At 43.0% G+C, this 144,179-nt stretch overlaps 1 protein-coding gene across 1 annotated transcript; it reads right to left on the reverse strand.

Annotated features, from left to right (window-relative positions):
- Nucleotides 1-22,839: 22,839 nt before the first annotated feature.
- Nucleotides 22,840-80,459, reverse strand: FSTL1 (follistatin like 1). The gene is made up of 11 exons (XM_068960590.1): nucleotides 80,366-80,459; nucleotides 80,148-80,204; nucleotides 43,129-43,233; nucleotides 40,816-40,945; nucleotides 39,954-39,986; nucleotides 38,551-38,681; nucleotides 35,322-35,440; nucleotides 33,375-33,487; nucleotides 32,429-32,539; nucleotides 31,296-31,372; nucleotides 22,840-25,439 (listed from the first exon to the last, which is right to left on the reverse strand). Exons 1-11 carry the CDS (start codon nucleotides 80,366-80,368, stop codon nucleotides 25,395-25,397), a joined length of 924 nt encoding a protein of 307 aa, XP_068816691.1. The 5' UTR covers nucleotides 80,369-80,459; the 3' UTR covers nucleotides 22,840-25,394.
- Nucleotides 80,460-144,179: the final 63,720 nt, after the last annotated feature.

Consider the following 144,179-nt stretch of genomic DNA (forward strand, 5'->3'; position numbering starts at 1 on the left):
TTTGTTTTATTGTATAAACTCCGGGAGTTGTTGATGGACAGGGAGGCCTGGTGTGCTGCAGTCCATGGGGTCACAAAGAGTCAGACGTGATTCAGCGGCTGAACTGAACTGAACTGATGTATCTATTCACATGCCAGTTCCACACTGTCTTGATTACTGTAGATTCTTAGTAAGTTTTGACACAGTGAAGTGTGTCTTCCAAGTTTGTTCTTTTATGAGATTGTTTTGACTGTTCTTGTTTTGACATTTCTGTATGAACTTTAAGATCAATTTGTCAGTTTCTGCAAAAACGGCACCTGGGATTTTGATAGCGACTGTGTTGAGTCTATAGATCTGCTTTGGGATTACTGCCATCTTAACAATATTGTGTTCCAATGTCTGAATATGGATGTCTTTCCATTTATTTGCTTTTTCTTTAATTTCTTTCAGTGATGTATTATAGTTTTCAATGTATCAATCTTGTACTTTTGTTCAATTTATTCCTAAATATTCTATACCTTTTCATGCCTTGTAAATGCAATTTTTTAAATTTTATTTTTGGAATGTTCTTTGCTAGCAAAAGAAATACAATTGAGTCTTGTATATTGATTTTTTACCTTGCAACTTTGCTGAATCTGTTCATTAGTTGTAATGGTATTTTTTTGTGGATTCCTTAGTATTTTCTATTTATAAGATCATATGATCTATGAATAGATATAGTTTTATTTTTCCTTTCCAATCTTGATTACTTATATTTCATTTTCTTGTCTAACTGTCTTAGAACCCCCAGTACATTGCTGACTAGTAGAAGTGATAGTAAACATTCTTGTTTTGTTCCTAATTATAAGGACAAAATTTTCAGTCTTTCATTATTAAATATAGTTTTAGCTGGGGTTTATTATACATGGACTTTATCAGGTTGAGGATGTTGTCCTCTGTTGCTAATTTGCTGAATGCTTTTCAACAGAATGAATTTAGGATTTGTCAAATGTTTTTTGTGCATCCCTTGAGATGATCCTGTGGTCTTTGTCTTTCATTCTATTAATATGATATATTACACTGATTGATTTTTTATATATTGAACTGATCTTATATTCCTACACTTAGTCATGGTGTATAATCATTTTTGGGCTTCCCGGGTATCTCAGCTGGTACAGAATCCACCTGCAATGCAGGAGACCCCAGTTCAATTCCTGGGTCAGGAAGATCCCCTGGAAAAGGGATAGGCTACCCACTCCAGTATTATTGGGCTTTCCCGGTGGCTCGGATGGTAAAGAATCCTCCTGCAGTGTGGGAGACCTAGGTTCGACCCCTGGGTTAGGAAGATTCCCTGAAGGAGGGCATGGCCACCCACTCTAGTATTCTTGCCTGGAGACTCCCCAAGGACAGAGGTGGCTGGTGGGCTACAGTCCATGGGGTCGCAAAAAGTTGGACATGACTGAGCAACTAAGCACACAGCACACACATAATCCTTTTTATACACCATTTATAGGTATTTTTGTGAGGATTTTTGCATATTCTTTTTCTTTTTTTTTTTTGACCGTGTGGCTCATGGCATGTGTGATCTTAGTTGCCTGACCAGCGATCTAACCCGTGCCTCCTGTAGTGGAAGCCAGGAGTGCTTAAACCCTGGACTGCCAGGGAAGTCCCTGCATCTATATCCTTTAGAGATATCAGCGTGTAGTTTTCTCTTCTCATGATTTCTTTGCCTGATTTCAGTATCAGGGTAATACTGGCCTCACAGAATAAACTGAATGTGTTCCCTTATCGTCCATTTTTTGTGTGTGAAGATTTGTGAAGGATTGGTATTAATTTTTCTTCAATTCTTCAACTTTTAGCTGTATTTCTCTATTATTTTTCTATTCTGTAATTTCTCCTTCCATAAGTTAATTTCTCCTTCCATAAGGAGATAAATACTTCGACTTCAATATTATTTCCCTTGTGCTTATTTTGGGTTTAGTCTGATTTTCTCTAAAAACTTAAGGTAGAAGTTTAGATTATTGATTTGAGAGCTTTCTTCCTTTTTGATATAAGTATTTACAGCAGTAAATTTCCCTCTAAGCACTGATTTATCTGCATCCCATAAGCTTTGGTATTTTATGTTTAATTTTCATTCATGTCAAAGTATTTTCTAACTTCCTTTAAGATTTCTTTTCTGGCCAATTGGGTTATTTAGGATTGTATTGTTTAATTTCTATATATTTTTTTATTCCCTAAGTTTTATTCTGCTATTCTATTCTAATTCTATCCATTTAAATAAGCTTTGAAAATGTAAAGTGTGAGTTCTCCAACTTTATTCTTCTTTTTGGCTATCCTGTTTCCCTTGAGTTTCCATATAAATTTTATGATCAGTGTGTCAACTTCTGACCAAAACAGAAGCTGACTTTTTGATAGGGATAGTGTTGATGGGCACTATAGTGTTGATAGGTTGATAGGCAAAAGATAGCATTGCCATTTTAATGATATTAACTCTTTTGACCCATGAATATGTGATATCTTTCCATTTATTTAAAGGCATACTTTAAAAAAATATATAAAATAAAATGTAGAAGCCCTGAGGTTAAGTGAATTTGGAGGGGAAAAAGACTGGTGCATGATACACTAGAGAAGTGAAATCAACTTAATATTACTTTTGTTACGTTGTATTGTTGAAGGGTGTAATGACTCATCCACCCTACCTCAAAAAAGATAAAGAGGAGAAAAATGAGGAAGAAAGAGAAAGGAAAGGAAAGGAAGAAAGACAAAAGAGAGACAGAGGAATGGAGGGAGGGAGAGAATGCAACATGTATTGGCAAGTTAGACAATAAAGACAGAAAATGTTTATCTCATTTAGTGCCTAGCAGGATCCCAGGGACAGAGGAGCCTGGTGGGCTGCCGCTATGGGGTCGCACAGAGTCAGACACGACTGAGGCGACTTAGCAGAAGCAGGTCTTTTGTGACCTCGGCAAGAGGTGCTCAGTGGAGCAACTGTCCAGCAACCAAAGCAGAAATGATTGAGGATTGATAACGATAGTATTTTTCTCATGGCATTACTGTAATAATGAAAAGGTTTATGCTAAAATTTCCTAGCATATTTCCTGGAACATCGTACACCTAACACTTATTATTTTCATTATATCAATATATTAAAAGGGCTTGTCTTTAAGAGGGTAGGATTATAGATTGTGCCCTTTATGCATTGCTTCTGAGCGATAAAGTCACTAATAATGGGCAAAATTTAAAATAAAAATCATGCTCTAAATAAGCTAACCAGGCATAATTGTCTCAATATAAAAAGACAAAAACAAGAAAAGGAAACTCAAAAAAAAAAAAAAGCAGATGCTTATTTTACCTTTTATATGTACAGATTATGAAACAATCAGACAATATTGCAAGAGGAAAGAATAATCTTTTTTCCTTCCTATGAGTTTATTATAACAAACATATTTTTCTAACTAAAGAAAAAATAAAATGTGGAGGAACCATACAGGCTTTAGAGAAAAGGATCAGGTTCATATAGTAACAGTTCAAATAATTAGAACCTGATCTTAAGAAGAAAAGATTAGAAGATTATGTCATTTTGGCCTTAAATATTTAAAGGACCTTTATAAAATCGCTGATTTGCTGTTCATGAGATTCTCTAGGTTGATGATAGAACCTAAGGAGGAAATAATAAAATGGAAGTCATAAGTTAAGACATGAAGATTTCAAAATATCATTTAAAAATTTGTCATAACTGGACTAGGCAACTGAAGAAGTGTTACTATATAGCCAGGTGCATGTATGTGTGTGTGTGTGTGTGTGTGTGTGTGTGTGTGTTGTATAGCTATAATAAAAATAATGGTAAATACTAAGAGTTTTTACTTGTCTTCAGTGCTGTTCTAAGGCTTTTCAGGTTTTTTATTCTACATTTTAATTAGTTATTTATCCTCATGGGAATCCTATTAGGTAAGAAATATTATTATCCACATATAAGTAGGTTTGCTAGGTTTAGTAAATAAAAATTAGGATGCCCAGTTAAATTTAAATTTCTGATAAACAATAACTATTGCCACATACATATGCCAAAAAGAGATGAACTACTTACCTGAAATTTGAATTTAAATGGGTGTCCTATATTTTATCTGGCAACCCTACATTTAATAGATGGGGAAGCTGAAACTCAGAGATGATGGGGAGGGAGCATGCAAACTTCACTGGAAGAAGAGAAAGAAAAAAACGACAGAACTGTCATTCCTGCACATTCTCTGTGCTTCTTTGTAGAAGACAGGGTACTGGAACCATGGGTTTTGGAGATCCCATCCTCACTATGTGGTCACAGTCCTCACCATTGTTCTTTCTTTGGGAAGCCAATTGGAGTCGTTCATCTATTAATTCGAATATCAGTAGAATGCTTAGTCAGGCCCCGACATTGGCACTGCACCATGAACCTCAAGATAGATGCAGCTCCTGCCCTTATTCAGTGGACAGGTTAATGGAGAAGACACAGGTTAAATGAGTGAACAGTGCAGAGTGAGGGCAGTTGTTTATGGAGGGAACTGGGTGCAGCAGGGGCATGCCGACCTTCTCGCCTGGCTGGTGGCTAGGGTAGTGGTTCTCCAAGCAGCATCCCCAAACCAGCAACACTGGCACCACCTGTAAGCTTGCTGGAAATGCAGTTATCTAAGCCCCCTTCATGACCTCCTGATCAAAAACTCTGGGGTAGGTCTAATAATTCGTGTTTTAATAAGGCTTCCAGGTGATTTAAATTCACAGATGTGGAGACTGGCTGCTAGGGGAGGTGAGATGCTCAGAGCATCCTCCACTGTGAGGATGGGGTGCCATCCTGTCAAAACCAGGTGAGGAGGGCAAGGCTCCTGGCTCCTTGCTTATTCCAGGAAAACAAGACTAACTAGACAGACACAGTGAATTAAATATCCTATTTTGAGTTTTTCTTTCCTTTTCTTTCCTTTCGGTTTTCCATAAAACCCAACATTGCGAGCCACGCGGCAGAGCAGTTCTCCTGGGTTTCCTTACCCTACTGCTCTCCACCCAGGTGCCCTTTCCCAATAAAATCTCTTGCTTTGTCAGCACATGTGTCTCCTCAGACAGTTCATTTCTGAGTGTTAGACAAGAGCCCAGTTTCGGGCCCTGGAAGGGGTCCGCCTTCCTGCAACAAATGGCGACTCTGGCGGCACTCTTCTTCTCTGAGACTGACATCCTGACCACTCGGGGTACTCAGGGGCCAACTTGCCTGCCAATGGACCAGACCCAGTGGCCGCAACTGGGACCCTTTTGTCCCTGGTCTCCTCCTGACGCAGACAACTGACCAGAGTGCCCCAACCGGTAAGGAACAAGAGACTTTATTGACCTCTCTCCCCTTCCCTCTCTCTTTCCTCTCCTTAACCCTTCCTATCCTTCCCTGTTTTTCTAGTCCCCTGGTCCTGGACGCAGAATCTGGTCGAAGGGCCCTCACCCTGAGCTGAGGATTGGAGGCTGATCACCTCCACTTGGCAGAGAACTTGAATTCTGGTTCTGGTCTGGTCTGATTTCTGGTAGGGCCGAGTTCCAGTCCTCCCTTCTCTAGAGGCCCAGGGAAAAGTCCCATAACACCTGGGTATCTGTAGGTGACAGGAGACGTCTGTAAGGCCACCCCTTTCGCTCCTCCTCTCCCGCCTCCTCCCCCTTCTTCTTTCAACCTGGCTTCCTTTCCTCCCTTGAAATCTTTGATGTTAGTACTTGGATCTGAAGTTCTGTGTCTCTATAGGAGGTTTTCTGAGAGACTGTATTCTTGTATTTAAGGGCTTCCCTGGTGGTGCAGAGGTTAAAGCATCTGCCTGTAATGTGGGAGACCTGGGTTTGATCCCTGGGTCGGGAAGATCCTCTGGAGAAGGAAATGGCAACCCACTCCAGTATTCTTGCCTGGAGAATCCCATGGACGGAGGAGCTTGGTGGGCTACAGTCCACGGGTTACAAAGAGTCGGAGACGACTGAGCGACTTCACTTTCCTTTAAAGGAAAGAAAAGAAGCAGTTGCTTATTCCCCATGCTATTAAGCCTTGCATTTAGGAGTAGAGGCCTTTGACCCACAATGGCCACAGACTCTCTTCTGAAACACTACGATAAACTATGAATGAATTGACTTTCAGGGAGTCCTTATTTCATGTATCCCTAAATTTCAACACTTAAAAAATTCCTGGAAATGCCTAAAAGGCCCCAAGAGTTTACCTTTCTTCATCTCCTTTCAGTAACTTGTTTGTATACAGCCCTTTAAGATCAGGCTTCTGCCAGTTTTTCTAGTCTCCTGGGTCTCTGTTTTTAAATGCAATGGCCATTGCTCATTGCTCTCAGTTTACTGACTGTTTGTGGTTTCTAGATTCTGTTTACTTTTTCATTCTGCCAAGCCTTTGGAGAGATTGTGCCTGAGCTTGGAATGCCTTTCTTGGACTGCCTCATGGACTCTGCTCATCCTTCAAGATTTCGTTCAGACTTCAGGTCCTTCTTAACTCTCCTACTCTCATTTCTGTTTGTCTGCTATTTCATTCTTTTATCAAATATGTGCAGGGTTACTGTTCCGTGTCAGATATTCTTTTAGGCTTTGGAGATGCAGCAATGAAGGAAACGAATCCCTACCCTCGTGGAGCTCATGCACTAGTAGTGGGGCAAAATAAGCAGGAAATAAATAGATGATTACAATATGTAGTCTGTCACGGTTTGAGTCCATTTGTAAGAAATACAGAGGCAAGCAAAATTAATCCATGCTGTTAGAAAGCAGGATAATGGTTAGCCTTGGAGTGTGGAAGAGGGATCTAACTCTAAAAGCTAGAATATGGGAGGATCTGGACGTGTTAGTAATGCTCTTTTTCTTGACCCAGATGCTAGTTAAATGGTTTATTCAGTTGGTGAAAATTAATTGAGCTGGACACTTATATGCACTTTACTGTATGTATATTTCAAGATAAAATAAATATTTGTGTAGTATATCAGATGGTGAAGAGTTAAATAGAGGAAAGAAAGCAGGGAAGGAAGACTGGGAAGAGGGGAGTAAGGGGTGGGGAGGAGGGTTCCAATTTAAAATAGGCAATCCAGAGAATCAACCCTGAATATTTATTGGAAGGATGATGCTGAAGCTGAAGCTCCAATATTTTGGCCACCTGATGCAAAGAGCCAACTCACTGGAAAAGACCCTCATGTTGGAAAAGATTGAAGGCAAAAGAAGAGGGCAACAGAGGATGACATGGTTGGATAGCATCACTGACTCAATGGATATGAGTTTGAGCAAACTCCAGGAGATAGTGAAGGACAGGGAAGCCAGGTGTGCTGAAGTCCATAGGGTTGCAAAGAATCGGATACATCTTAGTGATCCAGAGAAAGGGAACAATCCAGAGAAAGCCTCACTGATAAGTTAAATTTTAACAAAGATTTGTAGGAGATGAGGGTGCTAGGCCTTGAGATAGGTGAAGGCTGGTGGTTTGAGGGGCAAAAAGGAGGCCAGTGGTTGAAATGGAGAGAATGCAAGGGAAAAGTGTAGGAGAGAGTGTCAGAAAGATAACAGGAGGCTGGACTGTGCGGCACTTTATAGATCATTGTAAGAGTTTTGACTTTGCTCATACTATGGGAAGAGATGGAAAGCTACTGGAGGGTTTTGAACATAGGAGTGAAATCATCTGTCTTATATTTTAAAAGTATCTTTCTGGCTGCTTTTGAGAAAAGACCCAAGAGAGGCAAGCATGGGAGCAGGGGGACAGTTGGGAAATTGTAATAATCCAGGAGAAGAAAGATGGCTTGGTCCAAGGTGATAGTAGTGGAAGTGGTGAGAAGAGAGTGAGTTAAGTATATATATTTTAAGGTAAAGCAGATAGAACTTGTTGATAGGCTGGATGATGGGTGAGAAGGACAGGGGGAAGTCAGTGATGACTAAGGTTTTTGCACTGAGCAAGTGAAAGTGTGATATTGCCATTTATAATAATCAGGAAGTCTGGACTTTGGTTTGGGATGAGTTAAGTTAGAGATGTCCATTTCAGACATTTGAGGGGCCAAAGTTGAGTAGGTGGTTGGATATAAAATTTGGGCTTAGAAGTCCAGGACTGAAATGTAAACCTGGGTGTTGTCAACATAGAGATGGTATTTCAAATTATGGGATTAGATGAGCTCATCAAGGGGACACTCATAGAGATGAGTAGAGGTCCAGGGACTGAATCCTGGAACTCTCCAGCATTTACAGGTCAGGAAGGTGAAGAGAAACCAACAAAGGAAGATTAGAAAAAATGGAGAGTAAAGTAGAAGGGAAACTAGGGAAGCGTCATGGCTTGGAAGCCAAGTGAAGAAAATGTCTCAGGGAGAAAGGAGTGATTACCTGTGTCAAAAGCTGCTGAAGCAGCTTCTCTGGTGGTCTAGTGGTTGAGAATCCACCTGCAATGCAGGGGACACAGGTTCAACCCCTGCTCTGGGAAGATCCCCCATGCCACACAGCAAATAAACCCATGCATCACAACTACTAAAGCCTGTGCACCCAGAGCTTGTGCTCTTCAACGAAAGAAGCCATCCAATGAGAAGCCCGTGCACCACAAGGAAGAGTGGCCCCTGCTCACTGCAACTAGAGAAAGTCCGTGCTCAGCAATGAAGACCCAGCACAGGCAAAAATAAAGAAAGAAATTAAATAAATCTTTTTTGAAAAGCTGCTGATGTGTCAAGTAAGATAAGGACTGAGAATAGATCCCTGGAGAGGGAACATGGAGGACAGTTTGCTTCAAAGGGGAGCAGCAGAGAAATGTGTATAACGGAGAAAGGTACAGGGTCTCATTTTTCTTTTTTTAGATGACGGAAGCAACACTGTGTATGTTGATAATGAACACATGGGGAGGGTAAAGTTGATGATGCAGGAGACGGGGGAAGAACTACTGAGCAATGCCTCTGAGTAGGCAGGGGGGATGGGTCTAATGCACATACCTAAGGGTTTGCCTTAGGTAGGATTATGTAAAAGGGTGGACAGAGTATGGGGACAAGAGGAAGGTAGGTAGATACTGTGGTAGTGGGAGCTTGTGGAAATTCTCCTCTGCTTGCTTCTAATTTTCTCAGTGAAACAGGGGACAAATCATCAGGTGACTGTGAGGCTGGAAATGGTGGTGTTGGAGGTTTGAGAAGAAAGAAAGAAATGGTCCACTAAGAGAGCAGGAGGGAATAACCCAAGAAAAGTAACAGGCTTCCTAGGCAGTACAAAAAGCACTTTTGAGCTTGTGGCTGGCTGTCTAAGTTTAAAGTGAGAATGCTCAGCACGGTTGTGTTATTCTCTAGCCTCATTCAGTTGCTTGTGTGTAGACACAGACTGGGAGGAGAGTCAGGTTAACCAGATGTTGGGATTTGGCCATGTACGTATGACAAAGGAAGACAGAAGAGAGCTAGAAAATGAAAATAATAATCAATTATGGTATCTAAGCTAGATTAGAGGGTGACGGATGTGAAGCATGGGAAGGACAGTGAAAGAGTGGTAAGATAATTCGGTTTGGGGTCTTAATGGCTTCCTAAGTATTTTAGACTTGGGTACAAGAAATAGTGAGTGAGCTGGAAGGATAGAAGTGGTGGTTGGAGAGTTTCAGTGCTTGAAATTGAGGTAATAAAGTGGTTTGGTTATTGCTAATGACAAAATCTAAGTCCCAACTATGGGGAGGGTGGTTAAAATAAGGTGGAAAACAGGGTCCCTGGAGGAAAGGAGGTTCTGGTCCAAGAAGGTCTATGAATGTATTATACATGAGATAGTAACACCAAGAATTATGACAGAAGTAATGTTGGCAGCTTGACAAAGCCAGCAACTAAAACCAAGGAATGGTGGTGGGGAGAAATAGAAGACTGGAAGGGTGGTGAGTTACAGTCTAATGGGATGAGATTTTAAACTGAAGTGGACAGAGAGGAAGCGCTTCCCCAGTGGCTCAGCGGTAAAGAATCTGCCTGCCAATGCAGGGGACATAGGAGACTCAGGAGATCTTCCTGACCCAAGCTTTGGGAAATGGCAACCCATTCTGGTATTCTTGCCTGGAAAATCCTATGGACAGAGGAGACTGGCAGGCCACAGTCCATGGGGTCACAAAGAGTCAGCCACGACTGAGTGACTGAGCATGCACACGCAAGTACAGAGTGGAGGATAGGAGAATGATGTGAAAGCCATAATGAGAATAAAGAAATTCCCTTACCCAGGTGTACAAGGAATGTTCGAAAACCAGCACCACTTGAAAGGCCTATATGGGAAGAAATGTCTTCAGCAGAGTCAAATTTCAGCTGGAGGCAGAAGGTGAGGGAAATGTTAACAGAAGTTGAGAACAGAAGGGGTGTGCTGATGATTGGTAGCAAGTTTCAGAGAGCACAGTAGCAGGGTTTCAGAAGTTGGGAATAGGTTGGAAATGGGGTCAATAACAGGGAGCGTAAAGAGCCATGTGGGGCTAAGATGCACTGAAGGCCTTGGTGTATCTTGTATATATGTGCTTAGTCACTCAGTTGTGTCTGACTCTGTGCAGCCCCATGGACTGTATGTAGCCCACCAGGCTCCTCTGCCCACTGGATTTTCCAGGCAAGAATACTTGAGTGGGTTGCCACTTCCTTCTCCAGGGGATTTTCCCGACTCAAGGATTAAACCTAAGTCTCTTGTGTCTCCTGCACTGCAAGCAGATGCTTTACTCGCTGAGCCCCTGGGGAACCCCAAAGTGTTAGTCGCTCGGTCGTGTCCGACTATTGGTGACTCCGTGGACTGCAGCCCTCCAGGCTCCTCTGTCTATAGAATTCTCCAGACAAGAATACTGGAGCAGGTAGCCATTGCCTTCTCTAGTGGATCTTCCCAGCCCAGGGATCAAACCAGGGTCATCTGCATTGCAGGCAGATTCTTTGCCATCTGAGCCACCAGGGAAGCCCCAAAGCACAGGCTCAGTAGCTGTGCACGGTCTGAGTTGCTCTGTGGCATGCGGGATCTTCCCAGATCAGGTATCGAACCCATGTCTCTTGCATTGGCAGGTGGATTTTTTACCACTGAGCCACCACAGAAGTGGTGGTAAATATAAATTGGGAATCAAACCTGATGAGATTAGATATGGTGGTCTCAAGGCAGACTCTGATGGCCTAGCTGTGATTTAAAGTGTGAGGGTGTTATCAGGAGCACAGAGAGGTCTGAGCTCTCTTCATTTTCTGTGATGGAGGTGTGGAGGCCAGGGTGGAGCAGATTTACCTGGAACACGTGGAACTGGGACTCCCTTTTGATTCTTGTGGGTAACAACATGGAAGTTGGAGAAAGAGAAGGAAAATGGCTTAAATTGTGTATGTTACAACTCAAGAGTGCTCCACGGACATAAGACTCTAAGGTGCCTGGCTCCCCTGGAGAAAGGCAGCATGACTTCCCTGGAGAAACACACTCTTTAAAGCACCTCACTGTACGTGCAAACTCACTGCATTGCTGGAATTGAGTATTATTCATCTTGTCATAAGACTTCGAAACCCTCCAACCAATAGGGTTGTTCCTTTTCTCAGGACACCCTGGACATCCTCCCCTGGAATGGTTTCTTTGAGGGCTGCCGCTCTTAGGAGGAACAGAGAACTGATTTTTCACAACTGTTCTTTCCCGTTTGTCTTTCAGGAATGCATTGTAGCTTAATGCAGGTTTTGCCTCTAATATACAACTGCGGTTTTCTTTTTCACAGGGAGAAAGTATTCCCGTACACATGACTACCATTAAGAGATTTGAATAACAACTGACCAAGGACCAAACTGTCTTTCCTTTAGCCACTGGAGCTCCTGGCTTTCTTTTGTGAACTATATTCTCTTTGCCCTAGGCACCTATCTGTCATAAACATAACAAATTAGGAGGTAACAGGCCCAGTGTACTGGACTTTGACTAAAACTATAGGAGATCCCCTGTTTTATCTCTTATAGGTCTATAGATTAATAAAGTCTTGCTTCTTAATGCTCAAAATTCTCCAAGCCAGACTTTAGTAATACGTGAACCGTAAAATTCCAGATGTTCAAGCTGGTTTTAGAAAAGGCAGAGGAACCAGAGATCAAATTGCAAATCTGCTGGATCATGAAAAAGGCAAGAGAGTTTCAGAAAAACATCTATTTCTGCTTCATTGACTATGCCAAAGCCTTTGACTGTGTGGATCACAATAAACTGTGGAAAATTCTGAGAGAGATGGGAATACCAGACCACCTGACCTGCCTCTTGAGAAATCTGTATGCAGGCCAGGAAGCAACAGTTAGAACTGGACAAGGAACAACAGACTGGTTCCAAATAGGAAAAGGAGTACGTCAAGGATGTATATTGTCACCCTGCTTATTTAACTTATATGCAGAGTACATCATGAGAAATGCTGGACTGGAAGAAGCACAAGCTGGAATCAAGATTGCCAGGAGAAACATCAATAACCTCAGATATGCAGATGACACCACCCTTATGGCAGAAAGTGAAGAGGAACTAAAAAGCCTCTTGTTGAAAGTTCAAGTGGAGAGTGAAAAAGTTGGCTTAAAGCTCAACATTCAGAAAACGAAGATCATGGCATCTGGTCCCATCACTCCATGGAAAATAGATGGGGAAACAGTGGAAATAGTGTCAGACTTTATTTTTGGGGGGCTCCAAAATCACTGCAGATGGTGATTGCAGCCATGAAATTAAAAGACGCTTACTCCTTGGAAGAAAAGTTATGACCAACCTAGATAGCATATTCAAAAGCAGAGACATTACTTTGCCAACTAAGGTCCATCTAGTCAAGGCTATGGTTTTTCCTGTGGTCATGTATGGATGTGAGAGTTGGACTGTGAAGAAGGCTGAGCGCCGAAGAATTGATGCTTTTGAACTGTGGTGTTGGAGAAGACTCTTGAGAGTCCCTTGGACTGCAAGGAGATCCAACCAGTCCATTCTGAAGGAGATCAGCCCTGGGATTTCTTTGGAAGGAATGATGCTAAAGCTGAAGCTCCAGTACTTTGGCTACCTCATGCGAAGAGTTGACTCATTGGAAAAGCCTCTGATGCTGGGAGGAATTGGGGGCAGGAGGAGAAGGGGACGACAGAGGATGAGATGGCTGGATGGCATCCCTGTCTCGATGGACGTCTGAGTGAACTTCGGGAGTTGGTGATGGACAGGGAGGCCTGGTGTGCTGCGAATCATGGGGTCGCAAAGAGTCGGACACGATTGAGCGACTGAACTGAACTGAACTGTTTCTTTATCTCTAATTATCTTATTTACAAGATTTACTTTTATTTGATCTCATGCCTCTCACACGTCAAGTTCTCTGAATAAAATTTAACAATCTTTTCTGTGAGATGAAAGATGATTAAAAACCTCCTGAACATTCTGCTCTGTGTATGATTCACTGATGTGGTGCCGCAGTGACAGACGATTTGCTGGAGACTTCAGGGAAGAGCAGGTTTTCTCTAAGCCAGAACTTTTGGGTTTTGGTATTGATGTTATTATATGGGCACTTTACCAATACAAAGTTAAGAGAAAGACATCTTCCTAAAGGTGATTATGGACAGGAATTACTATATTTATAAAAGCCTTCTCTGGCATACCTGAACAAAGGCTATGAAAATTATAGAAAATCAGAGGTGAGGTCAACTCTTGAACTTTTCTGATTTGGCCAGTTGATTTCAGAGCCGCTATTATTCTTAAAATTCACTTTCCAAATCTCTCCTGTCTCTATGCTTTTTGTACAGAATCTCCTCCTTTGTTCCTTTTGGAAGGAGGTGGCGATGTAGGAATCAAGATTAGGTTATGGGAAAGAGGAGGAAAAGGCATGTAAGAGAAAAGGAAATTGAGAAAATCATCCAGGAAACAGAGATTTTAGTTGGCTTGAAACCCAAATGTTTTGAATTACTGGATTCAGTGATAAAATAGTTTTGAAGGGGATAAGACATATATCTGCTTCTAACACCTCCCCATAGAATGTCACAAAAAGGAGGCGCATCAGAGAGGTTTACCCGGCCAAACCTCTGAGGTGTGCACTGGAGGTGGCTGGGGCCCCACGCTGGCTGGTGTGACCCCTGGATGCATCATCTCTGGGGAGACCAAGTTGGACTGGGGGTCATGCTTCAGGGAACTTAAGAGGCCTAGTCTGTACTCACGTATCTACTTAAAAGCGAGAAGATATGCAGACAGTTATTAGAACTAAATTAAAAAAATTATTAATTACTAAACATGCTCAGCAATTACACAGAGAACATTAATGACGAATTAGTGGCTCATACGGACGTAATGATTTTAGAAATGAAGGGAAGGATTATGGCAAGGTAAAATGAGTAAGAGAGGGGTGCAGACTTGAGTCTCAACTCTGCTCTTTGCTAATTGTGAACTCTTACCTAAGTTCCTTAAACTTTACAAACTGTGTTCCTCATCTGTAAAATATCTTTTTCACAAAGTCACTGGGAAAATTTTAAGACTGCATTGTAAAACAGCTTAAAATAATTGGTGATAAGGATGGTATTTGATGCTTACACAGCACTTTTATGTACCAAAGACTATTTGAAAAAATCACATACAATACCTCACTGAATCCTCGAAAAAAAAAAGAAAAAAAAAATGAGGTAGGTACTATCGTTATGCCACTTCAAGAGGAAACTGAGACACAGAGAGGTAAAGAGCAGGGGAGGATCAGGATGTAAACTTAAGATGCCTGGTATTAAACATTACATTATATTGTCTCTCAGTAAGTTATCAATCAGGCTTCTCTGGCAGCTCAGTGGTAAAGAATACACCTGCCAATATGGGAGACGTGGGTTTGATCCCTGGGTTGGCAACATCTCCTGGAGAAGGAAAATGGCAACCTACTCCAGTATTCTTTCTGGGTAATCCCATGAACAGAGGAGCCTGGTGGTCTACCCTTTGGCAGGGTCACAGAAGGGTTGGAAACAACTTAGTGACTACACAACAACACAACAAAGTTATCAACACAACAGCAACAAAGTTATCAGTCACAACAAGAACAGTGTTGTTATGACACAGGTCAGTTAGCAAGAAGCTGAAATATGAGATTAAAAATGGCATTTACAGAAGACAAAGAATATGTAAAATTGTAAATGTTACTGGCTACCTGGTTTAACCGTGGAGTCTGGTGGAAGAATTTTTAAGCAGGCATTTTGAGTTGTCACTGCTCCTTGGAAAATGACAAATTCTGCTAACTTATATAATTTAAATGAGGCTAGGCCTACAAGGATAAAGTCCCTTCTCTTCTGTAGGACAAAATTTCCTTTCAAATGTTTCATCCTCCTGACAATTGTGTATGGGTTTCCTGGTTAAATATTTTATTTTTATCCATTAACAATCTTGTCTCTTATTTTCCTGGCAATACATTCTTTTTACAGGTCCTAACATTATCAAGTTTCCTAAGTTTCTTACCTGACCATGGCAAGTCAGTTAAGACATATGCATTCCAGGGGTCATGATCTGGGTGCATTTCCTGTTCCTATTTCCTAAATTTATTTAACCTGTTTTCCAGCAAGTTGTGTTACTTCCCTTCATACATTCATAGTGGTTCCTTCTCAGTTTTGACCTGTCTATAGAATCCCTGCAACCATTGCCCGTCTGAACTTTCTACATGATGTATTTTCATGTATGAATTCAACCCATTGTACCATTCTTCTAACTGTGTACACTTTTTGTTAATGATGCCATAAGGAAGCAGGAGAAATACATATATCCGGAATTTCTCAAAAAGATTATCTGTCTTTATTATGGAGTTTCCCAACTCAACATTGTCTTTTCTTTTTTCTCCCTCATTTGATATATTCTCCATAGACCATCTTGTCTGTACAAAGGCATACTATCTCTATACTTTTCCAAAACCTTTATCTCTAGTCCAGATCTCTTCCCAAACCTTCCTATTCAACTACTCACAAGATCTCTCCAAACTCAGACTCAACCTGTGCAAAACTGAATTCATCTCCCATTCCTTCCTCCCTTCCCCAGCCAGTGGGTTTCTCCTGCTCTCTTACCAACCCCAGGAAATGGCACTTTATCTACCAAGTCATCCAAGTTGGAACCTTAGGGTCATTCTTGACCATTGTCTCAACTCCCATAGCCAGTCATTAGCCAGCTCTTGTCAATGTTACCTCCTTAGCCTTCTATTAGTTCCCCAATGCTATCTTAATTCAAGTCACCATTATTTCTCATCTCATTCCTGAAGTAACCTTCTAATTAATTAATCTACTACTGCCAGATCTTGCCACCCTCACAACAAACGGCTAATAATAATTTATGAAGAACTATTACAAACCAGTAAGAAAAAGGCCAACAATCAATAGAAAATGAATGAAGGGAATGAAAGAAAAGAACAAGGACCAATAATTCATGGAAAGATGTTCAATCTCACATAAGGAATAATATATTAAATTAATTAAAAATAAGGCAACAACACTGGTTATAACTGTGATTTCTTTCCCTTTAGAAAACAAGTATTCAGCTTTTTCCAGACTTTACCATGCAAGAATTCCTGGAATTCTTGAGCTAAGGAGTAACATAATCAAAGAGGAGCTTTAGGAAGGTACGGGTTGAGGGCACTGGAATAGTAGAAAGGGAAGACCTAGGAGCAGAGATAAGTTAAGAGGCTATTGCTGTCAGTCATTGAGAAGAAGGTCTGAATTAGAATAAAAATAGAAATAATAATGTGCTTAGTTTAAGGGATGTGTCTACTCACAGCTTTAGTCATAGATATATTCATTTATATGGTTTCATGTAAATATATATTGTTTTTGCAAAGAGAGAGAAATTTACATAAATAGATGTGCATTTCTCTGTGTTATCTTTGTTTTTCACTGTCTGTGACTGTATCATTTACTTTTTTACTCAGCAAATACTTACTGAGCCCTGATTTTGTACAAAGCAATGTTCCAGGTACCATGGTAGAACATGAACATGAATCAAACACAAATCCAATGCTTGAGGAGCTTACAGACTAGAAAGAGAGAAAACACATTTGTCAAATAGCTAAAATGCAAATTAGTGAAGTGATAAGTACCATAAAGTTAGAAAGTTCAGAAGAGGAAGTCATTACCTTAGCTGGAGAGATAAGGGAGAAGATGGCATTTGAATTTGGTTTTAAGGAATTAAGAGGATGATAGAGTTACCATATGATCCAGCAATCCCACTTCTGAGCATATATCTGGAGAAAACTCTAACTTGGAAAGATACATGCACCCCAGTGGTTATAGCTGCACTATTCACAATCACCAAGATGTGGAAGCTACCTAAATGCCCACTGACACATGAATGGATAAAGATGTGGCATATACACACCACACACACACACACACACACACACACACACACACACACACATCCATATGATGGAATATTACCCAGCCATAAAAAAGAATGAAATAATGCCATTTACAGTAACATGGATGGACCTAGAGGTTATCATACCAGGTGATGTAAGACAGAGAAAAACAAATATCATATGATATCACTTATATATGGAGTCTAAAAAATGATACAAATAAATTTATTTACAAAACAGAAAAAAGAAAAATAAGGCAATGAGTTACCATTTTTTTCTCTATTAGAAGCCCACAGTGCTTGCAAAAATTTTGGAAAATATACACGTTCAGTATATGTATTTTTGGTGCAATTGTAAGTAAATGCATACAAACTTCTCTGAAGGGCAATTGGCAATTATAAACAAATCTGTAAGTGTACACACCCTCTAAGAGGATACATTTTTTCACTGTATTTTGACACGATTTGAATTTTGTGTTACTATGTGCATATATTAGCTTTTCAATAAGAAATGTGTTAAATAATTATAAAAAAATGAAAGCCCATTGACAGGAAGACTTCTCATTCAGACAGTAACATGGTACTTCCTAGTTACATCATGCATCAGCCTTCAGCAGCAATAGCCCAGGGTTTACTCTCTTCACGTCTTCCATCTATGCTAGATTTACTCCAGGAGGGTATCTGCTTAGATTTACTCATTCAAATGATTTCTTTTCTTACTCCCTCCTTCCCCTTATTTTAGAAATATTTTAAGAGGACCAATGGGAACTTGATACAGGCACTCTGAAACTAAAGTTAATCAAAGTAATTTGTTCTAATTTAAAAAAACCCTCATAATATATTTTGATTATAGGTTGCTTACCTTCTCAATTATGCTACTTTCAGGCTATTTTAATTCATTCTCATTTCCAGAACACAGGCAGCGTATAATAGGAGGAAAAGTGTTTGCAGAGCACACATATAGAAGATTGAGAGAAGCGAACCAGTATTTAAATGGTTGTGGACAAGGTATCCGTCATATTTGGCTTAAGAATTCTGAGAATGAAAGTTAATAGAATCGAACTGTGATTAATAAGATCACTAATTTGTAGCAATAACACAACCAGAGATAACATTTTAGTATCTTATTAGCGTTTGAGTAATACCTCAAGTCCAATCAAGGTGACCTGCTTAGAGAAGCAAGACTTCACACATTATGAATAAAATTCAGTTCAGTTGGTTCAGTCACTCAGTCATGTCCGACTCTTTGTGACCCCATGAATTGCAGCATGCCAGGCCTCCCTGTCCATCACCAACTCCCAGAGCCCACCCAAACTGATGTCCATTGAATCAGTGATGCCATCCAACCATCCCATCCTCTGTCGTCCCCTTCTCCTGCCCTCAATCTTCCTCAGCATCAGGGTCTTTTCAAATGAGTCAGCTCTTCGCATCAGGTGGCCAGAGTACTGGAGTTTCAGCTTTAACATCAGACCTTCCAAAGAACACCCAGGACTGATCTCCTTTAGGATGGACTGGTTGGATTTCCTTGCAGTCCAACGGACTTTCAAGAGTCTTCTCCAACACCACAGTTCAAAAGCATCAATTCTTCGGTGCTCAGCTTTCTTTATAGTCCAACTCTCACATCCATACATGACCACTGGAAAAACCATAGCCTTGACTAGATGGACCTGTGTTGGCAAAGTAATGTCTCTGCTTTTAAATATGCTATCTACGTTTGTCATAACTTTCCTTCCAAGGAGTAAGCCTCTTTTAATTTCATGACTGCAATCACCATCTGCAGTGATTTTGGAGCCCCCAAAAATAAAGTCTCTCACTGTTTCCCCATATATTTGCCATGAAGTGATGGGACCAGATGCCATGATCTTCGTTTTCTGAATGTTGACTTTTAAGCCAACTTTTTCACTTTCATCAAGAGGCTCTTTAGTTCTGCTTCACTTTCTGCCATAAGGGTGATGTCATCTGCTTATCTGAGGTTATTGATATTTCTCCCGGCAATCTTGATTCTAGCTTGTGCTTCTTCCAGCCCAGCGTTTCTCATGATGTACTCTGCACAGAAGTTACCTAAGCAGGGTGACAATATGCAGCCTTGACATCCTCCTTTTCCTATTTGGAACTAGTCTGTTGTTCCATGTCCAGTTCTAACTGTTGCTTCCTGACCTGCATATAGGTTTCTCAAGAGGCAGGTCAGGTGGTCTGGTATTCCCATCTCTCTCAGAATTTTCCACAGTTTATTGTGATCCACACAGTCAAAGGCTTTGGCATAGTCAGTAAAGCAGAAATAGATGTTTTTCTGGAACTCCCTTGCTTTTTTGATGATCCAGCAGATGTTGGCAATTTGATCTCTGGTTCCTCTGCCTTTTCTAAAACCAGCTTGAACATCAGGAAGTTCACAGTTCATGTATTGCTGAAGCCTGGCTTGGAGAATTTTGAGCATCACTTTACTAGCATGTGAGATGAGTGCAATTGTGCAGTAGTTTGAGCATTCTTTGACATTTCCTTTATTTGGGACTGGAATGAAAATCAACATTTTCCAGTCCTGTGGCCACTGCTGAGTTTTCCAAATTTGCTGGCATATTGCGTGCCGCACTTTCACAGCATCATCTTTCAGGATTTGAAATAGCTCAATTGGAATTCTATCACCTCCACTAGCTTTGTTTGTAGTGATGCTTCCTATGGCCCACTTGACTTCACATTCTAGGATGTCTGGCTCTAGGTGAGTGATCACACCATCGTGATTATCTGGGTCATGAAGATCTTTTTTGTACAGTTCTTCTGTGTATTCTTGCCACCTGTTCTTAATATCTTCTGCTTCTGTCAGGTCCATACCATTTCTGTCCTTTATTGAGCCCATCTTTGCATGAAATATTCCCATGGTATCTCTAATTTTCTTGAAGAGAGCTCTAGTCTTTCCCATTCTATTGTTTTCCTCTATTTCTTTGCATTGATCGCTGAGAAAGGCTTTACTTCTCCTTGCTATTCTTTGGAACTCTGCATTCAAATGGGTATATCTTTCCTTTTCTCTTTTGCTTTTTGTTTCTCTTCTTTTTGCACCAATTTTAAGGCCTCCTCAGACAGCCATTTTGCCTTTTTTGCATTTCTTTTTCTTGGGGATGGTCTTGATCCCTGTCTCCTGTACAATGTCATGAACCTCTGTCCATAGTTTATCAGGCACTCTATCAGATCTAGTCCCTTAATCTATTTGTCACTTCCACTGTATAATCATAAGGGATTTGATTTAGGTTATACCTGAATGGCCTAGTGGTTTCATCCACTTTCTTCAATTTAAGTCTGAATTTGGCAATAAGGAGTTCATGATCTGAGCCACAGTCAGCTCCCGGTCTGTTTTTGCTGACTGTACAGAGCTTCTCCATCTTTGGCTGCAAAGAAAACTAGCCAATCTAATCACATGGACCAGAGCCTTGTCTAACTCAATGAGTAAAATTCAGTTCAGTTCAGTTCAGTCGCTCAGTCGTGTCCCACTCTTTGTGACCCCATGAATTGCAGCACGCCAGGCCTCCCTGTCCATCACCAACTCCCGGAGTTCACCCAAACTCATGTCCATAGTGTCAGTGATGCCATCCAACCATCCTATCCTCTGTCGTCCCCTTCTCCTCCTGCCCCTAATCCCTCCCAGAATCACAGTCTTTTCCAATGAGTCAACTCTTTGCATGAGATGGCCAAAGTACTGGAGTTTCAGCTTTAGCATCATTCCTTCCAAAGAACACCCAGGACTGATCTCCTTCAGAATGGACTGGTTGGACCTCCTTGCAGTCCAAGGGACTCTCAAGAGTCTTCTCCAACAACACAGTTCAAAAGCATCAATTCTTCGGCGCTCAGCCTTCTCCACAGTCCAACTCTCACATCCATACATGACTACTGGAAAAACCATAGCCTTGACTAGATGGACCTTAGTCGGCAAAGTAATGTCTCTGCTTTTGAATATGCTATCTAGGTTGGTCAGAACTTTTCTTCCAAGGAGTAAGCGTCTTTTAATTTCATGGCTGCAATCACCATCTGCAGTGATTTTGGAGCCCCCCAAAATAAAGTCTGACACTGTTTCCACTCTTTCCCCATCTATTTGCCATGAAGTGATGGGACCAGATGCCATGATCTTCGTTTTCTGAATGTTGAGCTTTAAGCCAACTTTTTCACTCTCCTCTTTCACTTTCATCAAAAGGCTCTTTAGTTCCTCTTCACTTTCTGCCATAAGGGTGATGTCATCTGCATATCTGAGGTTATTGATATTTCTCCCGGCAATCTTGATTCCAGCTTGTGCTTCTTCCAGCCCAGCCTTTCTTATGATGTACTCTGCATATTAAGTTAAATAAGCAGGGTGACAATATACATCCTTGACGTACTCCTTTTCCTATTTGGAACTAGTCTGTTGTTCCATGTCCAGTTCTAACTGTTGCTTCCTGACCTGCATATAGGTTTCTCAAGAGGCAGGTCAGGTAGTCTGCTATTCCCACTTCTTTCAGAATTTTCCAGTTTATTGTGATCCACACAGTCAAAGGCTTTGGCATAGTCAATAAAGCAGAAATAGATGTTTTTCTGGAACTCCCTTGCTTTTTCCATGATCCAGCGGATGTTGGCAATTTGATCTCTGGTTCCTCTGCCTTTTCTAAAACCAGCTTGAACATCTGGAAGTTCACGGTTCACGTATTGCTGAAGCCTGGCTTGGAGAATTTTGAACATTACTTTACTAGCGTGTGAGGTGAGTGCAATTGTGCAGTAATTTGAGCATTCTTTGGCATTGCCTTTCTATGACTATAATTAAGACAGCTTAAACCTCATCATCTGTAATGCGCTCTTCTGGAAGACAGAATTAATGCTCATGGGGAGTGAATGATACCTGTAAGAATCATTTGGACAGGTAGTTGGAAAATAAGTATTGGTCATATGTCTCCAAGATGGTATTGATCAGACAACATGCAGTCCACTTGGAAATGTTTACTCCATGGGATGCATGTGTATCAGGTAAATAGCCACTAAGGTTAGTCAACCAGATCTTCACAAGCTTCCTGTGCCACCTTCCCAGGTTTGCTTCACTTCTCATACAAGTTTACCTGTAATCAGCCTTCAGTCTCATCAGATTCTTGGCAGCTTTAGGAGTCATCTAGTTTAATCTCTTCTAAAAGGTTCCCAGACTTCTCATCACTTCTTATCCACACCCACCATCAGTGATTTATTTTTTAAAATAAAATTGTTTTATCAGTCCATGAGCAAACATTCCTGCCTACTGCTTCAGTCCCAAGATTAGGATAAACTTTTCAGGCCTCTTGAAACTCAAATTCACTTTTATAAGGTAAATGGTTAATGTTTTTATAATTTTTATAATGTTTCTCTCTCTTGCTCCATGTTCAATCATGTCTGACTCTTTGCAATGCTTTGGACTACAGCCTGCCAGACTCCTCTGTCCATGGAATTTCTCAGGCAAGAAAACTGGAATGGGTTACCATTTCCTACGTCAGGGGATCTTCCCAACCCAGGGACTGAACTTGCATCTCCTGCACTGCAGAGGATTCTTTACCACTGAGCCATTGGGAAGCCCTCTCACAACTTTATTTGGCCTTAATTGAGGGGAAGGAAAATGACACAGTTATTGTTTTAATTTCTTTATTTATCAATAGTATCCAAAAAAGAATCAAGAGTTACAAAAACAAGTTAAATGCAATATGGAAGCCTACTAAATACAAATACATTTCACAAACACACAGGCAACAGAAACCTGTCCAAATTTGCTTCTTGAAATTTGACTATTTAAAAACATAAATGTAAAGGAAAGACATTCAGACTGGTCCAGATGGTCTTATTAGCAGGTGGAGGAGTCCTGCTTTCCAAAAACAATGATGGAGTCCAGAGCCATGGCATGTGAGAAGGTTTCCATGGACACTGAATCTTAACAGATGCTATAATGTCTTTATAAAAACCATAGACACACAGAGAAAGCCCAAGGAAGCTTGCAGTCTAAGCCCTGTGCTTTTAGAGAGCTGGAGGAACTGAACCTGATTTAATTCTGTTTATTTGTTCCATGCAAAGCTCTATGCAAGACTCCCCAAACTAGGCTATTTAGCAGCTTTCTGTGAATGATCATCATCACGTGACTCTATGGTGCCGACAGTAGCTTCCCTATTTACAGGAGGAATGCAGGTTAGGTCTTGGGACTTCAACATCGCAGGGTAGGGTCATCTTGGATGGCAGCCACTGACCTAAAGGTAACAGGTGAGGAGACATTCTGCCTTCTTGCTTTAAACAGACTGGTACTCCCGCCCTCTCTTCTGGTGTCCAAGGGCTGGCAAAACTTGGTCAAGATGTGCTGTTGGGAGCTCTCCAAGGCACTTTGACAGGGAGGTGCATTTCAAACCGTATAAGTTGGGTTGGAAGAGAGCTTTTAAGTGGGATGATTTACAAAAACTCCGAATTCTAAACAAAGTGGAATGTTCTTCTTTCAAAGGAGAAAAAGGAAACCTGGTTAGAAGGAATTCCATTTTCAGCGCAACTTTCTCAGAGTTGCCTGTGCAATACAGCCCTCAGGATTTCCCTCTGGTGGTCTGTAATCTGCTTTCTGAAAATGAGATCTTATGTCAAGTTTCTAATTTTGTTACTCCAAATGCATCTTAAACATGGTATTGAGTGGGGTTAATTATCACAGGGGTCAAAAGACACAGAAATGACTGACTTCTCCCCAGTCACACTTCTAGGATTTGATTCCACTTTTTTCCCTGTCTTAAAATGTAAACCTTTTTTCCCCTCATCTCTAAAGGGAGATTCATTTCTCTTCCCAACAAGGTTAAAGATGAACTGTAAAAGCGAAGACAAAGAAGTGGTTCTCTTTCTCACTCTCTTCCTGGGCAGGCTTTACTTGAGGGCTCTACATCATAGCACGACCTGTGGGGCCATTCAGACCAAGGTTAAATTTGGTCATCTTGTTTTTGGTCATCTGATTCTTACATAAAAACAAGGTTTCATTTATCCTAAGGAGGAGAAAAATCACATTTTCTCCTTCTGGACCTATTACCAGAATCACAGAATTTACAGTTCCTCAAATCAATAGTTTAATGCATTCCTACCTGTTCACTGAGGAAACTAAGGCCCAGAAATAGGAAGAGATGGGCCAGAGTCACTCTCCTACTTAGTGCAGGATCAATGAGCGTATTGATAGACTGGGAACATCTAAGTCTTGCTTAGCTGCGCTTGTCTCCATTCTTTGGAATACTGATTTGTATGGCTCTATCAGAATAAATGAAAACAAGTTAGCATTTTGGATCTTAAAGGCTTTGTGTGGGGATACTTCTCATGGCTTCTGTCTGAGGCACCCCCTGCTCCTCTGGCAGACTGCAGACCCACTGGAAACCACAGGAGAATTCCAGGCTGCATGTGGCAGGGTGGGGGGATGTCTGGGTGATAGCAGTCTCTGCACAAGGAAGAACCCCAAACTCTCCCATCTCTGAAATGCAGGACTAATGAAAAATAATTACAAAAGCTTAATTTCTAGTTAAGAAAATAAAATATTAAACAACAACAATAATATAATGATAATAATTGAAGAATGAAATCAACTTGCCAAAAAAAGTTTACAGAAAAATAGCACCTTTGGTAAAAAGTATTTTAAAAATTTGGTTAGATCTCTAAGGGGATCAAAGTCTCCAAGTATCTGCATCATTTGGGGGCACCCTCTCTCAGACACTGGGGAACTAGCAGGATGGCCGTGTATCTAGAGCCAGTGGCTGGGGCCTTGAGGAGAAGCACAGATGCTAGAGGTCTGTTATGCTGATGGCGGCAGGAAGGGCTGGAAGCAGAATGCAGTCTTCTTCACTGAGTTTCCCAATTCCCTCCTCTGGGACAGCCTGCTCAGCTCTCTCTCACTGCCTGCACTCCCTGCAGCATGTTCACAGCTGTGCTATACTCGGAAGGGTTCCAGATCTGGGTCCACTCTCCCAACCCTGATGCAGTTTCCTTACTTGCCTCTGGCCCCTGAGCACCACTGACAGCTTCTCCCAAAACACTCCTAGAAATGAAGGCTCTGGCCTTTCCCTTCCTAGCCAGCCATCCCCATTTCCTTTATTGCAAAACAAATAGACAAAATAAAACTCATTGCTATATAAGCAAATACAGGTGATTTGGCGGTTGTAGCAGACACTTGCATATACTGGACTCAGCGCTGAAATTGCAGAGAAGGTGCCAGGCTCTGGACACCATTCCCAGATGCCTCCTCATTAGATCTCTTTGGTGCTCACTTTCTTGGACTTTTCAGCTGTTTCCTTTGAGAGGCAAGAGAAAATAAACATTATGAAATATTAAAAATTATTGGCATTTATTTGAGACTGAAAAAGTTGGCTTAAAGCTCAACATTCAGAAAACTAAGATTATGGCATCTGGTCCCATCACTTCATGGGAAATAGATGGGGAAACAATGGAAACAGTGTCAGACTTTATTTTTTGGGGCTCCAAAATCACTGCAGATGGTAATTGCAGCCATGAAATTAAAAGACGCTTACTCCTTGGAAGGAAAGCTATGACCAACGTAGACAGCATATTAACAAGCAGAGACATTACTTTGTTAACAAAGGTCTGTCTAGTCAAGGCTATGGTTTTTCCAGTAGTCATGTATGGATGTGAGAGTTGGACTGTGAAGAAAGCTGAGCACCAAAGAACTGATGCTTTTGAATTGTGGTGTTGGAGAAGACTCTTGAGAGTCCCTTGGATTGCAAGGAAATCCAACCAGTCCATCCTAAAGGAGATCAGTCCTGGGTGTTCATTGGAAGGCGTGATGCTAAAGCTGAAACTCCAGTACTTTGGCCACCTCATGCGAAGAGTTGACTCATTGGAAAAGACCCTGATGCTGGGAAGGATTGGGGGCAGGAGGAGAAGGGGACGACAGAGGATGAGATGGCTGGGTGACATCACCAACTCGATGGACGTGAGTCTAGGTGAACTCTGGGAATTGGCGATGGACAGGGAGGCCTGGCGTGCTGCGATTCATGGGGTCGCAAAGATTCGGACACGACTGAGCGACTGAACTGAACTGATCTAGTCTTCAAGGCCAGCACTGACAGAAACATGCTCATGTTAAAGTTTAGTTCTGTTTACTTGCCTGTCTCCTCCACAGATGATGAACAACTTGAGGGCAAGGATCATGCCTTACCATGACATAGTTGCATAGGACCGTGGCTAAATTAAGAGCCGACTCTAAACTCCTATGAAACAGCAAGGTCAGACATCATATTCATTTGAAAAATGAAGAAAAGGATGCTACATGGAAGTGCTACAAAATGTTTTGAATCCAAATTTAGAGAAGCATTGAGAGCGACAGGCTCTGGAGGCAGACTGCCTGAGCTTGAATCATGGCTGTGCAACTTTCTGGGGGACTTTGGGCATTATTATGAAACCTGTGCCTCAATGTCTTCAACTGCAAAATAAGGGTAATAAAGTAAATACTACCTCTTCTAACAGTGGCAAATGTCTCCAAAGAAGACATTCTTACAGCCAGGAAGCATATAAGAAGATGCTCAACATCATTAATCATTAGGGAAATGAAAATCAAAATACAATGAGATGTCATCTCACACCCACTAGGATGTCTAATAAAAAATAACCACAATGACAAATGATGGTGAGTTTGTGGAGAAATTGGAATATGACTGGTTACGATATAAAATAGTATAGTCACTTTGGAAAACAGTCTGGCAGTTTATCAAAAGATTAAACACAAAGTTACCCTGTGATCCAGCAATCCCACTCCTTAGGTACATACACAAGAGAACTGAAAACATATGTCCACACAGAAACTTGTATAAGAATGTTTACAGCAGTATCATTCATCATAGCCAAAAAGTAGAAGCAAACTAAATATACACCAACTGATGGATGGATATACAAAATGTGGTATATCTATCCATGAAATGTTCTTTATTCCTAAAAAGGAATGAAGTCTTGATTCACGCTACAACAAGGATAAACCTTAAAAAAATTACACTAAATGAAAAAAGTCAGACAGAAAATGCCATATATTGTACAATTCCAATTATTTGTGTCCATAATAGGCAAATCTACAGAAACAGAAAGTATAATAGTGGTTGCCATGGGCTGGGAGAGGAGAGAATATAAGTGACTTCTAATGGGTTTGGTGTTTCTTTGGGGCATGATGAAAATGATCTGGAAATAGACAGTGGTAATGGCTGACAATCTTGTGAATATATCAGAAACCATCTGATTGCATACTTTTAAAAGGGTGAGTTTTATGGTACGTGAATTACATCTCAATAAAAAATTAAACAGGGAATAAAAGACAGTGTTTGGCATCTGGTAGGAACCATCAGTGCCCCATCCACAGCCCTTGTCTTCAACATTTCAGTACACTGGCCTGGCTTCTTACTGCCAGCCCCTGCATCTTCTTGCCTGCGGCTTTCTCCGGCTGCTGAAGCCCGCTCTGCCCACTTGCGCTGACAGGCCAGAAAGGCCAGGGAATTCATGTTTGCTGGTGGCGGCTCTCAGCCAGTAGCTGCTGGGAGCTCATGCAGGCACAGCCCGGCTCCCTGCCCCCTGCGCACTGGAACTGTTCCCAGAGTTCTGTGACAGGACTAAGCTCCACTTGCCCCCAGTGGTAATGTGCCGGAATACACACTCATTATTTCTTCCCTCCTTGGGCTCACTTCCCAACTCCCCTTCTGGTGTTTCTTGGGGACTTCCTCCCAAATAAACTGTTTGTACTTGAGTTCTTACCTTAGTGTCTGCTTCTGAGGCAACTGACGTAAAACGGACAGACTAAATAATGTTAGCTATTATAACTCACTCCCCACTGTCTACTCTGATCATTTTTCCACCCTAGATGAAAGGAATTCCTATTAAGTGCCTTTTGCTTTTGTGGGTTTATACTAATCTGGAAGCTCAAGGCTGCTGAAATATGAAAAAGCCAAGGACTAGGAGCTTTTGCATCTGTTTAAAAACTGACATGAGGTTTCTACACTATCAGTGACAAAATGCACATGAAAAACCATCAATAAATATGAGCAATTACTATTAATACAAATAATTCTTGATTCTCAAGTCACATATTTCATCTCAATAGTTCCTGTAAGCATTACATTGCTTAAAAACTTATATGTCAGAGAGAAGGCTTGTATTACCAGACCCAGTTTACAGACAGATGATTCAAGGAGCAATATCCTTTGTTAGGACTACAGGTAACCAGTGGAAAGACAGTCCTAGGAGTCTAGGTCATTTAGGTTTTCTCTCTAGGCCCTCAGTAACATGTCAGTGAATCACTAATCTGCTAAGAATCTTCTCGCCAAGAAGGCCTTCAAGTTAATGACATAGAACCTGAACAGAATTCTTATTATCCTTTCAGGTCTCTAGGAAACAGAATCTCTATCTCAGGCTGTTCCAGCCAGCTTGGCATTTAACAAATCCTTTCTGCTACGGTCTAAATCCACTAATTTCATGCTCACTGAGAGCCAATTATACAGCAGTGTTCTTAAGTTCATAAGTGAAAGTTGCTCAATCAGACTCTTTGTGACCCCCTGGACTATACAGTCCATGGAATTCTCCAGGCCAGAATACTGGAGTGGGTAGCCTCTCCCTTCTCCAGGGGATCTTCCCAACCCAGGCATCAAACCCAGGTCTCCTGCATTGCAGGTGGATTCTTTACCAGCTGAGTCACCAGGGAAGCCTAAGAATACTGGAGTGGGTAGCCTATCCCTTCCGCAGTGGATCTTCCCAACCCAGGAATCGAACCAGGATCTCCTGCATTGCAGGCGGATTCTTTACCAACTGAGCTACCAGGGAAGCCCATTATACAGCAGGCCCTGTACTAAATGCAGGGCTACACTGGTGAACAGGTCACAGAGCCTGCTCTCAAGGAGCTCACAGTCTTTGGGTCTGGGCACCGGTCATGACAAGAAATAGGAATGCTTCTTTGAGTACAGTTCAGTTCAGTCACTCAGTCGTGTCCGATTCTTTGCGACCCCATGAATCGCAGCACGCCAGGCCTCCCTGTCCATCACCAACTCCCGGAGTTCACCCAAACTCATGTCCATCGAGTTGGTGATGCCATCCAGCCATCTCATCCTCTGTCGTCCCCTTCTCTTCCTGCCCCCAATCCCTCCCAGCATCAGGGTCTTTTCCAATGAGTCAACTCTTCGCATGAGGTGGCCAAAGTACTGGAGTTTCAGCTTTAGCATGATTCCTTCCAAAGAAATCCCAGGGCTGATCTCCTTCCGAATGGACTGGTTGGATCTCCTTGCAGTCCAAGGGACTCTCAAGAGTCTTCTCCAACACCACAGTTCGAAAGCATCAATTCTTCAGTGCTCAGCCTTCTCCACAGTCCAACTCTCACATCCATACATGACCACAGGAAAAACCATAGCCTGGACTAGACGGACTTTAGTTGGCAAAGTAATGTCTCTGCTTTTGAATATGCTATCTAGATTGACCATAACTTTTCTTCTAAGGAGTAAGAGTCTTTTAATTTCATGGCTGCAGTCACCATCTGCAGTGATTTTGGAGCCTCCAAAAATAAAGTCTGACACTGTTTCCACTCTTTCCCCACCTATTTCACATGAAGTGATGGGACCTGATGCCATGATCTTCGTTTTCTGAATGCTGAGCTTTAGGCCAACTTTTTTTTTACTCTCCTCTTTCACTTTCATCAAGAGGCTTTTTAGTTCCTCTTCACTTTCTGCCATAAGGGTGGTGTCATCTGCATATCTAAGGTTATTGATATTTCTCCCGGCAATCTTGATTCCAGCTTGTGCTTCTTCCACCCCAGCATTTCTCATGATGTATTCTGCATATAAGTTAAATAAGCAGGGTGACAATATACAACCTTGACATACTCCTTTTTCTATTTGGAACCAGTCTGTCGTTCCATGTCCAGTTCTAACTGTTGCTTCCTGACCTGCATACAGGTTTCTCAAGAGGCAGGTCAGGTGGTCTGGTATTCCCATCTCTTTCAGAATTTTCCATAGTTTATTGTGATCCACACAGTCAAAGGCTTTGGCATAGTCAATAAAGCAGAAATAGATGTTTTTCTGGAACTTTCTTGCTTTTTACATGATCCAGCAGATGTTGGCAATTTGATCTCTGGTTCCTCTGCCTTTTCTAAAACCAGCTTGAACATCAGGAAGTTCACGGTTCACATATTGCTGAAGCCTGGCTTGGAGGATTTTGAGCCTTACTTTATTAGCGTGTGAGATGAGTGCAATTGTGCGGTAGTTGGAGCATTCTTTGGCATTGCCTTTCTTTGGAATTGGAATGAAAACTGACCTTTTCCAGTCCTGTGGCCACTGCTGAGTTTTCCAAATTTGCTGGCATATTGAGTGCAGCACTTTCACAGCATCATCTTTCAGGATTTGAAATAGCTCAGCTGGAATTCCATCACCTCCACTAGCTTTGTTCGTAGTGATGCTTTCTAAGGCCCACTTGACTTCACATTCCAGGATGTCTGGCTCTAGATGAGTGATCACACCATTGTGATTATCTGGGTCGTGAAGATCTTTTTTGTACAGTTCTTCTGTGTATTCTTGCCACCTCATCTTAATATCTTCTGCTTCTGTTAGGTCCATACCATTTCTGTCCTTTATTGAGCCCATCTTTGCATGAAATGTTCCCTTGGTATCTCTAATTTTCTTGAAGAGATCTCTAGTCTCCTATTCTGTTCTTTTCCTCTATTTCTTTGCATTGATTGCTGAAGAAGGCTTTATTATCTCTTCTTGCTGTTCTTTGGAATTCTGCATTCAGATGCTTATATCTTTCCTTTTCTCCTTTGCTTTTCGCTTCTCTTCTTTTTACAGCTATTTGTAAGGCCTCCCCAGACAGCCATTTTGCTTCTTTTGACCATGCTTATTTGCAAACCATCACCCACCTGATTCTAACTTATAAAGCAATTTACCAACTTGTAATCTACACCTGCTGGGGCATACTGGCTCCACAAGGACTCCGTCAGGGAACTATCTATATCATGATCTGCATGCCACAGGTATATAGGTGTATCGTTCGGGACCTACTGTATGCAACAGAGCACATGTCCTTGGTCACCTGGGGCATTAGGCAGTGTCTGAGTAGAGGACGGGCCTGGTGGTGACAGGGCTACCTGAACCAGCACGGAGGTTGCAACTTACCTGGTGCTTTTGAAGCTCCTGGACATATCTAGTCATTTCCTCCTCTGCCTGGGTCTGGGCCCCCTTCTGATTCTTTCCTATAAGAAGAATCAAGGCTCAGAGCAGTGGTGGCTGGGGGAAGCCTGTTAGAGATCCCTCCAATACCTACCTTTAAGGCTCTCAATTTCATCTCCCATTTAACTTATGGAAAGAGAAATGAAATACCCACATTTCTCTGAATATAAAGTGTCCTGGGGGAAAAAAAAAAAGCGTCCCAGGGAAACGGGACGCCTCCAAAGTAACATGCTTGGGTAGTAAGTGACTGGGCCAGGGCTCAAATCTAGGCTAAGTGAGGGGAGGGTGTGAGCTAGAGTTCTAGAAACGTTTTCTGAAAGATCTCTTTATAGAATGGTGCTAGTGATGATGCTGGCTTGGGCACTGTTCCCCCTTCCCCAGATGTCTGATGTCTCCCAACCTGCCCTGCCCATGTCTCAACTATTTCAACTTTCTCTTTTTTTAGGCTAACCCAATCCTGTTAATTCAAACATCCTTATGAACATGTCTCCTTTTCCTGCCGGGCACAGATGGCAAGAAGTCGTTTTGCCTTCCAATCACCTAAGTCTTTGACATAGAGGATTTCCTAAGCTGTCATAAGGATTAAGTGGGTTAATATGTAAAGTGCTTAGAAGGAATGCACGCATATGTGTGTGTGTGTTCAGTTGTGTCCCACTCTTTGTGACTGCAAGGGCTGTAGCCTACGAGGCTCCTCTGTCCATGGAATTTCCCATGCAAGAAAACTGGAGTGGGGTGCCACTCCCTACTCCAAGAAATGCTTGTAATTCTCACTAATATGTGTTTGGTTTCCTTACTACTTTTACCACTCTAATCTCTTACCAACACTCGATCTTGCCCTGGGTCTTGAATCTTTCTTATTCCCAGCCTCTGGAGTGACTTCCTAACATAGTTCATCTAGCATAAGTGCTGTGGCCTCAAGGCTGCTCTCTAGGAACCCTGACAGTCCAAGTGGGAGCCGGTTTCTTGCCCTCCAGTTTCTTTTCTCCCAGCCACTGCACTCTTCCCCAACATCCCCACCCTGACTTCCCTCATGGTGATTCATGAAGACAGCGCTCTCCCTGCCGCCCCTTCTTTCTCACCGTCACAGGTCATGGCTGTGCAGACCCAGTTTCCACAGGCACACACACAGCGGTTACAGTCCACCTCGGTCTCAGCTCCATCGGCATACGTTTCATCCTCCAGGGCACACTCTGTGAGACCAGAAATAAGGGGCAGAGGTTTAGGGTGAGGATGGAACAGGACGTCCCGGCTACCGTCTGTGCACCTTACCACCTTCCAGATAAGACCTGCTTGTCCCTCAGAGGCACTATAACTGAACAAATGCCTCTATTAACCCAAAGATTTTTGGATCTGAACCTCAGCATAGAGATGATGGGCTGGGGCCCAGTCTAGAATCATGGAAGGGAATTTTCTTAGTAAGCTCTGGAGAGTTCCACAGTCTCCTCTATCTTGCTGCTGCTGCTAAGTCGTGTCAGTCGTGTCTGACTCTGTGCAACCCCATAGACGGCAGCCCACCAGGCTCCCCCGTCCCTGGGATTCTCCAGGCAAGAACACTGGAGTGGGTTGCCATTTCCTTCTCCAATGCATGAAAGTGAAAAGTGAAAGTGAAGTCGCTCAGTCATGTCCGACTCTTAGCGACCCCATGGACTGCAGCCTACCAGGCTCCTCCATCCATGGGATTTTCCAGGCAAGAGTACTGGAGTGGGGTGCCACTGCCTTCTCTGCTCCTCTATCTTGGCCCCCTCTAAATACCCTCAACTCCCTACAACCCGCTATTTCTTAGATTGAAAGTGAAAGTAAAGTCGCTCAGTCGTGTCCGACTCTTTGCGACCCCGTGGACTGTAGCCCACCAAGCTCCTCTGTCCATGGGATTCTCCAGGCAAGAATACTGGAGTGGGTTGCCATTTCCTTCTCCAGGGGATCTTCCCAACCCAGGGATCGAACCCAGGTCTCCCGCATTAGAGGCAGACACTTTAACCTCTGAGCCACTAGGGAAGCATTGAGCATTTCTTAGATTAGCCATACTCTTCTCTGGAGGGTTGAAGGATGGGTTGAGGCACTTGAGGAACTCTTGGAAGCTGAGTTTCCAGTCAGCATTTTCATCAGACAGTTCAATGAGAGCATCAACACAGAGTCCTCTGAAAAGAAAACACAGGAGAAATGTGTCGGCAAGATCTCAGCTTCCCTCCTGAAGGAATTAAGCATCAGAATTACATACACCTGGGCCTCTGAAGGTGGCCAAAGGAACTATTTAAAGAGAAAGTTTCTACACTGACCTTCTACAACCATCATGTATCCTGACTCCAGTAAGCATCCAACCTTTAGTTTATTATATGGGGTATCAGATCATTCAAGTTGTTCAAATGATACTCCCAAGATGACTGAAGCTTCCTGGATGGTTTTGTCCACTTGGATTGACAAATGTTTCACTATCTGCATATACCTTCCACTATCAATTGCCTCCCCTGCTCCAGGTGTAATGTATCAAGTCAACCCAACTGGAAAAAGCAAATAAAAGTGGTAGGAACAGATATGAAAAGAATGTGTGATTCGAAAGAATATGAGTTTGAAACCAGCAGCACCACTATCATCCTTTTATTATACAAAGAGATCTTTAGAAAAGTTTTCTAGAACTCCAGCTCCCTTCCTCTCCCCTTGGCCTGGGTTTGAGCCCTGGCTCAATCACTTACAACCCAAATGGCCTTGAGCTAGTTATTCAAGCTTCCTGCACCTGTTTCCTTATCTGTGAAATGGGGACAAGCAGCCTTTCTTCACTGCAGTGTTATAAGGATCAAATGTTGAATTTGTAAATTATTATCTTATTTCAGGTCATCAAAATAAGAAGAATTTACAGGTATTATACTTCAAGGCCATAAAAAATAAAAGTTCAAAGCTCAGTCATGTCCAGCTCTTTGTGACCCCATGGACTGTAGCCCGCCAGGCTCCTCTGTCCATGGGATTTTCCAGGCAAGAATACTGGAACGGGTTGCCGTTTCCTTCTCCAGGGGATCTTCCTGACCTAGGGATCAAACCCGGGTCTCCTGCACTGCAGGAAGACTCCTTACCATCTGAGCCACCAGGGAAGCCTTAAGGCCATGGGTTATCATTAAAAAGGAACCCTAGAATCTGGGTTTCATGCTTTGCATTCTTCTGAACAAACAGGTGTTTTCCTTTTTTTCCTCAGTTGTGTCTAACTCTTTGTGACCCCATGGACTATACAAACCATGGAATTCTCCAGGCCAGAATACTGGAGTGGATAGTTATTTCCTCCTGCAGGGGAATCTTCCCAACCCAGGGATCAAACCCTGGTCTCCCGGATAGCAGGCGGATTTTTCACCAGCTGAGCCACCAGGGAAGCCCTTCTGATTTTTAATTCTTACCAATATACTGGAACCACAGTTAATTTAGGGATTAATTTTTATTAATCCTTAGGGGGTTAACTTTATTAATATTTACTTAGGGGTTAATTTTTATTAATTCTTAGGGGTTAATTTTTATTAATATTTACTCTGGAATAATACCAGAAAAGGAGAGGAACATGCTCCCATTTGTAACAATTAGGGTTCTCTACATGAAACAGCACTTATTATCTTAAAATCAGATCTAAAGCTATTTTAGACTTATCATTAAATAGAACATTGAAGTAATTCCTTAAGAAAACGAACCATTAAAACATTACCCACAACACTAAGAAACAACTTTGCTCTGATGTGATCATTAATTTTAAAACTACTTTCTTCAATTCCTTGCAAGTTCTGGCCAAAAACACTAACTACTTGATCAGATATCAGTGGTGCTCAATATATTAGTTCATAATGTTCACAGAAGAGATCAGGACAAAACCCTATTTCGCTTTTTACTTCACATTGACTTTGACACTGGAGGCTCCTTAGCAGGTAGGAAGGGTGTTCAAATCCCTTCTTAAACAGCCTGCCCTTGTGGGCCTCTCCCTGACCCCCTCATTCCACTCACCTGAGAAGCTTGTTGTTCTCCTGGTCTGCATAGGTGGTGATGTTGATGGCGGTTTCATTTTGCTCCACAAATTTCAGAAATTCGCTGGAGTCCAAGCGAGAGTCACCATTATCAAAGTTCTAGAAAGGAGATGAAGAGATCTTTCTGGAACGTTTTGTAAAACCTCAATTCTATCATCCCTCCACTCAGTTTGGCCCATCTCTGGTTCATCTTGTTTTTAACACAGTGCAAACCTGCTCTGCCCTTCGAGCAACAAAACCTCGAATCCCTGGGGCACCCAGAGAAGGCGCCTGTGCCCCAAGATGAGAGACTGAAAGTATCTGGGCAAAGGCTGCTGAGGGCCTTTCAATCCCAGACCCTGCTAAGGGGGGCAGCCTGAACCCAGGCCTTTGCTGTCAAGGAGCCTGGGAGTGCTTTGGAGGTCTCTGTAGCCCCATCCCTGGCACTATCTCCCAGACATTCTTGAATTTACTCTATCATACCATGTTCTCAAACCCTAATGATCAAGGACAACAGACTTCTGAATTAGAATCAGTGTTGGAGCCCAGGATGCATATTTCTAACAAGTTGCTTGTAAACAGTGATGTCGGCGAACCTCAGAGCTCACTCTGGGAACCACAGGATCATTTCTTCCTGCTTGATTTCCAACCTTCCTGGCTAGCTCTCAGTGCTTACCTCTCACATTGGTACCCTTAGCCGACCTCATCAAAGGCAAAGGCCCTGTATGTTATCCACATTAAAAACCTGCCTTGTGGAAGTGGTGCAAAGCCCCCAACCCTGCCGCCCTGTGCTGTGGGCCCCATTGTAGACAGTGCAGCCTGTCCTCGTGATCCAGCTCACGTTCCATGAGCACAAGTGAGCTTAACATTATGCTCCCTTTGGCAAGATGCTCAACTGAGATCTTAGCCACCTGGGACCATTCGGGATGCCCAGGCCCTTGCTGCAGGTGGAGGGCAGCAACTTCAAGGCTCTGATCAAATTCTAATTTAGATACTGCTGCTCTCCAAAATATTTCTAGTGGAAAAAAAAATTTTTTTTTCAAAATTCTTTCCCTAGGCTGCCTCATTCTGCTACCCTGGGAAATAATCAGCACCCCATGTTACTTTCAAGGTAGCTCTCCAGATGGTGGGAGAATTTCTGGAAGAAAAGTCTGCACAGGTTTCCAGGTAGAAGAGAAAGATACAGCTACTGACTCTGATGCATGACTATCACATATCATGTAAATTCTACTCTAAGGCTGTAAATCTTCTAGTGGTATGTATGACAGGTATGTATAAAACAACTCTGGGGGCCCTTGCTTAATACCTATTTATTATTCTTGTCCTAATTCCTAGAAAAAGATCTCACATGCTCTCTCATCACTATACTTTTACCCTGGCTCCAGTTTCAGCCCTGGTCACCAGGAATTCAGGGTGTGTGTATATGTGTGTGTGTGTGAGAGAGAGACATGGTCATAAAAGGCTCTGTGGCTCTCTGTGTGTGTGACATGGTCATAAAAGGCTCTTTCTACCCGAAGCCTTCCCTCTTTACTCTGTTGGGCTTTTGTCTAAAAAATAATGACTGAATCACCAGTTCAGATGAGAGTCTGATTTTGGTCTCATCCAAATTCCGATTAGATTTGTTTTGCAACTAATTTTGATGTAAGGAATGTCAGCTGGGCTGGAGGGCAATTCACTGGTTCAGAAACAGTCTCTGTGAGATACAGATCGCTTAGCAACAGGCAGCTGTTTGCCTAGTGGGGAGAAGCCTCCCTTTGAAGATTGTACCATATGGTTCTTTGATGATCATCAAGAAGTAGATTGTGAAAACCCTATTTTCTTGGAGGACACTTGGAAGAGCGAGCACTGTGTTTGTCAGTAATGAGCAAGCTTTCTTGGTTAGGATGAGAATGCTCTAGAGAAAGGGTAGTTTCTCCAGGGGCCTTGGAGTTTTTAGACAGGCACCTATGAGAGAAAGTTATTGCCAGAGCGGGTGGAGATGTATGGGGCCCTGGTCCTTAGGAATCAAATTAATAGCAGCTGCCAGTGATGCCCAAGGCATGTTCCATCAAGAGGCCACTATGAACAGTAATAAGGTCCCAAGAAGTCTCCTGGAAAGTGTCCTGGGCCCCATGGTTCCTGTGCTGTAACGACCAAGCCAAAGTTATTGCTCACAACAGACCCAGCAGGTGCTGTTCACTTGGCTTTCAAAAAATAATTTTCTTTAGTTTCTCCTCCTGTCCAAATCTCCTGGCTCAGCAATGTGTGTTTTTCTGTAGATAAGGAACTACCCCTGCCCCCCAGAGCTCCCTGATATGGGAGTGGCTGAGACAGAAGACAGAGTGAGAGGGCTGTGCTTTCTCTTCTCAAGCCCCTGAAATCCAGAGAGACTGACTTTCTGCCACAGTGAGAAACATCTACTTAAATGAAGTCCTAGATGACCAATATCCTATTTCAGTCCAACACCGTATTTCTCCATCTCTGGGCCGGGGGTGGGGTCCATGATGTCAGTTAACAAGAGGAATCCACAGATGAGGCTGGTGTTGACCACAGTTAGTGGCCACAGAGCTGCCTAGAAGTCCCTCATGTGTGGGGGCTGCTTCTGAGTCTGAGCTAGTCGAGCCTAGGACACACCATGGAAGTATGTGAGGGCATCTGAGGATGAGCCTTGGAGGGCCTCTACCCAGAGATGTGACTGTCTGTGAGTGATGGGGGCTTTCATGGCTATGCGGGAACGCGGGTGCCTGAACATGTGTGGTGTGTCTGCGTACGACAGTCTCCATGTGGCATGCACACCTCTGCATGTGGTGGTGTGTTTCTGTATGTGGTGCTTATCTGAGTGTGATGTACATACGTGCGTATGTTCTTATCAATCAGCTGGAAGAGCACCCTTAACTGCTTCTTTTAACAATTGTCTCAAGCTCTCTGAAAGATCTCTATGGCATGGCCGCCCTACTCATTGATAAATACTGTTTCTTCCCTCATTTTCCTTTTGGAAAGCAGCACCTCTCCTCCCCACAAGTGGAACAATCTGTTGCTTCAACCAAACACGATGGGAACATCTGTATCTAGGTTCATGAAGAATCCTGGACCCATGAAATACAAGTCCATTGACTCTCCTCAGATGAAGAAAAACTCTGTAAGCCATGGAGGGTCAAGTTAAAGACTTAGAGAAAAGCCAAACTGGGTGGGAAACAGGCTGAAGTGGCCTGGGTCTGGGAATAGGCAGCCAGCTCTGTGTGCTGGGTTACCTTAAAGTACTTGTCTAGGATTTCACTGTAGTTGCTGCCTTTGGAGAACCAGCCGTCTGGAATGATCTCCGCTTCCAGCCACTGGATGATGCGACGCCGGAGTTCATCGCGGTTGGACTGATAGCAAACAACTGCGGGAAAAGGGGTCGGCTGAGCAGTGAGGACCCCAATGTCACCCAGCACCCCCTAGCTGGTGGGCTCAGTGCCTGGGGACCTGCATGTGTCATCTCACTGAATTTTCAAAGCAACCCAGGGAAAATAGGATTATTACACACATTTACAAAGGAGTCAATCCAGGCTACTGGATTGTATCTAACCCAGGATTCAAGTGCTTGTCTAAAAAATTTATAAAGTTTGAGAAGGTTGAAACAGAGATTATGCTTAGGTGAGAAAAAAGTAAAAAGAAAAATAAAGGATATTTTCATTAACTTTAGGAAGCTGAGAGGGGAAAAAAATCAATCAATAGAACAGCTCTTTTGGTTCATAGATGAGCTGAATTAATAATAGGTGAGAACACTACAATTCTTTATGCCACTGGATTTTTGATTCTTTCTATATAGCTTTTCCCTCTGTCCCCCTTAAAAACTTCTCCCATTTAAAATTTTATCCTATATTATAAGCAACAGAAAATGAGGTTGGGGAAGGGCATGTTGAAGCCCTGCTCTGGACAGCTGTTTGTTGTAAGCCACATGGCAACAACAGGTGAGGCTGGAAGTCTAGTGGACTGGGAGGCAGAGAAGGGAAAGCTTTGGCAAAAGGGAATTCCCAACACATGTTGGGATGTAAAAAGGGCACTGAGCCAGGGAAATAAAACTGTGGGCATTTTTCCCCACTCTGGCACTTTCTGGCTGTGTGACTCAGGGAAATTCACTTAACTTCTCTGAGGCTCAATTTCTTCATCTATAAGGTAATTATAGTAACTACTTCATAAGGTTATGTGAGGATCTAAGGAAAAGTATATGCTAAAGGAGTCTGTAACTATAAATCGATGAAATTTTAAATTTGTATTCACTGAAAATCATGGAAGAAGATCTGCCATTTTCAATTATCCCCTTTCCAAAACAGTTGTGCCTCCTGATTCTGCTTGTCCTGTGACACCCACAGGTCTGACAAAGCACTGAAGGAGGGACTCAGCGGCTTTTCCATCCTGCAGCATTACTCAGCAAAAATGAAAAACACGGCCAACACTCTGATCCAATCAGCTGCTTTCCATGACAAGTACCAAAAAATGCAGTATTGCAGCTTTTCTGTGCTATGTTGAGGAGCGACCAGTTCTGGGTCACAAGCTCTGACACATTAAAGATCTTGTGAGCTTTGCAGGGAGGGATTGTGGAACATGGAATTTCCATCATGAAAAGAATTTCCTCCCTGAATGCACACTATAGAAAAAAAGAGATACTCACCTGGGCTGGCAGAAGGACTTACAGATTTCTTCTCTGTAGGACAAAAGGAAGAAAATGCATAACATAAAGTGAAGAAAAAAGAAAATTCTGTGTATTGCTAGGGTCAAAACTGCCCATATTAAGGGGCCACTTATATCTTTTCATCATTTTGTCTTGAATCCTTATCTCCTCTCCTTCCAGGTCCCAAGTATGGGGATCTTTTCTTTCCTGCTTTGTTTGAATTTTGAGGCCACTGAGCTGCCCTCCTGATATCATACCTCCTTTTGTTAGATTGAGGGGTGGGGAGCTGCTGGGACTTTGAGAATTCATACAGAATCATTACGGACAAAGAAACGCAGTGGAGACCAACATGTGGGAAACAGCTTCTTTCTCCAGCGAAGTTCAAGGGTAGGCAGGAGGCTGGTGTCTAATTAGCAACAAGCTTGGAACCCCTTCCTTCTTACTCTGATAGCAGTGGTTTGAGTGTAAATTAGAGAATCTATGTCATCAAAACTGAAAGGTACCCAAATTTAAAAAGCACAAGATATGTGAAATTTACCTGCTTTCTAAAAAGGTACAGAATTCAGCTAAATACTACCACACTATTAGTTGTTGATGTGGTCCCTATCCACTATCCTTCTCCAGACAGTGTGGGAAGCCACCTGGGGAGTCTGAGGCAGGAAGGGCAGGATAGAAGCAGGGCCACCCAGGGCAAACCCAGCAGGCTCATGAGCACCAAGGGGATGCCTCTCTAAGCAACTAGGTGGTCCCCACAGCTTTGGGCACTGTGTTTGGGGTGGAAAGAACTCCAGGAAGCCAGGCCACTGCTCCTTCTCTGGCTCCCTGGCTGGAGCTGCGACATGGTGATGAGGGCACTACTTACCTTTGCAGTGTCCATCATAATCGACCTGGATTTTGGATCCAGTGAGGCAGGCATCTCTATGCAGCTCACAGTGGTTGAGGTAGGTCTTGCCGTTGCTGCCACACACAGGCCTCTTGTGAGGTTTGCATTGCTGAAACAGACCGTGGAGGATGCTGGTATAGTCAAGGCTGAGTTTGTGTGTGCCACACACACACACACACAGACACACACACACACACACACACACACACACACACACACAGCCATCTTGTGAGGAGTCCTCCCCAGCAGAGATGACTTCTACCCTGCCAGGGCACAGGGAGCCCCAGCTCTGGCATCAGTGACCCTCCCCTACTCAGTGTTGGAGGGATTACATCACCTTGCAGTCCCTCATGGTGCTCTGTGCTGATCCTGGCCCTGGTCGTCTCTTCTATTCAGTGAAAAGAAATACCCACTCCTTGACCCCAATCCGATCAAATTAGCAGAAAGGGCATTTTATCCGAAGCCAGGAATCTGGATTATCTGTCACTTTATCACTTTGTAGAAAGTCATTCAATGTCTGGATATCAAAAAACCCCTTAAAATTCCAAAATTTTATGACACAAAACAGCCAGAGCTGGGAATATGCAAACATTGAAAGGAATGTTTCCACAGCCCCCGACCCCCATCACCCCAATTCTTCAGTTCTTTCAGGGTCTAGCTATAAGAATCTTTGCTCTGTTGCCTTATTTAGTATTTTGCTTTTCTCCTAATCTCACAACGGTTGTTTTCAGGCAGGGGAAGGGGGTGCCAGGTCTTTGTGAAGTGTGACAGAGGATCATTCTGGACCAGGAAATGGACTAAAGTTCACTTGGCAGCTTGATTCTACTTTGGCTGTTAAAGTGCCACAGTGACAGGCAAGCTTAGTTTCTTTACACTTCTGTGGTTTTTTAAAGGAGGAAGGGGTAAGCAAGTTCTGCTTAGACCTAATAAAGACATTAAAGCAAACAAGAGTAGATGTGGTAAAAGAGCACAGGACCCTGGAACTGAAGGCAGGTCGACCTCTCCAATTTACAGACTGGAAAACCAAAGCCCAGAAAGACAAGCTTCACTTAACCAATATTTATCATTGGGCTATTAATATAACCCATTGGGCAAAGCAACTTGCGCCCTGAGCAAAGCCAAACATGGTCGGTCTTCAGGGCATCCAACAGCAATTAATTTGCTTAAAATCACACAATGGTATGTGGCCAAGTTGAGGTTAACCTCCAGGTTTCTGGACCCTAAATGGCCACAGAGTGGCCAGCTACACCACTAGTGACGACCTCCCAGAAGCCTTAACAGATCTGGTTTGCAAGTTTTTGAGTTGAGAGACTTCTTTTCTGGGACAATGGGTCAGGATCCTTCAACTGGTTACTAAGGTGGGTGAATTAACTTGCAGCAATATGGAGGAATCCAGTCTTGGGTTCTTCTGACAGAAAGAGGGGGAAAGGGCACACATCCAAGCTGTTTATGTTCGCTAAGAGACAGAATTATGCCTACAAAAGAAGTATTTCTCAAAAGCTCACTTTGTTTTTTAAATTTCATTAAAAACAAAACCAAACCTGAAAAATCTGCATTCCAGCTAGTAGTTTAAAATGCGCATATCCTTGACCTAGCAAGCCTAGGACTCAACCCAACAAGTGGGACTCAATCCTACAGAAATAAAGGCAACAGCACGTAAGAATATTTGGCCAAAGACATTACTGTTTACAATGGTAAACAACCTGAATGTCCATCTGTGGGGAAATGATTACATAAATCTGGTTCTTTTATATCACTAAATATAACTGAGCTATTAAAAAATGAGAACTACATGTGCTGACCCATAGAGGGTTGTTGTTACATATTAAAGAGTACAAGACGCAAGTTGCATATATCTAGATCTGTCTACATTATGATCTTATTTTTGCATAAAATAGGGGGAAACTCTATATAGTTGCAGAGAAACAAAAAAAACTATGTGGAACAAATATACACAAACTGTTAACACTGATTACCTCAGACTAAGGGGATTTGAAAGTTATGACGGGAGATTATTAACTTTATGTTTGCATAAATGTCTGTATCACTTATAAAAAGCAATTGTTAATTTTGTAATTTGAAAACCTTATAAAGCTAAAGAATTTTTAAAAGGAAAAAAATCCCTACATTCACATCTGATTTTTAACCCCGAGATAAAAAGTGACTCTCTTCTTTCAGAAAGTCAAGGTATGCTTTTATAAAGATGACAAAATCACTGGCTCTGCTCTGTAGACGGGTAGCTAACCACATGGCCTTGGCCACCATCCTCTGGCTCTCGCCCACAGTTCTTACCTCGATGCAGAGGCAGGTAGGCTCTCCTTTCTCTGTGACTGCACATTCCCGGCCAGCTCCACAAAACACATTGGCACAGATCTTGGATTTGCTCCTTACTTGCTCCTGAAACACAAAGCCATCAGGGAAACACTGTCCATGGGAGGAGCCCGTCTCTGGATGAGTCAATGGTGGTGATTATCTCTCAGGCTTGGGTGTGGTCCAGTCGAGGCTCCCGGTGCTGAAGGGTCCTGCACAGCCAGAAGTTCTCCCTGACAGCCGGCATCAATCTTGCTAGCTCTGCTCCTGCCCAGGCCCAGCTGCCTATGAATCCCTAAGATTGTTTCTCAAAGATCAAGTGTGTCTTTCTAGCAAGCTTCCTTTCTTCTGAAAATGTTTACTGAACACCCATTAAATGCTAGTACTAGGCTAAGAACTGGAGATACAAAGGCACAGTCCCTGTCCTCAAGAAGTTCCATGGCTATCCAAGGAAACACAGTAAAGAGACATCTAGAAAGCAGTAGGGAAGTGTAACAGGAGGGCAAGACTCAAACGAGGCTTTCTAAAGATAGGATGCCTTCACTGACTCCTAAAGGATGAGAAGAATAAGCCAGGCACAAGTGGAAATGCTTGAGAGAAAATACAGGTATCTGAAGGACCAAAAATCTCACTGAGTGGTGTTCAAGGCACTGCCATCTCAAAAGGCAAAAGGATGGCTAAGCCATAGGAAACATGCATCTGCTGTTATCCACACGGTCTCATGCAGCCCCTGTCCAAGTCTGCCTCCAGCTTTAAGATCAAGAGGGCTGACAGGGAGAACTGTTCTCAAACCATTTGGGCTCAGACATTCATGTCCAGGCACATGCAGCTGAACTGACCAGGCAGGGAATGGTCCCGGTCTGTGCCACTGAGAATGTGCATGTCCACAGGCACTAACCTGTCAGGGACACAGTCCTTCCCTCATATTGATTGGTGGCAGGAAGCCAGCCCCACCTCATCTGCCGCTCAGGCCAGTGGCAGTGGAAGCTGAACAAAGAAGCACGTGATTTCTCTAGCCCTTTTCCTGACTGGCTGGGCAGGCAGTCATCAGGGCTTCCAGGCTCCTGTCCACTGGGGTGGCACTGGCTGTGGAAGAACCAACAAAGATGGCAGAGGTTGGGATGGGCTTGTGGGACTGGCTATAGAAAAGGTGGGAGGTGGAATCTAAGATTCCTTCCTTCCGGAATTTGTCTGCCACGTCACGCAGAGAACTCACAACCACAAAGCTTGTAACTGTAAAATTCTTAGTTGGTAAATGTTCTATATCCAAAGCAATAAACAAAAGTGGATGATGACATCGGAGAGGCTACATCTAATACAGCTGGTCTGCTGCCACCTGGAGGCTGCTTTGCAAATTCCAGGTTATTTTCTCTCTCAGCCAGCTTGCCCATGATGCAGGGCTCCCATTGGTCTAGAAGCTTGCCATGCTCTCATTTCATTGGTTCACAGGCTGTTGCTAAACCCATTCTTTTTTGGATGTTGCTAAGGAGAATTCAATAAAGCTGGCAGGGAGCAAAGAAAAGAAGTAATTCCCAGAAGGCTGACAGTATTGGAGAACTGTTATTTCCTAAATCAGGAGTGGAATATAAAATTGAGTCTATTTGAGTATATTCCGGCTAAGCCCCTCTTGGAAACTGTGCCTGGGAATGGCAAGCAGGTACAAAAATAAAGAGCAAAAAGGCTATCACTGACCGGTGTGGAAAAAAAAAAAATCTTCCCCTCTTCATGAAACAACATGCTAACTGAGGAATACAGACAAATATATACCCCCAGTGAGTATGTCACATGAGTAAAAGACACACTAAGGCATAAAAAAGCACGCTCAGACACATGCCTACACTCAAAGGCACACCAGCAGATAGCCCCACAGGGAAACACCCACAAGACTTTACCACTTACTAGTTGTATGTCTGTAATTAGTCACTTTAATTCTTTGAGCCTTGGTTTCCTCATCTGTAAACCAGGGGTAAATACTAGCCCTGCCTTGTGAAAATGAAGAGAGAGAATGTATTTGGAATTGCGTCATAAGCTGTAAAGCAAATCAGCCTGTTAAGTACTATTCATGTTAATGTTTACAGAGCTTCCTGCAGAATAATCTGTGGCCTTTACACAGCCTCTTATTATCTTAAGTTTGCTTTTAGTGAGTATAAAAAGTAAAAGCTTTTACTGATAGGTCAAATTCAACCCAAGTCATTTTTCAGAAATAATTATCAAAATCTGTTTGAAGAAACAGATACTGTTTACTTAAAATGTAATGACTAACATTTGAATGCTGTTGTTGTTTAGTTGCTAAGACCCCCTGGACTCTAGCCCACCAGGCTCCTCTGTCAATGGTATTTCCCAGGCAAGAATACTGGAGTGGGCTGCCATTTCCTTCTCCAAGGGATCGTCCCAATCCAGGTATCAAACATGCATCTCCCGCTTTGGCAGGCGGATTCTTTACCACTGAGCCACCAGAGAAGCCCAATGTCTGAATAGTACTATTAACAATGACAGTGTTTTCATGCATAAAATTTCATCTTACCGTGGACAACCCTACAAAAACATGCATATTATTAACCACATTTTATAGAAGAGGAAACTGAAGATGAGAAGGTCGAGTAACTTGCCAAAGGTCCCACTGCTAAAAATGAGGAGCTAGGATTCCAACCCAGATGTTCAGACAATAGATGTCTAAGCTCCGATTTATATACGCCTGGACCCTGCTAAGTGATTTTCATTATACATGATACATTATGACAACATCATAGACATCATAACTATCGCCATTTTACAGATGAGGGAACTGTGCCTTAAGATGTTAAATAAGTAGAAAGTGACACAGCTAGGATTCTAGCCAACCAAAGAGAAAACTGTTCTTTTTTTTTTTTTGAAAACTGTTCTTTAACATTTGATTTATTTTCATACCTAGATGATTGGAGGTGAAGGAAATTATGATGGGGAATTGATTTGCATAATTAGCTAATGTCAGGAGAAAGTGCTTAAGAGTATGACAGAGAGTTAGATTTGACTTCCACCTCGAGCCTCTGCTCCTTACTTGCCAAGGTTGTAGGCAAGGTGCTCTCTGTAAACCTCAGTTTCTGTATGTAAACGGGAGCACTAATCTCTGTGAGCACTTGGAGGGTTATACAAGACGTGCTGCATACAGCAGAGTGCCTGCCATACGTCAGAAAGCATCCATAATTACAGTGGGCAACTGATGTTCAAACAGTTTTCCCACTGAGATGCCAACATCACCTTGGGCTGTCAAGTCTCCACCCATCCTTCCTTACAATGAATGATAATACTGAGAACCGCACTGACTGAATGGAAAAATCCAAGGACCTAACAACCCCATTATCCTGTTTGAAGACCACAGAGAAATGCTAGTTACACAAGCATTTCTCTTTGCAGGTGGCACATCTGTCAATAGGTGGCAATCTCTCTCTTTGTCTTGTGGAGCCGGGCACCACTCAGAGCCGCAATGCAGAAGTGCAGCCTTGGCTTTTGGCGTTAGCAGCTCCTCGCAGCTCTGTCCTCTCATGGAGATGTGGGGAACGGGGCTGGGAGAATGGGCAGGTACCCCTTGGGCATCAGGACACTACGAACCAGGAATTTGCTGACTTGGGGAAAAACGTCTAACCTGAAGCCCTCATAGCACCCCTGCCCCCTAATTCTGTTCATTCACAGGCATGCTGTAATGCAAGAATCAGTAAGGAAGAAAAACTTTCTTTAGAGAAGGGGTCTCTCTGTGTTATTAAAAGCCTTTCTCCAAGCCCTATCATCTCTGGGAGTAGGGGTGTCAGGACCACCTTCGAGGCTTCTAGAAAGTTCCTGAGACTGGTAGGTAGTCTTGCCCATCTGCTGATTCTGAGTGGCGGGGTGGGGGGAACACCTTGAGAGGGGATAAACGTGGCATGAACATGCTCATAGCACAGGACAATGGCTGCCTTGTGTGTGAGTGGAGGAGGGCATGGTGAGGAAGAGATGAGTTGGGGTGGCAGGTAGCAAGAGGCGGGTCTTGCCAAGTAGTCTAGGGGACTCTCTGCTGGATCTGATGCACAAAGAGGACCTTGGGAGGTTTGGGACAGGTGTCATGATGAAGGTGTTACTTTCAGATATTATTTCTGGTCCCTTCCAGCCTGGAAATACAGACTCAAAGTGCAGGGCAGCCTGGAGAGAAGCTGCAGGCAGAGAAACCTACCAGGTATAAGTCAGTAAATCTTTTGGGAGTGACCAGGCCCTTGGGGCTAGTATTAATCAGAGCACCTGCAACTGAATGAGTCTCTTAACAGATCTCTTTGTCTTCACAACATCTTGTAGGTTTCCATATTTTTAGTCCCATATAACAGAGAGGGGGCTTCTCTTGTGGCTCAAATGGTAAAGAATCTGCCTGCAATGTGGGAGACCCAGGTTTGATCCCTGAGTCAGGAAGATCCAGAGGGGAATTTCAGATTCAGAAAAGCTCTGTGATGTGCGGAGACCACAGTAACTAGCGAGAACTAAGTCACGACTGGAACACAAGGGAGCCTGAGCCCAGAGCCTCGACAGTCCCTTATTGGGAATAGTCGAGGACATGAGCTACAGGGAGAGCGCACAGCTATAGGAGCTGGCACAGGGAGAGGTCACAGGTGCTGTGCAGCTCTCACAACTGAAATAGGTTTGTTTGCTTTACCACCAGAACAGCTTTAGGAATCGGGTTCCAGGGCCATATGAGAATTTCATCTATGTAGAGGCAAGCACATTGGCATAGGAATATTCTCTGGGAGTGTGAGCTCTCAGGTACATTAACCCCTAAAGTCTGAATATATGCCTGTGAGAGTGTGACTGAGTAGGGAGATCGAGTGTGCTCTGGAAGGGTGGATACCATGACGTATTGAGAAAAATCAACAAAATATCTGCTCCCTGTGGAGAGCTATATCAAGTTTCTAGCTTTATCCTTCTATATCATTTCCCTCACTTGCTTTTTTTACATTGTTTTCATTATGTGTTGTAAGCCAGGCTCTGGGGGTTTGATCTCATTGATTTGCACAACGCAAATTCTCCTTGGAAAAAATTGACCAGAACATTGCTGACTTTTACCAGGGAAAAACTTCTCTGAGCCTCTGCATGGTGATAATGACACTTTTAAAAAAATTTTATTGGAGGATAATTGCTTTACAATATTGTGTTGGTTTCTACCATACATCAACATGAATCAGCCAAAGGTATTCATATGCCCCCTCCCTCCTGAACCCCACTCCCATCTCCCTCCCCTTTCCACCCTTCTAAGTTGTCACAGAGCACTGGGTTGAGCTTCCTTTGTCACACAGCAAATTCCTACTTGCCATCATTTTACATACAGTAATGTATGTTTCTATGCTATTCTCTCAATTTGTCCTGACCTCTCCTTCCCTCACTGTGTTCATAAGTCTGTTGTCTAGGTCTGCATATCCACCGCTGCCCTGCAAATAGGTTCATCAGTACCATCTTTCCAGATTCCATATGCAAGTGTTAATATACAATATTTGTCTTTCTCTTTCTGACTTACTTCACTCTGTATTATAGCCTTTAGGTTCATCCAGCTCATTAGGACTGACTCAAATGGGTTATTTTTTTATACCTGAGTAATATTCTATTATATATATGTACCCCAATTTCTGTATCCATTCATCTGTTGATGGACATCCAGGTTGCTTCCATGTCCTAACTATTCTAAAAAAAAAAAAAACAACTCTCCAGAAAGTAGGCATAAACCAGGTGCTGCTAATGGTAAAGAACCCACCTGCCAATGCAGCAGACTTAAGAGACGCAGGTTTGATCTCTGGGTTAGGAAGATCCCCTGAAGAAGGAAATGGCAACCCACTTGAGTATTCTTGCCTGGAGAATCCCATGGACAGAGGAGCCTGGTGGACTACAGTCCATGGGGTCGCACAGCTGGACATGACTGAAGCGACTTAACACGGCATGGCAACTCAACATAATAAAAGGCCACACACAACAAACCCACAGCAAACATTATTCTCAATGGTAAAAAACTGAAATCATTTCCTCTAAGATCAGGAAAAAGACAAGAGTGCCCACTCTCACAACTATTGTCAACATACTTTTCGAGGTCCTAGCCACAGCAATCAGAGAAGAGAAAGAAATAAAAGGGATCCAGATCAGAGAAGAAGTAAAACTCTCACTATTTGTAGATGACATGATGCTATACATAGAAAACTCTAAAGATTCTACCAGAGTATTACTAGAGCTAATCAGTGAACGTAGTAAAGTTACAGGATATGAAATAAACACACAGAAACCCCTTGCATTCCTATACGCTAACAATGAAAAATCAGAAAGAGAAGTTAAGGAAATGATCCCATTTACCATTGCAACAAAAGAATAAAATACCTAGGGATAAACCAACCTAAACAGACAGAAGAGCTGTATGCAGAAAACTATGATTCACTGATGAAAGACATCAAAGATGACACAAACAGATAGAGAGATATACCAAGTTCTTGGACTGGAAGAATCAATATAGTGAAAATGACTATACAACCCCCAAGTAATCTACAGATTTGATGCTATTTGTACAGCAATTTTAACTAGTTTGTAATTTTTACTATTGCCTTTATTCTCAAAACCTCTTAGGATAGGAAGGAAGGGGTTACCTCTAAGGTCGCTCCAGATGTAACTTCCTGTGATAAAGAAGAAATGGAGGCTCACAGCTGTAATGACAGTTCCAAGACCTCATGGGTACAGAACTGTGTCCTGAACCAAGGTCTCCAGACTTTAATTCCAGCCCTCTTTCCAGTAAACCACTTTGACTCTTTATAAATCAGAGTTAGAAAAGGTGTTGTCTTGGATCCAAGGTCTAAAAAAATCAGCAATTATTTTTGCAATTGAAAAAGATTCTTTGCAAGCAAAGGGAAAACCAAGTAGAGGTTCACAAAACCACCAGTAGAGGTGATAGTGTGTCTGAGTCTTTGGGTCGAACAGCATTAAGTCTGAACATAAAATATGCTTTGAATGTTTAAAAAAGTCTTCTGAAGTAAAACAATTTCTGGAAGAACAGTGTGCTTTGGCAGGGGTTGGAAGCTTATAAGCAAAGCCATAAAACTGTCAGCTTAATATACCATCATTTCACTAATGTGAACTGGGTAGGCTCTGTCCCTCCATCCCTTTCCTCCTTCCCAACTTTCTTGTTGAATAAAGAAAAAAAAAAGCAGCCCTACGTATGCCAAGGTGGAATTTTGGCTCCCCTTGCCACTATTCTGTGACAGAGCGGCTTTGTTGACATGAGAAAGACTCTCCCTGCATTGCCAGAATTAGTCATGGAAACTTCACAGGAACACCAGGGCCCCTCAGATACGCAGAGCACCACAGAGTTGGGGACAAAGGAATTCACAGAACTGGGGGGGTGGGGGCGAGCAGGAGGAGACCTGGGTGGGGCCAGGGTGGGAGGGCTGCTCTGGAATGGAACCCAGTAGCACAGGCCCGAGAAAGCCGGGGGGAAAATCCAAGCCACTTCAGAACCTTGAAATCTGGCTGGGGCGTCATGTGACTTTGCTCAATTCTCTGTGATTCTTCTCTGAAAAGTTGTGTTGCTGCCTGCTACATATTCTAGGAAAGAGGAGGAAGGAGTGATTTCTAGCAGTTGCTCTGATGTGCTTGGCAGCAGGCACTTTGTTTGCAGGGACTGCGCCTCCCTTCGTGTGTGCTCACAACCAATCCTTTATCTCAAGGTTTATGCACCAGAGCCAGACCTTGGTTTTTGCAGGGCCTGAAGCTTAAACAATTTGATGGGCCCTCCTTATGAAAAAGAATACATATGTAAAACTGCAAAATTGGGCAAAGGGCTTTGGAAGGGGCCTTACAAGAAGAAGGACTGAAACTGAAGCTTAATTAGCTTCTCAGTTGATCTGACTCGCTATATACCCTGTATTTTCTTCATAAACAAGAAGGCTTTGAGGCCTTCAATCTATTAGAGCTCTATTGAATATTTTATGCACATATAGCTTATCTTAAGTAGACTAAACCCCTGCACACTGTGGCTTCCCACAGACTCACCACATTGTCTCACCAGAGAAAATGCTCAATAAAAAAAAATTTTTTTTTTACATTAAATGTCATTTGGGGTTTTTCAGGTTGATGTCGGTGTCAGTGGCTGGTGACGATGCACTCGGATGTTTAAGGGAAAGTGTGGCTGAGCTTTATGATATCAAAATAAGGGCTGCGTCACTCCCAAGAGGATTAGCCCTAAGATTAAAAAAAAAATCTCTATTATGGATCTGTCACTCAAGAATGACCTAATTTTTCATTATATTCATTTTGTTTTAAAAAACTTATTTATTTACGGCTGTGCTGGGTCCTTCTTGCTGCGTGCAGGTTATCTTGAGCTGCAGCGAGCAGGGGCTACTCTCATTGTGGTTGCTTCTCTTACTGTGGAGCATGGGCTCAGTAGTTATGTCTTAGTTGCTCCACAGCATGTGAGATCTTCCCAGATCAGGGATAGAACCCATATCCTCTGCATTGGCAGGAGGATTCTTAACCACTGGTTACATTCAGCTTCTATCATAGCTTATGGGATAGCACATTTTCTACTCATGATGTGATAATATATTATGTGCCCGGAAATGACTACTTTCAAATTTCAAATGGGACAAGGTTGTTTACCTTAATCACTGTCTTTATTATTTTACAGATTCTGTCACATTCTCTGAGTGCTGGCCCAGTCAGACAAGGATCTACACTGCCACCTTCATATGGAAGCCCTCCCACTTTCCCAGCTGCTCAGCACCATCTCTGGAATTGCCTCCCCCTTCATTCGTTTCTCTTGACGTGGCCCAGGTACAGCATGGCCGACTGGATGTTTGGTTTCTATGTAAGTTCAGTTTTCTGTAATGGTCTCCAGTCAGAGTGCAAGGACACAGCAGCAGCAGTGAGCAAGCACTTACAGAGTTAGAAATGCGCTAGGCCCTTTCACGTGAACTGAAAACAGCCTCACAAGGATCTACGAGGTTCATCCTTGGAGGGTTCATCCCTGTTGGCCATGAGGAGACGGAATCTGAGTTGTGACTGAGGTAAGAGTCAGCCCAGGTGGCGCTTCTGCTCTCATGCCTTCAGGCCATGGTCCACCGCAACGAGCTGCAGTCTTTCTGGGAGCGCCATGCTGCCTCCCCAACTCAGCACATGCAGTGACTCCACTCTGACACACAGGGGCTACTAACAGTCTTTTGGACTCTGTGGGAGAGGATGAGGATGGGATGATTTGGGAGAATGGCATTGAAACATGTATAATATCATATGTGAAACGAATCGCCAGTCCAAGTTCGATGAATGATACAGGATGCTCGGGGCTGGTGCAGTGGGATGACCCAGAGGGATGGGATGGGGAGGGAGGTGGGAGGGGGGGTTCAGGATGGGGAACACAGGTACACCCGTGGAGGATTCATGTTGATGTATGGCAAAACCAATACAATATTGTAAAGTAATTAGCTTCCAATTAAAATAAATAAATTTATATTAAAATAAATAAATTTAAAAAAAGAAAAAGAAAGAGAATTCCAGGAAAAAAAAAAAGAGTCCTCAGAGTGACCCTAGGGGATTCCCAAGATCACGTGTCAGTCTTACTAAAGAGTGCTTTTTGTCAGTTCCCTAGTTTCACCATTCCATCCTTCAGTTTCTTCAGAACACTGAATGGAAACTTTTAAGCCTGACCACTCTCCACCCTGAATTATTAGTCTGTCAGGCTTGAACATGATATTCCTTTTCTGTTTCCCAACCGTCTGCCTGAGACTTTTCCACTTTAAAGGACAAAGCAGAGGGTATGGGTAATCTCCTAGTCTTCTTCAGTGAAGATCAAGGCAAGGAGTTTAAACCCATCAGAAAGCATATCTGACAATGCCTATAACAACAAACAAGGAGAGCAACCCGTGACCGGCATGACACATGTCGCATGGCATATACTCTAAAAGCGGATAGGATGTGGCCTTCGCCTTCATAAGGATTTCTAACCTAGCCCAGGAGATGAAATTATCACACAGACACTAATGCAGTCCTGAAGTAAATGGGGCTGACTTTGGGAGATGGGTATTATGAATGAGACGGGACTTGAGCCAAGCCCTGAAGAATGGTGGGATCTAGACAGAAAAAGTTGTTGAGCAGGAAGGTTTTAAGAACAGTTGGGTAGTGGTATATGGGAAGAACTAGGTAAAGAGGAGGCACTTCCCTGGTGACTCAGACGGTAAAGCGTCTGCCTGCAATTCATTGCAGGCACACAGAAACCAGCTAGAGAGAGTCTGGGGTGATGAGTCTCATTGAAGGTGGTGACATGGATTTAGAGAAAGAAAGGAAGCCAAGAGAAATTTCTAAGGAACAAGGAGATCTGGCAGCACACTGGACAGAGGAGAGGAAGGAGAAAATCCAGGGAGCTGCCAATATCTTTGGCTTTGAGGGCCTGGAAGGCTGCTGGTGGAGATGGAGCCCTGGGAAGGGGCTGAACGGAAGAGGGACAAGCAATGATGAGTCAGTTATGGACATGAGTCTAAAACGACTGTAAGATAACCCACTGACAGCTGAAAATAAAGAGGTACACAGCTGGACATCATGTGTGTAGACGATGAGAACAAATGAGCTCAGGAAGAAAGGGTGGGAATGGAGGGCTGAGGGTGACTGAGATGAAATGAACACCGAGAGGAGCAGGGAGGAAGGCAGGCTGCCCATGGGGGCCTTGTGCAAATCAGAAATGGTGTCTTCTCCTTTGAGCAGATGTAACACCGGGCCAGGTTACCAGGCTTGGCAAGTAGAATGTAGGTTGGAATTTAGCCCCCCAACTGTATGAGGACTCTGAAGGCAGACCAGCCAAGCAAGCAAAGTAGACACATTCAGAAAACTGGGAGCTAGACCAGGAAGTCTAGAGAGCTCCAAGAAATGGATGATGAATGGCACTGCATGAGAAATGCTTTAGCAAACACTGGGAAGAAGTAGCCAAAAAAAAAAAAAAAACTTTTAAACTTCTGCTAAAACCTGAATCGGTAACTCAGGGGGCAGACCAAGCAGAAGCAGTGAGGAGTTATGTAAAGAGAACTGGTGTAAGAGCCTGGAGACAGGCCCTGGACATGTCTCTGCCTCTAACATACTGTGTGATTAGGGCAATGTGCTTGACCTCTGTGGGCCTCAAATTCCCTGTCTATAAAATCAAGTCTTGTTGATGATACCACAGCCCCTTAAATTGTTAGAAATCTCTTAACTAGTAAGCATAAGAACTTAACATTTCAGATATTCCTGAACATCAAACTTCAGTCTCCCAAGGAAACTAACCTAAGTGTCCAAACTCAAGATATTGGTTATGTATAGACTCTCGTGAGGGTTTCAGGGTTTTTGCTGGGCTTTGGTGGGGGAATTAACATTAGCTTTCATAGTCAAAGGATTTTCATAAGCAATGCTTTTGCATTCCCTCCTGGATCATGGCAGAGGAAATCAGGGGAACAGTAATGGGACCCCAATTGAGAGGCCTGGTTTCACTCTTAGTTAACTGGTTGGAACCCTCTACTCCCCTAGAATGCCATTAATAATGTTTTTATTCTATTTGTGTTTGCCTTGCAAGAGAAAAAGGGAAGAAAAGAAGGGAGAGAATGGCTAAAGGAAATTCACATGAGATTCACAATTCTTCATTCCTGCCAAGAACCTGTCACTGAAATATGTCTGGGACTGCCAGGACTCACATTTACTCAGCATTCATGCTCTAATTATTTCCACATGTAGTTCAAGGAAAATGGTTGATTAAAAGTTAAAAAAAAAAAAAAAAACCCACACACCTAAATCCCAACTCCCTCAACTAAAGAGGGGAGATAGCTCTAGGGCAGCTCAGGGAGAGCTCCGAGAGCCAGTTTTAGAAGTGTCCCCTGCAGTGCTGGCCACATCTGGACCAACATCCCCACACATTCCGGGCACTTCATCCCAAGCAAGCCAGCCCTCCACCTCCCCAGGCTTCCCAAGCCCCGAACCACATAGAATTCACATTCTTTGGACTTCTGAGTGGAATATAGGATTTATTCCTCTGCTCTGGTGGAAGGCAGAAGAGATACGGATACAGACTGAGAGCTCTAGCTCTTTTGACCTGAGCTCTTCTGAATTTAGGTAGCTCATGATTTCAGGAGGGTTTCCCTCGTAGCTGTCAGTAAAGAATCTGCTTGCAATGCAGGAGACCTGGGTTCAATTCCTGGGTCAGGAAGATCCCCCGGAGAAGGAAACAGCAACCTACTCCAGTATTCTCGCCTAGAGAATCCTATGGACAGAGGAACCTGGCAGGCTACAGTCCATGGGGTCACAAGAGTTGGACACAACTTAGTGACTAAAACACTACCTGCTATCAGAACACTCCTAAGGAAGGAATCCACTGTGGCAGAGAACTTGGTCACCTTCCCTGAACCGTGTCCCCTTTCCAGCATCCCAAATTGCACATGCCTCCCCCTAAAACTGAAAGGTAAGCCACTGTTCTCCAAGGTGGTTCACATGACTTGGCACCAGTGCCAACACCGTCATCTACTTGACCACATTTAACCAGATCTCTGGCACGTGGCTCAGTTTTCTTCCTCTCTTCTGGGTGACTTCATTGTTTACTTGGCCTTCTCACCTCCAGGAATCCTCATTTCTCAGGTCGTCTGGCTACAGGCACTTCAGGAGGTGTCTGTGAGTAGAGCAGGTGGCCACAGTAGACTAAAATAAAGCGGATGGGGCTTCTGAGGTTCTACATTTTGAAATGAGAACTCATTACTCTTTTAAAATGTCAACACATAAGGCATTGTTAGCTGCTTCGTTAACCTTCAGATGGGTAGAGAATGTCCCACAAGACCAGCTAAAAAATAATGTCACCATCTGGGAAGTCTGATTTATCGTCTGAATTACCCCAATTCTTCTGTTCTTCAAGGCTTAGTTCAAGTTATTATACACCACTCCATCTTCAGTGACTTTTTCCTTTTGGTTGGTTATGAAATCCTTCTTCCTTCTCTGAATGTTCATTCCCGTCTTTATGAACTCCTTCTGATCACTTTTAAAAAACTGATTGTGCAGACTTTGTCTTCCTATCTGAACTAAAAGTTCCTAAAGGACAAGGATTATGCTTCAAGTTCTGTAATAGGTCCTGGCATAGTATCCTGTGACACTCAATCAACCTTTGTTGAAAGCAGGAAAGTGGGACTGAACCCCACCTCCTTAAGGACTTGGAACAGGGGCAGAGAGACAGCTCCTACGCCAGTTCCTCTCCTAGCACTGCCCACTTCCAGGACCAGTCTTTTTGGGGAACAGCCTCAAGACCCCACTCTTTTCTCTACCAGGCCATAAACAATTAGCTTGGAATTGCACTAACTAGAGATTGTCTTAGACCCACAGAAAGACACTGGGGTGTGTGTGTGTGTTGACGAAGTGGACAGGAGAACACTACAGGACTGAAATGGCTTTCAGTCATGCCCTTTGTTCACCGTTAAGGTATAACCTAGCCGACATGCTGAGGGAATGAGAATTTTGGTGGAAGGAAGGGGTGTGGAAGATGAGGTAATGTGAGAATGTGAGGTCCCTCAGAGGAAGGCAAAATTCGGTGAGACTTCAGACTGTAGGGTACATGCCACCCAAGAATAGCCCCACAAGGTGGCAAAAATGGAGAAGATGAAGAGAAGCACATGAGAGGAGGCCAAGAGAAATTGTGGAAATGGGCGTATTATCAAGGCAGCTGTTCTGTGTTCCCTCTTCTCAGGAACCTCACCCCAACACTGCTCTATGAGGCAGAAGGAAGGCAAAATGGTCAGTCTCTCCCTAGATGAGAAAGAGATGCCTCTTGCCTTATTCTACCCCTCCTCCAGCCCCAGAATGTCTCCAGCCACTCCCCTCTAGCTCATCTGCTAGGCTGACCCAGCAGTGGGTTGGAAGACACTGAAATGTGAGTTGCCAGAGAAGGGCAAAGGCTTACCTATGCCCAAGTGATTTATTTCCCCTGGGGCTTGGGCACCTTAAAAGGAACTGTGATGTCCAACCAAATGCTGAGACAATCTGACTGAATGGAGGGGAAGTAGGGTGGGGGGAAAGCAAAGAATTCAGGGCTGACTGGAACAAAATAGAACAGAGAGACCCAGAGACTCAGCATAGCAGAGCAGCGTGAGTCTCCTCTTTGTAAAGACATAGACAAAGCCCTGGGAATCTTTCGGGGGCAGTGCAGCTGAAAAGTACTTGTCAAGTTTCCAGATGCTGGCGATTATTCTCCAGTCTAAGGAATGAAGAAGGGGTTAAAAACCAGCAAGAAACTCTAGGTCAAATGAAGTCTCCATATGTGTGGCTCAGTATGGTTCCAGGAGAAACAGACAGATGTAATTAGAAGTTCTTAGACATTGTGTTGCCATGGCAACTGCCAGCCCCTGGAGTGGAGGGAGTAGGGGGAAAACCTGGAGTCCGAGGAATACAGTCTTCCAAGGAAATGCCCGAGGTGGGTGGCAATCACCCTCAGGCTCTACGAGCAGGGTCTGTCTCTCTATCCTACCCACTCTCAGACTCTCGAGGACCCTTCCCAACCAATTTCTCCTCATCCTCACTTCCCACTCCCGGATACACACTCAGAGCAATTCCAAATGCCAATGAAGGGCTCCATTCAGATGGCACCCGGAGAAAGTCAATTCTTGGAGGAAAGTTTGTGCAGGTGAGAATGTCCTGTGGGCAGTCTCTGGCCCTAGGAGCTTTCTGAATCTGAGTCTGAGGATCAGTGAAGGAAGCTGCAGGCTTAATTTATATATCACTAGGGAGTCGAGTTCCTCTGTGAGGGGGATGCTGGATAAGTGCTGAGGGCAAGTAGGGGCGTGTGAGCTTGAGCGGGGAAGGGGTACACTTGTTCATAGTAGGACAACAGCATATGTTATCAGTCAAACTGGGACATATCTGAGAGTAGAAAGGGAACTTTCAAACAGATATACTTGTGACACATGGTCACCTTAATCAATAGGCTGCCTAAGTGGAAAATGTTTATTTCCATTTTATGATGTGGGAATTCTTACCTGGTGTCTATGAGACCCTAGAAATCCACCTATAGATCTGGGGACTCAATTTTCCTAGGGTATAATCTAGGAAAGATGAAAAACCCAAAGAAAGTACTGCTTTAGGCATGAACCACCTCTTGCAGCTTTAATCTCCCTTGATTCAACTGCTACATAAAGCTATTCATGGGGGTCTGCTGCTGCAAAGCTGGGGAACCTGGGCAGATGAGACCACTTTTACTTCAGAATCCTTGTCATTACAAATCCTTCTAACTACTTCTCTAAAGAGACAGCCATTTAATACATCATTGCCAAAAGGAGATGGTTCTCAATGAATATATGGCAATAATGTGGTCAATGGAGGGGGATCATTCCACAGCAGTGAGACCTCATAAATCTCCCCTGAAGAGAGGTTTCCAGAGGTGCTTTCTTACACATTCCTTAGCAACCGAACCAAAAAACAGTGGCTCAGGGACCCTGTGGTCACAAAACCCAGGGAAAGGTCAGACTCTCCCAGGGAACCAGAAGAAATGACTGTATTTTAGGTACAATATAGCCAGCCTAGAAATTAGGAGCATGTGGTTCAGCCACAACCTCAGTCACAAAATTGTAGGATGTTTAAAGGGTAAGGCCCACCCAGGGTGCATCCCCTGGTATTTTGTCGGGGACGCTGGGAATTACAGCCATCTAGTCAGAGTTCCTGGCAGTCACTTAGCAACCATGGCTGGTGGTTAGCCCTCTTCTTTCAACTCTGCTGCAGGGTTGGGAGCCACTGGGACTAATGAGTTTTATTTACCTGGACCTATACCCAGACAGATACTGAAAAATGGGGCACAAATCTCTGAGTTTAATGTGGAGCTTCCCCAAGAATTTTGGGTGCCAATTTATAATCCTTAACTATCAATTAACACTGTTGCTCTCTGCTGGGCAGGAGTGTCAGGAAGTTCCAGCACCTACTGCATGTCTCCTGGGTTTTAATAGTCCAGTTTAGAGGAATGTTAATCTCTCTGGAACAAATTAAGAATTACATAAAATCAATCCTTTCGAAAAAAAGCTACACTCCAAACACAATTTAATCTGCATTTCCTTATCACTGTCCAAAGTGGAATTGGACAAAAACCTGTTTTGGAGAAAGTCAGCAAAATACGGGACAATCAAGCAACAAAATACCAAACATTATGCTAGATGCTGGGGACTAAAGGAACAATAAAGCATAGTCCATGTTCCTCAGCTGCTGACAGTTTGGATGAGGAGATGGGGCATAAATACGTAAGGGTTTTAAATAACAGAAAAATATAAGCTAACAAGAGCAACCTCAAGACACTGTGAGGCTAAATGCAACATCTGGTGAAGTGACAATTGTCTAGAGCAGGACTGTCCAATAGACACCAGTCTCCAAATGAGTTAAAATTTTCCAGTAGCCATATTTTAAAAGTCAAAAAAATAGATAAAATTATTTTCAAGAATGTGTTTTATTTAAACCAATATAGCCAAAAGACGACCATTTCAGCACGTAATCAATATTACTGAGACAGTTTACACTCCTTTTTTCATACTAAGTCTTTGCAATCCAGCATATATTTTATATCCATTGCACATCTTAATGGGACTGGCCACATTTCAAGTGCTCAAGGGGCACTTGTGGCTAGTGGCTTTTTCTACTGAACAGCACAGCTCAAAACAGTAAGTTCCAAGTTCTGATACATTACTGAGAGCTAAATCAGGGAGGAGAGTTTAGATAGAAAAATTAAGACTTTAACTGGGAATGTTTTCGAACATAACTGAAATCGACAGATGTTATCTGATAACATAGGGAAGGCAGTATGCTGGCTGCCTCTGGGACTAGGAAACTGAAATACCTAGTCCTGTGAAGATGAACAGGCATCACGGGCTGCTGCAGCTACTGCTAAGTCACTTCAGTTGTGTCCGACTCTGTGACCCCATAAACGGCAGCCCACCAGGCTCCCCCATCCCTGGGATTCTCCAGGCAAGAACACTGGAGTGGGCTGCCATTTCCTTCTCCAATGCATGAAAGTGAAAAGTGAAAGTGAAGTCGCTCAGTCGTGTCCAACTCTTCCTGACCCCATGGACTGCGGCCTACCAGGCTCCTCCATCCATAGGATTTTCCAGGCAAGAGTACTGGAGTGGGGTGCCATTGCCTTCTCCGGCATCATGGGCACTTACGCCTAATTCTGACTCAGCTTTCAGTGCCTGTGGACAAGTCACTTCACCCTTCTGGTCTCCTCTATAAGGTAAAATGCTTGCTATCTCCTACTTCAGGACTTTGTATGGCTTATTTCATAAAAAAATAAGGGGCTAATTAAACTACGTCTTTTGAGCCTTCGCTTAACTACTTAAAGATACTTTTTTGTTTTGGCATAAAGTCCACGGACAACTTTCACAATGACGTAGATATTTCTCAAAACTCTTTCATTTTTTCCGCTTGACTGATAGACTTACTCTGTTGCTGTCAGCTTTCAATAATCTCTCTCTCTCTCTCACACACATACACACACACACACATACACACACACACACACTTTTAGTGCCTTGAGATTAAAGTCAATGAAAACATGCACATTCTATTCTTGAGAGTTTCCTGCCCTGTATTCTTTCCTTGGAGCAGTTGGGAAGTCACAGCTCAGGGGGAAGGAACTGTAAAGCCTACTTCTGCCGGTCAGGTCTTAGCTGACAGCAGGCCCACCAGTGAGACTCTGCCAGGTATCCTGCTCCACTGTAGTGAAACGCCCTATTTTTGCAGATTAAAATCCTGTGAGACCTTTAAGCTATACCAGCAATGCACAAAGACCTCCTTTTCTGTTCATTTTGTTTCCCCCAAGGACTGTATTAGAAACTCTACCCCAAACCCCACTAGTTTAGTAGCTACACACAGATGATCATTTGCAGGAAAAACATTCCCAAGTATTATGTGGTAGTATACTTCTTAAAGCTCTGTTCTCCTTCATTTTTAACTGACTAACCACTAGAGGCTGGATGGCATCACTTACTCGATGGACGTGAGTTTGAATGAACTCCGGGAGATCCTGATGGACAGGGAGGCCTGGCATGCTGCGGTTCATGGGATCACAAAGAGTCGGACATGACTGAGCGACTGAACTGAATTGAGCTGAACTGAACCACTAGAGACTCTTGAGAGTCCCTTGGACTGCAAGGAGATCCAACCAGTCCATCCTAAAGATCAGTCCTGGGTGTTCTTTGGAAGGACTGATGTTGAAGCTGAAACTCCAATACTTTGGCCACCTGATGCGAAGAGCTGACTCATTGGAAAAGACCCTGATCCTGGGAAAGATTGAGGGCAGGAGGAGAAGGGGACGACAGAGGATGAGATGGTTGGATGGCATCGCTGACTCAATGGACATGAGTGTGGGTGGGCTCCGGGAGTTGGTGTTGGACAGGGAGGCCTGGCGTGCTGCGGTTCATGGGGTCGCAAAGAGTCGGACACGACTGACCAACTGAACTGAACTGAACCACTAGAGAAATGCCACACATAAAACTGGCTCCATTGAAAAGCAGAGCAAGATGCTGTGGAAGTCAAGAATTTGGTTTGTGGGTCATCTGGAGAGCTTACAGAGAGTAAGACTGCACATAAGCAGAGGTGGTCTGTTCCCTGGGACTCCACTCACTACTGATGACTGTGCCTCTGCTGGGGCTTTCCCAAGGATATAAGACTTCTCTGAGATTTAATGTGTAAGTCTAGAAATATTGTTTTACCCCCACTGGGGACATCATAGGTGCCATTCAAATGAAACAGAAGAAAGAACAAAAGCTTTAGGATCCCAGAAAGTAAAGGTCTCAGCAAATGGTGAGGTCAGAAGACAGACTGACTGGAGGCTTTGGGGCAAAATATCACCAATAACAGAAATATACTGCTTTATTTTACATTCCTTTGGGACATTTGCTTATTCTAGGAATGATGCCCAGTTAAATCAGAATTGTTGATCATGGAGAAAAAGAATATTTACTATCCAGCTAGTGTCTGTGTAAATTCCAACTTTTCCTGGAGCTGAGAGAATCAGGTTTCAGACTAGGTAAGCCCAGCATTACTACCAACTCCAAAGTTAAGCAAAGTATCGACGGCACATGCTATCAACCACCTTCCCAGGTGCACAATATTCTTGCAGAATCTGGCACAGAGATGACTGAGGTAGGCAGGATACTACTTGCAGATGACATATTTTGGTGCACTGAGCAATGCATTTAGCCAGTGGATTAATCCCACGAATTACTTACTGAGCACCTACTATATATGCTAAGCTCAGTTCTAAGCACCTGGGATTCACTGGTGAAGGAAAAAGAGAAGGGTTCTGTCCTGAAGAGTACATATTCTAGAGGGAGGACAGTGAATAAACACAAATAACAAGATCATTTTGGACTGTGATGAATGTTTACAAGAATATAGAGCATGTCTCACAGAGCAATCTGGAGAGAGGGCACCACTTAGATCGAGTGGTTAGGAACCATTCTCTTGAGCTGAGATCTGAAGGATGAATGGAGCAGTTCAGACAGAGAGAAGAAAAGTGTGAAGGTTCTGAAGCAGGGTGGAATTGGTCATGTTCCTGGAACAAGAGAAAGCCCAGTGTGGCTGTGACACTGGGCCCAACAGGGAGGGCAGTGAGAAGTGAGCTGGGAAAAGCAAATGAGGGCTGGAGCATGTAGGGCCCTGGAGGTGCTGGCAAGAAGTTGACATTTTATTCTTAATGAGACGAAGGCTACTAGAGGGTTTTACATGAAAGAGTGCCGTGAGTGTATGTGCTTTATGAAGATGACTCAGGTTGCTGTGCAGAGAAGCGGATGGAGAAAGCCTAGAGGGCAAACAGAGCAGCTAGGATATTACTGCAATAGTCCAAGTACAAAATGATGGTAACACGGACTAAGGTGGTGGTGATGGAGACAGAACAGTCAATGGACAGGTAATAGATTCTGACAAAAGAGCTGAGAAAATCTGCTGATGGACTGACTGGGTGTGGATGGGGAAAGTGAAAAATAGAAAAGAAGACACCTGGATACTTCAAGCTGATAAAAAAACAAAAACAAAAACAAAAACAGCCAGTTCTAGGTAGGTATAGATATGGCCATGCCAATGGTCCAGCCTAGAGTCAGGCTCAGAAGAATCTGTTGGATTGACCCTAGGATCCAGATGAGCCCCATGCCCTCTTCATAAAACTGAATTAGTTTAGGAAGTAAGTTCAGCAAGCTCACTGAGAGCCTGGGGTCAGATGTAAACAGACTCTGCTTATGGAAATCTGTCTGGCATTGACCCACATTTCCAAACTGTTCCACTAGTCTTTAAATATTTACGGTATTTTTTGAAATGGCTTTATGTGATGAAATGTCTGGAAAACATTGCTTACTTTTGTTTTAGAGAGGAAAATAAATAATACATATGAACATTATAAGGCTCTGAAGTCTTGCAACAAAAAACCCTTTTATCCTAGCACATAATATTAACAATCAGTATTCAGTTTGAGAAACATGGGTTTAGGCTCTGTATGTCTCTCCCTGTGGTTCTACTCTCCCCTGGAATTCAAGCAACAGAAAGAAGAAATAGCAGCTACTACTATTGAGCACTTACCTTATGTAAGGTACTTTATATCATCATCTCCCTTGCTATACACACTATATACAGGTGCTGTTTTAATTTACAGCTTGTGTGTTATCCTTTGCTGTTGGGATGAGACCATACATCCACCTAGCAAAAACAGTCACCTTTCTTTTCGGGTCATATGTATCAACAGCGCTCACTCACAGCATTTCCTCACAAAGCATTCATGATAAAGACCAGATATTCTTCATTTTATCACCTCTTCTTCCTTTACTTACCCAACTACAGCTAACAGAGATTCCCATCCCCACCACTGGCTCCCTCCTCTTCCTGTAGTCTTCCCCATCACTATTTTCATTCTTCCTATTTACTCCACCCATTTCGAAACAAGAAACTGTTTTAGGTCAGTTCTCACGCTTTCTATCTTCCCTGGTGGCTCAGACAGTAAAGCGTCTGCCTACAATGCGGGAGACCCTGGGTTCAATCCCTGGGTCGGGGAGATCTCCTGGAGAAGGCAATGGCAACCCACACCAGTATTCTTGCCTGGAAAATCCCATGGACGGAGGAACCTGGTTAGGCTACAGTCCATGGGGTCGCAAAGAGTCGGACACGACTGAGCGACTTCACTCACTCACTCACACTTTCAACACCCTTGGCTTTAGAATCCTCTGTCTCTCCCTCAAAGAGAATGCCATGGCTTTCCAAATATGGCTGTTGTCACATCTAAATCCACAGATTGGTATTCTAGAGCCCATAATAGTCCTCAGCTGCCTGGGAACAACCACCACTCCCTCGCCACACACACTTGTGTGTGTGCACTCATTTCACCAAACCTGAACAGAGAGAAGACTTTCCCAGAATTAAACAACAAATCATCGGGGAATGAGAAGGTCTTTGCATTCTAGGCCACTATAACATGAGTAATTATGGTCACTACATGACAATGCCATCTACACTGGGCAAAATAGTGATAACACTACCCAGAAACATAAGCCAATCACCAGGTGAAATATAGTCCCTGGGGAGGAACCCAACCTGCTCTCTAATCCACAAAGCAATTCAATGAAGCAACTTAAGCAGGAAATGAAGAGCCTGCTGTTTAATCAAATGTGTAAAAGGAATTTAGAGGGAAAATGCAATTATCTAAGCTGTCAAATGACCAAATAGTGGAGTTAATAAACCTCAAGCATCGGTTTTTCTTACAGGATTTCATATCACCTTCATGGTTTCTTTATTTTTATGTAAAAAAAAAAAAAAGAGAGAGAGAGACAGAATGCCTAGATAGGGTATATAACCAAAAAAATACAGTTTATTATCATCCAGGTTATATTTAACACGTTTTTTCATAGAAGACAAAGAAAAACACAAAGACTCTTTTCCAATTGTATTTCTCAGACAGAAAACTGTTAACTTTGAAACTATTATTTAAACAATATGGTCCACAAATAGCTGAGCAAGTTTTATTAAAAAATAAGTCTGCAGTGAGTACTGAATTTATTATACCCGACATTTAGCAAAGACTTGAATGTCTGGCCTCTGCTCAAAACACTTCCCAATCCCATTCTCCCTTCTAGACATCCCCCAGGAAAGGAAATTGAGAAACCCCAAACGAACTCACACCTGAAGTGGATATCCTTGTGCCGGGGTTTTTTTCTTTGATCATTAGCCAGCCCTTGGTGCATGCAGAAAATTACTCTTTTGTTGAACATGATACAGACACCAATTAATGCATAAAGTGAGAGGTTTCACCCTCAAAATAAATAGCTAAACCAGGAAGTCTGCTTCTTGGCATGTGGCTGCTGGCAGGGCCAAGGCCACACAGGCTAAGAAAGGAAAGAAAACAGAAAATGCCAAGGACAGAAGAGAGGTAGGGAGAACAAAGCACAAATGAACAGATTTCCTGAAAGATTCTTAGGACTCCGAGGAGAAGCCAAGTGAATTTCCTGCTTCTGATGTAGACCTCTGTCTGCTCCAATTAATTGTAGCATTGCAATTATAGCACATGGTGAAGACCCAAGGATGGGAATGCCCTTGGAAACGTGAAGGTGAACGTTCTGAGCACTTGTGAATTCTGCCTCCATTTCCAAGCAGGTTTTGTGAGCTGGGCCGGGCCACCCAGAAGCCACACCTGGGTCCTCCTGATAGGGACCCTGACAATGAAGGCGACTCTGGTTATGTCTGAGTCTGAGCTCAGTGAGGGCAACTGGAATCCTGCTTCAAAAGTTTTAGCTGCTCTAATAGAAATTCCACACTGGTGTGTCAATTTTTCACTAACATCTACATGAGCCAGATATGCTGGTGAGTCACCAGGAATTTTAAGTTCTCCATCCATTTTCTTTTTCTCTGTTGCAAATGTTATGCTATAAACTTGGGTCCTTGTCCTAAATGAAAATATGCCTAGTTAGTGTAACCCTGACAGAAACTAGTAGGACATGCTAGCCATAGGATTTGAGAAGAAAAACATTCTTCTTAATCCTGGAATGAGGTAGGGAATGAATGAATGAATGACATATATTAAGTTAATGTTCATTAACAAGCAAACTTCACAACCACAAGTACTGATCTATATCTCTAGATTCAGATAGAAATCAGGACAGTGTAACAGAAGTTAAATACCAAACTAGAACAAACATAGCAATCAAATTAAGGGAAATTTAGTAATATATATCTTTCTTTTCATTAGTTTCCACAGGAATTTGTTTTTGTGAGGGAAGTGTATTTGAACTATAAGTAGATGGTCACATTCTCCAAGTAGTGAAACTTAAGTCAATTAAGCAGTAAAATTTATGTGTGTGTCTGTGTATATAGTCTACCCTGGAGCACAGCCAATTTCAATTCAATTCTGACACTACAAGTGGCCTTATTAGGAAAGCCACAGACAACACTGGGCTGGTCCCCCCTTCAGAACCAGAAGTCAGCACAATTTAGCATACTGAGATTGTCTAGTGGGATTCAGGAACTAGAGGGCAGTTAAGGCACCAGGCATTAAGCAGGACTGAAACATCTGCATTGGCCTCTGCTTCCTTACTGGGTTCACCCTCTCAGGTCACTCGATTTAACCACCGAGGTCAAGGGCAAAAGAGCAGCGCCCTCTGCTGAAACAAGAGCCCTGAACTGATTTAGAGAGAAGGCATGGGGACCTGGGCAGGAACTTCATCAGTTCCTGTTGAAGAAACTCAGGATCTGGTCATGGGCCAGGCAACATGGTGAGAAAGCATGATGCATTTCAGAAAACAAAATAGGGTCCGTGCAACACTTTCAGACAATGATTTTTGTAAGCCGTGAACATTTACGAGGGTCAGAAGAAAGCTTTGTTTTTGTTTTTTTGGTAAGTTCAGCAAAAGCTCAAGTGGCACATTTTGGAATTTCGAGGTCTTTCATTAAAAAAAAAAAAAAAGATTCCTTGCTCAACCCCAAGAGGACCCAGCATCCTTCATTTCTTGCCCAGTGTTGTAGACTAGCTACTTTCTAAAGTGGAATAATCAAGTGATTCCTTTCTGTAGAATAAATAGCAATTAGAGTTCCTGGGCATGAAGACAGTTTGGGTGCCATAGGACGTACTGGTTATATTTCAGTCAATGCATACAGGAGGAAGCAAGGGACACAATATGACTTCTGCTTTTACTTGTTCTCTTTTCCCATTCCCGGGCCAGCTTCTCTTTCAAACTCCTCCTCTTTGGGCCATGAGTTAAGAGCTAATCAAATAGCCTAACTCCATTAAGTAAATACCGTGACAATCCAACCTAAAACGTCTGCCTCCTTTTATATGGATAGGATTTCAGAGCTGAATTTGAGAGCTTACCTGCTCTAACCCTCGTATGTTACAAATGAGGGGCAGCAGTGACTTGCCCAAGTTCACTCCACCAAGGACAGCTCACCAAGTCTCATTACCGGGGTGCCACTGTCAGTCCTGGGTTCGCTCCAGCCCATCTCTGGCCAGTAAATGGAGGCTTACTGGAAGCTGGCTCACATCAGGGATCACTGCAAACCCAGCCACAGCTGCAGCCAGCATTGCTGATATTTTCTCATCTCTGAACCTCTCAAGACCGCTGAATCCTCATGGTCTCAAATATTCATTCACCTGCTGCTTATATATGCGGCCAGTACCCTGAGACAGTTTAAGGCTAACTAAGAAAACGGGGTGAGAGGGCGGGGATGAGTGAACAGAGGCAACTGAAGTCAGAGCTGCAGAACTGTGCAGATTGTGCTGCAAAGGCTCACTGCCAAGCAGACACTGTCTAGACTGTAACTGGCCTCTCCGGGGTGGGGGTCGAGGTGGGGGGAGGACGGGGAGCAAGGCCGGAAAGCCTGCTTGCTTTTTGCTCAGCTAATGCAAACACATGACACAACCTCTGATGGGTTCCGGGCTGGGAGTTCACTTTGTCTAAGACATTTCTTCCTCAGAGCTGGAATTCAGCTGTGGGCTGAGGGAAGTTGTGCTAATCCAGCACTCAGGGGGAAGCTAGGAATGCTTTTCTCAATTCCTGGGGAATCATAGTTCCCCAACTAGATTGAGTTGGACAAGAGCCAAAAGCAGCACATTTTTGGTTGCAAAACAACAGATTTTTTTAAAATTTCCATTTGTATCATCTTAGGTTATCCATAAGGAAAATCCACAAAAACAAAGAACTGGCTTTTGATGGAGGCCAGTTATGAAAACTTTCTAAGATCCTAAAATGATATTGATTTACAAAATGTATGGAGGAGAAATGGCCACCACAGTCCAATAAGCATCACACATCTGAGAGAAAATGGTGGGTTTGGGGAGCTCTGCACATCAGTTAGAAAAACGGTGACCCTCTGGGAGGTCAAAAAGCCCCAGGACAGGGCATAGAGACTTGTAAGCAGAGCACAGGATGGGGTCAGCCCAATTTGCGCCCTTGGCCAGCCACTGTTGTGCAGCCAACAGTGTGGACAACCATACCCAGACACTTAGCTGGAGATTTACAGCTGTCTTGCCATTTGGTCGTATTCAATGTGGAACAGTTGTGAATACATCTGAAGGACAAGGACACTGCTATAAAGCATCTCCTGAGACACTGACCATTATGCAGCAAGCACTCTGATGGGACATCTACACTTCACTGTGGTTCAAAGAAGCACCTGGACGTGAACCAAGTCGAGGCCATGTCCAGGCTGATGTGGCTAGAATGACCATGACCAGGCCTGAAACACTGATCCAGGCACTTGTGATAAGAGTGTGAAATGGTAGCTGATAGAGTGTGAAATGGTAAATGGCAGAGCTTGGGCAGCTGTTTTTGAGTTCGAGTTACCTAGAGAAAAGGTCTTTGCTTTGTTTTCAAAGTCACTTTCAAAAATAAAACTAAGAGGACCTTAAGCACACTTGAACACAGAGTATTTGCATTGAGAATTGAAGTCCTGGATTTGGATCCTGGCTTTACTATTTATTTACCAGGTGGCTGATTTGGGATAACTAACTGAATCCTCTGAGCTATGGTTTTTTTCACTGATAAATGAAGATTATAGTAACAGCATCATCATGTTGTGAGCATTAGATAAGACTCTTTGCCTCTCCCTGCTGTTGTCTGGCTAACACCACTCATATTTGGGGCTCAGCTTGGGGATACACCCTCTCTGAGGCCTTCCTGCAACCCCCAGTGATGAGTTAGGTTGTCAGCCCTGTCCTACCACTTACCATGGCGGGTGACCCTGTCAGCCTCCCCTACTGGCCTGCAAGCTCCTTGGGGACAGGTCTGTGTCTTTGTCACCAGCACTAACTCAGAGTGTCATAGAGAATAGGCTTGTGATACTTTCTACTTTCCTTCCTTGAGTTTACTCAGAGAAATGTTACTTTGTCCCAGACGGATGAAGCAAAATAATGCATCAAGATTGTGTGCAGTTTTCTTTCTGTATGAGATGTGAGCCTAGTGCTCTGTGCATGTTTTGGCAGCTAAACACTCCATGATGACCTCTGTTATGGTGGAGGAAGGAAATGAGAAAGAAGAGGAAAGACAAGAAAGTAGAGGGGGAAAAGATGAAGTGAGCAACGCAGGGAACAATAAAGAGACAGGCTCCAGGGCCTGGGAACTGGCAACCACGTGAGGCTGCAGTCAGGGCTGGCTGCCAGACACAGCAGTGCCCAGCAGAGGATTCAAGTTTGTGTGCAAAACACTGCAGTGCTGCCTTGGTTCCAAAAAAGACAAATCAGCCTGCTCCAGCAACACTTCCTACCCTGTCTTTGAGAGAAGGTATTTATTTTTCAAACAGTGAAAGCAAAGGGTTCTATTCCTTTGCCTGGTCACATTTTCTAAAACCCAAATTTAGCATCTGTGGCCTGGGAACAGGCCGTGCTATGGGGACTACAGCAAGAACATATGTAAATGACAAATCCCACAAAAAACCGAAGCTATCTGGTGGCCACCTCCATACGTCAGAAGGTGGGACACAGCTAAACAGCTGGATCTGCAAAAATTCCACAGGAGTTTTATTACCGCTCTTTTTTGCCTTTTCTCACTCTTCTTCCCTTTCCAGTTCTCTGTCTTCTTCACTCAGTCTTCAGAGAGGACCTATGCTGGCTTACACAGCTCACTGCCTGCGCACAGGAGGTTGATGAGTCCTTAACTCTTTTCTCACAGGAATGACAGAATTGTGGCTTTACAGAGGACATGCTGGAAGTCTGAAGGCAAGATTGGCTAAGTCTAAGTGGAGGCAGCGTTCTGATATGAATTCTGGGTGACAAAGTCTCCACTGAAGTGAATACTCTAGTTGTCTTTTAAAAGGTGATCCTTAATCCCTGGAAAGAGTAAAGGAGGCAAGGGGAATTCTGCCAGCCATGAGCACGTGAGAATATGCAAACACACACACACACACAACACACACATACACAGCTTTGAAGTTCCTTCAATAAGTAGAGATGCCACAGATTGATAATAATAGCTAACATCTACTGCACTCTATGTGCCAAACCACTCTTCTCATTGCTTTACATGGTACAGTTGGATTCTCACAGCTAACTTATGGGGTGAATACTCCATATTAAGGCCATTTTATAGATGAGCAAACAGAGCCAGAAGGTCAAGTAACTTCCCCAGGTTCATAGAGCTAATAAGGCCTAGGATTTAAACTCAGGTAGTATAGCTTCAGGGTTTCCCAAGGGGTGCTAGTGGTAAAGAACCCATCTGCCAATGCAGGAGATGGAAGAGAGGTGGGTTCCATCCCTGGGTCCAGAGGATCCCTTGGAGGAGGGCATGGCAACCCACTCCATTATTCTTGCCTGGAGAATCCCCATAGACAGAGGAGCCTCACAGGCTACAGTCCATAGGGTCACAAAGAGTCGGACACTACTGAAGCGACTTAGCAGAGCACAGTACAATATAGCCTCAAAGCCTGAGTGCTAAACCATTATGCTATACTTCCTGTCAAGGATAAATCAGTAAACACAGTAATAACCTGAGCTAGGGCACAGGCTATACAAATGCAGACAATACCTTGTGAATGTCAATGTGTAAACTGAGAATTCTCTCATTGAAATCATGAGTCAAAAACATTCTGGGAAGAGGCACTTCATTTTTGCAAATGTTTGGCACTGACTGTGTGCTATGAGGAGAAGCCTTTTCTATTATCTAATTGATTGACTGGCAGGAGAGATGGCCATTATTCATTTTACAAATGAGGAAAGCGAGCTCAGGGAGGTTAAGTAACTTGCTCATGGTTTCATAGCTCAGCAAGGCCAGAATTCAAACCCGGTTCATTACCTCAAAGCACCTGCTCTTAACTGAAGCTGCAAGTCAGAGATATTAATTAGGTGGCTTTAAAATGGTAATACCTATAAGAAAGGGGAAGAGCAGGACTTCTAAGTCAAGGACTCTTTCATTATTTTATAAGGTTATTTTCAATCACAAGAAGTTTTGTAATAGGATCCACGAAAAAGATAAAACTTGAAAACACCCAGATACAAGAACAAGAGAAGAGAATGAAGAAAGGAACTCAGTGGAAGGCTCAAGTGACAGGAAAATGGGAAATAAAAGAAAAGCACCAGCACTCAAGGAACAGACAATTTCAGATGAAGTTCCACACAAAAAGCTGCCACCTACTGGATAGACTGGTCAAGTGGGCTAGGTGAACAGGCTGAAAATGGCCCCAGCAGCTCTGGTGGAGCCTCTTAAATTCTGAGAATGCATCCATCCCACAGCTGCATTGCAAAGATTTCTGCACCAGCAGCAGGAGGTGAGGAAGGAGGTGATGTGCCTCCCATTTGAGCTGTACAGTCGCTATGGTGGTAGCAGCTACTTCAGAATAGGGACCAATATGGTATTGCTTTTTAGTTCCACACTATTCTTAATAGAAGCATATGTGCAGACTGACTGCCATAATGCCCGGCACTGCTGTAGGAGATCAATAAATTGCATTCATTTACTATCACTGAAGGGCAGAATGACAAACTGTGAGGAAAAAGGCAAATTTTGCCTCAGACTCAGGATTTTAATCTTGAATACAATAAAAGGTAGAAAACAGAGACATTTTCCCCACCTCAAGCCAATTCGAGCCAATATGCCATGCCACACACATTATAAACCGTGCGTACATCATATCAGGTTTTTGCCATGTGTCACATGACTTGTTTTGGCAACAGCTTAGTTGGTCATATACAGTGTCTGAGATTATACAGGAAACATTTTAAAGGTCATAGATTCAGACAATCCTGGGAACAGCTTACTGGTGATGGCTTCCAAATGAGCATATAAAAAGTCTGTGAAGAGATTACATGGAAATTCTCCAACCACAGCAGAAAATGCAGATTTACAGGATATATTTTGTACTCCAACTACCCAAAGAGCTTTCCATTTCTTGCCAGGTGGCTGTTATCTATGACAACAGCAGTTCTTAGAGCCTGAGCAAGAGCAACTATTTATTCCACCAGAAGAGCCAAGACAACTCTCATATTTTTGTTGATGGCCAATGTTAAAAAGTTTGCCTTAGGTATTAAGATGCTTGAATTCATCTAAAGAACTTAGAAGCTGGAGCTAGAACAGACTACTGTTTTCCTGACATTTTCATCCATTGCATTTGCAACCCGAGTTCTATCACCCCATGTTGTCTTTGTTTCACATAGTCCCAAACTCTGCCTTCTAAATCATCTTAATTCTGGCTAAAGCCATACCACTATCTGGATTGACTTCCAAATTGGATTGACTTCTCCAATAGAAAAAGCAAGTATCTTTTTATCTCACACACAGACTAATGGATTGCTAGTGGCTACCCAGAGCACTGGGGCTTCCCTGGTGGCTCAGTGGTTAAGAATCTGCCTGCCAAGGCAAGAGACGCAGGAAATGCGGGTTTGATCCCCGGGTCAGGAAGATCCTCTGGAGGAGAAAATGACAACCCACTCCAGTATTCTTGCCTGGAAAAATCCCATGGACAGAAGAACCTGGCAGGCTACAGGCCACGTAGTCACAAAGAGTCAGACACGACAGAGAGACTGAGCACGCACATGCACACTGCATCCCTGAGAAGGATTTTCTAACTTTCTCCAGCCTCAGAAGGAAGAATTCTGTGATTGATTAGCAAGGTCTGTCATAGGTAAGGGAGAAGGTAGTGATGACACACACATCATGTTTGTTTCATCTCTGCAGGCGATTTATCCTAGTGTTGCTCTGCTTAGTCTCTCAAGTTGTGTTCGACTCTTTGTGACCCTGTGGACTGTAGCCTGCCAGGCTCCTCTGTCCATGGGGATTTTCCAGGCAAGAATACTGGAGAGGGTTACCATGCCCTCCTCCAGGAGATCTACCCAACCCAGGGATTGAATCCGGATTTCCCACACTGTCGGTGGATACTTTATTGTCTGAACCACTAGGGAAGCCCCTTATCCTAGTGTAGGGAGGTACTAATTTTCATTACCTGTAGACTGCAAAGAGATCCAACCAGTCCATTCTGAAGGAGATCAGCCCTGGGATTTCTTTGGAAGGAATGATGCTAAAGCTGAAGCTCCAGTATTTTGGCCACCTCATGCGAAGAGTTGACTCATTGGAAAAGACCCTGATGCTGGGAGGGATTGGGGGCAGGAGGAGAAGGGGACGACCGAGGATGAGATGGCTGGATGGCATCACGGACTCGATGGATGTGAGTCTGAGTGAACTCCGGGAGTTGGTGATGGACAGGGAGGCCTGGTGTGCTGCGATTCATGGGGTCACAAAGAGTTGGACACGACTGAGCGACTGAACTGAACTGAACTGAACTGAGGGTCTAGTAGGCACATCACATACATCTGTTAACTGACTGATAATTTCTCTGAAAGGAAGGATGAAAGGCTAGTTTAAGTTTAGGTGGTAGAAGTACAGGCAACTATTCTTTGCTCTAGTTTTTTCTATATTCCCTGAGCTTCTTATTAACATATATCCATATTTTATCAGAAAATAATATTACTTTTTTATTTAAATAGCATGTATTAGGAGGATAAATTCCTCTTGGAAAATGTGAGATGTCACAAGAATCCTCATGATGGCTTTTAAGACATTTTGTCATACTTCTCTATAAATTTTACATAGGTGTGAGGATAGGGTATTGGAGTGGGGAGTGTTCTGCTTTTTAAATCATAATTATTTGCTAGAGCCTTAAATTTTTGTAAACATAACTTTTACTGGCATATATTGCTGTTAACTCTTAACTCTTCTCTTGTAGGTTTAAAGTTTTTAGCTTTCAGAACTAATGTGATAGGCATCTTATGTAGAGTCCCTTTAAAAATAATACTGACAAGGGCAAAGTGGTCAAAGGGAATTACTTGAGTCTCTATCCTTGATTTAGTTTCTCAATGTAGATTATATTGAGCCCTGGAATATCTATTGGCAAAACAGTCAAGTCAGCTCCCCCAAAGCCTATACAAAGTTTGCTAAAATGAATTCATGTCAATAAAGACTGTATTCAACTGTGTTTGTTATGTTTTCGTAGCTAACAAGGAAAACAATTTCCTACTGAAAGCATTGTGACCTATAAGTCAAAATGCTTAATACCCAAATTGCAAATCTTATATGGAGAGGGTTCGTTTACCTTTCCATTAATTATTAAAGGTTCATTTAATTCATTGTTAAAACATGAATTAAAACTTGCCAAAAAACTTGTTAGTAGGGCCAGACATTAAGAGATTGGACTAATTAAATGATAACGATCATCATGTGATGAAATGTAACCTTGATCATATCTATTCCTCACTTTTTTCATTGTAACTGTTTCCACACACCCCGCGTTTATGGCCTCCTTACTGCATCAATTCCCTCAGTCTTGATTGGGTGGTGGCTACATGGGTATATTCATATGTAAAAGTTCTTCAAGCTATACATTAAAAATTTGTGCACTGTATTAATGTAAAGGAACTTTAAAAATCAGGGGACGTCCTCTGTTAATGTAAAAAAAAGCAATAATAATAATAGTGAAGATAATTGGTTCATCAGGTAGTGATAATCTTACATATTTTAGCTGCCACCGTTTAAATCTCCCGGCTCACCATTTGATTGAAAGCAACCTGAGGGCAGAGACCTTGTCCTGAACTTCATCCATGACTCTGCCCTGTGTAAGGCATGCTCAGCCTGCAGCAGGGAATACTGCCTGATGGCCACCAGAAAGGCAAGGTCTGTGCTGTTGATGACTCACTCCTAGAGAAAGCATCCCACACCAAAGTCATACATGATAGAAGATGGCACCTTAAGAGAAAAGCATGTATTTGACCTGCAGGACATCAGTCACCTAGCTTAAAAATGAACCTATCTAAAGATAAGTTGTTTTTCAATCCTGTAATATCTGGTGTCCTTGCTGCTGCTGAGTCACTTCAGTCGTGTCCGACTCTGTGCAAATCCATAGACGGCAGCCCACCAGGCTCCCCCGTCCCTGGGATTCTCCAGGCAAGAACACTGGAGTGGGTTGCCATTTCCTTCTCCAGTGCATGAAAATGAAAAGTGCAAGTGAAGTCTCTCAGTCGTGTCCGACTCTTAGCAACCCCATGGACTGCAGCCTACCAGGCTTCTCCGTCCATGGGACTTTCCAGGCAAGAGTACTGGAGTGGGGTGCCATAAGCTAATACTATTTGTGGCTACTAGAAATTTCTGTCTGGATGTCCATTTATTTAAAAGGAGTAGGAAGAAGACACCATGACATTTTCAACTGTCTGTGTGTGACCACTGATATTTACAGATCATCCTTTACTTTCTCTGTTCTCCTGGAAACCTGTATTTTCTTGCCTCACTGAATTTGAAGACTTTATTTCCTTATTCAAGACATTACATTCATAGCAGCCATGCCCCCACCTCACAGCTCCTCTCAAACTCGTTCCTCTGAATAGACGAGAATGGACCCCTTCTTTCTGTTTTCCAATCCAGAGACTTCTATAGGAATTGTGATATGTTCCTTCTAAAGATGCTTTCAGTATCCAAGGCTTCAATTTGCAGGGTGCTTGTCCCTCTGTTTTGGCTATTCAGCAGAGTCCCTGCTATATTTTAACATCCCATTTTCTAACAATGACCTCCAGAATCACAGCAAGGAGTTTCTTTGCCAAAGGATAAACAAACAAGAGATTATTTTAGTGGTCAATATACAAGACAGATATCAAAATCCTAGCTTTTCCTGAAGAAGATGTGGGGAAAATCAAGGGAAAATGGGGGAAAAAAAAAAAGTCACACCTTGGCCCACTGGAATCCACTATTAGAATAACTCTCAAGAATATAAAGAAGATCCCACATTGGCCAATAATACCCCTAGTGGTTGATTAACTGTATGTTGATAATAGGGTATGAAGGAGGTTAAGAAATCTGGCTTCAGAGGAACAATGCACTAATAATCTTCTTGCCTATCTGTATAATTGTTGTTATTCTTGTCACTATTATCTTAAGCGATGCACTCACAGTTCATGGGTTAAGCATCCCCTCCCTGGAATAAGTGTTCTGATTTGTGAATCAGTCTCCTGTATTTGTGACTTATCATGTGACCTGTGAATTTATAGATCTGGAATGTTGGAAATCAGAGTGCCAGCAGACATTAACGACCAGCAGAAAGTGGAGTGTGCTTGGGCACTTGCCAAGGCTGCCTTCTGGAAGCAGGCAGTTGAGCCACAGGGTCCCCTCCAGCCTATGGTGTTGGACTCAGACCCACCCACTAAGACTCCAGGGCACACGCACTAATACCTGACTTCTCAACCTTTCCCAGCCTCTACTATCCACACTTCTCAGTGAATTGTAGTAATTCTGAGAGAGGGGTTGGTGAGGGAGAGTGAGCAGGTCCATACAGCCTCCTCCCAAAAGGTTCTGAAAAGATGTAGTTTGCTCTGTGCCGCCACTCCCTAATCCTCATCCATAGCAGACACTAATATATCAAGAGACAGGGCTCATCAAGAGACATGGGCCAACACCCCCTTTAAGAAGACTCTAATGAGCACATGGGAGTGAGCTCAGCTGAATGGGATGGAATTTTGATGGCGGCTGCCTGAAGTATTAAGACAGAAAGACAGAGAGGAAGCAATCAAAAAAAAACCCTGAGGTGCCAATAAGAGACCATGGAAAACACTCAAAACAGAACACTTTCTTTAATGAGATTTGCTAATAGTTTCTTGAATCCAACCAAACAGGATTTCTACAGACCAACACTGATAATGAAGACAACCACCTTTTCTCCAGCTTGGCACACCTCTGATTCTAGAGGTCTGCAGCTATTTCCAAAGGCTTTACTTCTTCAAATATCAACATAATTTGTTGTACAATCACATGTTTTAAAAATATGCCGAATTGAATCCTTGTGCTTATACTAAATCAAAAAGGACCAAGAAAACTCTTTGTTTTTTAAATTTCATTTTAAAAGCTCATCATATTCGTATAATTTTAGCCCTAAAGACTACTAAAGTGGATGTCAATAAAGACAGTAAAGTTTTGGCTTTGTTTGCTATATGTTATTATAGCTAACAAGGAAAAAAATTTCTACTGCAAGCACCATTAACTACATGATAAAATGCTGAAAGTAATATCTAAACTGCTAACCCTAATTTATCTTTTCATTAATAATTAAAGGTATGTTATTATTAAAATGTGGATTAAAGACTTGCCAAATGTTACCAGGTCCAGACACCAAGAGATTGTATTCATTAAAAAGTAATCCCTAATAATCTGGGGTCATGAAATGAAACCTACATCATACCTACTCTTCACATACCTTGAGTTCACAGCCTTCTTTCTGCACCACTCCTTTCCTCAGTTTTCATGGCTCAGCACTTCTTGATTTTGCCTCTCTCCCCACAGATTTTGCCTTGGGAATTCTGTGAGAGTACTTTCTGCTCTTCCACCTCAAGCAGGAAATTGCTGCTGAGGGAACTTCCTATGAGGGCTAAGCTTTTCCCTGCAATGCACTGGGGGGAGGGGGTGTAGTACAAACAGCTTCTGAGAATAGATCCCAGACCTTGGGCTACACAGCCTTGTGACGCGTGAACCTATGGCCCCCTCACTTCTCACACTTGCATTCCAGTTCACAGAGCGATTTCACACACTAGCTGCCAATTCCTAAACCTGCAGTAAAACAAATCAGGGATTCTCCTCAACCATCAGTGGACTGTGGTTTTTGCCTTTTGAGGGCAACAGTGGGGATGCAAGGGTGTTCCTTAGTTAGGACTAAATCAGCCAGTGAAGAAGGGTCCTCCCTCAAACTCAAACCCTGGAAAACAAAATGCATGAGAAACTGATCTGCAGTTCAAGATGACCTCTGCCGGTGGAAAAAGCTGGGTTCAGATCCTTCTTCAGAACTAACTAGCTGTGTGACCTTGGGCAGGTTACCTAATCTCCTGGAACCTAATCTTCTTCCCCTGTAAAATGTGGATAACAAAAGTGACCCTACAAGGTTCTGGGAAGCTTTAAATGAAATGATGTATGCAGCCCAGCCAAGGTCTGCTCTATGCCAAGAAGTACATGGCAAATATGAAGTCCTTGTGGGAGGTAGTGGTTAAGAGCCTGGGGTGTGATGCCAGACTGTCTTCAAATCTCACTTCTACCATTTAACAACTTAAGACTCTAGATAAGTTATGTGACCTTTCTGACTTAGTCTCCCCATCATTCAAATGGAGTTTTATTACAACACAAGTAGATATCCAAAAAAATTAGCTCTTTTAAATTTAATATAGTATTAGTTGCTCAGTCGTGTCTGACTCTTTGTGACCCCATGGACTATAGCCTGCCAGGCTTCTCTGTCTATGGGATTCTCTAGGCCAGAATACTGGAGTGGGTTGCCATTTCCTTCTCCAGGGAATCTTTCCAAACCAGGAATCGAACCCAGGTCTTCTGCAATGCAGGCAGAATCTTCACTGTATGAGCTTCCAGGGAAGCCCGATTTTTAATTTCATTGTGAGTAAAAACAGCTCCTCTTTCTAGATCAACCCAACAATGTAGTAGTGAATTAAATGAGAGTTCAGTACAATGTGCATTTATTTTTTTTAAATCGTGAAGACCTTGCAGGCTTTTATGACTTTTCTGGGCAGAAAAGCTGTGATGCTAAGGGTGGGGCTAAACTGTAATATGAAGAAAAAAATTCAAAGAGGGAGAATAACCACCCACCAGGGAACTATTTCTTTTGTAATGTACATTCCATTTCTTCTCCCTCATGCTTTTTAATTCCTTCCACATTTCCTGCCATAATTATCAAATGTTTGGTTTCTGACCTCACTTTTCTGGAGACTAGAGCCCAGGGAACTTAGAATTGTTTATTTTCTGTCCATAAACCTTTGAGTTAATGGAGGGGCTTGTGAGTGAAGGGTTTGTTGGTTTGTTTGTAGTGTTTCAGGAAGGTCACTGGAGTTGAAAAGAAAACATTACCCCAAAAGCGCTGAAATACTTTGACTGGAAACGCGGAGCCCTCAAAGAGCAGAGCCACGGATTGCTCATACTTGCGCAATGCCCAGTTTAGGAAAAAACTGAGATTTTTAAAAGGCCGTTATTTGGCTCTGATAGTAGCACAAAATCCCAGGGCACTTTACAAAGAAAGAAAAAAAAATCAGAGAATCATAATCTTACTTTATAAAAGAGAGAAAAAAAAAATATATATATATCCTACCCTGAAAGAAGAATCTCTTGAGCTCCCCGGACCGCCCCCCCCACCGCCCTCCCCCAGGAGACAGACTCGGAAGGGAGAAGGCTCCAACTATTCTCAGTTTCCTCTCAAGTGAAGGAAAGGACTCAGGCGCCTTTTTGAACTCGGCTCCTGCTCGTGTCGCCGCCTCTGTCCCAATCGGCCCTGCTCGTCCTCACTCCCCCTCCCCACTCTCCCTCCATATTAGCCTTGGTGGGGCTCCAGCTTACGGCCCAAACTACTTTTCCTGATTTTTAAGGTTTAAGTTTCCTAAGTAGCATTTCTGCTCCGAGCGCCCCCTCACCCGGCGGATGGAAACTCCCAGTCCGACCCGGGGAGAGCATCCCCGGGGACGCACGCACCGCCCGCGCCACGCGCAGACCCCAGTGGCCCCGGCGCCCGAGTTCGGACCTGCTCAGAGGCTCACCTACCTCGGCGTGGACCCAGGCGACCGCCACCAGCGCGAGCGCGAGCCAGCGTCTCCACATCTGCGGAAGAGAGAAGAGCCAGACTGAAGGCTCCGGGCCCCGTGCCGACCCCGGAAACTTCCTTGGGTCCCGGCGGCTCGCCCCCTCCGCCCGGCCACCCTCGGCCGCTCAGAGGGGTCGCACCAGTGCGTTCGGCTTCGCGCCACGCACCCCGCTCTCACCATGGTCCCGTCCCGGTCTCCGGAGGGCGCGGGGCAGGCGGCTGCAGCGAGCTCTAAGGGAAGGTGGGAGCTTCGCGGATCGCCAGCCTCAGAGGAAATCCGACCTGGGCTCGCCGCCCCTTAAGACCCCTCCTTCCCCGACAGCCTGCCCCCCAGCTCCTCCCCATTCTCCTCCCCCTTCTGCAGCAGCGGCCCCCGCGGCTCAGGCTCCGCTCCCTCCTCCCAATCCCTAGCTACCTCGAGCCCGCGAGCGTCCGAGCGCTGCTGAGCCCCTTTTCCCACCAGGCCCCTAGTTTAGCACCTTTCTGACTCCCAGGATGTGGAGACAGAGTGGCGGGGTTGTCCTGGGGGCCCCTGCAACAAAGCGAGTGTGGAAGGGGGAGCCTAAACCCCACCCCCGGGAGGGGCGGGTGGCTTGCGGCAGCTTGGGGTGGCTGCGGGCGCGGGCTGGCTGCGGCGGTGGCCAGGTGGGGCGGTGCTGGGGAGGGCCCCGGCTCTGACGGGCGGCAGGAACCTGGGGGAAAAATCCCTGCGGCGTGGGGAGCTGGAGTCGCCCCCTACAGCTGATAGAGGGACCCTTGCAGCCCGTGGTGCGAGGCATCACTGTCGCCAGAGCATGAAAAAGGGGACTCAGGGCCCAGAAGAGACAGGCCAGCCTGAGGAAAGCTGCTTTGGATCCAGCTGTGGATTTCCTGGGGGGCCGGGACAGGGAAGAGGGAGGTGGAAGCCATCCTCCTTTGCTGACAAGATCCTAATTCCAAGCTTAGCCAGCCGCCTCATCCTGTCCTTCCCTTCAGTCCAGGAGCGACCGGTGTCCCCTTGCTCTCCTCCCAGCTTCACCTGTGTCCCTATTCCCATCCCTGCCATCCCAAGTCCTCTCCATGTTCATGCTTCACATCTCCACCAACTGCTACCCAGAGGCTTTCAAATATGTGCTACCTCTTTGCCGATGTTGACTCCCCAAACTGCTCCCAACCCTAACTTCTTTTCTAGCCTGTACCCGGTGTCCTTGCTGCCAAGAACAAGTCCACTTGATACCTCAGATTTAAGGTGCCCAAGGCTGAGACCTGGGTGTTCATTGGAAGGACTGATGTTGAAGCTGAAACTCCAATAATTTGGCCACCTGATGCGAAGAGCTGACTCATTGGAAAAGACCCTGATGCTTGGAAAGATTGAGGGCAGGAGGAGAAGGGGACGACAGAGGATGAGATGGCCGAATGGCATCACCAACTCAATGGACATGGGTTTGGGTGGACTCCGGGAGTTGGTGATGGACAGGGAGGCCTGGAGTGCTACATTTCATGGGGTCGCAAAGAGTCGGACACGACTGAGCGACTGAACTGAACTGAACTGAAGGCTGAGACCCACTTCCCACCAGCTCTGGGTGTGTTTATCTACGTCTTCCAGAGTGGTGCCTGAAAAAGGTATCTCATTTCTCGGACCCCAGTTGTGACCATATCCTGGCACTTTTCCCTTGATCTCTCTGGTTCATCCCTTCACCCCAGTTCACATTTCCACTTCCCTGGACCAGACCTTCATCCTTCCTCACTCAGGAATTCTAGAAACCACTTCTGGTTGCCCTTCAGCTCCTGGTTTTCCTCCCCTGGCCTTCACTGCAGCCCATTGCCATGTTATCTCTACATAAACACTGTCTTCCTCATGCTCTTTCCCTGCTCAGAAACTTAAGCGCTCTTCCATGTCAAAAACAAAATCTTCTTGTAAGTCATCCATCTAACCTTACAAGTTACTGATAATAGGGCTTCCCAGATGGTGCTAGTGGTAAAGATCCTACCTGCCAATGCAGGAGACACAAGAGATGCAGTTTTGATCCCTGGGTCCAGAAGGTCCCCTGGAGGAGGGCATGGCAACCACTCCAGTATTCTTGCCTGGATAATCCCATGAATCCTCACAAAAGCTACTTATATGTTCTCTACTCAAATCAGGCCATCTTCTCATTCTCTGAACTTGTCGTATTCACTCTTTTACCATGATTTGTTGAATGCATACTGTTGCAGTCTTAGAGGTCTTCAGATAACATCCACAAGGCCCATCCAAGTTCAAAATCCATCAAGATAGCTGCAGGAGTCAGACGGGTGGAAAACAAAATGTCAGCTTTGTCCCTGGGAAAAACTGGAACAGTAGCCATGGCTTTTAGATCCGCAGGGATAAAGACCGGCTTGTACTTCAGCCCAGAATTGAACATATCCCACAGTGGAGATGTGGGTTTGATCCCTGGGTTGGAAAGATTCCCCTGGAGAAAGAAATGGCAACACACTCCAGTATTCTTGCCTGGGAAATCCCACTGACAGAGGAACCTGGTGGGCTACAGTCCATGGGATCTCAAAGAGTCACAACTTAGTAGACTAAACAACAACAACAAACACCAGTCACCAGCAGAGTTGAAAAGTCTGCTTGTAAAAGCTGACTGTAGTTTTACAACTTCTGGAAAAGCAGAAAATACATGCTTCCTGGGGCAGGCCTGCTTTCCAAACCTGAGGGTTCAGAAGGACACAATGCCAATTCTTCCTTCAAGCTCACTAGACAGGCAGTATACTCCTGCTTCCTCATCATGGAAATAGAAGTAGGGAATAGACACCCCCTCCCCAGTAGTTACCCTGTCCCCATCTCTGTGCTTGGACTGAAGGGCACTATGTTGTGCAAGTTTTCCTTCTGCCCTCTAGTAACTCATAGTACTTTCCATCCCTGGCATATGTACTGTATTCCCTCAGAATCTGGCAGGGTGTCCTCTCCACCTTCCTCCTTTTGTCTATTAAAATTCTGTCTTTTTCTTTTCTCTTTTTCTTCAGGATCCAAGTAAAGTTTCATTGCTTTTTTCTAGCATCGTTTCTGGCAATAAATTGACATAGTGGAAAGCACGTGAGGTCTAAGGTCAAATGAACCTGGCTTTCAATATTACATGGACAGACCATGGGGTCGCAGAGTCAGACTCGACAGTGTCTAGTGTCTAGTACACTTTCAGTATTGTTGCCACCTTATACCAGCTGTGTGACTTTGTCAAATTACTTGAGCTCCCTGAAGATAGATTTCTGCATCTGACAAATGGCAGCAATAATGTCTTGCAGAGGCTTGTGGAATTTAAATATGATAACTTAGAGTAAGTGCCAAGTAGGTAGTAGACCTCTATAAATGGCTCAGTTTAGTTCAGTCGCTCAGTCGTGTCTGATTCTTTGTGGTGACTCACAGCACGCCAGGCCTCCCTGTCCATCACCAACTCCTGGAGTTCACCCAACCCCTGTCCATCGAGTTGGTGATGCACAGAGGATAATGATGAACATTCAGCCATCTCATCCTCTGTTGTCCCCTTCTCCTCCTGCCCCCAATCCCTCCCAGCATCAGGGTCTTTTCCAATGAGTCAACTCTTCGCATGAGGTGGCCAAAGTATTGGAGTTTCAGCTTCAGCATCAGTCTTTCCAATGAATACCCAGGACTAATCTCCTTTAGGATGGACTGATTGGATCTCCTTGCAGTCCGAGGGACTCTCAAGAGTCTTCTCCAACACCACAATTCAAAAGCATCATTTCTTCAGCACTCAGCTTTCTTCACGGTCCAACTCTCACATCCATACGTGACCACAGGAAAAACCATAGCCTTGACTGGACAGACCTTTGTTGGCAAACTAATATCTCTGCTTTTGAATATGCTATCTAGGTTGGTCACAACTTTTCTTCTAAGAGAGTAAGCGTCTTTTAATTTCATGGCTGCAATCACCATCTGCAGTGATTTGGGAACCCCCAAAATAAAGTCTGACACTGTTTCCACTGTTTTCCCATCTATTTGCCATGAAGTGATGGGACCAGATGCCATGATCTTAGTTTTCTGAATGTTGAGCTTTAAGCCAACTTTTTCACTTTCCTCTTTCACTTTCATCAAGAGGCTTTTTAGTTCTTCTTCACTTTCTGCCATAAGGGTGGTGTCATCTGCATATCTGAGGTTATTGATATTTCTCCTGGCAATCTTGATTCCAGCTTGTGTTTCTTCCAGTCCAGCGTTTCTCATGATGTACTCTCTGCATATAAGTTAAATAAGCAGGGTGACAATATACAGCCTTGGTGGCTATAAATGGTAGCCGTTATTTTGTTGATATGCTCTCACACAACAAAGAAATTAGATCGTTCACTGCTTATGAATTGCAATTATTATATGCCAGGTACCAACTACAAGAACAGGTCATAATTTATTTAACTATCACAACAAACTGAAAAGTATTTTGTCATTGCTTCCACTTTCCAAGTAAGGAAACTGAAACTCAGAAAAATTGGGGTACTTTTCTGGGGGTAAGAGTTGATTATATAGGGGCTTCCCAGGTGGCACAGTGGTAAAGTATCCACCTGCAAATGCAGAAGACTCAAGAGATGAGGGTTATATCCCCAGGTCAGGAAGATCCCCTGGAGGAGGGCATGGCAGCCTACCCTGGTATTCTTGCCTGGAGAATCCCATGGGCAGAGGAGCCTGGCGGGCTGCAGTCCATAGGGTTGCAAAGAGTAGGACACAGCTGAAGCGACTGAGCACGCACTCACACATACAGTGTCTAACACCCATTTGTTTAGTTGTTGGTTTTGATTCTTCAGTTAGATTTTAAGTTGTTGATGGCATAAACATTGTTTTTCGTGTCTTTATTCTTTCCACATTTGGGGCACAATTGATCAAATTGATTATATAAAAACTAAAGATTCCTGTTGATCAAGGGCACCACAGAAATGTGATAGATTAGAAGATGTTCAATATCTAAAATGGACATAACTTCAATATATGACCCCTGAAAATCAATAAGAAAAAGATACAAACTCAATAGAAAAATGGGCAAAAGGTATGAACAGGTAGTTTCTCAAAAAAGGAATCCTAAATGGCCAATAAATACAGAAAAGATGTTCAAAGTAACTGGTACAATTTAAACTATCCAACAACCTTATAAAATCAGTATTATCTTATTACCTCCATTTTATAGGTAAGGGAATTGAGACACAGAGAGTTTAAGTAACTTGTTCAAAATTACATAAGAAATAGTAAATATTACTTTATATTCATTATAGTGGCAAAAATGAGAGAGTTGGACAATGCCGAATTACAGTATGTGAGTAGCGTTGTCTTTCTGATACACTGTAGTGATTAAGAACATGGGCTTAGGAGCCAGGTTGCCTTGGTTCAAATTTGCCTTGGTAGTAAATTTTGGCTTTATTACTTACTCAGTAACCTTGGGCAAGTTACTTTCTCTGGTCTCAGTTTCCTGTTTTGTAAAATGGGGACAATATAGTGCTACTAGGGGAATAATTCAATGGAAGGAACTTGCAGGATACTGATGATAATTCTGTGCTAGAGTATGGTTAACTTGGCACACTATAATAAACACTAAATAAAACAAGATTAATCAAAAATGATAATAAAACAAAAAACCAAAAGATTTGATAGCTGTATCATGAGGAATTTTTTGGTTGCAGATGATAGGGAAGTCAACTTGACTAAATGGCTTTTGCAATTACATAAATTTATTCACCTACCAGCTAAGAAATCCAGGGGTAAATTTGACTTCAGGAAAGCCTTCAGCTGGAGCTCAAATAAGGTCACCAACGATCTAATTTCTTGCCATCTCTCCCCTTTACCTTCAGCATCTTTTTTTCATCCCTGGATTCCACATGGCGGCTCCTGGGAGTTCCAGTCTATGCTCTCACTGTGGTAAACTGCCTGCAGTGCCAGTCTTATCATGCCCTTGGACTACCCCCATCTAGGTGAGGGAGAGAGTCTCTTTGGGTTCACTTTTTTTTTTTTTTTGACTGCCTTATGGGATCTTAGTTCCCTGACCAAACCTGGACTATGGCAGTAAAAGCACTGAGTTATAACCACTGGACAGCCAGGAAATTCCCAGCGTTCACTGTTTTAAAAAGATAGCCGGAATTGAGTGTCTTGACATCTCCATACCAATCACTTTGATTGGAGGCTGGACTGGGCTGACTGGTTTAAGCCATAGAGGATCTACTCAGAAGAAAATCAGGGTAATGTTGACAGGAAAGGCAGGAATTGAATGCTGGGACCAAGTCAACAATGTCCACTACAGCAATGAATCACCAACCTACACTGTGAAACCAGCACTCTCCAAAGTTGGGGTGCCCCTTTTCCCAGAGGGTATGGGAAAAGAATATTAGAATGTCTATGTTTACTCATTTCCAATCTAAAAATAGAAATTAACTTTGCAAGTGGTAGACAGGCTCTGTTCCTCATATTTGGTCCTTGTGTCAGACAGTCATGGATTACACCCTATTGCCAAACACCACTGCCAAGAACAGCAGGCGTTCTCCCCACAAAGGGATGGCTGCAGCTCGCTCCCTTTAATATATTGTGATATACTGTGGTATGCCCCCTTACATGGATTTACATGGTATACAATCTAGTTTTAACTAGATTAAAACATTTTAGCTACAGAACCATAAATTGAGGATAAACCTTCCTATTAATAAGAAAAGGGTAGAGCTGACATATTTTCTACTTCTGAAAACAGCTCACTGACTGCCACACTAACAAGGTATAAACAAATGACTTAATTAGATCTGATGAGTCAAACTCAAAAATAACAATAAGACTATTTGAAATATGGATTCATATTCATCATTATTGGTGATATCTTCATCCTTAGTATGTTTTGAGTTACTTAGTAGGAATACTTGGAATTACCAAGAACTTTAGAAACCATGTATCTAGAACATAAAGATATTAAGACAGATACTTGTTTTTGGAGGGTGATATTTGCAATACTCATTTCAGTACTTTAGAAAATTTCACTCAATTTGATATTAAATATTTAGAGACACTCAGGTTTCTTACTTAATAGCAAAGGACTATTGTAAAGCAACATAAAGTAAAAATAAAAATTAAAAAAAAATAGCAAAGGACATACCTTGAGGGGAAACAATTATCTTCCTGCTCTAATTAAGAATAGTAGAAATAGTACATGGAAAACAATATGATGACAAGCTAAAACACATTTTTGGTCAGCATACACCATTGGAACTGGCAAAAAAACAAACAAAAATTATATATATATATATATATGGTTTATACATAAACACATCTGAAAATTAGCAGGAAAAGCAAGTATTAAAGCAAGTTACACCATGCAAAGTTACTATATAGGGATGAAAATATGGATGTCTCAATGTTTCTCTTCTTAAAGATTGACTATATTGTTTCAATAATGAAATCAAGGAACTGCTTTTTGTGTATGAGCAAATACAGAAAGCTGTAGCTGGAAAAGATACATTCCTAATAATAAACGACTTCTTTAGGATGGCATCACCGACTAGATGGACGTGAATTTGAGTGAACTCCGGGAGATGGTGATGGACTGGGAGGCCTGGCATGCTGCGATTCATGGGATCGCAAAGAGTCGGACACAACTGAGCAACTGCACTGAACTGAACTGAATGAACTCAGTATCTTCTGGAAGAACTGTGTAAGTAAAACCGAGGAGGAGTGGCTGCTTTGAATACAGCAGAAGGACTCAGGATAACATTCCACAGCTACCCTCGGAATCCTGCGCCCGGCAATTCACAGATGAGCTACAAATGAGTTACTGCAGCAAGGATACTGCGGTCAGAGCTGCATACCATGCTATACAGAATCATTGGTGTGGTTAATTTTATAAATTAACATAGAGCAGGATATTTTAATGTTTAGTATTGATATGGGAAGTGACTATGAAAATATTTTGTGCCACACAGAGGCTCACAGATTGTCTTGAGACACAGGCCGTAAATGTTGTTGAACTTGAAAACACAAATCTTTGCCTGATATAAAGACTGCTGTTCCAAATTTGTTAGCTTTTTATGTGATAACAAATAGAATGCTACCTATTAGATTAAAAAAATAACCTACATACAATCTACCACTACATGGAAAATTTGTGATGCTAATGAGTGAGAAAGTAATTGCTCTTTGAAATAAACATGCTGTGGAAAAAATATTTTGAAATTGGATATTTGGAAGTGTTTCATTGTTAGGTGATTTTGTTGTCCCAAACGAAAATGGTGAGGCACCCATAAAAACTCTCATGTATGCACATTTTAAAACCTTTCACAAAATTTTCTAACCCTGTTTAAAAAGCTTCCAACAAAGAGATTTAGTAGTTTATCTATGCATTTGTAAAAAGTTAAAGAAGGTAACTTTCAATTAATTTGAAGAGCAAATGATTTCCGGAGGAGATGGAAATTTACTAGCCGAATTTTGACAAAAATTTTTTGCATGATTGGTTTATAGTGCTGTCTGGAGTAGGAAATGGCAACCCATTTTAGTATTCTTGCCTGGAAAATTCTATGAACAGAGGAGCCTGATGGGCTGCAGTCCATGGGGTCACAAAGAGTCAGACATGACTGAGTGGCTTAGCACAATCTTGTGACTGGGCCATTGATACACACCTGCCATCTAGATCTGTGAATGTTTGGAGTGTATTAGTCTGCTAGGGCTGCCGTAGTAGAATGCCTAGAACACCACAAACTGGTGGCTTACCCAACAGCAATTTATTTTCTTACAGTTCTGGAGGCTGAAAGTGCGAGATCAAGGTGCTGGCAGCATTGGTTTCTGGTGAGGTCTCTCTCCTTGGCTGGCAGATGGGCACCTCCTTGGTGTGTTCTCACGTGTGATTGCATCCCTGGTGTCCTCCTCTTCTTTTAGAGACAGCAGTCCTATTGGATTAGGGCTCCACCCTTCTGACTTCTTTTAACCTTGTATGTGTGCAAATCATTAAGTTGTGTCTGACTCTTTGCAACTCCCTGGACTGCAGCCCACCCAGCTCCTCCATCCATGGGAGTCTCCAGGCAAGAATACTGGAGTGGGGTGCCATTCCTTCTCCAGGGGATCTTCCCCAGCCAGGGATTGAAGCTAGGTCTCCTGCAATGCAGATGGATTCTTTACCATCTGAGCCACCTGGAAAGACTTTGAACCTTAATTACCTCCTTAAAAGCCCTATTTCCAAATACAGCCACATTGGTGGTTCAACATGTGAGTTTTGGGAAAACACAATTCTGTCTATAAAAAAAAAAAGTTGTCTTTTTTACTTCTCAGAGTCATTAAGCCAAATATCAAAATAAACTGGACTTAGGATCATACCTTCAATTTTCTCTGTCACAAGATGTTAAGCAAATATTTTCTAAATAAAATGAAAACACCACTCTCACTAAATTTATTATCATTATTTTTCCCAGAAGAGCATAAAGGTTTTTTGACCATTGATAAGTAAAATGATGTGTTTTTTGAATGTTGATTGCTTTAACTTGTCTTCTTATTTCATATTTCTTGTATGTTTTATAATATACTTAGTCAGTTCATTGTTATTGGTGGAGGTATGTCACCAAAAAGTTTGAAGACCACTGCTACAGAAAACTAAATCTCACACTTAGGCCAAAAGATTTCTAGAAATGAATACAATATTTACTATTGTTAATCACATTCATTTTGACATTAATCAAATTCATTGTGACATTTTGTTTAATCATTAAGAGTACCTGTGACAAGATGCTTTCATCAGCAACTTGGGCAAATATTTGGTACATATTTATGTGTTTATTTACATACACAGAACAACATGTATGCCTATTCTACCCTGTCTAAAGGTGCTAGAGCCACACAATCTTCTACAAGCTAATTTCTGAAAGTTCTATAAACTGGTAGTATAAATTATCATGTTATATTCACAAAACTATGGTTTATGATAACAATCTCTCATGCACTTGGCAAACCTATTTCTTTGAATAAATAAAGGAATATGTATCCTGAAACACTCCAATATTTAGTATACATTTATTCCTTTTGTAGCCAGTGTGCCTTCACCCCACTTTAGGTAACCATGTTGCATTTCCCTCTAGAATACCAGTCTTCTTTCACTCCTCATCCTTGTGCTCGACTCCACTCTAGAGGTAAAGCAATGATCTCTAGGGTAAGCGAGTCACTGCCTTTCATTCCTCTGACCACAGTTTAGCAGTAGGCATCTGGCAGGAGTCAGACCAATTGAGCCAATGAGATCTAATTTCAAGATTTTTGTTCTACCCATCCAGGAAATCTACTTTCTCTTCCACTGGTCAGGGTACAAGACATGTGAGTTTGAAACTGCAAGGGGCCACCTCCTGGGACTTGAGATGCTGCCAACCGTAAAGAGACAGAGCCAAGAGATGGAGCCCAATAATATCATCAGAGCCTCAAACTGAGAGGCACCTGATAAGCCCCAGACTTTTTAGCTTTGTTGTCTGCTTGGTTTTGCTTAAGCGTCTTATGTTGAGTTTTTTGATCACAATTTCAGAAAGTCCCAGCTGATCATCAGGCCATAAATATAATTACACAGTGTTTAAACCAATAAAATACCTAGCATAAGCAAATCCAACAGTCCTTTAAGCCTTATCTTTGTAAGAGTTATGAAACATCAAAGCTGGGAAACGGAAATTATTTTCTCAAACTCTTGCAAAAGAACAGATGTTCTGACTATGGTACCAGGCTGCCTCCTCCATTACCCAGCTTGTTGCAGACACCGGCATGTATATTATTTAGTGAAAGTGAAGTTGCTCAGTTGTGTCCAACTCTTTGCGACCCCATGGAGCCTATCGGGCTCCTCCGTCCATGGGATTTTCCAGGCAAGAGTGCTGGAGTGGGGTGCCATTTCCTTCTCCAGGAGATCTTTCCAACCCAGGGATCTAACCCAGGTCTCCCATGTTGTAGGCAGACGCTTTACCATCTGAGCCACCAGGGAAGAGCCCAACTTATGGTAGCCTAAGCCAAGTGTAAGTTACTCAGTTATGTCTGACTCTTTGTTACCACATGGACTATAAGCCATCAGGCTCCCCTGTTCAAGGGATTTCCTAGGCAAGAATACTGGAGTGGGTAGCCATTTCCTTTTTCAGGGGATCTTCCCAACCCAGGGATAGAACCCAGGTCTCCTGCATTGCAGGCAGATTCTTTACCATCTGAGCCACCAGGGAAGCCAGGAAGGAACTCATTGACTGGTGATGATATATGGCGTTGAAGGAAGAGCTGCAAGAAATAAGGTCTCAGGGACTTGAATGAGACATGTAGGCAAAAAAAAAAAAAAAAAAAGAATGCTTCCCCAACTCCCATCAAGATATACTTACTTCCTAATCTCTGGAACCTGCAAACGTTACCTTTTAATGCAAAAGAGTGAATATTACTTATATGGCAAAGATGTGATTAATTTGAAGATCTTGAGAGGAGGAGCTTATCCTGGATCACATACATTATTATAAGAGAGAGGCAAATGGATATTCTATGCAGACAAAGGAGGAGAGCAGACACAGAGAGAAGGTGTTATGAAGATGGAAGTAGAGGTGGGAATGGTACTGGCAGTCCCCAGGAGCTGAATGAGGCAAAGGACAGAGTCTCCCCCCGAGTCTGCAGAGGGAGCAATGCCCTCCCCACAGCTTGATTTCAGTCTTTTGGTCTCCAGAACGAGGAGAGAATAAATTCCTGTGGCTGTAAGCAACCAAAGTTGTGGTAATATTTTATGGTTCCCCAGGAAATGAATACAATATTCAATACTAGAAGTACTTGCTCTTTCTCTCTCTCTCATCAGTGCAAGTGCTGAGTCACTTCAGTTGTGTCCTACTCTCTGTGACCCCATGCACCGTAGCCTGCCAAGCTCCTCTGTCCATGGGATCCTCCAGCCAAGAACACTGGAGTGGGTTGCCGTGCCCTCCTCCAGGGGATCTTCCTGACCCAGGGATCTAACCCGCATCCCTTATGTCTCCTGCATTGTCAGGCGGGCTCTTTACCACTAGCACCACCTGGGAAGACTCTCTGCTGAATCTGTAGTGGTAGTTTCTCCATTTGGCTGAGGAGATGGCTCGTGCAAGTGCCCAGACTGCATCCTCTCAGCTTTGGTACTGCAACAAGAAGGGAGTGTTTACTGATATTTTCCCAAGGTCCCTACATCCAACCCAGGGAAGGTTTCTGATTGGTTCTGTTTGTTTAATGTTCTGTACCCCACCCCCATCACCATGTGTTTGGACAAAGCATACTGTCAACTGGGTGGTCGTTTTCTTGGCTGTATTTTGGTTGTGGTACCATCCCTGTAGCAGGCATCACATGCTGATTAACAACTTCCTAAACCACATGGGGCTAGAGGTTTTTCCTAAGAAAAGAGACGAGGTGGACTGAAACAACAAATATCCATAACAAGGCATTTGGCCAGATTCCTGGATTCTTTCCTAGCTTGGGACACCATGAGGCTGTGTAGGGTTGTGGGCAGAGGAACAACAGACTTGTCCCTGGGACATGGGCTATTGGATATTCCTTCCTCTGATCCAGATGTATGGGCTTCCCTGGTGGTTCAGCCGGTAAAGAATTTGCCTACAATGCAGGAGGCCTGAGTTCGATCCCTGGGTTGGGAAGATCCCCAGGAGAAGGGAATGGAACCCACTCCAGTATTCTAGCCTGGAGAATCCCATGGACAAAGGAGACTGGCAGGCTATGGTCCATGAGGTCTCAAAGAGTCAGATACGCCTGAGTGACAATCACTTTCACTTTTTCACTTTCAATCCAGATGTAGGTGTAAAGAACTGCCTTTGGAATTTATGTGGAGATCAGAAAAGCTGCATGTTTGATCAAAATGTTGGTCCCACCCTCCTATAGGTTCCAGTCAGAGTGGGACTGGTCTAGGCTGGATGAGAGGTGGCCTCAGTGGTGCCATGAAGTTAATTGGCAGTTGCAGGTTGTGGATGGGTGGGGCCTCTCCTGAGAGGACCCCTGGGGATGGGGATTTTCATGGCCAGAGCTCAAGGCTGAAGAGAGCCCTTTCTCATTTTCTGGCAACTTCATTTCCCTCTCTGTTCCCCCTTTTAACCTCCCTTCCTCTTTTTTTCTCTCATTGTCTCTCCTAACTCCTACCCTCAGGAGAAGAAGCAGGATGTTAACGCACCAGTTGTGGGCTTTATAGAAAGCAGTTTATGATTTTTTTCCCCAGCTGAAAAGCAATGCCTTCCCTGCCTAGTTTTGGTGGAGCACTCTATTATCAGCATAATCATTGATATTTATCATAAAACTTCACAGACAGATTCTTCCAGAGTCTGGGCTACTCCCTAGGAGCAAATCAGGCACTTTTGAGCAATGGCAGGGCTTCTTTCAGATTCTTAGGTATTATTTTTAATGTACGAGCAAAACCTAAAACTGAAAGTGAATAGATGCAGCTGGTTAAAGGAATTGACCTGCACATGATGGTCATGCAATAGAAGAATTTGGTTCACTTAGGATATGCAAAAGTGGCAGAAAATGTTCATTTTTACTGGCTCTTCATGAGATAGAAATGTCACTATTAACCTGCTGAATACAGCTCAGAGTGAGCCTGCCAGAGAAGCACCTTCCAGCTGGGTCTGCCCCCTTGGTGTTTCTTCTTTTGCCCTCATTAAATGTTTAGACACTTAAGGCTTCTTCCAAAGAAAGCTGGCTCTTTCAAGTTACCGACTTAGATAGCTGTAATGGATATATGGAGGAGAGGAATGTAATGTCTCTTCCTTGCAGAGAGACTAGTTTTGTTTTTAATGTGAAGAAATGGTGCTACTGCAATATGAATGGAAATCTGTGGACCAAGTTGACTGTGTGTTGAGGATCCCGAAGACCACTTCCAGTTCCATGATTCTTTAGGGGGACTAACAGGACTGGGCACATAGTTGTGTTTACAGCTATGCTTTATTATAGTGAAAGGATACAGAGCAAAGCAGCAAAGAGAAAAGGCACATGGGGCAAAGACCAGAGGAAATCAGGTGCAGGCTTCCAGGAGTCTGTTGCTATTGGAGTCAGTCATAATGCACTGAAATCTTCCAGCCACAAATTGGGACAACATATGTGAGATGCTGCCCATCAGGGAAGCTGATTAAGACTTGTGACCAGGAGTTTTCGTGGGAGTTGGTCGTGCAGGCACACTCTGCCTAGTACCTACCAGAATTCCAGAGCTTTAGAAGAAAAGCAAGTGTTTGGCATAGCCACACTGTTTGCACAATTTAGGCACAATGGACCACTTTCATAATTTCTGGGAATGCTGGAAACCCTCCTGAAATCCAAGTTTCCTCAGGCCAGCCATGGACCAACCTTGCAGTCAGGACTTTCTAAGGAAAGCTGTTTCAGATCTGCTGTGTTAACTTTTAAATCTCCACAATTTTCCAGTGTCTGTAGCTTTTCCTGCATTAAGGAAAACTTGAAGTTATAAAACAGAACTTATTAAATATAAATTTGGAGATAAACCACGAAGCCTCAAATGTTTGTCATGACCCCACCTTTCTTTCAAACTGGGTTTATATGTCACATGTTTATCCTGTGCTCCTGGCCATAAATGATGAAACAAGAGATTAGTCCTTGAGTCAAAAGCTAAGAATGCAGTTGGATATGACCTAGGCCAAGAGTCACAGAGTCCAACCAGAAAGGGGGATGTTATGGTGGGGCATAACTGACTGATCCCATCCATTGTCTTTTGAAAAATAAATGCTAGATGGAGAAAGGGAAAGTGGGGGACTAGAGCTCAGACTGAGTCAAGCAACGTTGAGTTGTTGTTCCAGGTCTTTATGAAGATTGCTGTGCTCCTCAATCTTGGAAGTCTACGGCCAAGACACAGAGGAACCCTCCTGTCTGACATTCTCATGTATCCTTGCGATAAATTCCTTAACTGATATGGCTGTGTCTTTTCCAAGCAGCCTGAAAAAGCCTAGAGAACATGGTGTAAATACTTCCTTTACAAAGAGATTTGGCAACTAAAATGAAAAGATTGTACTAAAGAGTGTCCAAGGAAACTTGAAAGAGTACAATTTAGGTCAATAACAGGAAATAGTACCTTACACTGCAGAAAGGAAGTTTCAGAACACATTTCAGTCCCTCAAAAATAGAAAACATAGATGGGCTTAAGAAAAGCTTCAAAACATATCTATGTGGTTGAGTCATAAGGAGTTATTGGGAAAAGCTCAATATGTTGGGACTATTTCGTCTCCTATGAGATGGATGTCAGGAAGGAGAGTGATGATCTCCTAAGACATAACTCTAGTGTCCTGGGCAGGACCAGCTCAGGATGGCCTGAAGCAAGGGTTCCTCTGATGAGGCAGTCAGCAGGGTCTATAAAGTTGAGAGTAGCCCCTGAGGATTTGAGTCGCAGAAGCCCTACACCAGACCTGAACAGTAAGTGGAAACATTCTGATGGACCCAGTGGGAGGCAACATTCACCCCCTGCATCCAAATCAGGCTCAGAGAAGGAGTATAGTGTATTTATCAACTTGTGTGTGGATTAAATATAACTCAAGTGTCAACATTTTGGGTCTCTGCAAGGATGAGGGTAATTAGGAGTAGGCTTCATGGGCACACCCCCTAGCCCAGGATGTTCTTGTGAAAGGCCCTCAGAACATGCAGTCAGTGTGGGGAACACAGCGCCTGCTACCTGGCTAAGCACTTCAGAGACTCCCATTGACATGTTGCATGAGGCAGGACTGATTAGAAAGGCTGGTTTCATTCCAACACCATCACCTTCTTAAGAAAAGGGTAGATAACCTCTCTTTATCTGGCATGTGACCTTATAGTTGAACTGGAAGTATTTGGGGTTGTTCAGAGATAGTTCTGAATGGGACAGGAATACTTGCTCTGTGATCACTGTTCCCTGGTGAGCTTCCTGCAGTTAAAATGCGAAGGGTTGTCTGAGATGATCCAGTTTTAGTATTGGGGCCATTTCCATTGTTTGTGATTAAAAATGGGCTCAAGCTTTCTTTCTCTATAGAAGGAGGGGAAAATTAATAGCCCCCTTAGAAGCATTCAGGGCACAGTTATGCTTTTATATACAGAGTTGTGGTTAAGACTACAGATTCACGTATATGAGAGATCTGCAGCTTACTAGCTAAGTTAGTAAGTTAGTTGGGCCAGTTACCTAAGCTCTTTGCTCATTAGTCTCTTCTGTAAAATGTGAATAATAATATCACACAGGTTTTTGTGAGGATGGAACTGGATAATCTATATAAAACACTTAGCATAATGCCTAGCACAGAATGAGTGCTCAAATACCACTTAGCTATTTAACTTTTATTTTTTCATAGGTACTGAACCTGCATACAATTACTTTATTCCAGAACTTTCCAACATCCGAATCTCATCACTGTAAGTGGTCAAGAGCAGAATGTTTTACAGACATTAAGGAGGGGTAGGTTGGGCTGTTTATAAAATGAAGTAGGCCTTTGTCTTCCATGGATTTCAGTCTCGTGGTTTCAAGTATTCATAAACTGTCTCAAGGGTTGTGACATGGTGTACATTATATATGTAATATATACACACATATAACCTTAACCTAAAAGGGGTAAGAAGCAGTGAGGATGCAGTAGAATCATTTTGAGTACCTACCCAGTCATTCCCTTCCCTGAGAACTGCCCCCCACAAAAGAGGTGGGCCCTTGGAGGAAGCTTTGTGCCTTGCGACCCCGCACCACAGCTGCTGGGACACCCAACGCAGGGGAAGCTGATCTGGTGTCTGGATCAAACTGCCTTTCTCTCCTGAATTGTTCTCGTTTTCAGGAGATACATGAAGAAGAAACTGGGGGTCACATCTCATGATATACATTATTTGTTTTCAATTGGTTCAGGAAAAACTGTGTATATGTAGATACACTGTACAGGGAGAGATAGTATCACAGAATTAAAACAATGAATAAATCTAATTGAAGGATGTATAAATGTTCACTGCACTGTTATTTCAGAGTTTTGTGTGTGTGTGTTTAAAATTTTAAATATTGGAAAAGATTTCAATGGGAAATAGAAAGCCCTTTTATTTATGTATTTTTTTAATTTTTATTTTTGCTTTATTTTGCTTTACAATACTGTATTGGTTTTGCCATACACTGGCATGAATCAGCCACAGGTGTACATGAGTTCCCAATCCTGAACCCCCCTCCCACCTCCCACCCCATATCATCTCTCTGGATCATCCCCGTGCACCAGCCCCAAGCATCCTGTATCCTGTATCGAACATAGACTGGTAATTCGTTTCTAGTATACATATTTCAATGCCATTCTCCCAAATCATCCCACTCTCTCCCTCTCCCATAGAGTCTAAAAATCCGTTCTATACATCTGTGTCTCTTTTGCTGTCTTGCATAGAGGGTTATCATTACCATCTTCCTAAATTCCATATATATGTGTTAGTATACTGTATTAGTGTTTCTCCTTCTGGCTTACTTCACTCTGTATAATAGGCTCCAGTTTCATCCACCTCATTAGAACTGATTCAAATGTATTCTTTTTAATGGCTGAGTAATTTTTAAAAAGGTCGGTGATGAACTAAAAGGGTGGAATGGGGGTGGGGGGGAGGGAGGCTCAAGGGGGAGGGGATATATGTTTACTTATCACTGATTCACATTGTTGTACAGCAGAAACTAACACAACATTGGAAAGCAATTACACTGCATTTTTAAAAAGTTATTTAATATAAAAAGTAAAAATAAATAAAACTCCTTGAGTTACAATGAACTCCTGAATTTCTGGCTGTTTCTCCCAGGCTTTGAACTGAGAAACTGCATGTGATCTTGGGTGGAGGGCCAAGCATGCACAGAAGAGACAGCTGTACTTTAGAGAGAGACAGAGGAAACAGAGATGCAGAAACACGCAGTGGGGAGAGAGCCTAAGATCCCTGGGAAATGGGAGCATGGGGTGCATTCCTGACTGCTTGGCTCTGCCTCCAGAGGCCTGGTTCTGGTGCAAGGTCTACCTCCTCTTTCTGTCTCAGAGGTTCATGAAATACCCTAGTAGTCTTCCAATAACTTTTTATCATTTATTGTTATTTTGCTTAAGATATCTTGAGTGGTTCTGGCCCTTGTGAATAAATGGACTCCCATCAAGCCCCCTGGCGGGTCTGTGGTAACAGGTGCTCTGGGGCATGCATGAGCCTTCTCCTCTGAGCTGAGGTGGGGAAGAGTGGCCTAACTGGAGAGTATGCCTTGCAGACTGCCAGCTTCTGCATCTCAGTGAAGTCGACCTGGAATAAAAGTATTAACTGGGAGCATATTTTTCAGCTGTACTTTACAGCTTTTGAAAGGATAAATCACATGTGTAGTGGGAACCTATCTCAGACCGCATCCTCAGGTGTGGGCCAGGGGGTAGGTGGAGTGACATCTGCTCCTTTTCAATGCTGTATTTAAGTACTCTCTTCAGCCTTCCTTCTACCTGGTGGCAGAGTCTGAGTTTGCTCCCTGGGTTCAGTGTCTTTCTTCTTTTCCCCTGGGGGAGCGAATTGGTGAGGATCGGCTATAACCCTGGGTTCATCACCTCTGATGCATGCCTAACACCTTCAAAGATTTCCCTCACCCTCTGGTCTTCCTGGCCCTCCTGCTCTCTTGGGGTCCTGACCTGCTGCCTTGGGGTACAGGGACTCTCTGAGGCACTTCTGGCCTCTAAGCCCACACCTTCTCTAGGGCCAGACCCTGCCACTGCTCCACTGCTGGCAGGGGTAGAGTCACACCACTCCACTCCCTGGGCTCTTATTTCCCCAACAGGCTCTGAGCATTTTGTTCACCTTCTTCCCTGGCTTAGCATGTGCAAGGGCAGAGGGGCCTTTCTCAAGCCTTTCTTTCTTTCCTTTTGTGCAACTGTGGGATGGCGGACTGGATCCTAGACCCTTCCCTGGAAGCCTTCTCATGTTTATGGAATGTTTCTCTTAAAACACAGTGTTTTATTCTTACTAGAGTACCTACACAGAACTAGCTTATTTGGTTGTTTTCTTTAATTACAAAATAACCAGAACTAACAAAGAGAGCCTTTCTATATTGCTCTTTTAGAAACATGGGGGTCACAGTTTAATAATATATAATTTGGCAAGATTTTATGCCCTGAATTTTGGGGGGTGGGTATTAGCTTTTGCTATCTAAAGGCAAAGCTTTTGGATCACAAAACCCTTTTTTCTTGCAAAGCCTATTTTGAAACTAAGAACTGACTTCTTTGCTATTTGCATTATGTTGTAACAAATCTACCCTCAGACAATGCCAGCTTAGGTCAAATGCAGACTGGACAAGGGACAGCCGAAAGTGCGGGGGTGGGGAGGAGGAGAAGACATTGTGTCATATCATCCACTCTATATGACAGTGGAGTATTCATGAACTGGAGGATTTAAATAGATCCCAGAGTTCCCACTGACAAGCTCAAGGTTTTCTTCTGTGAAAAGGTAAAAGATTTTTCTCTTGCCCAAACTCTGCTGTACAATGACTTCTCATCCACCTGAAACCTGGACTGAACTTAATCTAAACACAGCCAGGGATAGGAAGTAGCAAAAGAAGTCATGAAAACAGGTTTCACAGAAGCCATACACCAAAGAGTCCATTCATAGGCAAGCCCCTTAAACCCTCCAATAAAGCTTATTTGTTTTTGTTACATATTCAAAGACACTCAAGTTATCAAGTTTCTATGCCAGACTGAGGTTGGTAAGTGATAGAAGGATCTAGTTGTACATTGTAAACAGTAAGAAAAACTGCTGATAGTGACAGAGAAGTCAGAAATACAACAAAAAATCAGATATAAACATTTAAAGCTTCAGTGCTGTCTAGGGATATCAGTGTAAAAATAGCATGTCTCAAATTTCTCTTTTGTTTCTGTAATCAGAGCTATAATTGATCAGTGTCTTAAAGCTCAGTGGAAATTCAGAGGAATCTAATCCAAGTATGAAATATGGGATTCAAAATTTAATAATATGACATAATAATAGTGTCACATGACTTTATGCCCTAAATCTTTTGGAGCATTAGCATTTAATAACTAAAAGCCAAGCTTTTAGATCTTAAAACTTCTTCTGCAAAAACTCTTATGGGCTAAACTGTGTCTCCCTCAAAATTCATATGCTGAAGCCCAAACTTCCAGTACCTTAGAATGTAACCCCTAGGAACTTTACAGTAAGTATTATCTGGTTTGGAGATTTTTATTTTTAAAAATTTTTGCCATGCTATTCACAGTATACAGGATCTTAGTTCCCCAACCAGGGATCAAACCCATGCTTCTTGCTTTGGAAGCACAGAGTCTTAACCACTGCACTGCCAGGGAAGTCTGAGAATCTTTTTTTTAAAAAATATATTTTGTTATTTTCCATATTCCCCCAAATGTATGTAATGACTGAGTATTAACTTTAAACCAAGACAAAAACCATCATAAATCTTTACCGAAGATGAGATAGTACAAGAGAGATCAAGTAAGACAGTCACAGATTTTATTTTCTTGAGTTCTGAAATCACCATGGATGGTGACTGTAGCCATGAAATTAAAAGATATTTGCTCCTTGGAAGAAAAGCTATGACAAGCCTAGACAGATATAAAAAGCTGGCAAATATCAGTCAAATCAAAGCTATGGTTTTTTCAGTAGTCAATGCATGAATGTGAGAGTGGATCGTAAAGAAGACTGAGTGCCAAAGAATTGATGCTTCGAATAGTGGTTCTGAAGAAGACGTGAGAGTCCCTTGGACTGCAAGGAGATCCAACCAGTCCATCCTAAAAGAAATCAATCCTGAATATTCATTGGAAGGACGGATGCTGAAGCTGAAGCTCCAATGCTTTGTCCACCTGACGCAAAGAACTGACTCATTGGAAAAGACCCTGATACTGGGAAAGATTGAAGGCAGGAGGAGAAGGCGACGACAGAGGATGAGATGGTTGGATGACATTACCTACTGAATGGATATGAGTTTGAGCAAACTCCAGGAGATAGTGAAGGACAGGGAAGCCTGGCGTGCTGCAGTCCATGGGATTGCAAAGAACTGGACACGAATGAACAAGAGAGTTACAAAACACGCTTGATTATTTGGTCGTTGCTGACCTTAATGGCAGGCATTTAAGTAAGTGACAGTGACAGATGCCAGAGTGCTTGGGCGGAAGAGTGACTGAGAAGTGAGGAAGTGAAGATACGCTGAGAACACGATAAGGGAGCTCAATTCGGGGAGCCCTTTTCTCAGACGGGAGAAGACCTGGATGTACTCTTGGTGAAGAGGAAGTAGCTCTCAGAGAGGGCCAGATATAAAAGTACAGACAAGAGAGCAAGGCCTGGGAGAGACAGGCAGGACTGCGCTGAGGCCCAGGCAGGGGAGGAGGTTAGCCAGGGGCAAGAGGACTGAAAGCTCTTCTTCTGAGCCAGGCAGGAAGGAGGAAAGTGAGCAGGTAAGTTGAGAGGAAGAGGAGAGAGGAGTTGAAGGGTTCTGGCCTGATAGCCCATTTTCTCTGTGACAAATAGGCTGGAGGAAGGGCTGTGGAGAGTATGTGGAATTGTCAACACGGAGAATGAGAAGGGGCATTTAGTAGGGACAAGTGAAATCACTGATGGTCAGGGCTGAGAGCCTGGTCAAGGCGGGGAGAAAATAGGGCTATAGAGAAAACAGTGAGTCACTAAAAGTTTTTGAGGAGAGGAGCAATGTGATGACAAATGCGTTTCAGGGGATTTATGAAGCAGGTGTGCCAGATGGCACAGATAAGTCTTGCCAGGTCCTAGGACGGAGGAGCCTGGTAGGCTGCGGTCCATGGGGTCGCTAAGAGTCGGACACGACTGAAGTGACTTAGCAGCAGCAGCAGCAGGATGACTAGCAATGGGGTGAAAGAGAGACGGTGAGCAGGGCCTTCCTGAAGGAAAGTCATTTAGATCTTTAGAATAAGACAGAGGTCACCAAGCCACATTTCTCCTCAAGTAGCTGGTCCCTGCGACACTCTGACAATAGGTGACACTAAGGAAGGCTGAGGGGATTCTTGGAATGGTTTTGCTTTTTGTTCCTGTCAGTGTCACCTCAGGAAAGACTGCTCACCCTGTTGATGACAATGGGTTCTGGTTCCCACCATTCATCCCCCCTCGAGACACCAGCCCCCGCCACGGGCCACGTCTCCTCAGAGATGAGTTCCAGGTTGGTGGGTCCATCCCCTGAGCTCCGGAGGCAGCCCCCACATCTGGATCCCGGCTCTGGAGGGCCACTCCTCTAAGCCTTTAGAGTCTGAGGACCCTGCTCTCTTCTCTTTTCCCCTTGCCCTGGCATGGGGGCTGCTTCCTGAATTCTCTGTTACCTCCATGCTCCTCCTTCAGCTTTCAGTCTCCAGTACCTGCTTAATCAATTTCAGTAGTCAAATACTTTCTGTAAAAAAAATAGCTGATGAAGTTTTTATTTTCTTGATTAAATCCTTACTATGGGGTCACCATATTAGTTTGCTAGGGTTGCTATTGTAAACTATCACCAACTGGGTGGCTTCAACAGCAGACATTTATTGACTCAGAGATCTGGAGGCTGGAAGCCTGAAGGCAAGGTGTTGGCAAGGTTGGTTCCTTCTGTGGGCCGTGAGAGAAGGATCTGTTCCTTGCCTCTATCCTTTAAATGGCCATCTTCTCTCTATGTCCCTCCCTTCATACCATCTTTCCTCCATAGGTGTTTCCAAATTTTCCCTTTTTAGAAAGACACCAGTCATCCTGGATTAGAACTCATCCTAATGACCTCACTTTAATTTGATGACCTCTACAAAGACCCTGGGGCTTCCCAGATGGCTGCAGTTGTAAAGAATCAGCCTGCCAATGCAGGAGACACAGGAGAGGCAGGTTCGATCCCTGGGTTGGGAAGATCTCAGGAGTAGGAAATGGTAACCCACTCCAGTATTCTCAACTGGAAAATTCCATGGACAGCGGAGCCTGGCAGGCTACAGTCCATAGGGCTGCAAAGAACTGGACATGACTGAGTCCACTGACTGAGCACGCACACAGGCACATAAAGACCCTATCTCCAAATAAGGTCACATTCTAAGATACTGGCGTTAGGACTTCAACATATGGGGGTCACACAATTCAACCCCAAACTGTTACCTTCAGCATAATGAAGAGAAATTAGAGAAAGCTGTGTGTGTAAGTTTTCCATAGCCAACTTCTATCTCTATATCCCTGGATGAGTAGCTTAATCTGTCAACGACTTATTTTTATCTTCTATAAAGTGGATATAGTAACTCCTACTTTAAAGATTAAATTAGGTACTATAAAGACATATCAGTTCTCCTTTCTTTTTCATATTTTCTAGAAGATAAATCTACTCCACCACCACCCCTCCCCCAACTCCAGTATTCTCATTCTATTTAGATAGAAAGATGAAGTTTGGTTGCTCACAACTGACTTTGAGACTTGACTGATAAGCTGTACTGACCACGGGAAATTCATACCTCCACCACCAGCTCTTTACAGTCATTCATTCTAACTCAAGTGGTGTCACCAGGACCACATCCCAGCCTTTCTTTGCTCTGTAACTCGTTTCTCTGCTCCCTTTGGCATGATCTGGGTGTGTCTCTGTTAGAGATCCCACTTTCCCAAACAAGTTTTGGCCAAGTTTCTGGCAGCTAACCACACCCCTGCCTCTCAAGGGAAACTGCTTTTCCACATACTACTTTGTTTAGAAATCCTTGTTCCTGGAAGCTAACATGCTGTGAGTTGCTTAAAATGTAATGGTTACCTATGAACAGCACAGCTAAATATAGTCACGAAAAAATGCAGTATTCTGAAACAGAAGAGCATTGTTTAAATGAGATTTTGAATAGTTTCTTCCATGTAGGGATACAGTGAGAGGCCTTAGTGAAGCCTGATTTATATATATTTAAAACAAATAGAATTTTTAAAGTGATATGACTGTTATTTTTTGTCTACCAACTTGACTGGGTCATGCATACCCAAACGTTTGGTCAAACATTATTTTGGGTGTTTCTGTGAGGGTGTTTCTGGGTGGGCTTAACACTTGAATCTGTAAACTGAGTAAAGAATATTGTCTTCCAAGATGCTGGCATAGAGAACAGGCTTGCGGACACAGTGGGGGAAGGAGAGGGTGGCAAAAATCAAGAGAGAAGCATTGAAACATACACTAGACATGTAAAACAGACATGTAAGATATGTAAAAATAGATATATTTTGTAAAATAGACAGCTAGTGGGAATTTGCTGTTTGATGCAGGGAGCTCAAACCCAGTGCTCTGTGACTATCTAGAGGGGTGGGATAGGGCAGGAGGGAGGTTCCAGAGGGAGGGGATATATCTATATATACCTATGGCTCATTCGTGTTGATGGATATCAGTGTGTCCAACTCTTTGCGGCCCCAATGACTGTAGCCTCCCGGGCTCCTCTGTCCATGGAATTTTCCAGGCAAAAATACTGGAGCAGGCTGCCATTTCCTACTCCAAGAGTATCATCGACTCAATGGACATGAGTTTGAGCAAACTCTGGGATATAGTGAAGGACAGGGAAGCCTGGCACGCTGCAGTCCCTGGGGCACAACGAGTGGGACACGACTGAGTGACTGAACTACAACACACCATCTGAATAACTTTCCCTGGTACCTCAGGTCACATCTTGAGAGCTCCTTCTTCAGGAATCCTTCCCTAACCTCCAAGCCTGAGTTAAATTTTCCCTCTTAAAGCACCATCTGGGGGCTCCTCTGGTGGCTCTGTAGTAAAGAATCCACCTGACAATGCAGGAGACGTGGGTTCAGTCCCCCGTCCAGGAGGATCCCATATGCCTCAGAGCAGCTAGGCCCATGCGCCACAACTGCTGAGCCTGTACTCTAGAGCCCGCGCTCCACAACAAGAGAAGCTACCACAGTGAGAAGCCCGAACATTGCAACCAGAGAGTAGTATCTGCTCGCTGCAACTAGAGAAAATCCTCCATGGCGACAGACCTGGCACAGACCCAAATATAGAATAAATAGATTGTACTTAAAAAAAGCACCATTTGATAGTCTGCCACGTTTAATTCTTCCAGGCCTATGTTGTAGTAGTTAAATGATACTCTATGTCCTCAAGCTAAATGTGATTTATGTAAAAACAGTGCCACAGCCTATGTGTAGAGTCTATTTATTATTACCTAGCCTCTGGATAAGGCAAAAACATGGCATTGATGGCAAAGTAAGAAATTATGTCTTGAATCTTGATGTACAGATGAAAAAATAAACAAAAAATGAAATTACAACCAATGAAGATAATTAAGCTACAGTTTCAGGGCAACATGCCCAAGGGCCTGAGTTCATAGCTTCCTACTCCCGGACAGGAACCCAACTCCCAACTCCCCTCCCAGATCAGCCACTGTCACCAACAGAAAGCGTTTGTCAGGAGGGACTGGCTAGGGGACTAGAGGAGATCCTAGAATTTGTACTTATCTAGAGTCTCTAGTTGATATCTCTTTCCCTTTGGCTGAAAGCTGTATCCTTTAAGCCTACAACTGTAGAATGGAATTTGCCTACAAGCTTTACAGTGTATTTGAATGTTGTTGTTGCTTAGTCCCTAAGTCATGTCCACCTCTTTTGTGACCCCATGGACTGTAGGCTGCCAGGCTCCTCTGTTCATGGGATTTCCCAGGCAAGAATACAGTTCTCACCAATTCTAAAACCCAGTTTTCTGCTTAATTAATGATCACTTTTCACTTAATATTATAATTTCTTATTTGGCTGGTTAGACATTCCACCAAACCAGAATTTTTAAGGTGGCAGAAAGCCTATCTTCTTTACTCCTGCATTTCTATCATGAGTATAGTGCCTATCATATAGAAAGTGCTAATTTATACCATCCCCAGACTTTACTCACTAGTTGCCAATAGCACCTCCTATGCTTGCGACAACCAGCAATGTCCCCAAACATCGTCAGATGTTGCCTGGAGAGCAAAATTGCTCCCAGTGGAGAATACTGATCCAGAGTGACAGGCAGCATTGAAGGTCAGCGTGTGAATGTGTGCACCTCTGCAAAGGCTTGGCTCTGCCGAGTCAAGTGAGGGTTCTCCCTCATTGCCTCATGACCTCATCTACCCTTCTATCCTGTTCCTCCACCCAGATACTCACTTTGGTGTTGGAAGAAGCAGTACGGCCTTGACAGAGCAATAATTATGTCTATGCTGCTTAGTATTAAAAAGAAAAACAGAGAAGTCATACTCCTAGTCACGTAAAACCGAGTCATTTTCCCTAGCCTAATTTCATGGGAGAATGCCTCCTTCCTGAGTGGGAGCCCCTCCTAGAGATGCTTTACAGCTCCTCTAAACTTCTGGGGCCCTGGATACGACTTGAGACCTCTGAGACAAGGTAGGTTGCCTGGGAGTGGGGTGGTTCTAAGGAAGTAGTTGGAGCAGGTGCCAAGTAAGATATTTCTTCTGAGGCTCCACGTATCAACCCTTTCCTTTCGTGCTCGGAAAGTATGTGCCTAGCTAACCAGACAACAGTAACCCCAGTCAGGCAATGAGTGATGTTTCTCTGCTGCTGCTGCTGCTGCTGCTATTAAGTCGCTCCAGTCGTGTCCGACTCTGCGCGACCCCATGGACGGCAGCCCACCAGGCTCCCCCATCCCTAGATAGATTTAATCATGAAAATATTGCATATAAACGGAAGTCTCGAAATGAATTCACTCTGTTTCCCAAACTATGAGAACACAAGAAATAAAGCCACAAGGGGAACTTGGAGTGGGTAAGTGTATGTCATCCTGTAGCAAGACTGGAAGATGCTGGAAAGGCTTTCCTTTCAGGGTCTAAGTTGAGAGCAGGAAGGGCTGGTTTTCCTCCCGATCCCTTCCTATATTTCCTAGAACATTTTCTCCTCAAACTCAAAATGCCTAAAAAGTCTCGTTTAGATTTTTTGTGAACAAAAAAGTCAAGCTAATCTAAGAAACCATTAGCTCTTCTCTGTTTAGGGTAGTAGGCATCTCACTTTTCACTGTAGCTCAGGATGCAATGTTCATTATAAAGTAAGTAGGATCGCACTTGGAAAGCAGGGAATGTGGAAGGGGCTAGTGGTTTCTGTCGGAAGAGCAGCATCATTAAGACGGGTAAATGGACACTTAACCTTCTCCACATTCAGTATTTGTGGGGTCTCCACCATGTTCCGTGCTCTGTGCGAGACACAGGAGATGTAGGTGGAAAAGGTACAGTTTGTAAACATAGGCTGGTGGAGTGAACGGCTGGCTCCCAGCCAGGGTGATAAGCTTAGTAACAAGTAATGGGTGCACTAGGTACATATAGGGGTGCTCTAAATAAGATGGCCTCAGGGGTAGGGTCCCAAAGGAGGTGTCATGTGAGTGTGTAGGACTATCCAGGTGAAGGGCATGGGCGGGGATGCACCTAGTTGTCACACTGTGGTTCCAAGTACAGACTGAACATGCCTCCAAAGCCAATAGGAAGTGCTCTGAGGGACTACCCATATAGAATGGGGCAGTCTGACTCATTTCTATTAAAAATAAAGAAAGTGTCCTCCTAATCAAAAAAAGGGAAAGAATTCATAGATAATATATGCCAATTACAGGTAAAGAACAATGTAGCTAGAGTTTCTGTCAGCTATTACGTGTAAGTGCACAGTGCTTATCAAAAAGTGCATCTACTTCTGCTTCATTGACTATGCTAAAGCCTTTGACTGTGTGGATCACAACAAACTGGAAAAGTCTTAAGGAAATGGGAATACCAGACCACCTTACCTGTTTCCTGAGAAACCTGTATGCAGGTCAAGAAGCAACAGTTAAAACCAGACATGGAACAATGGACTGGTTCGAAATTGAGAAAGGAGTACCTCAAGGCTGTATATTGTCACCCTGCATATTTAACTTATATGCAGAGTACATGACGTGAGATCCTGGGCTGGATGAAGCACAAGCTGGAATCAAGATTGCCAGGAGAAATATCGAGAACCTCAGATATGCAGATGACACCACACTTATGGCAGAAAGTGAAGAGGAACTAAAGAACCTTTTGATGAAGGTGAAAGAGAAGAGTGGAAAAACCTGGCTTAAAACTCAGCATTCAAAACATGAAGATCATGGCATTTAGTCCCATCACTTCATGGCATAGATGGGGAAACAATGGAAACAGTAAGACTTTATTTTCTTGGGCTCCAAAATCACTGCAGATGGTGACTGCAGCCATGAAATTAAAAGACACTTTCTCCTTGGAAGAAAAGCTATGATAAACCTAGATAGTACATTAAAAAGCAGAGACATTCCTTTGCCAACAAAGGTCCATCTAGTTAAAGATATGGTTTTTCCAGTAGTCACGTATAGATGTGAGAGTTGGACTATAAAGAAAACTGAGCACCAAAGAATTGATGCTTTTGAATGGTGGTGCTGGAGAAGACTCTTGCAAGTCCCTTGGACTGCAAGGAGATCCAATCAGTAAATCTGAAAGGAAATCAATCCTGGATATTCATTGGAAGGACTGATGCTGAAGCTGAAGCTCCAATACTTTGGCCATCTGATGCAAAGAGTTGGCTCATTGGAAAAGACCCTGATGCTGGGAAAGATTGAAGGCAGGAGGAGAAGGGGACGACAGAGGACGAGATGGTTGGATGGCATCCACCAACTCAATGGGCTAAAGTTTGAGCAAGCTCCAGGTGATGGTGAAGGACAGGGAGGCCTGGCATGCTGTAGTGTATGGGGTCACAAAGAGTAAGAAACAACTGCACAACTGAACAACAAAGTGTGAATCTCCCCGCTCCAGGCCACCTGTCAAAATCTCTCCTCCCACTGGCTAAGCCTACGAGCTCAGTTGGTCTTGAGAGATTCCAGCTCTGAGCTTCACCCCATAGCTGCCTTCTCTGCGGCACTTCTGCTCCCTCACACCCACTGTAGTTGGCTTTCCATTCCTTCCATCATCTACCACACGGGACCCTTAATAGAATTCCATCGAATTTCAGAGCCAGAGAGAGCTGGCAAAGCATATTATCCAACTTTTTCATTTAACAGCTGAGAAAACAAAATTTACAGCTGAGAACTTTTGAAGGAAGAAGCCATTACCTGCTATGTGGGCTGAGTAACAGAGAAAGCCTGCACTGGTGCAAGAGAGGCTAGGAAGCAGAGGGATGCTCAGAAAGGAGCAGAGATGAGAGACCGTGAAAGAGGATTCCCAGGTGGCATAGTTCCGCCTATTCCTGAGATCCAATCACTCTCCTGCCTTCAGAATTCGTAAGGCTCCCTTGGGCCCTAATTACAAATTCCCTTTCGGCTTATGGGTACTAAAATCAGTTTCTGTTACTTCATACACATAATGAATTAGAATTCAGTCAAGTAGTCATCTGTAAGAGAAAGAATGACTCTCAACCTGAATCTGTAAGTATTGGTGTACTATATTCTTATGGCTTCTGTAAGAAAAAATTACCATGAACTTGGTGGCTTAAAAACCTAGAAATTAATTTTCTTAAGTTCTGGAGGCCAGAAGTCCAAAGTCAGTATCACTGGAATAAAATCAAGTGTCGGTAGGGCCATGCTCACTCCAGGGGTGTGCTCCTTTCAGAGACTCCAGGAGAAATCTGCTTCCTACCTCTGCCAGCTTGTAGTGGCTGCCACAGTTCCTTGACTTGTGGCCACATCAGTCACTTCAGTCTCTGCCTCTGGAGCCATGTTGCTTTCCCATCTGCTGCCTGGGCATCAAATCTCCCTACTCTTAAAAGGGCACAGTGATTCCATTTAGGCCCACCCGGATAATTCAGGATAATCTTTCATCTCAAGATATGTAATGTTATCACATCTGCAAAGACTTCTTTTGCTATATAAGGTAATATTCACAGATTCGAGGGATTAGGACATCAATATCTTCTAGGGGACCATCGTATGGTCTACAACATTTGGCATATTTAAAAATAAAATGTCAATTAAAAATGGTGTTAGCTATCTTCTTTGTGAATTGTACCTTTTATCATTAAAAATATTCATTTTTTCACTTAAAATAAATAAATTAATTAAACTGAAAAAAAAAAAAAGGCATTATCTGGCAATGGAATGTCAAAGAGTGTTTTCAGTACCAGATGGAATAAAAGGCCTGCAGATGCAAAGAACACAGGTTGTGACCCACCAGATTGCGTATCCCCCTGGAGGAGATAAACGCACCATGTTTTTTTTGGTCTGGATAGCAGCCACTATGCTCACTGAGTTAGCATCCGTTGTTCTGATTTCAAGTAATTTTCTAATAATTTGGGTGCTTATGCAGATTAAGCAGTGACGGGATATGCTGTTCTGTATGCCTGAGTATTTAGTCTGTTGGATCATTACATTTCTCAATATAAATCTAAAAACCAGAGTTTTGGCTTTTCACTCACTAATTTTCATGACTTTGGGTAATGCATATCATCAGGTTCTGAGATGGGGGCTGTCTGTTTCCCAAGTTCAGAAATACAATCTGCCAGTGCACTCATGGTTAATGCATTCCCGCAGGATAGTTAAACTGAGTTGTAATCTCTTGCTCTTAATTTCAAATTCCTAAGGAAGGAGTATAATTAGCCAAACTCCAGTCAATTTCCTGCCCTGGAACAATCAACTGTGGCTAGGGAACAAGGTCCCTTTGAATATACTTCTTTTATTTTATGTTCATTTGAGAGGAATAGGGCAGTTTCCTCAAAAGTCGGAGAATGTGGCAAACAAAGGACACAATAGTCCACTGCAGCTGTGTTATACTTTAACTCTCAAAAGGAATTCTAGTTCCCAAAGTACAAAATTCTGTACTATCTATTAAGCCTTCTTCATGATTGTGAATTTGTATTTTGGGAATTTATGGGAAAACTACATTTTCTCTTTCCTCCAATGTATTAATCTCACTTCTACTGAATTAATCTCTATAAAATACCTTAGATTTATAATCTATGGTATGTGTGTGTGTGTTTAGTTGCTAAGTTGTATCAGACTCTTGGCAAACCCATGGAGTATAGCCTGCTAGACTCCTCTATCTATGGGATTCTCCGGGCAAGAATAATGGAGTGGGTTGCCATTTCCTCCTCCAGGGGATCTTCTCAATCCAGAGATTGAATTCATGTCTCCTGCATTGCAGGAGGATTCTTTACCACTGAGCCACCAGGGAAGCCCAATCTATGATGACTATTACTCATATACTGTCTCTGTGTTTTAGCCTTATCTATGTAACCTCTTGTATTTCATTACTTAATATCTTAAAAAAAAAACAACTCAGTCTATAACTAAATACATTAATTTAAAAAATACACTACCATAACTGATATCACTTTCCTTAAATAGAAAGTAATCATGTAAATAAATATAGCAGGATGTCAGAATGTGGTTTCCAACCATGGTTTTTGACTAAGACTCCAGTGAAATATATAATGTATATTGCCAAAGTAGTGTAAGGTGGAGTCCTCATATGCAAATTTACATAGGAAGTTGTGGAGAACTTGTTTCATGATTTTTGTACCCCTTAGCCAGATCAATGATATTTAAAATGAGTCAGAGTGTGGAGGGAGAGGAGGATGTGTGGAGGAGCTCTTAGGATTCTGGTGCTATTGCAGAGACCCGAGAAGGGTCCTTCTCTTCAAACTTAGAGTGACAAGTTTCCTCGGGACCACACATACACAGAGCTGTGGACTATGTTCCCTACAGTTAAGGGAAATAGAGTAATTGTAACCAATTCCCACCCCATGAAGGGCAGAAGTGGCTTTGTTAGGAGCGGGCTGAATTACCAGTGTTTTGGGGACAAGGAAGGTATGACTCTTTGTCATGGGCCAGATTTGGGCCATTTGGGAGAAAGAGGAGTTGGATCAGATCATCTAGGATCCTGGAGGAAGTTCAGCAAAAAGAAGCTAGGAGGGAATGCTGTGACAGGACTAGAAATACGTAAGTGCGCAGCTCCAGGGAGGGACAGAGATCTCTATTCAGGTGCCCAGGCAAGAAGGACTCAGATGTGACCTCCTCGGCCCACAGAGCACTCAGCCACCTGTCAGAGAATCCTGTCCTAGTGCCTGTACCTCTCCTGTCTTGGACCTCCCCTTCTCTAACCAGGGAAGAAGTAAAACAGCAGCTAACAAGTGGAGGAGGAAGTGAGTGGAAAGAGCAGATGCCAAACACACTCCCTTCCTGGAAGGCAGGCAGCTGTCAAGTAGAGGCCTTGCCCAGGGGAGGGGGAGGAGGTTGAAGGGTTGGCTAGTATCAAGGACCTGATATTCAAATGATCAAATTAAGACTGAATTAGAACATAAAGGACTGTACTGTCTTTTACCTAAGAGTTAGCAAAAAAAAAAAAAAAAAAAGCTTTCCCACCGGGTCAGGTTTTAAGGAGACTTGGGAACAAAACACTGCTGACACAAACACTGCAAAAACACAAGTTGTACTAAAAAAATGATAAACAAGTAGAAAATATAGTGTTTAAATGCATGTACGAAAAGTGCTTAATTTAAACATGTGAAAAACTTCTTGGTTTAAGTTCACGACTGTCCAACTGGAGCTTGATGTTGCCACCAAGCCTAGATGCTTCCTTGGTTCAGAGTGGGTGGGCCCCGGCTTGGTGGTGTGACACAGTCCTTGGTTCAGAGTGAGTGTGGCCCCGGCTTGGTGGTGAGACATAGTCGGGCCACCTTGACAGCAGTCTCAATATGGGAATGATAACCTACCACGACCACTATGGGAGGGATGATAAGAGCAGTCGTTCTTACCGTCCCTGGTTCCAAGAAGTTGTGGTGAAATGCTGAATACATGCAGGTCTGAAATATTCATGGCAGTCTGTTAATCTAGGTGGTCTATGAAACCATGTTTCTATCTTCTGTGCCCAAGTACCTGTGCCCCTAATAACATTAAAGCACTTACGCATAATGTAAAAAGCAAACAAACATTGCAGTGGTAAGCCTCCTGAAATCATCTTGCATACCACACTCTGCCAGAGTCCTCAGGTCCCGTCATATCTAGCTGACTCTCTCTCTCACAGGGCCCAGCCTGGCTCATCAGTGCAAAGCCCATCTTTACTGATTTCCAATCCTGTCATGTTTTCTGGGTTCCAATTCTCTAGTGATTCTGCTCTTCCTTCAGAATTCCTCTATTTCTCCTTGCACTTCCATTGTTTTCTGCAGCTCTGTTGTTTAGCACAAACATATTTTAAGGCTTCCGAGGTGGCTTTGGGCTTCCCTTGTGGCTCAGCAGATCAAGAATCCATCTGCAATGCGGAAGACCTGGGTTCAGTCCCTGGGTTGGGAAGATCCCCTGGAGAGGTAAAAGTTACCCACTCCAGTATTCTGGCCTAGAGAATTCCATGGACTGTATAGTCCACGGAGTCACAAGAGTCAGGCACGACTGAGCGACTTTTCACTTTCACTTTCTTTCAGGTGGCTTTAGTGGTAAAGAACTTTCACCTGCCAGTGCAGGAGACTTGGGTTCGATCCCTGAGTTGGGAAGATCCCCTGGAGGAGAAAGTGGTAACCCACTCCAGTATTCTTACCTGGGAAATCTCACGGACAGAGGAGCCTCGCAGGTCACCCACCATGGGGTCTCAAAAACTTGGACACGACTTGGAGACTAAACAGTGACAGCTATCTTCCTGATGGATTGACTCATTATTATACAATGTCCCTCTCTGCCTCTAGTAATTTTATTTGGTCTAATGTCTACTTTATTTGTTACTAACATTCCTTCTTTCCTTAATTCATGTTTGCATGATACATCTTTTTCAATACTTTTACCTTCAACTTCAGGCACTCTGTCTATCATATCTAATCCCTTGAATCTATTTGTTACTTTCACTGTATAATCATAGAGGATTTGATTTAGGCCATACCTGAATGGTCTAGTGGTTTGTGACCTAAGCCAAATCCCTTACGATTATACAGTAGAAGTAACAAATAGATTCAAGCGATTAGATCTGACAGACAAAGAGTGCCTGAAGAACTATAGACGGAGGTTCATGACATTGTACAGGAGGCATGATCAAGACCATCCCCAGGGAAAACAAATTCAAAAAGGTAAAATGGTTGTCTGAGGAGGCCTTACAAATAGCTGAGAAAAGAAGAGAAAGAAAAGACAAAGGAGAAAAGGAAAGGTAAACCTATTTGAATGCAGAGTTGCAAAGAATAGCAAGGAGAAATAAGCAAGCATTCCTAAAGTGAAATGCAAAGAAATAGAGGAAAACAATTGAATGGGAAAGACTAGAGATCTCTTCAAGAAAATTCAAGATACCAAGGGAACTTTTCACGCAAAGATGGTCACAATAAAGGACAGAAACAGTATGGACCTAACAGAAGCAGAAGATATTAAGAAGAGGTGGCAAAAATACACAGAAGAACTGTACAAAAAACCTCTTCATGACCTAGATAACCATGATGGTGTGATCACTCACCTAGAGCCAGACATCCTGGAATGTGAAGTCAAGTGGGCCTTAGAAAGCATCACTATGAACAAAGCTAGTGGAGGTGATGGAATTCCAGCTGAGCTATTTCAAATCCTAAAAGATGATGCTGTTAAAAAGCGCAGCACTCAATATGCCAGAAAATCTGGAAAACTCAGCAATGGCCACAGTACGGGAAAAGGTCAATTTTCATTCCAATCCCAAAGAAGGGCAATGTCAAAGAATGTTCAAACTACCGTACAGTTGCATTCATCTCATACACTAGCAGAGTAATGCTCAAAATTCTCCAAGCCAGGGTTCAGCAGTACATGAATTGTGAACTTCCAGATGTTCAACATGGATTTAGAAAAGGCAGAGGAACCAGAGATCAAATTGCCAACATCTGTTGGATCATAGAAAAAGGAAGAGAATTCCAGAAAAACACCTACTTCTGTTTTATTGATTACACCAAAGCTTTTGACTGTGTGAATCACAACAAACTGTGGAAAATTCTTTAAGAGATGGGAATACTAGACCACCTTACCTGCCTCCTGAGAAATCTGTATGCAGGTCAAGAAGCAACAGTTAGAACCAGACATGGAATAACAGACTGGTTCCAAATTGGGAAAGGAGTATGTCAAGGCTGTATACTGTCATCCTGCTTATTAACTTCTATGCAGAGTACATCATGCGAAATGCCAGGCTGGATGAAGCACAAGCTGGAATCAAGATTGCTTGGAGAAATATCAATAACCTCAGATATGAGTGAAGAGGAACTGAAGAGCCTCTTGATGAAAGTGAAAGAGGAGCGTGAAGCAGAGTTGGACTATAAAGAAAGCTGAGAGCCAAAAAATTGATGCTTTTTAACTGTTGGAGGAGACTCTTGAGAGTCCCTTAGACTGCAAGGATATCAAACCAGTCAATTCTAAAGGAAATCAGTCCTGAATATTCATTGGAAGGACTGATGCTGAAGCTGAAACTCTAATACTTTGGCCACCTGAAGTGAAGAACTGACTCATTGGAAGAGACCCTGATGCTGGGAAAGACTGAAGGCAGGAGGAGAAGGGGACAACAGAGGATGGGATTGTTGGATGGCAAGAGTGATGGACATGAGTTTGGCAAGCTCCATGAGTTGGTGATGGACAGGGAAGCCTGGCATGCTGCAGTCCATGGGGTTGCAAACAGTCGGACATGACTGAGTGACTGAACTGAACTGAACTGAACCTTCAACTTGCCTATATCATCCAAAGTGAAATCTCTTGTACATAGCATATACATTTTGTCATATTCTAAAATCCAATCTGCCTACCTCTGTCTTCTAATTGGTGTATTTAGACTGTCTGTATTTAATGTAATTCTTAATATGTTGGGGACTTAATCTTCCATTTAATTTTATTTAATTTTTTGTGAATGAAAATAAGCTTTATTAAATAATAAATGTGCACAAAGATGAAAGCAGTTTTAGTCCTTTTTTTTACAGATGTTTTGATCAACTTACAGTAAAGGCAGTACTGAAATCTACATACAGTCAGTATGAAAGTTGCTGTTGGGTTGATTGCTCTTTTATCTGTATTTATAAACTGTGACTTTTAAAGCTGACTTCAAAGCACTAACAGTCACGCAAGTGGTTAAGCAAAAAAGTTCTGTTATGTAGCATCTATATCATACAGCTGTCAGTAAAATAAAAATTTAAAAACAAAGTGATCTGTCAGTATTCATTACAAACAAAATCCTTAAGGTTGTGTTGGCTTATGAAAAGGCACAAGGAAGAAGTTGGGCTACATAACTGTTATCAAGAGAGATTAAAATGAGACACTGGTATCTGGGAGGCAAACTACAGTTTGCTACAACAGTAGATAACTTTCATGTGCATCTTTTTAATTGATGCTTTAAAAACTAACCCAAATAGTTCCTAACTACTTAAGATGAAAATGCTAATTAAAAGCAAAATCTTTTCTTTAGGTTCAGAGTCTAACAAACAATGAGAGGGAAAAGGGGAGAAAAACTCAAACTGTTACCATTTTGAAAGCATGTTTCATTTGAACAGAAGAGACACTGTAACCTCCCATCTTATTTAAAAAATATGTATATGGAAAATCTTTCAGAACTAACAGGGTGACTAGGGTCTGGTATTGTGTTCTGTTTCAGCCAAGTACTCCTTATCCAGTCCTTTAGGGTATAGGTGGTCTGATCACTTTCCTCAACTCTTTATGACAGTCAGCAGCTCTGCATATTTGCTCTGGGGTACTTGGCTGTTCCCAGTTCCCTGGGTGTAGCCTAGGGATGGTGGCCTGTGGTCCCTCAGCAGCTGATAGTACCATGAGGACATGGCCATGAAGATGAAAGATGAGGGGATGTTTCCAGCTTTGCTGAGCAAGACCATGGGCCTGTGCAGCCTAGTTTGGTGGGGTCTCCTCTCCCCACCCCATCAGTGGTGGATGGCACTTGGTTGCAGCCAGGGGAAGGCCTGTGAGTGAGGCAGTGGCGAAGCTGGGCCTACAGCAGGGAGCGGTGGGGGCTTAGCAGCCCTGGCGTTTGTGGGCTGTTCACGACTTGTGCTGGACCCACTGAGCTCCTGAGCACTATTTTATTATTTCCATTTTATTTTTTGTTTTCTGGGTTTTTTTCCCCTTCTGGTTTTTGTTTGTTTTTCTTGCCCTCCTACAGGTTACTCAAACATTAAAAAATAAATTCCATTCTATCTGTGGTGTTTGTAAGTGTATCTCTTTGCATAGCTTTTTAAATAGTTGCTCTAAATATTACATCGTATCTACTTATCAGTCTTTCAGTGTCATCATTTTACCAGTTTGAATAATGTTAGAGAAACCTTACCTCCTCTCTCTACGTACATTTACCTTCCCCCATTTATAATATAATTATCTTAAATAACTTACATTTAGAACCACATCAGATAGTGTGATAATTCTTTTGCTTTGATAGTCAAGCAGAATGTTGAAAACTCAAGAGGAGAAGAAAATTCTATTGTATTTACCATAATTTTGCTTATTGTGTTCATTTTTCCTGGTCTTCCAAACTTCCTTCTTTTACTGTTACCTTTCTGTGTAAGGAACTTCAGTTAGCTTTCTGACTGATACCTAGACGTTCTTTTGACATGGATCTGGTGACAAGTTCTCTTAGTTTTCCTTCACGTGAGACGGTCTTAATTTTCCCTTCTTTCCTGAAGGGTATCTTCAGGACTTCTCAGGCGGTCCAGTGGTTAAGACTCTGTGCCCCCAATGCAGAGGGCATGGGTTTGATCCCTGGCTGGGGAACTGAGATCCCACAAGATTCCACATGCCACGTGGCTGTAAGCAAAGATATTTGCACTGTGTGTAGGATTCTGGGTTAAACGTTCTTTTCTTTCAGGACTTGAAAAATATTGTATCACTTCCCTTTGGCTTTCATGATTTCTAATAAGAAATCTCCTGACATATAAATCAGTCATCTGTAATAGATAAGGTGCCATTTTTCTCTGGCTTCTTTCAAGTTTTCCTTATCTTTAGTTTTCAGAAGATTAATTATAATGTGTTTTGGCATGAGTTTCTTAGGCTTATTCTGTTTGGGGTTTGCTCAGCTTCTTAAACCTGGAAATATGTATCTTTGACAAATTTGGGAACTTTTCCATTATTATTTCTCTCAATAATTATTCAGCTCCCTCATCTTTCTTCTCTTTTGGGACTCTGATGAGGCAAATGTTAGATCATCTGTTATGATCCTACAGTCTGAGGTTAGGCTCATTTCTTCAAGTATGTTCTTCTCTGTTGTTTTTTGTTTTTCTCATTTCTTCAAATATGTTTCTCTGTTACCCATAAAATTACTGGGTAATTTTACAGGTCTATATTTTATTTCACGATTTCTTTCCTTTGTCCCCTCTATTCCACAATTAAGCCCATCTACTGCTATTCTTATTTTGGTTTTTGTATTTTCAGTTCTCAAGTTTCTATTTGATTCTTTTTTATATCATCTGTCCCTTTGCTGAAATTCTCTTGTTTTCACAGATCTTAAACATGTTTATAATTGCTTGTTGAAGTATTTTTATCATGGCTGGTTTTAACTCATTATCAGATAACTCCAACATCTCTGTTATATCAGTGTTGGTATCTGTTGATCATCTCTTTTCATTCAATTTGAAATATCCCTAGCTCTTGTTATGATGAGTGATTTCTGACTGATACCTAGATATTTTCATATCAGGTTATGTTACTCTAAATCTTATTTGCACCTTCTCTTTTAGCTGGCCTTTTTCTGGACCTTGCTCTGGCAGGAGAAGGAGACTTCCACATTGTTACTGTCGGGAAGAGGTAGAAATCCAGATTCTTCACGCAACTTCCACTGATACCCAAGGTGAGGAGCCTCTCAGTATTGTGGGACAGGGTTGGGAGCTCTGATTCTCCTGGTGGTCTCTACTGGAACTGTGTAGAGGTGGCCTAGTCTCCACAGGGTAATGATGAACATTCTGCTGCTGCTAAGTCGCTCCAGTCGTGTTCTACTCCGTGCGACCCCATAGACGGCAGCCCACCAGGCTTCCCCGTCCCTGGGATTCTCCAGGCAAGAACACTGGAGTGGGTTGCCATTTCCTTCTCCAGATGAACATTCTAACTCTTCACTAATCTTCCTCTGACAACACCCTAGCAGGAAGGCTGAAGGATGTCTCATTACTGCTGGGTGGGGACAGAATTCCAGGCTTCCTGTGTGGTCTCCATTGAACCACCCTAGCAGAGGGGTTGGGATGCCTCATTTCAGCCTCCCAAGGGTGGAAATCTAAGCTTCCCACCAGGGCTTTGCTGGTGTAAGAGAGGTTGAAGCATGGCTTTTCTTTGGTGTTTCACTGGAGGAGAATAGGTTTTGTCTAAAAGTTTTGTCTAGCTACAATGTTCAGTTAGAGAGAGCAGGTTTTGGTTGAGGGTTTCTTTTGCCTGCACCTGTTGGTGTTTCTGGGTTGTATGTTCTTCAGCTCCACATCTGGAATGTGTGAAGCAAAGAGAAAGCCCAGGGAATTACCCTCATGTCATTCTTCAAGTTTAGAAGCCTTCCCTCCACCTTTCAGAGGCTTCTTATGTTTGCTTTCAGTTGTGCTGAGCAGGAGGAATAGGGAAAGTACCTTCCTGGAAGTAGGAGTCACTGAGTCCTTTTCAAGTCTTAGTAAACACTTGATGGTTTAACTCAGGCATACCACCCTCCCCGCTTCCCACTCCTACCCTTTACAGAAATATAAAAGAGCAAATCATCAAGTTAGTAAAATAAGTTAATAGTACACATATAATTAATCAATAGCTGAGTTTATTTAAATAAAAAATTAAGCAAATAAAATAAAGATATAGATACATGTTTATGTACCCATGTAGCTATTTTTATACACATAGATATATGAAGTCAACAGATTAAAAAATATATACATTTAGACTAATGCTGTGAATTGGAGAGTGGTGAGTATCCTCTAGCAGTCCTGAATTTCAGGCTTCAGGGATAGAAGATGATTATTACCCTGGACACAGAACCTTGGGCAGAGTGGAGGGTAATATGCTCCCTATTCTGCCCACAAGCAGAGAACCAGGGCCCTTTGTCTTGTGCTTTCCTAATACACATATTCTCATCCACGCATCCTCAGGACAGACAGAGCAGGATAGTCAGCAGACAGACAAATATACATACACACTGTGACACACTGGACTAGGCTGATAGAAAAGTGAATGAAATGGCTTGAACATAGGAGAGTTTGTGAATAATTAATTAAAAGCCCTGCTGCTCATCCACTATATATCAGATACTCTATAAACATTATTCATCTAATTTTTGAAAGTTCATATTATTACTCAATTTTAACTAATAAGTAAATAACTGAGGCCAGGAGGGGTTCACTTGCCTAGCATCACATCTAATAATTGCAGAGTCCAAATTCAAACCCCAGTTTATCATACTTGGACATTGTCTTCTTTGCTATCTATTTCTCATGGAAGATGGGGACTGGGGGAAGGCAGGGCAGGGAGATAAGGTAACAGAGATCTTGGTAAACTCCATGAAGTGACCACGGAGGATTGATAAATGTGATTTCACTGCCTTCCCCAGTCCCTTCTGTTCTCACAGTTGTGACGTGCACTGTCTGAGTCTGCAGCCTTCTTTTCCCACGATGAACTTTCATTTCAAAGGAAAGTCTGGGCTGGGTTCTACTCTCCTCCCAGTTGTGAAGGGAGTTGGCCAGCTCTTCTCTTCTGAGTGTACATGACTAAGAGAGATGGGAGGGGGCCCACAGCACAGAGACCCATTGCCAAGAACATCTCAGGGTGGAGAGACCTCTGGAACATTTTTTCCATTCTGCATCAGACAGGGTAAAATTGATTAGCATTTAATTGGTTTCAGCTGTTCTTAACATGTTGCATGGAAAACGTCGATGTACTTTGCTAAACTCAATATTCCTTATGGTTAACAGATTGAAAGCCAAAAACACCCTTGAAGAAACACCAGAAATCAGTGCTTTGGATCACACTGAGTTCTTTGCTTTCGTTCATCCATTTGGAATGCTCTGGGAATGCTAAATACTTGGGATTAGGTATAAAGAAAATAAAGAAATCTGTGTCTGGTAAGACTCTCGGGTAGATAGCTTCCTAGAAATCAAGATGTCTAAACTGCAATTCCTGCCTTCCCTGTGCAACCAGGCAATTGTGGTGAACCTCTTCACCTCTCTGGACTGCCATCACGCTGCTAATGTAGAAAGTGAGGAGACCGAGCTCAATGACCTCATTGACCTCTGAAGTTGCTTCCATCTCTCAGATCCTTTGATTTATTTTCATTACTCTGATGCTTTGGTACAATTCTGGAAAAAAAAAAAACAATGCTATAATACTCCCTAATTAAGAAGCGTACAGAACAGCTATGGGACACTATGTCTTGGAACCCAGTGAAGAGAAAGGTTTCAAAGGACATAAATAGTTAAAGCTTAATCAATAAGGCATTTTAATCTCCAGAGGCCAGAAGACAAATGAGGAACTGGGGAAATGTCTAATATTGTGTGTCCTTGAGCAAGAACTCTCTAGTCCTCATCCTTCATGACTCTATCTATGAAACACAAATAAGGACACCTACCTGTTAAGGCAAAAATCTTTGTTAAGACGTTTGGCCAAAATGTGTGATGTAAACAGTATCAGATGCTAAGGGGGTGTAGCTACAGGAACTACTCTTTCTCAATCTCACCTCTGTTCTTTACTGAATTCCCTTAAATTCCTCATTCTCCAACTTTCTCTTTGCTTTATTTCTTCTGTCTCTGCTTCTCTCTTATTGAATCACCCTTAGTGGGTCTTCTTTTTCTGAATGTTCATGTATAACCAAGGTGGTAGGTAAAACAGTGAAAAGCCCAGAGAAGTTCCATCCTATAACACAGCTGCTTACTAGGAACTGGGAGGGAGCCTTTGAGCCCTGATTGCCACCCATTAGGCTTCATAAGGCCCCCAGGGGTTGTTGCTCCCTCACCATCAAACTTTAGGTTAGCAGTCACTGTTGACTCACTTGCAGGGCTAACCCCAAGGCCTAGAGAACTCCAGAGCCATCTCCAGCAGCCACAGGGGCTTCCTCACTCACCCCCAGGGTTGTAGGGCTGAATGAGGACTTACTAAGCTTGAGGAGGAAGAGATGCGAGATACCGCCACTTCTCTCATCCTCTGAAGATAAGAATTCCCCTATGCCCCCAAGATTCAGTGAATGCTTGAAATAGCTCAGACTGCTGGACCCATTCGTGGAGTTGCTGCCTGCATAGTCCAGGACCCTTTATGGTCATAGGCTGTCACAATGAGGGCAAGGCCAAGGCCAGCTGTAACATGCTGGAGGCTTGCCATGAGTGGTAATACTGAAGAGCTGTTGGCTTTGTCTGAAGTGGTTCTCCAGGATTTAATACCCCGTATGGTAGCTCAGTGGCTTCCCAGGTGGCACTAGTGGTAAAGAACCTGCCTGCCAATGCAGGAGACAAAAGAGATGTGGGTTCGATCCTTAGGTCAGGAAGATACTCTGGAGGAGGGCATGGCAACCCATTCCAGTATTGTTGCCTGGAGAATCCCAAAGACAGAGGAGTCTGGCGGACTGTGGTCCATAGGGTTGCAAAGAGTTGAACATGACTGAAGTGACTCAGCATGTATGCAGGCATGGTGGCTCAGATGATAAAGAATCTGCCTGCAATGTGGGAGACATGAGTTTGATCCCTAGGTCAGGAAGATCCCCTGGAGAAGGAAATGGCAACACACGCCAGAATTCTTGCCTGGAAAATCCAATGGACAGAGCATCCTGGCGGGCTATAGTCCTTGGGGTTGCAAAGACTAACACTTTCACTTTCATAGACGATGTAGATTTGTGTTAGCAAAACACAGAGCTATGATGCTGAAGGTAAAACTAGACATTGGAAGATGAAGCCTTCTTGTAAAACTTCATGAAGGTTATTGTGTCAATGTGGAACCTTCTTTTCCAGGGACAAACCAGATTCCCATATGCCGAGAATCTGAAATGAAAGAAAGTGAAGTCATTCAGTTGTGTCCGACTCTTTGCGACCCCATGGACTGTAGCCTACCAGGTTCTTCCATCCACGGGATTTTCCAGGCAAGAATACTGGAGTGTGTTGCCATTTCCTTCTCCAGGAGACCTTCCTGAACCAGCAACTGAACCCAGGTCTCCCCATTGTAGGCAGATGCTTTACCGTGTGAGCCACCAGGGAAGTCCACTGAAAATCTGAAGTGCAGGAGAAAGTTCCATTTTTCTCCTGCCTCTGACTTACCCACTTGGAGATACCGGCCTCATTTGGTCGGAAAGTGGATGAATAGTGTTCTCTGCCTCTGGGAATGTCATGTGACCATCTAAGAGGGGAGTGAAGGCTTGTGGGCAGCAAGATCTTCCCAGCCCCATCTGGTATCTCTTTACCACAGTCTGGGCAGGACTGGCCTGCACGTGCTCTTCTCCACAAGCAGTTGAACATTCTATCTCTCTGGACACCCTGGGGGAGCAGAAGAAAACCGAGCCTGCTGAGTACGCCTACCAGTACAGCCAGTCCAGACTGCTACACACTGTTGTATGCTGACTGCTCTGTCAGAACCTAGTTCTCTCGTGCTTTTATTTGGAACACGTTACTGAATCCTTCCCTGGTAACGTGAAAATCACACACTATTTCAGGCATCATTTCTCTTAAGGGTTTACCCATTGATGGAAACGTGAGGAGCTCATGGAATAGATATGTGAAAAAGAAGGTGAAAGTGCTCTGTAAATTCTAGAGTGCTAGTGCTGTTTATTCTTATTGGTATATGACACCCCGTGGAAACTTCCCCAGGGGTTCCCTTTTCCTATGTACTGATTCAGGGAATGGGGCACTGTCCCCTGGTGATGACAGATGTGCTCATACTCCTCAGGGAGAAGTCCAATCCCATCCTTGTAGCTTGACCAGCTTGGCAATAAGCCCAGGTTCATCTTACTACATCCTGATTCTGTTCTTTCTCCCCATGGTCTTAGCACATTGACCCTAAGCATAATTTCCCAACTCTAATTCGCCTTGGGTTATGAATGAATGATGGAAGATGGCATGATTTCCTTCAGGTTGATTGTAAGGACAGAACATGAAGGAGTTTTTATTCTTAGTCACTCTGTGCACCTCACATGTTCCTCAGGTGTGGGGCTGGAAGGGTGACTGAAACCATGCCCCACTCTTGCCCACAAAGCTCTCAGCACAGGCTATGTTTCTCCTCTGGCTTCCTCTCCCAGCTCTTCTGAGGCCTTGTCTCTCTCTCTCTGGCATCCTTTCAGCCTGAACTCATATAGACTATTAAGGAGCCAAGCAGCATTACCCGATTTTTATAAACTGAAAGGATAGAGGTTTATAACAAAACAAGGCATGATTATGGACAGTGCTGTGAATATCCAGTTCTACAATGCTGCTTTTGAACTGGCCTTTATTAAAAAACTGATTATAATTCTTCTGGGGTCAAGGCTGCTAAAAATATTAGGAATTAACTTGGAAATTCTATGCTTTCATTATGCCCACGTTCCCCAGTTATTTGTTTTTAGCCAGAAAATCTGACATGTCTTAAGATATGTTGCTTTTGCCATAGGCCATAAACCTAATCTTCAGCTGCTGCACTTTGGAAACCCAAGATACTCAGATTATTATTTATATTCAGAAAAAATTTATTTTAATCTGTCAGGCTTAGTTTATAGTAATTAGGTCAACTTGAAAAAACCTACACTTTCCCCTCTTTTTTAATGATGATGAAATTATGAGAACTATTGTATTCCATGATTATGTACTTAGATATCATGCTTTCAAAAAGCACCAAAAAAGGAGAAATAATCAAATGAAACAGATAAATAGGCTAAAATTCTATCCCCATTCCTCCCTCCCCTACCTTTTCGGCTATTTATAATAGTCATCCTAACAAGAAGTAGATTTAAACTTCCTGGACATTAGTGAAACTGTTTATGTTCAATCTCCTCCCTATGTGAAGATTTGTGTTCTGAAGTCATTGTGTTCTTAGGCTTTGTTCCAAAGTGACTTCATTTTCTGCCTGCTGGGATATAAGAGAGACTGCTAATGTAAGGGCGGCAATTTTGTGAGCCAAAGATGCCTTTTTTCTGACTCATGTTAAATAGGACTGAACTGTGTGTTAAGATACCCATTAAGTGTCTCCAAAATTTCAATTACGTTTTGCAGAATTCTATTTGGCTCAACTATGGAGTTAATTAAAATGTACATTATAGATCTGGTACACTTAACAATGAATTGGCACTGGGACGGCATAGGAACAGCTACGAAAACTCAAAAAATAACAAATCTCAGAGAACAGTTTCCAAACTCATATTAAACACATCAAAATTAATTTCAGCTGCTTCAAAAAGTTGGCATGTGAGCTAGCTCAGGATTTGTTTTTGTTTTTTAATTGATTTCAATAGAATGGCAAAAAAAAAATCTAGGATTTCAAGATGGAAATGAAGAGTTTACTTACCATGGACCTGTCGATTAAGAATGCTGGTGCTGCTGCTGCTAAGTCGCTTCAGTCGTGTCCAACTCTGTGTGACCCCATAGACGGTAGCCCACCAGGCTCCCCCATTCCTGGGATTCTCCAGGCAAGAACACTGGAGTGGGTTGCCATTTCCTTCTCCAGTGCATGAAAGTGAAAATTGGAAGTGAAGTCGCTCAGTCGCATCTGACTCCTTGTGACCCCATGGACTGCAGCCTACAGGCTCCTCCGCCCATGGGATTTTCCAGGCAAGAGTACTGGAGTGGGTTGCCATTGCCTTCTCCAAGAATGATGCACCATCTTACTACTAACACCAGGCCTTCTACTAACTACACCACTGTGAACCAGAAGGTCAACAATTCTGGGACAGCCTGAGCTTGAAGAAAATTGGACTTAAAAGTTATCTCTCAAGTCACTTACTCCAGCCTTCAGGAAGGAAAAAAGATAATCCAAGATGTGCAAAAACAAAACAAAACTTTGTAGAAGGTTGTTTGTTGCAACATTATTTATCGTGAGAAATTGGAAACGGCCAAATAGCCAAAAAGAGAATCCTCCTTTAAACAAATTACAATATATTTAGGGCTTCCCAGCTGGCACAACAGTAAAGAATCTGCCTGCAACGCAGGAGACATAGGATTGATCCCTGGGTCAGGAAGATCCCCTGGAGAAGGAAATGGTGACCTACTTCAGAATTCTTGCCTAGGAAATCCCATGGACAGAGGAGTCTAGAGGGCTACAGTCCATAGGTTTGCAAAGAGTCGGACACCACTGAGTGACTGAGCACACACATGATATAGTCACACAGTGGCATACTATACAAACACAAAATAATGTTATGTTATAATAATATTAAATTTCATAAGAAAGTTTGGTGATATATTAAGCTAATTATTATATGTATTAAAAGAAAAAAAAGCAGGTTAAAAAATAAGACTCCAAAAGTCAGTCGTGGCCATCACTAGGAAAATTAAAGAAAAATCTGAATTTCTTCCCTCTGCCTTTTTCCATAATCAAAGAAAAGTGAAATAAATGCCACAAAGAGGCATTTCATTTGTAAAACATGCTGAGAAGTGGTTTATATGTTAATCTCTTATTTTAAAATTAGAACTCTCAAATTACTTGGCTTTTTAGAGGCATATGTATTTATATTTCTTATCAATAAAAAATACCTATCACTTCTTGTCATATTTGGAAGTTTTCTGCTCTTTACTTATGTGATGCTTTGGGGAAATTAAATTTGATTGTGCCAAAGTCAACAGAAATGGTCCTAATTTTATTTCTGTGAAGCCTCTTTAAAAGTTGTTAGGTGGTGTTAATAGGCCATTAAATTGGTCAAGAGGCCACCAAGCCTGAAATAAAACAGTCCTCTATTACTGCAAAAACCTCTAGGACCGACTCCACCCTCAAAGCAATATGCAAACCCTAGAAATTGAAAAGAAGGCATACATGCTAAGCCAGAATGCTCTTGCCTGCAGAACACAAATCAAGCTGTTTGACTGAAGATGCAGAATTGAGGTTTTGACCAGTGAGACTGGGCACTGGGGGAAGATCAGGCCTTAGGTCAATGCACTCTTGTGTGGAAGGATCCCTGTCCATGGCAATTTCACAGCACAAATGGGAATGACTCATGTTTACATGGGAAATTCCAGTAAACCCTATTATCCAAGATGGTCAGGAAACTAAAGCATTACTGTATTAGCTGCTCCTGAACTGAGACACATGTACTGAATTTAAAAACTGCAAAATCCCCAATCTCAGTTGTCTTTGCCTGTCTCTCTCTCTCACACACATGTACACCCTCCAGTGCAAACAGAGAGATATTTTAGGATCAGGACTTATAGCAATTGTTGGAATTCTCAGGGTTTCCTCTTGTTACATCTTCTGTCTTATGACCTGGTGGTGTTACTTTTCTCCCTGACACTCGTCATTCTTACCTCCAGTCTATGTCCTGCACTAACCCAACTGCATACAAGATAATGAAGCAGCTTTTCTGATGTTTCCAGGCTTAGGTTGCCCGCATTGCATGCTCTAGGGAAGAAGAGAGCAGAAAATCCATCAACCCATGTGCGGCTGGTTGCTTAGTGGGGTGAGATGCAGGAGACGGCAGTTGCTTGGTGCCTGTACCATGGGGATAAGGGGAACCAGGTCAAAGGAGGGGGAGGGTAAACTGAGGAAGAGCAGAGAGAGAGACCAGAGGGAAAGGGTTAATGGTGTGTACACTATCAGGGCACCGAACATGGCAGAAGCTGGGAGGAGAGTGAGGTAGGAGTGCTCTGAGGTGGAGAACTGCTGAAGAAGGGGTGGGTGAGAAGCCTGCTTGGCAAAGCAAAAGTCCTTTCAGTGGAGGTCTGTGGATTATAAATAGTTTTAGTTTTGTGTGTCTGAAAATATCTTTATTTTTCTTCATCACTCAAACTGTGGTTTGGCTGAATATAACAGTCTAAGTTGAAAGTTTTGTTCATTCAGCATTTTGAGGAATGTTTTCTCTATTGTTTTGTAGCATTTAATGTTGCTGCTGCTAAATCTGATAATCTGGTTTTTTTTTTTTAACAATCTGTATTTTTTTCTGGCACATTTAAGATTTACTTTTATTCTTTGTGTTCTAACTCTCATGACAACATTCCTAGATGGGGATTTATTTTTATTTAGCCTTTGAGTGAACTTTCAGTAAGAGGATTTATGTCTTTTTTCTGCTCTGGAGAATTCTCAGCCGTTACTTTTATGTGAAACAACTTTTATTGCTTCTCTGTCATTCTTTTCATTCTCTTTTTCTAGGCCTCCTAGTATATGCAAGTAACCACTCTTTTGTATATTCAAACTCTTTATCTTTTTGTGTTAAATTCAGGGTGAATTCCTCAATGCGAACTTTCCAATGATGAGCACTTTCTTCCTTGATCTAGAGGTCATTCTATTAAGTAATTAAAAAATTTTGAGGGCTACCTGAAAGGTAGTTCTGTTTGGTTATTTTGCATATCCATCTGTTCTTGCTTCATTTATGCCTGTTTTTGTTCAGTAATGGCTGCTTCTTTTTTATGACTGTCATTCTCTTATTTATATCTTTGTGCTTCCTTGCTTTAACCATTTTGTTATACCCATTATGCATTCATTATAATAAATTTCCTTCTGGAGTGAACTTATGTTCTGATTTCATATTTTATTGACTTTATTTTTTTGGGATTAGAGTTCATGGATCTTGGTATTTTGATTTGCAAGCTAATTTTGTGTTGTTTTTAATTGTTGTTTTCAGTCTGTTTTTTGCTGTCTTTTTTCCCTGTGTCTACTTTTCTAAATTCATTGGTTTTGTGATTGTCACTTCACTTGGCCCCTTGGAATTCCATTTCAGAACCAGATGCTATAAAGGCAGTTCAGGACTCTTGGCCATGGTGATGTCATAGGTACCACAGGTCCATTCACCAGGCCAACATGTGGCTTGGTTCCTTTCCTGCTCTCAAGGCTGGATCTGTGTCCTCCCATCTCCCTAGCTATATAGACTTTTCTAACTCACAGCTTAGGCAGCTTCTGGCTAAGGCAATGATTCTAATCCAGGCCCCTTGTCTCAAGCGGAGTAGACTTCCGGTCACATAGCCTTCACCACCTAATTTTAGACATGGAGACTGACATGTCCATGGCTTTAGCCCAACTCACTCTTTGGCATTCTATTGTTTTCTTTATCATCCATGGAGTCAGTCAGTTCAATCGCTCAATCACGTCCGACTCTTTGCGACCTCATGAATTGCAGCACGCCAGGCCTCCCTGTCCATCACCAACTCCTGGAGTCCACCCAAACCCATGTCCATTGAGTCGGTGATGCCATCCAACCATCTCATCCTCTGTCGTCCCCTTCTCTTCCCGCTCTCAATCTTTCCTAGCATCAGGGTCTTTTCAAATGAGTCAGCTCTTCAGGTCAGGTGGCCAAAGTATTGGAGTTTCAGCTTCAACATCAGTCCTTCCAATGAACACCCAGGACTGATCTCCCTTAGGATGGAGTGATAGGATCTCCTTGCAGTCCAAGGGACTCTCAAGAGTCTTCTCCAACACCACAGTTCAAAAGCATCAATTTTTCAGTGCTCAGCTTTCTTCACAGTCCAACTCTCACATCCATACATGACCACTGGAAAAACCATAGCCTTGACTAGATGGACCTTTGTTGACAAAATAATGTCTCTGCTTTTCAATATGCTGTCTAGGTTGGTCATAACTTTCCTTCCAAGGAATAAGTGTCTTTTAATTTCATGGCTGCAGTCACCATCTGCAGTAATTTTGGAGCCCAGAAAAATAAAGTCAGCCACTGTTTACACTGTTTCCCTATCTATTTGCCATGAAGTGATGGGACCGGATGCCATGATCTTCGTTTTCTGAATGCTGAGCTTTAAGCCAACTTTTTCACTCTCCTCTTTCACTTTCATCAAGAGGCTCTTTAGTTTGTCTTCACTTTCTGCCATAAGGGTGGTGTCATCTGCATATCTGAGACATCCATGGAGACAGCAATCTTTTTTCCCCCCTTGAACTCTGCAACATCATTTTAATTTTCTTTTCCATAGTTTATAATCACCATGTATTTGAGGGAAGAACAGCAGTGTCAGTGTGAACTTCCTGTCTCATCTTATTCAAGTTCAGCAGCTGTTTTATAAAAATCTTCCTTGGGAAGTTTTCAATTTTCTGTGACAAAGTGACCGTTAATAACATACACCATGGGTTGTAATGTTTAAGGTATGAATGGGAATTTTTGTAATTAGCAAAGTCGGAATGACTTGCTGATTCTAAAAATATGTGGTATTTGCTCAAGGTTACACAGTATACTGACAGCAAAGCTAAAGCTTAATAATTGGGTTCTCTTAGATTTGTATTTCTTGAACAAAGCTGTCGGTAGCATATATCAGAAGTGATGGAACTCGGATACTTGATAAATGATTTCTATTGCAATGCTTAACTATTTAAAAAGTGGAGGCATTTCACAGAACAAATCACATCCAGTTTTCATAAGGTCTCAGTTTCAATCTACTGTGAGTTTTTCAAATGCAAATATGTGCATACCAGCCTTTCTTGCTTCTGATAGAAAGCAGAGTTAGGAGGCTACTCCTTATTCTGTCTCTCATGTGGCCCTATTAAGTGTTTAGTTTAAATAAATATGGGGCTTCCCTGGTTGCTCAGATGGTAAAGAATCTGCCTGCAATGCAGGAGACCCAGGTTCAATCCCTGGGTCAGGAAGATCCCTGGAGAAGGGATTGGCAACCCAGTATCCTTGCCTGAAGAATTCCATGGACAGAGGAGCCTGGTGGGCTACTGAGCAACTAACACTTTCACTTTAGATAAATATAAGAGAATAAAAAAATAAGAATAGAAATGAAAACAGAAGTATTATACATTTCAGGGTCCACAGTTACAAGCATCAGAAACTGACTCTGGTTGATTGAGCAGAAAAAATTTATTACTAGGGTTTTGTGTAGCTCACAAAATTGTTGGGAAGGCTAAACAGGGCTCCAAACCTTAGAAGCAGCCTGCTGAGAAAGGCTACTGTTTCAAGCACTGAGCACTGGACGTTATAGTGAACTAGATGCTTACAGAAACTTGGCTTTACTGAAACGACGACTGCCACTAGCACCAGTGCTATTTCTGTGTAGAACACACCTTGATGTCAATGACATCTGCTGGAATTGGGCAGTGTGTTTATACTTCTCCGGTTATGGGAGCTCAACTATAATCCTACTGATCCCGAAAGCCAATCACCTCTCTTGCCATCCTGAGTAGCAAAATATGAAGCTTTTCTTCAAGCAGGAATCTGCTGTGCTTTGGATATGTCTAATTGATGTACCCCGGCTCACACCTGAAGCTTGCTGCAAACGAGGGGCTGGGGAAGCAAGCTTTCTGTTTTCTATCTTACAGAGCCAAAGCGCTGAACATGGAAACCTCCCCAACAATGACCAGGTACCAAGTGACCAGAAAGTTTGACAGTGTTTTATAGATTTAATAAATGAAAATTGGTAAACAAATAAAGAAGCTGAAGTGTCCACGGTGGTACCTGGGGACCATCCCCTGTGCCAGATGTCCTCCATTTGCCCTTCTAAATCCATTTTCCATTCTTCTCCTCCCTGTACTGTGCCACTCGAGGCTTACTTACATGGATTGCATCAACCAGCTTCCTTGCCCTCTGCTCCAAGTCAAGTCTGGCCAGTGGGAGGGGCTGGCAGAAGACAGGACGGTAGCAGAAGGGCAAGTTTGGGGCCTTTAGCGCCTCAGTTCCATCCTGGCTGGGCTGCAGGTCATTTCTCTCCTGAAGGCCTCTGCTGGGTGGCCCTCTCCTACAGCTGGAGTTCTGACCACCACTTCTTTCTCCCGCCCCTCCAGGCCCAGTGGTTCCCATCATTGCTAGTGGGGGCACTTACCCATCCCTTGTGACTTCCCTTACCCCCTTGACACTTTGTAAATGGTTTCTTTAAACTCTCCCCAGTTATCCTATTCGCATGTTCTATCAGTTCCCTGACAGGGTCCCAAATGACAAATATATCCATCCTTACTGTGACACACACCTGACCTTATTTTCTCATCTCACCAATAAAATTCCTGAATATATTTCCTTTTGTTTTCTTCTCAAACCCAAATCACTGATTCACTGAATTATATGAAGACAATATTGAAAATATGACAGGAGGAGAAACATATCACTAAGGTTTCAACATTTATTTTCTATAGCTATAGTCAAATCCATTTCATAACTGGCTATGTATCATAAAAACACTTAAAAAATAATGAATTTGAGGCTCCATTTCAGACCAGGAGGAGGGAGACCAGGCTATATATATCTTTTTAAAAAGTGTATCAGCTGATTTTGAGGCAAACCACATATAGATGCTAGGGAAGAAGGATTTACTGAAACAATGCAAAGTGATAAACACAGCTCCCACCCTTTGCATATTCCAATGGACATATTTCCTCCTTCAAGAGTATCACAACTCTGAGAAAGCTAAAATTGGTACCGAGTGGATTTTTTAACAGAAAAATCGAATGTGTCTGAATTCTCATAAAACTCTACAAAGGGCTTCCTTGCTTAAATAGCTGTTTCTCCCAGTTGTTTCTGATTGATGGATAACTTGCTCTTATATTCTTACAGATGTCTTAGCTATTTCTGTCACCAGTAACATGAAATCCTCTGCATGTAAAACCTTTAGCAATATGATGCAATAATGAATCCACTGAAATTTCTGTTGGACTGTGTTAAAAAAAAAAAAAAGCCTCAAGAAAACAAGGTCATATAAAGGTAACAAAACAATCAACTGACAATATAGGTATAACCATGCCCTACATCTACTCTTAGAATCATGTATGTTATTACTGGTCTTCAGAATGACAGATGCAGAACTTGCATTATCTTCAGTCTTTAAAAATCTTCCAGGGCACTAAGATCTCACATGCAGTGGGGCCCAGTCAAAAAGTTAAAAAAGAAAAACACAAAATCTGTTTTATTACATTCAGTATCTACTAAACGCCACTTATATGCTCAGCTCTCCTCCAAGTTTTATGGGGAATGAAAAAGTACAGTCTGTGGTGTGTGCCTTCAAGGTGTTTACAATGTAATGGGATCCTCTCCGTTGCTCAGTTGTATCTGACTCTTTGTGACCTCATGGGCCATACTGTAGCCCACCAGGCTACCCTATCCATGGGATTTTCCAGGCAAGAGTACTGGAGTGGGTTGCCATTTCCTTCTCCAGAGGATGTTCCCGACCCAGGGATTAAGCCCGTGTCTCCTGCATTGGCAGGCAGATTCTTTATCACAGCGACACCTGGGAATCACAGGAAGAGATAATGGGAACAACAGTGATAATTAATGAAATCATATTAAATGCTAAATGGTATGGCATTCAATGGAGAGAAGTTCAGAGAAATCTGTTATGTTCCTAAATGATACATATTTCTGTGTTTCTCATGGGTTAACAAGCTTAGACCAGTCAGTCCTGGTAGATGACCCTGCCAACAACTGTGACCACATCTCTCTTCCCAAGGTTTCTCCTAATATGGCTTGAAATTATGTTATATTTTTATCATCTACATCATAGAACTGCTTCTACAGTGATGATTCTAACATCTAGGTGTCTTATATCCTGCACTTATATAATTCATGTTCTGAACCTTTAAAAGTTTATACTCATCCCTAGTCCATTATTCCGGAGAGGCAATGGCACCCCACTCCAGTACTCGTGCCTGGAAAATCCCATGGACGGAGGAGCCTGGTGGGCTACAGTCCATGGGGTCTCTAAGAGTCGGACACGACTGAGCGACTTCACTTTCACTTTTCACTTTCATGCATTGGAGAAGGAAATGGCAACCCACTCCAGTGTTCTTGCCTGGAGAATCCCAGGGACGGTGGAGCCTAGTGGGCTGCCGTCTATGGGGTCGCACAGAGTTGGACACGACTGAAGCGACGCAGCAGCAGCAGCAGCAGCAGCAGCAGCAGCAGTCCATTATTCTGCTTGTGTGAGGCCCGTTGTTTCAATTCATTAGGATAATTTGGACCCTACTTCAATCAGTTAATTGATTAGCTTTCCCTTCCAACTCTGGCCACTTGAAACTGCAACATGGATATGAAATTTCAGTGCGGCAGTGAAGTTTGTGAAACCTTGCTGTTTATATCTCTTTTTGTTACAGTGTTTCAAGGCAGTGCTCATTCCCTTTCTTTCAGGGGCCCTGGCACTCAAAGCAGCATGGTGACTTACTAGCAAGTGCAGGGCCAGGATGAAGATACCTGTCTATAGGGTAGTGCCTTGGTGCCTTCTCTTTCTTTATTGTTTTTCAAAAGGAGTCTTTTCACTTATTTTTAATTTTACAAGTAAGATACTAAGTTTCTAACATTAACATTGCACAAAATCAAACACCACAGAACATCTCCTTTGGCCCTTCGTCCTCTAACCCCACATCCTTCTCCAGAGATATTTAGTCCACTTGGCTTGGTATGTATTCATCAAGACTCGTTCCTATGCACTTCTTTGCCTCTGTACATGCTTTAGTTTTTACTAATCTGAATCACTCCAATTACTAATGAGCTTGAGGATCTTACTGGGTTGGCCAAAAAGTTCATTTGGGGTTTTTCCATAACATCTTCTGTATGAACTGCTTATTCTTAACTCTTTTCATAATATTCTCTCTGCTCTGTTTTATAGAGTCTTCACATGAACCTCCCCCCAAAAGTGTTGAATAGTACAAGAACATGTACAAAACAATACGTTACAGCCTTAGAGGTCTTCGTTTATGATGGGCATAGATCTATTAACAGACATATGAATTCAGTTGTCTAGTCAGCAGTGGATCCCCCCAACCAGCACACAAACTCAGCAAAATCCCTCCATCTTATTCAAATGAATATTACAAGCATCTTTGCAAAATATTGTGCTGCAAAAAAGGTTAATTATGCCTGGTATTCTTCCATTCTATTTTTTAGCTCTATCAGAAAATAATATGAGGCTAACTCAGAGATTTAAAGTTTAGTTCACAAATGTTTATGTAATATGCACTCTAGAATATTATAGAAAGTAATGCTAAGCTCACTCACTTTACAGATTCCATAATCCACATTTTCCTCTTTTAGAGAATCTGTATTTTTGCCTGCCTTAGATTTCTGGCACATGTCCTATTTTCTATTTCCCTGAGACCTATAATCTTTTGTTCAGACTGCAAATCCTGCATACCTGTTCTTTCTGACTCTCTGCTCACTTAGATTGTGTTTCAATTTATTCTTTGTGATATCTGTTATACCTTTCTCAGTTTGAAGATCACGTTCCTTATTGGAGAAGAAAGAAGCAATTGAGTAGCTCTGCCTTTTCTCCATAATCATTTAACAGAATCTTCTCTAGTCAGTCAGTTTATCCGTTCCTTCATCTTACTTCAAACTGTGTGTGTGTTTTTAAAGCCCTTTCTGTGGTCCTTGCCATTTAACACTCCTCAGCTCATTCTGAATTTTTGCCTTTTGTCACTTTCTTAGAGTTTTATAACTTCCTTATTCATCTTGGTGTGTCTTTTTTCATCTTTTGTATGTGTCATTTCAAAATATAGACTCATTGGAGAGCTCCATGTTGGGTCATATTGGCCTCTGCAGGTAATTCTTATAGTACAAAGTTTAATTTTTCTGGGTTTCACCATTAAGGAAAATGGATGTCCTTTTTACTGCCTCTGGCCCTGGGGTTATATTTATATTTCTGTTAACTTGTTGATTTTTGCTTTCCTAAAGCCTCAATTACATGTCTATCATGACAAAGGTTTCTTTTTTTTTTTTTTCTATTACAGACTCTAGGATGGCACAGTTTCTTTTTCTTCAGGAAGGCAAGGACTGCATTTTATTTCATATGCTTGTTGAAAGATTTCTAGCATATAAACAGCACCAAAAAATCCCTCCTTGCTGATCAGACTGAGTCAAGTGTAGCAGCTCCCTTCATTCTTTCTTACACTTTTTGAAAGATCAAATTATTAGGAAGGCAAGCCAAGAATGTATTAAATTCTAAGATTGTTGTAGAGATTTTGAACAGATGTCTAAGTAGTTGAAGTAACTTAGCCATATTATATCTTGCCTCTGTGACATTTTTATCATTTGATTTAGGGAAGCATCCTCCCGTTCAGCCTGGCATTCTTAGCATGCTCCTATAAATAACAGCACTCTCTCATTCTCATCTAATCCTCTCCATATGCTGTCTGCTATGCTTGTGGATTCCATACGTTTGCAGTTTTGACACACTGTGGTACTACATATCCATTTTTATCAGATCTGCTTACATTGAGAAACACATACCATTTCATTGCTTAAACCAGTTTCATTTCCCCAAGCCTCAGTAAGATCTAAGAAATTGTATTTATCTGTGTGGCGGATGCTATGATGTACCACCCATTCCCCTTTAGGAATAAAGGAAGTATCACTCAAGCTATTGGGAATGACTCTGAAGCTGGTCTTCACCTGTCAGTCTCTTTGGGAACTGTCTCAGTTGAGGAGAGCTGCATCATCTCCCAAGGCCATGCCCTTTCCAGAGTAGCCTGTAGTCATTCAGTGACGGACCAATGTGGGAATAAAGCCCACCCCCTCTTGCCTCCATTCAGGTTAGCTCTGGAGGGTCATCCCGACAAGGTTGGTGAGACATTCCGTTGAGGTGGCAATGAACCTCCACTTGTTCCTCTGCTCAGTTTTGCTCCTTCCCTTCCAGTTCACAGGTATTAACCCTAAGAGCACTCCCTAGTCAGCATCCTGCAAGCTGAACTCCATCTCAGCATTTGTTTCCTGAGAAGTCCTATATTGTATTATCTTATACACTGAAACATGACAAAATGAGCCTTAAGTATTATTCTCAGCCTGGTTCCCTGTAAGTTTCTTAGAATTACTGGGCTTCTTTTTCTCCCAGAGTGACTCTTCTTTCTACACTGCTCATATTTATGACCATTTCTGTAATTTAGAAGTTTCTTCTAAGTCTTTTTCTCTCTTCTCTTCAAACTTCATGTGGAGCCCTTTGGCTAGTAAGCTTTGTCCCTAATCTTCCTAACATGCATCACCTGTTTTGCCAGGAACCTGTCATTTTGGTACTATAAATCAGAGTTGAGAAGAAAAAGTATTGACTCCATCTTCTGAGATACCTATTCACTTCCAGTAATCTTAATCTTTCAAAGGCACAACTTTCAAGTGGAAGAGCTAAGACAGTTCTGGTACATTCAGTTCTCTGCCTGAAACCCTCCCCAACCCGCAGCTCTGGGTCCACTGTCTGAGGGGATTCAGAGTGAAGTACCACCTCTCAGTGGGCTCTGTCTTCGGAGGTGTGCTTGGGGGCCAGTGACCCCAGTGTGCTAGTTTGGGTCCTCCAGAAAGCAGGGTGGGTCAGAATCAAGAGTTCAAGAGTCAAGATAAAGGGGGTGGAAGCACACTAGGGCAGGGAAAGACTTCATAGGTAGTTCTGACAGCAGGGAAAGGAAAATAGAGAAGAAGCATAGTTGGGTGGAGAGAGCTGCGACTGTGCTGCAGACCTAACCACCTTGTATATACACAACACTAAATGGTAGCAATTCAGGCAAAGAGAGGAACAGGATTCACGTCAAGTCTTACAACATCTTCCTCAGGAAGTATTCTCAGTCTTAAATTCTTCCTCATAAATAAATTATTTTATTAGTAGTAGTGGTTAATACTGATCACTGATGTTGTTCAGTAGCTAAGTAGTGTCCAACTCTTTGTGACCTCATGGACTGCAGCACGCCAGGCTCCTCTGTCCTCCACTCTCTCCCAGAATTTGCTTAAATTCATGATAGTGATTACCATCCAGGGACTATTCTGCACATCTTAGAACCATACAAGAACCTGTTTGCTCTTCACAACAATAAACACTATGAAGTGGGTACTACTGTTTCCTACATTTTGCAGACAGTAAAACTGCGGGAAAGAGAAAGTGCAATGACTTTTCCAAGGTCATATAACCTAGTGGTCCCCAATCTCTTTGGCACCAGGGATCAGTTCTGTGGAAGACCATTTTTCCATGGACCAGGGGCAGGGGAATGGTTTCAGGATGATTCAAGTGCATTACATTTATTGTGCACTTTGTTTCTATTTTTATTACATTGTGATATATCATGAAGTTATTATACAACTCACCATAATGCAGAATCAGTGGGCAGCAGCTATAGATACAGAAGAAACATCACTAGATCACCCAGTGCTCACTTTCTGCTGTGAGGGCCGGTTCCAATCAGGGTTGGGGACCCCTGATACAACCAACAAAAGGTGAGGCCAGGGTATAGATGATATTAGCTGGGTACAACCCACCTAGGAACCCCTAGACTACAATGCCCAGTGAAAGATTCATCAAGCCTCCCTATGGTGCCTCAAGAAAACTTAAAGTATATGGTTACTTGATAAAGAATACATGGTTACTTAGTATGCCACACCTTTTCACAAGGGCTGCTGACTCTGGGGCTTCTGAGAGGCTCTTTTAAGACTGAAAACTGGTTTTCTTCTAAATTTTTACTTCCCCTTCCTCCTTTCTGAGCAGCCTTGGCCTATTAGCAAAGCAATTAACACCTGGAAAGGAGTTCACTTCCCCAGTGGCATTCTACAATAATTTATTTCTTTCCACCTGTTTGCTAAGCCTATTCAATGAGTCTCTTGGTCTAGGTACCTGTGAGAATCCTCTTAAATTCACTTTGGTTTTTTTGTAAATTGTTTTTTTCATCCCTTAGGAAACAAGCAAAGCAGTGAATGCTTAGTAATAAATTAACATGAAAAGTGCACTAATTCATTTTAGAAAGATTTTTCTATTGGAAGCTTTTTACAGTTAACCTTCCATCTCCCATTACAGAAAATTAAATTAACAAGAATGTCCAATTCCCCAAGCAAGCTGGTCAATTCATATTTCAATGTAAAGCAAAGTTAATATTTATGGTCGTTCATCTAATTTTTCTCTAGAGAGTCTATTCATTTGATTAATGTTTTTCCTTGTAACTCTCTCACTTACCTTGTGAATCCCTCCAATCCAGTTTTTTCCTTGTCTGGGAATGATTTATGAATTTCTTCCCTGAGTATAAGAAAATGTTCATGCAAGTGGTCCATAGCATACATATCACAGAGGAGCTACTCATGGGACAAGGAAATCCACATCATTTTTCTCGTCATCTAAAGTAGGGTAGTTAGACATCCATGAAATTTAGGTTAGTGTACCAGCACTGGATGGACAATACTGATTGGTCATAATATTGTATAATATATGGTATCAGTTGTTCGGTTTAACTGTGAACCCAATGCTGTGTTCTTTCACCAAGTTTGTGGATGTAATAAGTTTCCTCAAAGCTTGTGGAGCATTCTCTAGGTTCCAGGAAAGCTAGGGCCATGTTTCCCAAATCATAGTCCATGATGACCTTTGAGTTTAGACTGATGGGGTATAACGGTGGCAGCCTTTGGCCAAATTCAGAGCAACTCTGCCAAACAACCCAATAATATGAGGGTGTGGTGTACACAGCACATAGCCCTCAGAGTCATCTGGACGCACCCCCTTGATGGTTCACACCGTGGCATCACTGGGGGTAAGAGACTAAAACTCATGCCTATCTGCCTGCTGCCTCTGGCTGGCCTTCCCGTGGTGCCAGACACCTGGGGATGGGGGGACCCACGGATGAGGGAGCCATGGCAGTCCTGCCCACTGCCTCATACAAGTGCTGTCCTCTCAACTCCCATATAAGGCAGCAGCAGCCACACCAGGGCCTGCTGCCCTCCTTGCCAACCTCCAGAAGTCAACAGTAGCTTTCTCCACAGTCATTTTCACTTGGTAAAGTGGCCCAGAGGTGACACTGGGAAGAGGCCCAGGTGCTAAGGACTGCCTGACAAAGTGGGATGAAGGGTTCAGGGAGAGGCTCTGGGGCTGTCTGAGTGAGAGACGGTCCCAGTGCAGGTGTGTGACTGGTGACGACCTCTTCTAGTCAGCACTGGCTTCTCTGAAATGGGCTGGGGAGCCCTGTGAGCCATTCACAAGGCCAGGAACTGTATTACTGAGAAGCCCTGTGAGCTGCTGACAAGAAGGGGAAACAACCAATGCCTGACCTCTGCCTTCCTCTACTTACAAGGAGAAACTTGTGTGATTTTTCATTGACTGAGTTTCCACGGGCTCCCCTCCCCAGTGATCTGGTGAGTACCCTGTGAGAATCACTCATGTTGTTAGCTCTCACCTGATGGAAAGTCAGAAAACTTTCTGGCCAAAAGAAAGAAAAAGAAGACCCCTGCCTGAGACATTTGTGCCACTCTCTAATGGACCAGGTGGGTCAGGAACTAACGTGGCTCAGCTGCCCTGGCCTGGAGGTAGTCCTGTCTGACTGCCTGTGGGATATTCTGACTGAGGAGGGGCTAACTGTCTCAAGCACAAGCCATTACAATTCAAGGGGGACCTCAGTTATATCAGAGTCCATGCCATCTGGACGTCTCCTCTTTTGGTCTTTAAAGGAATCCATTAATCTGGTAGTGGTTCCAAATTTCCTGAACTGGAAACCATATTTGGGTCAAATCTTGTGCCATATCACTCCAACCGCCCTCTCAGTTGTTTAGTCACTAAGTCGTGTCCGACTCTTTTGCAACTGGACCATAGCCTGCCAGGCTCCTCTGTCCATGGGATTTCCCACGCAAGAATATTGGAGTGGGTTGCCATTTCCTTCTCCAGAGGATCTTCCCGACCCAGGGATTGAACCCATGTCTCTTGTGTCAGTTGCATTAGCAGGTGGATTTTTTTTACCACTGAGCTTCTTGGCAAGTTCTTGCCCCCTCGGGTTGGAAACAAATCCAAAACAGAGCATCTAAGGTACTGGCAATCAAATGTCCACCATACCTAAGGACAGTCTGTCAGGGTGCATCCTGCAGAAACATTTAATCTTCTAGGTAATACAGCCTAGACTCAAAACCAGCTGGGAGATGGGGAAAGTTGGCCCTTCCAATGGTCACAAACTAGGGTGACCTACCTAGGCTTCATTCTCACAGAAGGTCAGAGAAGCCTACCCCAGGAAAGGAAATTAGCCATTTTCAGTTTTGGCCCTCCTAAACTGGAAGACAGCTTAGAGATTTCCCAGGCATGGCCAGGTTTTGCTGTGTCTGAATCCCTAACTATGATCTAATAGCTTGGCCTCTATATGAAATGTTAAGAGGAAAAGACGATGATTCTTTTGAATGGAATTCAGAATGTGAAGGGGCCTTTCAAGAATTGGAAAAGCAATTATTTTAAGCCCCTGCCGTGGCCCTCCCAGATTTAGCTAAATCCTTTGACCTTCACATTCATGAGAGAAGGGGACTTGCCTTTGAGGATATTAGCTCAAAAACTGGGATTGCTTACTGAGGTGGTTGCTTATTTCTCTAAACAATTGGATCAAACTGGTAAAGGACAGCCTTTTTGCCCATGGGCAGTAGCAGCTACTACAACCCTGCCAAAGGGGGCTGAAAAGTTAATGTTCAGTCAGCCGATCATTATATGGACTCCACACCAGGTTCAGCTGTGGTAAGTTCTAAGTGAATGGAATGGCTATCCCTCAGAAGGTCAAGTCCAGACAACCCAGGGGATACCGTAAAAACCTGACAAGTGCTAAATCCTGCCACCCTGCAGACTGCCATCCTACCCACAGAAATGGGGCTCCTGAAGCATAACTGTATAGAAACCATACACACCATCTATTCCAGTTGCCCCAACCTAGGAAGTGGTCCTCTCCCAAGTGCCGAAGAGGACTGGTTCACAGATGGAGCAGTTTTATGAGAGAGATGAAAAGGCTAGCAGGATACGCACTAGCCTCCCTGACCCAAGTCATAGTGGCACTATGCCCAGGGACTTCAGCCCAAAAGGCCAGCCTGATTTCCCTCACTCAGCCCTTAGAGCTCAGGTCAGAGGAGACCTTGAATATTTATACAGATTCTCAGCATGTGTATGCCATCCTACACACACCAGGGCTATTTGGGAAGAAAGAGGTATGCTCACTGTGGAGAATAAGAAGGCAAAACAAGGCTTAAGTGTATTGATGCCCTTCAAAGCGGTAAAGCTTTCAAAAAGGTAGCAGTGATTCATTGTAGGGGTTGCCAGAAGGGGGATATAGAGGTTATAAAGGGAAACAACAAAGAAGATGCAACTGCCAAAAGGGGGGTCCAAGACCCTGTAACTTGGCAACTAACTATCCCTCATACCTTGAAGGCCAACTCCATCCAACTACTCCCCAATCTACACAAAGGAAGAATTAAGAGCCCGAAGATGGAGTTTCAGTAGAGATCTAGGAGGCCATGGGCAGCTAGTTAATGAACATGGGTGATACTTCTTTCCTCAAACTTCAGCTTGTCCGGCTGCCAGGGAGGCTTATCAAGGAACTCATTATGGGAGGGTAGCTCTATATAACTTATCAGCTGAGATCATGGTAACTCCAGGTGTGAAAAGTATAATCAGTCAGATGAATGAGAGGTGCTCCATCTGCACAATGAACAACTCCAACACCAGACCCCACCCCCTCCCCCAGATAAGGGCCCTCAGACCAGTTAGACATATCCTGGGGAAGACTGGAAGGCTGATTTCACTGTTATGCCGAGAGCATCTGGCAACTTCAGGTATCTCTTGGTGCTAGTGGATACGTTTTCAGGGTGGGTAGAAGCCTTCTCCACTAGACCTGAAACTGCAGCCAAAGTGGCTAAATAGTAAAGGAAAATAATCCCCAAGTTTTGGCTCCCAGGATCCCTACAAAGTAATAATGGTCCAGAATTTGTGTCTCAAGTGATGAAGAGATAAAGAGTCCATATAATGGAACTTGCACTCATCTTGGGGGCCCCAGTTGTTGGGTAAAGTAGAGAGATCCAATCAGAACTTGAAGCAGGCCTTTAGGCAGGTTGTGTCAAGAAACAAGAAAATTTGGTCAAGTTCCTTCCATTTGTCCTGCTTCTTATTCAGTTAACTCCATGAGATAAAGTTAAGTGCGCACAAGAGAGGGGATGTATATATACTCATGGCTGATTCACATTGATATACGGTAGAAATCAACACAACATTGTAAAGCAATTATCCTCCAATTAAAAATAAATTTTAAAAATATGAAGAAAAAAAGTTAAGTGTATTTGAACTCATATATGATCGACCTCTTCCCAAGCCTGAGGGAAGGGACAGAAACCTTAACTGCTTTGAAATGGAACAACTCAAGTGTGCCCTTCAGGTAGGAGAAACCATGAAAGCCCTCATGAAATAGAGTAACCAGGTGCTGCCTGCATCCACTGACCTGGCCTTACACTACTTCTGGCAGGAGACTGGATAACCTAAAAATCTAGAAGAGTGGCAGCCTGCAAGTCCAATTCACTCCTAAGGAGAATGGACCCCACTTGGTGATCCTAACCACCCATTCCATCCTGAAGTTGCCAGGGTCACTCTGTGGTTACATCACGTGAGTGAAGAGGCCCCCAAGCCCCAACCTCTGGACAAACAACCTGGGACAATGAAACCCCTTGACTACTCATGAAAACCTCTCTGACCTGAGGCTTCTCTTGCAAAAAACAACAGAAGTGTGATCAGGGATATTCAGGCCTTGGCAGTAAGCCTCAACATCAGGGCACATGTAGCCTAAGGGCAAAATACCTAGATGGGCTTCCCAGGTGGTGCTAGTGGTAAAGAACTCACCTGCCAATGCAGGAGATGTAAGAGACTAGGGTTCGATTCCTTGGTTGGGAAAATCCCCTGCAGGAGGCATGACAATCCACTCCAGTATTCTTGTCTGAAGAATCCCCATGGACAGAGGAGTCTGGTGGGCTAGTCTATGGGGTTGCAAAGAGTCAGACACAACTGAGTGTCCAACACAACACAAAAGACCTAAATAATGGCATTTTTAGGAAAAAAATTTGAATGTGATCATAATCTTTTGAGCCACGTGTTTTGAATTAATTGATTAGTTAATTAATTTTGATTAACATATAGTTGATATTCAGTATTATACATTACAGGCATACAATACAGTGATTCATAATTTTTAAAGGTTGCATGTGTGCTAAGTCACTTCAATCCTGTCCAGCTCTTTGCGACCTCACTGACTATAGCCTGCCAGGCTCCTCTGTTCATGGTTTTCTCCAGGCAAGAATACTGGAGTGGGTTACCATGCCCTCCTCCAGGGAATCTTCCTGACCCAGGGATCCAACCAGGGTCTCTTGCACTGCAGGTGAATTCTTTACAGTCTGAGCCACCAGTGTGAAAGTTAGACAAAAGATGGTGGCTCAGGGATACCAACAGTCAGGGCTGAGGTCTAGTGAGCCTCAAATGTACCTAAAGGCAGCTGAGAAGTTCTGCTCCTCTACCCAGGGGTATGACA

Source organism: Capricornis sumatraensis, chromosome 1, assembly GCF_032405125.1.
Source record: "Capricornis sumatraensis isolate serow.1 chromosome 1, serow.2, whole genome shotgun sequence".
Classification (NCBI taxonomy): domain Eukaryota; kingdom Metazoa; phylum Chordata; class Mammalia; order Artiodactyla; family Bovidae; genus Capricornis; species Capricornis sumatraensis.

Bases quoted from the DNA above. Each gene is read 5' to 3' on its own strand.
- FSTL1 (XM_068960590.1), bottom strand. The intron at 43,234-80,147 runs GTAGGTGAGCCT...TTTGTGTTTCAG, and splicing joins TCGCCTGGGTCCACGCCGAG to GAGCAAGTAAGGAGCAAATC. The intron at 38,682-39,953 runs GTGAGTATCTCT...CTTTTCCCGCAG, and splicing joins AAGTCCTTCTGCCAGCCCAG to TTGTTTGCTATCAGTCCAAC.